This window comes from Drosophila elegans, unplaced genomic scaffold (assembly GCF_018152505.1).
Source record: "Drosophila elegans isolate 14027-0461.03 unplaced genomic scaffold, ASM1815250v1 contig_349, whole genome shotgun sequence".
NCBI lineage: Eukaryota > Metazoa > Arthropoda > Insecta > Diptera > Drosophilidae > Drosophila > Drosophila elegans.
Window position 1 is genome coordinate 1516983 of NW_024545729.1, and position 105396 is coordinate 1622378.

Here is a 105396-nt window from a genome sequence, read left to right on the forward strand (position 1 = left end):
ATATTTAATATTACTTGTTATTTTTATGCGGTCATCAACTTATCCATCGGCAACCAAGACAATGGCAGCATTCAATGAAGTACATATTTTTTAGTTCTTCCAGTTTATATTATGCCCATTTTCCGCCTACTCCATCCATTGGAAACGGTTGGAGTATTTGACAAATGTGAACTCCGATTTCCACAGAGCACATCAATATTCCACCTTCCGATATCAGCTGATTCGAAAAGCTGTGGCTTGTCAAACAAAATCACCAGGTCCATAATATTTGTTTATGTTTTGATGAGCCACAGCTGTTCAGATCAGGTGAAATCGGAAGATGGAGGGTGGATGTGCTCTGTGGAAACCGGAGTTTCATTTTTTTTTTCACAAATCCAACGTTTTTTCAGGAATGGTCTGTGTGTGAAGAAGTTGCACCGCAGAGACGTCGGCTAGCTATCGCATAAATTAGTCCGTCAAAGTCCATTAAAATTTAATGGTGGACTAGCTGGTAAATTTTTGGAACGGCAAAATGTTATGGACCTTCTCTTCAAGTGGTGGTGGCAGGTGGATAAATCTCTGTGGAAAGGAGCTATTACAATTTGCTTTGCGCACTAGGAAGAAGACGACATTGACGGAAGACGGTAGCAGTGCGAATTGGAATCTCACTTTTTCACCGTCTTCTCATCTTACTTGTAATACTGCATTCACGCTATAGCTATTCTGGAACTGGAGTTCATTAGCTTTGGTACTTGAGTTATATTTAATTTAAAAAAATACCCTTTTATTTCTTCTGTTTAATTAAATGTTTTGCATCTTCTTTCCATTGATGTACTTTTTAAAAGTGCCTGATTCTATTATAATGCACGAGCAGCTGATCTGGGTTTGCTTATTTTAAATTAGTCGCAAATACAAACGAAATTGCGCCATCCTTGCATAAAAGCCTGATTCCATTGCCGCATTAAAACGCATTTAGCCAAATGCGCATTTATTTACACAGGGACTCCCATAAGGCTAAATGCCGCATTTAAAATAAATGCGATTTTTAAATGCGATTAAAAACCATTCGCCCCGAAAGTTTTTAGAAAAAATACTGGAAAATACCGATGTTTAACGATATTTTGTTCGTGCCACCACTACAACAGCTGTTTTCTATAAGCAAGGTTGGCACAATTTTTGATGTCTTTTGAATATAAAATCTATTTTGTAAAAAAATGACTGAAACCTAGAGCGCACGCCGCAAATTCTGCTCGCAGTACCACAATGCTTTATTGCTGGATCTTTGGCATAAAATTACTTCCACATTTACGGGGATCCTTGCCTTTTTTAGAAACTGAGGTAGCCTCCATTGCAAACCCGTCATAACAACGCAATCAGCTTCTCGTCTTTGTCGTTCAATTTGGCAAATGTCTCGGTCGCAATATGGATGTCCTGCTGAGCATTACAGAGTTTAGTAAACTCACTCATGTTCATTAATTTTAATTAATTTCTTTTGTATTTGCCAAAATTCAAAAGTAAACAAGCCCAGATCAGCTGTTCGTGCCACTCACATGTCGGAGTAGCATTAACTAAATGCTAATGCGCCAATGGAATCAGACACATTTAAAAAGTCCACTAATGCGGCAATGGAATCAGGCTATAACAAATCCAGTTGTTGTTATGGTGGCACCAACGAAATATTTTTAACTATGCGATAAGTGAATTAGATTAGATTATTGGATCTTAAATAAATGATTTTCTTCAATTTTCAAAGTAACTATGTTCCTATCTCATGCGGTGAAGCAGCAGTTTATTTATTACCGTCAACCATCAATGTCTTCTTATTTATAGCCTGATTGTCGCATTAAAGGGCATTTAGCCTAATGCGCATTTATATACGTAATACCACAAGGCTTGATGCCGCATTTAATATAAATGCGATTAAAAATCATTCGCCCAGAACGTTTTTAGAAAAAATACTAGAAAATACCGATATTTAACGATGTTTCGTTAGTGCCACCACTACAAAAGCTGGCTTTTATATGCAAGGTTGGCCCAATTATTGATTTCTTTCGAAATTATAATCGCAGTGTATTATTGGTGGATCTCTGTCAGGAAAAAAAGCCAGATATATAGGGATCCTTGCTCATTATTAGATACTGTGGTGGCCTCCTTTGGCAGCCCGTGAAACAACACCATTAGGTCCCCTTAATTGTCGTCCAAGTTGGCGAATGCCTAGGTCGCATTTTGCATGTCCTGCAGAGCATTAAAGATTTCCGTAACTCGCTGAATTTCATGATTTTTAATTCATTTCGTTTTGATTTGCGAAAATTCAAAAGTAAACAAACCCAGATCAGCTGTTCGTGTCGTTCACATGTCGGAGAAGCATTATCTTATAGGGTATTTCCTCAGAGATCCACCCTCCTTCCACCATCTGTTGAAGGGATGGTCCATAAGGTTTTGCCATTCCGAAAACTTACCAGTTAGCCCGCCGTTTAAATCTGACGGACTTTGACGGATATGCGATAGTTAACCGATATTCTTGCGGTGCAGCCCTGTTCCAATGCAGCCCATCCCTGAAAAACCGTTGAGATTATTGAAAAAAAGTTAAACGCCGATTTCAATAGAACACATCCACCTCAGCTGATCTGAAGATAACTCATTGGCTACTTGGTAATGGCTTAAATATGGTTGAAGATCAATTCATTCCCTTGATGGGAATCTCTCCGTTGCTGGATCTCATAGTTTATCTGGTACATCGCCGAATCTATTGCGTTGAGAGGTCGCTCTCGGAGTACACTTGAAAGCAACTTTATTTTATTTTTATAATTGGGATTCGCGATCATCACAGCTCATCCACAGATAACTTTACGTTTGGAACTCATTGCCAACCAGATGCTCTTCCACACCATTAGACGTGGAAGACTCAAATCATTAAGACAGATCAGCAGAGCGGTTTTTCAAAGCAAAGTTAGTTTTTAGGGATTGCTTTGCCTTTGAAGATATTGTCAGATATTATACCGTACATAAATAAATAACAAAAATACACACATCTATAATAACTAATAAAAATTAAAAAAAGACTATGAAATAACATTATATATGAGGATCTATAAGCAACTATATTTACAATGTGTTCATTATGTAGTTGATATTTGGGAGACTACAAAACAAATTGGCACAAAAAGTACATTTTGTACTTACCTTATTAAGTTTTATTTTATTTTGTAATTAAATCCCTATGTAGATTCGTACTTCCAAGTTCCGTTTCTGGTCTAAAGTTCCTTCTTCTGAAACGTCCCACACCCGGCACCTTGGCTATTTAGAAAAGCTTGAAGGGATTCAGAAGCAGGAGCAGAGGAGACCTGGAATCTATAATTTAGCTTAGTAACCTCCAGCTTGGACTCACACAAAGACTTGACCCTGAACTTGAAATTCGCTATTTCCTGCGCTTGCCATTCTCAAGCGAAAATTTGCGACTATTGAAAAGCGCGTTCCAAATTTGTAGCGTTGGGATGACATTTAATATAATACAAAAAAGATTTATGTGTTGCAATAAAGGCAATGCATTTGCAAACTTTTTAAAAGTAATATACATTTTTTTTAATGTTATTGCGTTCTTAACTAAATAAATAAAATAGTTTCTTTTTATGAACACAGGAATATGTATCAAAATAGCACACTTTTCAAATAGAAGTGGTAGAGTAGAAGGGCCAAAAAGGATGTACCAGGTAAAAGGTCTTTTTTATTTTAATAGGATATTAATAGTGTTCTTGGTAAATATTTTGTATAATATTGCTCTCTGTAATGGTAAATGAAAGACGAACTGCCCAACGCAGTCCCAGTGTAAACGTGGTGTGTAATGTGGTGAAAAAGCCTAACAGGACAGGGAGTTAGTGCAAGGGGACCTTAAGAGCAAACCGCTCTCTTAGGCAATACCGGGCCACCGTTATTGAATTTTGTAAGAGATTTTTTCTGTTGCTTCTCTTTTGTATGCTGCCGCTGTGGTGCTTTTTCTCTCGAGTACCGTGAGAGATGGACAGTTAGAAGGATTGTTGTAGATGGCTGCTGCCATTGTTGTTCTTTTCCTTGGCCACCGCTGCTGGTGCTGATTTCTTGGTTGTTGTTGTGCTGCTGCTGCCTCTACAAGAACTGATTTCGCGATGGCTTATCATGGATAAATCAGTCAACCCACTGGTAATGCTTAGACAAGACGTACGCGTGTTGCAAAAAATATAAAAATGTCAAAAAAGAAAGTTTGCAATTAAAGTTGTATAAGTAATTTGCAGTTGAAATTAAAAAGTGACGAAGGTAATTCTATTTTGACTTAAACACTATTTTCTATACGTCAAAAAGGTGAATAAGTAAAAGGAAGGAACGTAAATTGTGCCAAGTTAGATAAAAATAACGCACTAAATGTGCAAGGACGAAAAGAAATAAGGAATTAAAAATCTGTTTGACAAAAGGAAATAACTTAAATTGTGCAAACATTCTTATTACAATATTTTCACTCTCTAAACTTTAACATTATAAGGTTAATTGGGGCTTTCGCTAACACATTTGCTTCCCAGCTTCGATGGAACGGCATCATTAAACCATTCTTGTTGGTACTTCTTGGTTAAGCTTTTTCTGCTTCGGTTTACGCGTGCACTGCACACAAGCTTCCTTTTTTTTTTCTTCTATAAAGGCGCTCAGCTCAGCACCTTACCCCAAGAGTCCAAATCGCACGGCTTTTAACGCGGACACGAACCGCACCGGTGGACGAAGCTCTTAAACCGTTAGCAGCAATGTAAGAATTACATGCACACGAATCTTCTACTCGCAGCCCTGTTTTAAGATATGTGGACTGAAGAAAGAGCAAAGACAGTTTTGTGATTGCATGATATAAATTAGTTTTTCTCTATAGAGCAACCAAACAAAACTATGATAAATTGAGAATTTCTGAGTAAAAATAAACATTTTATTAGATGTCTTTCCAAAACTATCAAGGTATCAATTTAGTTGAATAGGTCGGGTAGGTTGGTTTTATTCACCTATCCTAAAATTGTAGAATTGGACAAAATCAAACTTATCACATATTTTAGAGCCAGGAAGTGGTAACAAAAAAATGTTTTTTAAATGTTTCAAGAGACCTAATGAAAATGGCCATGTTCTTGACCAGCATCACTAGTCAGGTGGTTATAGACATGGTCTGCTCTGTTCGTCTATAATACCTTTTTAGTTTACATAAATAAAGTTTGAAAGGTTCTTAAAAATTATAAAAATAAATTACTAAATGTTCTTAAACGGACCTTAAAAAATCGATTTTAGTGAACAAATAACTAACACCATGCCACATTTATAACACCTTTTTTCCAGTTTTTACTCACTTTAAGGTCCGTTTTCTTGATAGTGGGTAAAAGTCTTGAAATCGCAGCCTAGGTGAACGATTTATTTTATTTTTTGTTTGTTTTTTCTGTTTATGTTCTATTGATGCTTTAACCCCGTTGCTCGTATTGTAAAAGGCCATATTGTAATCGTTCAAAATAGGGTGTTCGGAAATTTATTAAATATCGTATTGATGATAAATGCTTTTTAAAGAAATATAATATTAATATTTTAAAGTATTGTATCCTGTTGCTGTACACTTCTGTCCTTTATAAGCCTAAAAACAAGCAAGTGGTCATTGTATAATGGAATAAAAAAACAACATAATTTGGGTATTTCCGAAACGGGAAAAAGAGCTTCAGTTTACAACATTTTGAAATTTACCGATGTTTTCTCGATGTTTACTAGATATTAATTCTTCAAAAACACACGCTCGAAAACCGAAAACAATTTTATCACTTAATCTTGAAGATGGAACAGTCACGAATCTAAGAAGTTATTAACGTCAACATTTCGCCTGTAAATAGTTCTCTGCGAGCAACTGCATATCGTTGTGCATTGATAGAACCTGTGTATTTCTGCCGCGAGTGGTCGCGTTCTACTTTTGTATTCCTATTACTCTTAATTGATCAGTAATATTTCTAAAGTCTAGAACGATCCTAACCGATCACTGATAAGCTTTGAGCGTTTGATGCCAACAGAAGTGTTCGCATATTTATTTAAAAATTGTATAACGGGTACCTAATAGTCGGATACTCGGCTGGAGCATTCCTTCTTGCTTAAAATTATAAACCATATTTTATTCTTTAGTTTCAGCACAATCTTGATCAAACTTGATAAAGATTCAGCAATGATTGGCGAAAAAATGTATTTGCACTTCGTTGTGTGGCATTAAGAAATTGGAAATAAAGACATTAAGTGTTTTTGTAAAGATGCGACTGAAAAAAGATACCACCATAGTGCTAGCAGTCATGATGATTCTGTCCTGGAGTCCAGGGGCCGAATTAAAAAGCCCTGACAACGCACATGCCCAGGATACAGTTTCCGTTTCTCTGCCCGGCGACATAATTCTTGGTGGGTTGTTTCCCGTCCATGAAAAAGGTGAGGGTGCTCCATGCGGCCCAAAAGTATACAATAGAGGAGTTCAACGCCTGGAGGCAATGCTCTATGCCATAGATCGCGTAAACAACGATTCCAGTATACTTCCTGGAATAACGATAGGGGTTCATATACTCGACACCTGTTCCAGGGACACATATGCTCTCAACCAGTCGCTGCAGTTCGTAAGAGCATCTCTTAACAACTTAGACACGTCAGTGTTCGAGTGCTCAGATGCGTCCAGCCCTCAACTAAGGAAGAATGCTTCATCAGGACCTGTTTTCGGAGTTATTGGTGGATCCTACAGTTCAGTGTCCTTGCAAGTGGCCAATTTGCTTCGACTATTTCATATTCCTCAAATATCGCCGGCGTCAACCGCGAAAACGCTGTCGGACAAATCGCGCTTTGATCTCTTTGCCAGAACGGTACCTCCAGACACCTTTCAATCCGTAGCCCTCGTAGACATACTAAAAAATTTTAACTGGTCCTATGTATCGACAATACACTCGGAAGGATCTTATGGTAAGTCTCGAGAATTAAGATACTACATTAAATCCAGATTACCTGTAGACAATTCTAAGCTGTATGTTTAAACCAACTATGTACTTGTATGTGTTTAAAATCAAATCAATCACAATACTGCTATGAAAAATTGCATAAGTAGGCTACTTATTGGGATTAAATAATCAAAATATATTATAATACGGGTATGACATTAAATTGTTTGTCTCATTCATTGACATATTCATTTTGTTTTTTGACAAAAGAATTAACAGAAATTGCCAAAAAACCAAAATGAACGGTTTTTACCGTTATTTTGCCAGAATTCGGTCTTGTCGCACACTTTATCCCGTTAATTCGAAATCAGGACCTCGAAATATATTGATCTAGAAAATTCGATATTGATTAGACGATTTATGGGCACCCAAATCTAACAATGCTATATATATATAAGATTCTAACAGTGACTTACGAACAACAGATAAAAAGAATATGGGAACCCAAATCAACCTACCCTAATGTAAGTATATTATATATATTCAAATTACGCACAACCAATAAATATACATTTTATATAAGTAAAAAAAAACACGAATTAATAAGTTTGCGTGTTCTTATATAGTTTATTAAAAATAGACACAATACACCGACTTTTACGTAACTTACCTGGTTATTCCATCATTAGGTGAATACGGAATTGAAGCTTTTCACAAGGAAGCCACCGAACGTCACGTGTGCATAGCGGTCGCCGAGAAAGTGCCCAGTGCCGCAGACGACAAAGTCTTCGACTCCATTATTGGCAAGCTTCAGAAGAAGCCCAACGCCCGCGGGGTCGTGCTGTTTACGAGAGCCGAAGATGCGCGGCGGATTTTGCAGGCGGCTAAACGCGCCAATTTATCGCAGCCGTTTCATTGGATAGCCAGTGACGGCTGGGGCAAGCAACAGAAGCTACTTGAGGGGTTGGAGGATATTGCCGAGGGCGCAATTACCGTAGAGCTCCAGTCGGAGATAATTGAAGACTTTGATCGCTATATGATGCAGCTGACGCCAAGCACAAATCAAAGGAATCCCTGGTTTGCTGAGTACTGGGAGGACACGTTCAACTGCGTTCTCGCACCCACTTCAGATCAACCGAATTCAGTTGATTCAAATGACACAAAAGATGGCACTAAGGCTAAGACTACATGTGACGATAGTTTTCGGTTATCTGAGAAAGTTGGGTAAGTTTTCGGATAGCTAGGCTAATTTCAATTGCCATGTAGGAAACATTCCTTTAACTTGTCAACCCTTTTAAAAATACCGCGTCTTCTAAAAAAAAAAGAATTGCAAAACGGGTTTCTCGTCTTGCACGCTACTTGTGTCACACTTACAAAATATTAACACTTTGGTAAACAAAATACGTAACTCGTTTAATTTTAAATACATTAATTTCAACAATTTGGATCTACCTCTAGACTGCAAGCGTATTAAAACTTTGGCTTGCCGAAGCTAACACTATAAAAATTTAATGCTTATGGCAACATAAAGAATATGAAATAACCAATTATTTCTTTAATTGCAGTTATGAGCAAGAGTCAAAGACTCAATTCGTTGTGGATGCTGTGTACGCATTTGCGTATGCACTTCATAATTTGCATAATGATCGTTGTAACACGCAAAGCGACCAAACCTCTGAACAACGAAAGCACCAACACAGCGAGTCTGTGTGGTATCGAAAGGTATCGACAGATTCTAAGTCTCAAGCGTGCTCCGACATGGCAAATTACGACGGAAAGGATTTTTACAACAACTACCTGTTAAACGTTTCTTTCATAGGTTGAGTACTTAATTTTGTTCAACAATTTTATTACTAACTTTCATTAACCCCGCATGGAATTTAACCCGGAAAGATCTTGCTGGGAGCGAAGTGAAATTTGATCGTCAAGGCGATGGATTGGCCAGATATGATATTTTGAACTACCAACGTCTTGAAAACTCTTCGGGATATCAGTATAAAGTACGAAACTATTATCTATTCACTTTATAGCCATATGTAGTTGCACCATTTTTGATGACATCGTTAACCAGATGCTTAACAAAGTAATTGCAATTATTCGAAGCTCAGATATAGTCTTTTCACTCCTTACACAAAGCTGAAAAATTATCGATAGAAGTACCACTGATTGTTTTTGAAACACATTGATATCGATAACTATTTGATCAGGCAAACATAAAAGTCGTATTATCTGATTGGAAGATTCACCATTTTCTTACACGTTTTATAACTACACAAAACGCACATTACTCAGCAACTCTTCCTCTGACGGGCACATTCAAAAGTAATATCGATTCTTAAAAATGTACGATATGAGTACGTATTTTGTTCAAAAAAGTTCATTCTACAATTTTAAATTATTTAAAAAATTAAATGTATCTTTTATCTAATGAATAAAACTTAAGCTATTTAAGTTTAATTGTTTGCTTATTTTATTATTACGATACAATGTACATTTGATTCGTTTAAAAGATTTTTTAACGTTGATAACTCGGAAACTATATGAAATAGAGTATTTCAAACAAATTTCCAAAACGAACACTTATTTTAAAAAATGTGAAATTTAAGCCAGACTAACAGAGACGATACTGCAAAAAGTCAGTAATGCCTATAACGATCCTTCTTGTTACATTTTTTCAAGAAATCTCTCAAATTTAGTGGCCCGATAACTAATTTGTATAACATTCTAGGTTGTTGGCAAATGGTTTAATGGCTTGCAGCTAAATTCAGAAACTGTTGTGTGGAATAAGGTAGCTGAGCAACCCACTTCGGCCTGTTCACTTCCATGTGAGGTTGGAATGATAAAAAAGCAACAGGTATATTCCAGGTATGATTTTATACACGTGATATTCTGTAAACCCATCTTCTTATAGGGCGACACCTGTTGCTGGATATGCGACAGCTGCGAGTCCTTTGAATACGTATATGATGAGTTCACCTGTAGAGACTGCGGCCCAGGACTGTGGCCCTATAGTGACAAGCTTTCCTGCTATGCGCTAGACATCCAGTACATGCGATGGAACTCGTTGTTTGCCCTCATTCCAATGGTCATAGCCATATTCGGCATTACAGTGACAATTTTAGTTATAGTCCTTTTTGCAAAGAATCACGATACTCCACTGGTAAGGGCATCAGGACGAGAGCTAAGCTATACCCTCCTCTTTGGGATACTGGTCTGCTACTGTAATACTTTTGCTCTGATAGCCAAACCCACAATTGGGTCCTGTGTGCTACAGAGGTTTGGCATTGGGGTTGGGTTCTCCATTATATATAGTGCTCTGCTTACGAAAACCAATCGAATATCACGAATTTTTCACTCTGCATCAAAGTCAGCCCAGCGCCTTAAGTATATTAGTCCACAATCACAGGTGGTGATAACAGCGTCTCTGATTGGTAAGATGTCAAATTTAACTAAAGTCGGCGTTTACATTATAACTATTATATTATATTCCAACTCTTTAGCTATACAAGTGCTTATCACAATGATTTGGATGGTAGTTGAACCCCCTGGAACACGCTTCTATTACCCAGATCGAACGGAAGTGATCTTAAAGTGCAAAATTCAGGACATGTCCTTCCTCTTCTCCCAGCTGTACAACATGATTCTTATCACGATTTGCACAGTTTATGCAATTAAAACCAGGAAAATTCCCGAAAACTTTAACGAGTCAAAGTTTATTGGATTTACCATGTACACCACATGTATTATCTGGCTAGCCTTTGTACCCATATACTTTGGAACTGGAAATTCATATGAGGTATGTACTAATAAACTGAGGGACTAGTTTGCGTAGAAACGGACGGACAGATGGACAGACGGACATGGCTAGATCGACTCTCCTAGTGATGCTGATGAAGAACATATATACCTTATAGGGTCGGGATACGTTTCACTGCAAACTTCTGGCGGATAAATAAATAAAAATCTTGTCTAGAGTCGGGTTAAAGCCACTTCACAACCACACAACCACTACACAACGATTGCACTTAGGAAGAACCCGAAAATATGAGATGATTTGCAGGCTTAAAGCTTAAACCGATGACAATGCACACAACAAAAATCGTGGGTCCTTATCGAAAATCAGCGATGAAAATTTTGCTTGTCTGTTATAAAGTTCCTAGCCACAAATGCTTATAATTTAAAATTAGCCTAAAGTCAAGGATTTAAAAATGACCTACATAAATTTAAAACATAGTATTGAGATAAGGAATTGTATTTTTCAGGTACAAACTACCACGTTGTGCATTTCAATAAGCCTAAGTGCGTCCGTTGCTCTGGTATGCCTATATTCACCCAAGGTATATATCCTCGTCTTTCACCCGGACAAGAACGTCCGCAAGTTGACCATGAACAGCACCGTCTACAGGCGTTCAGCGGCCGCTGGTGCCCAGGGTGTCCCAACCAGTTCTGGATACAGTCGCACGCAGGCAGGCACCACTGTACCGACAGGAGGGGCGGCAGGTGCCACAGCATCGTCAAGTGTCCTTCCTACACAGAACAGCCCCAACGTGGATGAAGTCGCAGGTCAAAAGGCCGCTGTGAACAAAAGCAGTGAATACAGTAATGGCGAGTTTCTGGCTGAAGAATGCGAATGTGTGGAACCAATCTGCAACCAAGAAAAAAATTAAGGTATATGGTAAACCAAGAAATATCACACTTTAATATTGATAAACAACCGATGCTTTTTAGAAAAGACTAGTTATCTTATGGAAATATACATAATTATTTTATATTAATATCACTATTCAAGAGGTATAATGTCCACATACTGAAATAGTTGAGTGTAAGAAAAATGTCTAAAGATTTATAAGTTACGAAATGCTTCCATTCGCCGAAAATAGTCAGTACCATTTAGAGAATTGAAAAATTACATCTGATAGTGAATTCGTCTAAGATGAAGAATCTTAATCTAGTTGAAAAGCATGTTGAAGAAAGTGTGTACTCCCATTCGCCAAAATAGACAGCTCCATTTGGGTAACTAATTAAATATATCTGATTACGACTTAGTCTAAGATGAAGAATCTATACCTTGTTGAAAAGCATGGTGAACAAAGTGTTTTCAACTCTTCATTGTATATACGTATTTTCTTGATCAGGATCATTAGCCAAGCCGATCTAGCCGTGAGGGTCTGTATATCCGTACAGAATTTGGTTTAAGATTGTTTCAAAACGTTGCCTCTTTTTCCTTGATCAGCATCAATAGCTTATTCAATACAGCCATGTCTGTCCGTATAAGCCTCCACGTCTCTGAAACAGGCTTTTAGTTTTATATAAACATTGACTTGCCGATGTTCGCTTCCTCTCTTGTTTGGATTTAAATTTATCTGAAGGTCCTTGTTTCACCAGGTATATTGGATTTATAGAGTTTGATCAGAATCGAAAGCCGAGTTCGTCTCCTGAGCGTATAAACGTCGATATCTCGAAAACTCTTTCATGTCCCTCTGATACCTGGTAGAAGTCAGATATTAAATATATGTTTATTCGATTATTATTTATTGAAACTTTAAAATTTTCTCAAATCGAATCAATAGTTCAGGTAAAGGTAGGGAGAGAAAGAGCTGATAGGAGGAGCGCTGATCCTGCTGAACCTGCAGTTCCATTTAATACCCGATTGGCCATATTTATTCGAAATTGGTTCCTTCAAGTTTTTAATATGGCAGATCTGTTATTTCCGTTGTTGGTAAATTGCATAGCTAGCAATAATTTCGCATCAAAGTTTCCTTCCTTAAGATTAAAGGTTAGCTAACATAATCAGGGGCAGTAACAAAGGGGAAAAATATGAATAAATGAGTAAAGTGTTGACAGCATAAAATCTGTGCGGCCTATAAACTTAGCAGTAGATTTGCGTCTAGAATCCGTAGTATGTGGGAAGGTTTGTTAGTTTGTTTAAAGTGTTAAACTGTTTTATAGGCTGAGAAGAGTGTTGGACTTTTGTGAAAAATAGATTTATGGGTTGATTGGCTAAGCATCCGATATTATTTTTGTAACCTTAAATATTCCATTGAATTATTTTTGGTGTTATATTAGTTTTGTGAGAAGTTGCATGATTATGGTTAGTTTCCAAGGGAATAAACGAGAAGAGTCATGTGGTTGGTCCTCTGAATTGGTGCTTGGTTACTGAGTTTTGCTGTAGTGTTTTGATTGGTGATTTTGATGATTTATGAGTTCGAACGTTTTAAATTTTGATTCTTTAGAAATCGTAGTCCTTCGAGCATAAATTTATCGAGGCTTCAAAAATGACCGAAATACGCGCTGATCGCTATCACATATACTCCATGTTTACTCCATGCTGTGTTTTAACGGATCTTTCCTTTTCGGAAACTTTCAGCTATAAACAATATAAGTTTGATAAAAAAAACTTCTGAATCTATAGTGGTGTTTTTCCCAACGTCACGATGGCACCTTCAAAATCGGAAATGGTTCGTATTTTGTGAAAAAAAATGATTTATTTTTGTGTAAACCAATACAAAATTTTAGCTTTTTGTCTATACAGACGTGTTTCCTTGCAGCCAACCGAATCTAGCATAGTATGAAATGATGTACTTAATATTTGACATACAAATTTTCTTGGAATTGGAAAAATAGTAAAGTTGAAGAGTGTGTAACAGGAAGAAGGAAGCGTTTTCGACCCTATAAAGAATATATATTCTCGATCAGGGTCAATAGCCGAAACGACCTAGCCATGTCCGTATGAATGAAGAAATCTCAGAAACTATAATAGCTAACATGCAGATTCTATTTATACCTAAGCAGCGCAGGCTCAAAACGTATCCACGCCCACTCGAAAGCCCACAAATCGAGAAAGTTTTCCATGTCACATGAGAAATGGTAAAGGACTTTTACTAGAGATTAGTGTATATGTATGTTTAGGCTATACCTATCGGTGGACACAAACATTTTTAAAAACAAGCTATTATTTTTTTAGTTATTGAGTTATTAGGTCCTCAGCCGCTGCTCTGCCGGCAAAACTGAGTAACGGGTATCTAATAGTCTTGTTTATTTTTAGACGGATAATTAGAAAAAGAATTTTTGTGTTTGTGGTAGTAATGGTATTTTTTTTGGGAATTTACAACACTTTTCTTTTACCTTTAACTCGAAGCAATCCGCTTTAGCAGATATGGACCAACGGAGTCAGGCACATTCAAAGCGTTGCAGTGGATTTAGGCTTTTAGACTCAGGACAGACAAGCCCCAAAATTCATACTCGCTTCTGCTCTCGAAACTCAAAATTGGAATAGCGCAAATAGCTTTAAAATGTAAGTTTAGAAAATGTCTTTACGTTAAATTATTAAAATGTTTATGTCACTCAATCAAACCCAGATGTTATTTGTTATTAAGAGTTACTAATTAAGCCATTATAATCTCGTGTTTGTACATACACATTTTCCTTACTACATGTTAATCATAGATAGATAAGGTCACCTTTGTAATAACAATTAGATTCGATTGTCGTGTACACGTTATTTCTCGACGTTAAACAGTAAAACAAAAAGTAATTAAGTTATCATAATTTAAAAAAAATGTTGACCTAATTTAGAAAATTTAATTTTTTAATTATTTTTGTTCAATTATTTTACAAGAATGTAGAAGTTTACAGAACACAGCGCATTGCAATTCAGGCGTTTGAAGTGTTTTTAATATTTAGCTGATAATTCGTTATGAAAATGTACTTTAACGTGTAATCCTAAACAGTATCTAAGTGCAAATGATTTGTATTTACATTATGAACAATATTTAGTCGAAACAAACAAATTTAAAAGCTAAGTTATCAATACAAAATTTAAACAATAAAATAGTATAATTATCGTAGTATTTTACTCCGTTTCTTGGAATATAACAAGGGCTCACGAAATACCATTTTCGTGACTAGTTTATATGAAAATAAGACAATTATTTCCCATTTATACAGTCAAGTTATCATTACGTGGATTTGACGTATTTAAAAACTATTCTCAGGACAGCTTCATCAAAGTTTTCGTTTTTAACATGAGGTATTTGGGACATAACAATTTAAAAATTCAACATATAAGACCGTTTTATCGTCACCGCGGTAAGTTTAATAAAGGTTTCAAATTTACAGATCGTTTAAAAACACACATAAGTAAAATAAAAGAATTTTCTTGTTTACTACCTAAATACACGAATTTTCTCACTTCTTAAAATACCAAAAACAAGTAAGTTACGCAAATTAATCAAAAACAATATTAACTTTTCAATATCCCCAACTGAGAAATTCGGATCTGCTCATATAGAAGTATTTATCTTCAGCGCAGAACGTTAAGGTGGGTAATGGATTCGGACAGATCCGAGGAACTCCCCTGTTTTAAGTGTCCAAAGCATGAATTCTGTGCATATGTAGTTTAAAAATTCAGCCGGTCAATAGATAAGAAGCCAAAACCAAATTGGGTGTACAGCCAAAACTTTAAGCCTCCTTTTCGGCTGCTGAACTCAGTAAAAGGTCTGGGTCACTTTAAAGGTCAGCTCCAAAAAGAAAACACTCCAAACACTTTAACCCTTGCAACAATTACAAAACTAACTGGTTCATTTGCCTCAACGAAAAGTAAATTGAATGTTATAATCGTAGTGTATGTATAATAACAAATTATTGAAAATAATGTGAGGTTGAATAAAGGTATTAATATGCATTTAAGAGCATATTTGAGAGATTGAGAATTATTTTTTCCACCCGAAACAGTAAACAAATTCGGCAGAGTAAACACCCCGATTATAATTAGTTCACTGTTTCCGGAAGCACAGTATTTATAAAATTCCACAATGGTCTGAAAACAAAAATAACAGGTAATTCAGGATAAAACAATTAACTACGAATAAAAACTATCTGCAGTAGCTCTTTGTAGGCAAGCCAATGATTAAAATAAATTTGAGTTGTGCAGACATCAGTAGAGTTTGTTTAAATCTAATTTTCTATCTTTTATAGTTTCCGAGAGGTTTATAAAAGGCTTAAGTTTTTCAAACTAAAATTTTGAGTGCCCAACCTTTTAAAGATTACGAGTTTAACCCAACTTAGGTACAACCTCTTTTATTTTGCAATTCTTTCTCAATCCACTGAGATTACGAGTTCGAGTCCAGGATTTGTTTAAGCTTATTTAATTGGTTGTGTATTATTTACAGTAAAATATTTTTTTACAATATAATCAACTTCGATCTGCAAATACTTTAAATAGTTTAAGTTAATTTATATTAATTTATAGAAAACTACTTTTACATGCTCCAAATTACATTTTCCAAGCCATTTTAAATAGTCTTCGTGCCAATATACACCAAAATATTTCTAAGCATAAACAGAAAATGAATTTAAAACATTGATGTATTTGATTTAATTTAATTTATAGTTATACTGCTTTGAACTTAAATTTTCTTAAAGAATTAATTGTGCACAACGGCTGAGGAATGTTGAATTCTACGTTCAAATTCTGCTAAACTAATCGTTTCGCTCATATTTATAAGAGGCAGTTTTCCAGCTGAAGCTTTTGCAAGGAGCTCCGGGGAAAACCATTGGGCCAATTGATTATTGGTTGGTGATGGCATTCGATCATCCCTATGGTAGATGGGAGATGGAACGCTATTATTTTTGACCACGTTTCCAGAATCGGAACTCTCACAAAAAGCTATAAATTAAAACAAAATAATTGGTGATCTTGAACAATGTTTATCGCAGTTTCTTACCTGGTACTGGTGGTGACATTTGAAGATTCGATTGACGATGCATGTCCCCATAAATTACCCTATGTCTAGGTTGTGGTCGTGTCTGATGCTGCTGCTGCTGCTGCTGTTGCGGCTGCTGTTGCGACTGCTGTTGCGGCTGCTGTTGCGGCTGCTGTTGCGGCTGCTGTTGCAGGCAAAGATGGTGCCATTGCTGCACATTTTCAGTATTTAAAATTGTTTCCACAGATTGGGTAGACATATATCTAAGTGGTTGTTGTTGCTGTAGCTGATGCTGGTGAACCGACTGCATTTCGATTTTGTGATTGGAAAAAGGAACTGTGGGGTTTTGTGACGGCATAGAATTAAGACCTCCTTTCAGTATTGGGCGACCTGCAATAAGTGGGTAATAATATAAGTAAGTTCTTTATTTGTACACTTTAATAAGCCTGATTCTGTTTGTCTATGACTTTGGAATCATTTGCCATGGAATCATAGAGTAACAGCTCAAGTCATGAACTATGATTTCTACTGACTTCTTTGGAACAGCTCAGCTCGAGTAGCTCACAACAACAAAGCAAACAAGTCAATCAAGCTTGAACAGAAACCACTCAAACAGCTTAAACATCCTAGTTGTGATAATTTTTCATTTGGAAATTTTAATTTATATTTTATTTATTTTTATTTTTTTTTAATTTTTTATTTTTTTTTTTTTGCTGAGTTGGAAATGCTTGTTATTTTAACAAATCTTGATTTGTAACACATCTGAGTCTGGACGAAATCAGGGCCTTGGTTGTCTGGTAAATTTACTACAAACCAGAAGCGTGGAAGAAGTAAAGTTTGGACCGCTTTTGCTAATATTTTAAATGAAAACTGTGAAGAGATTTAAAATGTCGTAGGGTGTAAGAAGTATTCATATGTATGTATTCATATTGATTATATAGAAATTCATTCAAAAACACAAAAAGTTCCGGAGTAAAGTAATCAACTATTAAAGTTTTCCCGGACGAGCCAGATACCTCAACAGCCAACTGGTCCAGTAGAGAGTCATCGATTGAAAGTACAGATACGCTACAGACATTTTTAAAGTAACCAGAAAGTGGTAGAGTAAATTCCGCAGCAAACCCCTACTCCGCAATGCCAAAGAAGCCCCTAAGAGCCCTGCCCTAAGTTAGAAATGCAATCAATTCTTTTAGATATTTTCGAAGTCGGTGCGTGCTATTGGCAGCGCAATGCAGAACGCTCAGGCTCCGGGACTCAAATCTTAAAATGCCGAATTTAAGCGTATTGTTAAGCAACGGCATGTGATGCTGTCATGCCTATATACAAAAATCTTTTGGTCAGCAATACTTCAAAATGATCGCAAGTAAGCCTATCATGCGCGTCTTGTGGCTGCGATTGTATTTATTTTGCTTGGAGACAACCCTAAGGTTTGCTTTGCTCTACTTGTTTCGATGGCAGATGTTAATATTAGACGGGAGACCTGCAGATTCTGGAAAAATGAACCAAAACTTGCACTTATTTTCAAAAAAGGGTTCTAAGTTCATAATCTCAACTGCTTTTGAGTGCGAATCATTGGTTACTACGCAACTATCACATTGCTTAGTAAATTCGGAGCATTAGTTGGCAACTTAAATGACTCTTCAGGCAAAACGAAGTGAAATCCGGTCCAGAGTATATCAAGCAAAAATGTAAAATTTGCTAGCAATAACATTAAAAATAAAATGAAAGCTATTATTTTATACGAAATTAAGGTGAAGAAGAAAAAATGGAAAATATTTGTGGGGTTCTTACAAACAAAAAAATAGTGAAAAATAGTAAAAAAAAAAAAAAAAAAAAAAAAAAAAAAAGTTAAGAAAGACGTATTTTTGCACCAACAACGGGGATATAGTTGGGTGGTAACTGATGTAAGGAAATACAAATAATATATTTGTTGATTGGCATATTCGCGTTTTGGAAGGGCCAGATTATTATTTAATTAAAAATGTAATTATTTTAATTTATTTCCCATTCGAAACCTACAGTTTTGTTTAAGACCAACAACATTTTTCACTTAAAACCCATATCACCATAATGTGAGCCAAATTGGCAAAACGAGTGCCGCCAACTTGCCAAACTTGGTTTCAAAAGTATGTATTTAAATAAGGTTTAAAAAATTAGTTTAATTTAACACTTACCAAATGCTTTTCCTTGAACCATCTGCATATTACCAGGCGTCCATTTCAACATTTGTTGATTACGACACTGTGGCAAGTTGGGAGACATTTGTTGGGCGTTTGGGCCAATGGAAAAGTTTCCACCACCTAAAATCATTCGAGGCTGTACGGCCATAGTTGCCGACGGCTGCGGCTCGTGTACGCTTGAATGCGTACTAAGTTGCTTGGCATGCTGTGGGTGCATTTGATATTGTGGGTGCTGGCTATGAGATGAGCTAGGTGTTTGACTTGTGTCTTTATCGGCCGTCATTTTCCTTAGAACTGATGTAGGAGTGAAGGCCAAAGGAGTGGGCGAATTTCCGTGGCCAATAAGCTGATTAATCGGATGGCTTGTAGAGTTTTGCAATTCTAAAATAAAATAAAAAAACATTTTAAGTTAGTTCTATTATCCGGAAAAATGTCTATCTATTTCGCTATAAAAACATAAAAAAAAGTTTACTCTTTCAATACTTTAAAAAAAGGTATTTAGTCAAAAGTACATAAAATTATAATATGCACACCTGAAACTGTCACTGTCGAGTAAAAGTACTTAAAACTAAAAAAAAAAAGGCGGTTTAATTACCTTATTAATGCAAAAAATAATTGGGAGAAATTTAGTTAGGTTGAATAAAGTCCCTAATATGTTACTATAATGATACACAAGAAAGGGGGCAATCTTTGCCCAAAATATGTATTATTCTATAAAACGACTTTATTTCGATTTTTAAGATGATTTTGTAATACATTTTTTTAAGTTATATAAACTTTTTGAAATCGTTAAAACATTTTTGTCTCCAATTAAATGCTTAAATATTGAAAAGCAACGAAAGTTGATCGATTTTCGATAATTTTTCTATACATTTTCTGAAATTCCTATGCCAGCTATTAGATAGCTATATACTAGCTGCAATATAAATAAGTTTTTGTGAAAGCTTCAGGCATATAGCAGAGGGTATTATAATTTCTGTCAGACGTTTGCAAAGCAGTGAAGGAGACATTTCCGAACCCTGTAAGGTATATATGTTCTTGATCAGTCAGTTTCTAAGCAAACTAGTCTCTCAATTTTAAAACTATCTGCATGAAACATTCTCAAAAGTTGTCTTCTTGTCGGAACTATCGGAAAAAATTATATTACAAGCTTTTTCTTTTATGTTCTTCATAGTATTTTAGATATAGTAATGGGTAGACATTTCACAATTACTGTTTTAATTCGGACGACTATACCATGGGAACAATTGGAAAAATAAATAACCAAACATTTGTTTTTCCTTTTTTCAATTCATTTGAATATACTTCGATATATTAATGAATTATTATTTCAGAATTACCGTTTAAATTTGTTAACGATAAAAAATCGGAATATGTATATAAAGAATGTTTAAAGTTTGCTTTCTTTCTTGTTAGTCCTAAAATACAAACCTTCAGAGTAATGCTGGTGGACTGGTTGAGCTTGAAGAAACGATGAATGAGTGAACATGTGGGGATCGCCTGTGGCCACAGGATTTCTTTTAGTGTGGGAATATTCGCGAAGTACTGTTACAATAACTTCCTTTGTAGGAGCTGGTGTGCTAGGGTTACCCAACTCCTTTTCCAGAAAATCCACGGAAACGTCGCCACAAACCAAGCCTATTTAATATATAAAAGACAATGTTGAGACTTTATTTTGTTTTCTACGTTGGCTATATTCGGGTGCTCAGACTAAGATGAAAAAAGTTCAAAAATAAATTGCATATATGGTTATTTAAAAGTTGTTGACATTTGTAAAAAGTGCGGGCAACATTTGAAATACTGAATTGTACATATATAAAATATTTAAACTCTGGCAAAAAAATTCCCAATAATTTTTTTGGAGATATTAGACCCTTCAAAAAGCATTTGAAATAACTGTTGTTCATTCATACAAAATTGTTTAGTCATTTTTTTTTGCAATTTACAATTTCTTTATCCAATGTTAATAAAATCAGTTTTTTTCATATTGTTCAGTGCAAAAAAAAGCAATATTAATGATAAATTTATTTAAAATATTTTTTTTTACCTCTTTTTAAGTACTAACGTTTTAAAGCTCCATTTTTTTCCAAAAATATTATTGTTTATCAATAGCAGTAATTACGAAAGCCTTAAAACTGAATTATGCATCAATAGTGAATTTATACTCGGTTAATTGGAGCCGTTATGGTTTTTGTCTAACTAATGTAGATCTATGTTTTTGCGAATAAATGAAATTACGGATTGCCTTGTTCGACTTAGTCAAATATTGAATATCTTACTTTGCATTAGATGTTGAACTTCCATTCGCTTTTGCGTAAACAAATGATTATTGTTCGGTATAATTGGCACGTGGACATTTAACGCTGGTTGTTGGGGATTAGACTCAAGCTGGTCGTGGTTTGCTACATTTAAATGGTTTATTATATGGTAAACGTCATTGCCAGGATGCGGCATCCTGGTTTGAGAGCCCAGCTGTTGCAATAGTTTTTTGAACGCCTCAGTGTCTCTGGCAATAGGTTTTTCCACTTGCACTATCTGAGAGAACGGTCCCGATATTGGATTAACAAAATCAGACCGCATGTCCACTTTAGTCATTTGTGCTTCCAAATCTTTAACACTCGGAATACCTTAAAGACAAAGTCAAGTGTTAGAATGTAATGTCTTTAGGTTATTAATATTTTATGATGTTCACTTACCATGTTTTTCTTGGGCATGCGGTTCTCGCAAACCCGAAAGCTCGTTATTGTTGGCAGGTTCTTTATTACGAAACCATCGGCTAAAACGTGATGTCCCTTTTGCGTCACTTTTTTCAACGCCATCATTACTCTGTATAAGTGGTTCATAAAAGGTATTGTTAATTGGTCCGCTCGGCATAAGACTCACTCACAAATAAAATATACAAAAACTAATACACAAGAAGAAATGAAGCAAACTTTGGCAAGACAAATTTAATACCCTTGCTATACTATTGCCAAGATTAAATATTCTTTAACTTTAAATTTCGGTTAACAAGCGGGTATGTTTTGAAAACATTGAAGCTATGATGATTTTTAGCTTAATTATTTGATCGTTCGTTCCGATTTTAATAAAGTAAAAAGCGTAGTTCTGAAATTTCAAACCATTACTATGTTCAAAACAATCTGATCCGGCTCGTTATGACTTATATAATATCTACTTTTGGGATAGTTTCACGCAGACAACTTTAAAACTAAGAGACTAGTTTGCGTAGAAACGTACGGACGGACGGACAGACGGACATAGAACGAGTCTCCTGTTGATGCGGATCAAGAATATATATACTTTATAAGGTAGAAAATGCTCCTTCACTGCGTTGCAAACTTCTGACCGAAATTATAATAACTGCTGCAAGGGTATAATAAAGAATAAATATATTTAAAAATATCTCAATTTACTGTACACCCATCTGCACTTATATCCAAGGACAGTAACTTGGCTTTACCTACTCGGATCCCTTAAAGATACTCTTTTCTTGCTCAAGGCCATTGAAAACCAAAACCGAGTATGTAGGGTCAATAGGTTTACACATTTTTGGTGCTTCTACATTTCACATACACACTTATTATACTAATGAAATATACGCGTTTCGTAACCTGAATGATTAACTGGTAAAAAGTGTTCAACTTGCCATAGCCAACTAAGTAAATTAACGCATCATATTTACCATAAGAGAATGATCCAAAGGATGCATGTTAAGAAAGGCATCAAAATTGAATTCACTTTCAGAACTTTGGCTGCACTGTATCTGTCTTGGTTGGTTTTTATTTTCATTGCTGAGTTCCGATGAGTTTTGAACGGAAGTCAGAATATTTTCCCCAGTATCTTTAACATCTTCACTTTGTTTTGCATCGATTAAATTTAAACTGACATTGCTACTTCTTCTCGAGGCTTCATCAGTGGTTGGTTGAGCGGTCAAACTAATATCATTTTGTGGATGTTGATTACTGTGATCTTGCATATCGAAACGCTCCTCATTGTTATCCAGCTCCTCAAAGCCGTGCAGATCAATTGTTTCAAGCTGTGATGTTGGTCCGGCACTAAACCATTCTGGTTCTTCGTGTATGTGATAAGAGTTTGTGCGCTTGCCACGGTTTTGATTGCTGCACGACTCCTTATTAGATATGCGTCGACTACTTACGACCTGTCGATCAACCGACCTTTTGGGGTCATACTGAAAACGGCGATCACTGTGCTCGGGAACTCGATCAACCAATCTTCCGCTAAATGTGCGATGGCGATTCTGGTTTTGATTATGTTGACTAACACCACTTCCATTTAGAGACGTATCCTTCTCAGCCTCAATACTCGTATCCTTTGTCTTCTGGCCCTTATATTCCCAATTATCACTTCTGGGCAGCAGACGACCACTACCAATCCGCCTCTCCTGGCGCGAAGCGAATGTTGGCGAAGATGACAAGCACTGGTCATGATCCGCATGCACATTACTCAAACGAGTTTCAGAACTGTCTAGCTCGGTTCCTCTTCGACTAGGGGAGTCGGGTGCCTTGCCCTTGCCTTCTCTTCTCTGGGATGCACTTGCAGCATCATCACCTGAGTTGACTGTCGCCTCGTTGTTTTCGGCGCTACTGCAAACGCTCGTTGCCGCAAAACGCCTCTTCGCAAAGGCCGGCATTAGATGCGACGACGAAATGCTGCGATGGTCGATGACGGGTGACTTAAACGACTGTCCTCCGGCGCCATGGGTGGTCTGTGCGTCCTTATCCTTTTCTTCTCCACCTATCTGGAGGGAATCGGTAGGTACAAAACGCTGGTAATAGTTATTCGCTCGCTCCCGGTTTCTCAATGCGCGTCGCGAGCTTATTGAGCCGATATTGGAACAGTTCAGACTCGAGTTATCTGTCTCTGGGGACAAGCGGTTTTTATTTTGAGTTGAATAGTTGCTGGCCACACCTAATGAAACTGCGTTTAAATTGACTTTCCAAAAACCCAGTGTCTGTAGTTCAGTTCGATTTGTACATTGAGGACGCTGTCTACTTTTGCCTTCATATCGCAGGGCTAACAGGTCGGCTCTTGAGTACCTGAGAAGAGAAAAATGATTTAGCAAATTGACTTCTTTTATTCAACCATTCAACACACGGAAAATGTTAAAAATGTTACATTCATGTTAATATATGTACAAGTTTAAAATAATGTTAGCATTTTAAAGTTAAACACATACCTCGTATTAGATTTCGACATATCCATTGTTGAAGTCTATATTTTGGTTAATTTTTTAGACCAACCAAAGTTTTAAGATATCAAATAACCGAACGATATAATAGTCCAAGCAATTACAAAAAAAAATCGCTTTTATATGTTTAAAATTCGCTATTTTGATGAATATACAATTTTTATGCACCACTTATGCAAACACACACACACACACACACACACGCTCGCGCATATATATATATATATATATATATTTATATATCTCTCTATATTTATATTATATATTCTTTACATGCACAAATGAATTAAATTTTTTGAAATGTGCTGATTGTTATTTTGTTCAAATGCATTTAAGTAAACAAATATATTGTCGCAAATTTCTGTTAATTTTATATGTATTGTGAAAATCACGTCAAATTAGGTGTGGGAAATAATGACAGTAAAAATAATCGGTTCCTATCGACACCACCACGGATAGTAAAATTAACATCGGTCTTGGAACTTTAAAAATGGAACAATGGCCCTGTTTACACAAAACTCAGTTTTGTCTAGAGCCTGTTCCCACAGAGCACACCATCCACAATCCAGTGTTATAATTTTTTGCTATGCCAAAAATTGTCGATATTTCCCTAGAAGGCAATTTATGTTCGTTATCGTACGATTCTATGCGAATTTTTTTTTGTCGTATAGGCGTATAAGCTGGTCCATATAAATTCAGATAAAAAGTATTAAACATTATCTTCGTATTTTAATAACAGGTTGATAGCGTAAAAAGAAACCCCATAATAAATGCTGTTCACGCCACCGACTGTTGTTCGTTGTTTTTAGGCGCTGTCAAAACTCCCAGCCATATAGCACACAAATCCATATAAAACTATTCACACTAGCGGCGTTATTGAGATGAAGACCAAATTCCGCAACGGTGCCGCACCATACATTTAATGCCCTCTTTCCACACAGTCCATGCGTTGGAAACGGTTGAAATTTCTAACAAATGTGAAACTCCGATTTCCACAGAGCACATCCACTATCCGATAACAGCTGATCTGAACAACTTTGGCTCATTATACATATATTAAAAGAAGTCAGCAATATTTGATTATGTTTTGAATAGCCACAGGTGTTCAGATAGGCTATTATTGGATGGTGGATGTGGTTTGCGGGAATCTGATAGCCCCTTTCCAGAGAGATCCATCCACCACCCGTTGAAAGGATGGCCCATAATAGCGTATTTTTACAGAGATCCATTCACCTTCCATCATCCGTTGAAGGGATGGTCCATAAGGTTTTGCCGTTCCAAAAACTTCCCAGTTAGTCCGCCATTAAAATTTGACACAGTCCATCCGTTGGGGACGGCTGGAATTTTCAACAAATGTGAAACTCCGATTTTCACAGAGCACATCCAAACGACTGTGTGGAAAGAGGGCATAAATGTAGTAGCATATATCCGTCGAATGTTTCCTGAACCAACTTTTCAACTACCTCAGTACAGTGATAGCACTGGACGAAAGGAGGCTTTCCAAAAATTGTTGCATTGCTTTCAAGAATGGTGCAGCCTTGCAAGAATAGTTATCGTGCCCCTTTTCTGGGACGATCAGTTTATTTGGAAGTCCAGGCACCAAAACATAATCAAGGCGCTTACATGCAAATGAGGCAACGCGCAGAAGTACAATCAAGGCAAAGTCAGAGTTGAGTACACTACAGAACGATAAGCACAATTTAGGTACTAGAGCCATGCATTAATCAACAGTGTTAGATCTTTCTGACACAGTATGTCTCGCATACATATGTATGTTTTGATGTTTCGGTGATTCGATGTCTAATTTTTTCAATGATTCGAGACGATTCGAAGGTAAAAAGTCTAAACGACTACTGTATATAAAAAAAAATTATATTAACTTCCCGGTTTTGGTGGTCGTTCCTCACTAACGGTGTACTTCCCAGGAATGTCTTATAATGTAAAACATACAACATCAACAGGTTAATTATTATTTGCCTGAAACATTTATTATATTTACTTACATTGTCTACAAAACCAACATTTTCAATTTTAAGCGTTTTGGTTGCTAACTGATACTCTCATATACTTATGCTGACACTGATACAAAAAATCAACAAAATTAATAACAGTAGGCGCTTCGGCTAATCATCTCAAAATTTTCGAAACATTGTCTCGAATCCACAGTGTGAGCAATTAAATTTTTACTGTGACTTGATGATTCGAATCTTTTAAAACAGGATTCGGAGTATTCGAATCTCTTAACTGGGAAGCACAGTAGTAACAGTACTACTTAGATGATGCTATTGATTCAGGCAGGGCTCTTTTAGGTACTGGTAGAAAGAGCAGTTAAACTACGGAGAATTTCAAAACGTTTTGAGTATACAAAATTGGTCGATCCCTATTGAATACCCAAACGAGGCTTAGGTACTGGTTTCATTAATGAATCTGTATAGGTGACAACTCTGTAGGCGCTTTAATTTCGAACGATCTTGTATCTGGGGAAGACCCGAGAAGCTATGTATGTAGGTATTAGAATGGACAGTGTTTGTATGTGTAGGGTGATCGGCGGACGGTTATATGCCATGCTGATTTAAATATATGTAATCTTTTTTATACCCGTTAAAAGCGTGAACTCCTCTGCCGCCGTTCTGCCCCACCTCTGCTTCCCCTCTGCCGCTGTTCTGCCGGTAATCGCTGATGTAGAGAGACAAATGAAATAACTGTAAGCGAGGGGTGGGAGTGCTGCTCGCACTTAACCTTTAGTGTTTTTTGTGCCGTTCGACAGATGGCGACACCTAAACTTCGATGGGGTTATAGGGGAACACTTAGTTTGATGTTTGTTGGCTGAGTAACGGGTATCTAAAAGTCGGGTAACTCGACTATAGCGTACTCTCTTGGTTTTTAATAAAAATGTCTGAATGTTAAAAAATAATTTTATAGTTTTATGCCAACATCAAATATTTTTTTTACGATTTGAATTAATATTAACTTGTAATTTTGCGTTGATTGGAGTGGAGGGCAATATACAAAAAAAAGTTTTGTCGGTTTTTGATTTCCGACTAGTCTTATGGCAGCTATACCATAGGTATTTAATATAGTCGTTCGAATTTCAGTCGTTAATACTTTTTAGTCATAACTAAAGTCCTTTATTGTTTGTTTTACTTGGTGTTTTTTTTTCCCTAGGTTAAATGCAATTTAACCAAATTAACACATGTCGTTTGTCAATTTTATTATTATTTTTAATTTGAATTATTTTTAAATAGGTTTAGTGCAACAAAAAAAAAAAAAAATTATAATGAGAATAAATAGTGAATTTTTTACTACGGCTGTCAATAGTCGATTACACTACAAAAATTAAATCGATAATTCGAAATGACAGTTTAGTTCTTCCACGAGGTTGGACTTGAGTCATTACTCAATAAAACCGCACTCAGATTATTTTTCTGGGTCCAGTAACTTACAAAAGCTATTACTGGTTTTAACGTCAGACGCAATTAGGAAGAACGGTTTTTTTACTGAAAACTTTTCAATACTTTTTTTGCAATGACGCCCGTAGTAAACTAAGATTCTTATTCTTTTGAGTGTATTTCTGTATTTGCAAAAAGTTACTTAAGGTCTACACTATTTTCATTTGCCAAAGTTTCGTAACAACATAGGGGTCCAATACTGCCGACAGGATAACTCCATTTATTAGACTCTGAAAGCGTGTTAGGGCTGAAAGTCGTCTGTCGAGATTGTTGCGGCCGGAAAGAATGCAGGTGTGATTTAAGAAATACTGGAAAGGCAACACGCTGCTGTATTTGCAAGCTGGATGATACTTCTTTGGCGGATAAACCCTTGGAAAGGGATTTCTCGCCAGCAAACTTGGATACCGTCTTTTTTAAAAGACTTCGCTCCTGTTGCATTCTATCGTTTTTTCGACGAGTTATGATTTTTAGATGACCATTAAAGCCTTTGGCTTCCTGAAACGAAAAATATTTACAGAACATGAACATTTAGTTTTTAAATTGCATTAATATTTAATTATTTTTTTCGGGCAAAGAGACAGATCATAACAAACCACAACTTTATACTCTTGCAGAAGGTACTATAATATAATTTCAGTCAAAAGTTTACAGCTCTGCGACGGTGACATTTGCGTCCTTCCGTTTCAGGTTTATAGACAAACAAAAACGTGAAAATTTATTTAGCATTCAACTTAATAAATAAACATTTCAAAATTTTTTTATTCGTTGCGCTCCAACAAAGTTTTATTATATACACAGGCATATTTTTGTTGCAGCGTGCCGAATAAAAAAATTTTAAAATGTGCGTTAATTAAGTTGATTGCTTAATAGATTTTAGTCGCAAAATTTAATATCAGAAATTTTGTGCGTCAAAGGTTACAGTACCCCAATACCATGAAACGGAGTCAAATCAATATGACTGTCGTAGAAGTGAAGCGAAGTAGATTGAACGCCCAAACGCGACTTTAAGAGAAAAATGTGTTAAACATCAAAAGTTCCGTAATAACAAGAACAAAAAGAAATCCTTTTCAAAAATATCGACAAAATGTGAATAAAAAACCTATTTTTGGCTATAATTTCATAGTTATTTAATCTTGAAAAAGTTATGCCAAGAAAGCCCTTAAAAATACCTTTTCAACTATATGGAGTACGTACCCGTAGCTTTAGTTGTTTGGAAGTTGTGGCCGTTTTCTCGCTAAATAAGCGAGTTTTCCAAAAAGTGGTAGAACTAACGTTCTTCAGGGCGAGCTGTTTAATACATTAAAACGGGTTTTGAGACCCTAATTCAAAATATTTCACCGTGCAAACAAACGTCAAACGTAATTTCAAAAATGCTTTACAAATCTTATTTGGTGAATATCTTTTGAGATGACCGAGGTGTAATTGGACGCGTAATTAAAGCCACGACTTTTTTACCTCGTAAAGAGGTATTTTTGTTTGATATCAGAAATTTTTATTTAAATACAGTAAAGGTACCCCAACATTAGTACCATAATTAAAAAAAACTAACTAAACTTCAGTACTAATTATATTTTTATTCCGATTCCGATTTTGATGATTTTATGTTTTTAGAACAGCTTTATGATATCGTTTTCCGATTTTAATAAAATTAAAACCGCAATTCTGAAACAATAAACCATTAATGCGTATCGAAGTATATTCAAATAAATTAGAAAACATGAAAGGAAGCAAACTTCGGGAAGCCCTTGGCAAAAATTTAATCTTCTTGAAAACAATCATAATTTTGATTTACTTGAAGATATAATGATTTGCAGCTCAATTATTCGATAGTTCCTATGGCTATAAAAGCGTAATTCTGGACTGTCAGATTATTAATAAGTCAAAAAGAATTTTTAAACATATTACAAAAAAGAAAAGTAAGATTAAAAATATTATTTTTTAATATTTTTTTTGTTCCCATGGGAGCTTTATGTTATAGTCGCCCGATTAAAAAATATTTAAACTACTATATGTCGAAGAACTAAAAAAATTAATAAACAGCAAAGCTATACATTATTTTAATTTTTTTCCGATTGTTCCTATGGGAACTACTTGCTATAGTCGTCCGATCCCCTTTCCGCTTTTGGGAAAGTTTCATGCAGATAGCTTTAAGACTGAGAGACTAGTTTGGGTAGAAACAGATGGACAGACGGACATGGCTAGATCGACTCTTCTAGTGATGGTGACCAGCATATAAATACTTTATAGGGTAGGAAATGTCTTCTTCACTGCGTTTCAAACATGTGACTGAAATTATAATACCCTCTGCATTTTTGCCGCCAAATTATACATACAACCCCTTGCCAGTATGTATTCGAAATAACAAATATAATAGATGTGCTAAATATCAAACTATAACAAATGTTTCTTTCCTCAAAAACAAACTATTAGTCGGTTATTTTCTTTGAAAAGTAGTCTTCTTACCTCCGAAATTTGTATTTCATTATCGCATAGCATCGGCTTTAAATTTTGAGGCGAAGCTGAGATTTTAATTTTTTCAGTTTGAAAAATTGAGAGAGAATGACTTGTATTTTCAATTGAGCATCGACTGGCATTTAACTCTAGTTGATCTTCAGCGTCTGTTGAAATGACATCTACTTCGACGTCTGCTTCTACATCAATGTTTGTACTTGTAGACTGTGAATGACTGGTACTTTCGCTTTCAGACACAAAGTCGGCTGGTGAATGAGGGGCGTCAGCCTGTTGAATCATGAATTTACCCTCATCTTCTGTTGTCTCGATATCCACTACTTCGTCATCATCGTCGTTATCATCGAAATTCCTGGACACACTGTTTGCCAAGACAGATGATATTGACTTTTCTGAAAATGGGTTATATGTTGTTATTTATATTGGGGTTAGTAACTAGTTTACTTACTTTCATTGTTAGACTGTATTTTCTCCATAATAGGCGAAAAGGACTCGTGATCTACTATCTGTTGGGAAGAGCCTGAAATAGTGTTGTGGGTAAGAACGGTTGTGGTTCTCGTAGATTGTGGGGTGGTGTAACTGGTTCTTTTCGAATCACTGGACCTTGTGTATAAGGACGTTGACACAATCGCTGTCGAAGCGACGACTGGCTTAAACGCAGAGCAGTTAAGAATTGAAGGGATGTTGTAATCGGAGAGGCTTAGCCCGCTGTTCGCCACTCCTGAGATCTTTCGGTTTTTAATGATGCCACAGATAGATGAGTGCGACTCGCTCTTTATATTAAAGGATTGGTTATCCAAAAGTCGGACTGAATTTCCAGTAGCCAATGGAACACTTGTGTCGGGTCTTACCCATCCCCTTGGGCAGGACTCGCAATCAAGACTCGGTTCGCTGGCGTCTCCGCTACTGAGTTTTTTTGAAAACTGTTGTTGATAATGCTGATCCTTCTGCTGCCACATGTAGTCCACTACAAAGTTTCGTGAAATTGGCATTATGGAAAGATCCCGTTCATTGCGAAGCGAGTGCAAAGGTGACAACACGGTGGAGCCGTGCAGGTTAAAGGGTACACCCACGGTTGCAGCTGCTACCGCCGTGACTCCAACCACAGCGGCGGCTGCAGCTACAGTACTGTAGTTGTATTGGCTATCTAGTGGTCGCTGTGGCAGCGGGGAAGTCTTCCCGTCGCCCTCCTTGGCGTCTCTTTCAAAGTTTGTTGGGGAGCTGCAGGCACTACCGCTGACTCCCGCACTAGCAGCCGTTGATGACGTTGGGGAACCTTGGTTTCGATTATTTGTGCTGCTGCCAACAAGTCGCTTTCTTGTGCCGCCATTGAACATTGCCTTGACATCTTCCCATGCGTGGATAATTTTCTCGTCGTACGTATTGCCACTGAGTGTCATGTGCCGACGCCAGGAATTAAAGTTCGCCGCATCGGGCTGGACATACCTGTCGTTAGTTGTTATGCGATGTGAATGGAAAATGAACTTATTGGGCGAGAAAAACATTCCGCAATATGAACATTTAATGCATTTAGCCCTCGATGAGTTGTAGCGGGAAGGTAGGAATGATCCACGGCAGCCCCAAGCACATTTGTGCTGGACGTTAAATGCAAAGTCGTCGGGTAATCGCGGAGGTGTGTTGTCGCCGAGAAAACTCTTACACAGTCGCTCCGCTTCCCTTCGAGTTATCATTCCACATCGACGTGAACTCACGGGCATAGCACCAGCTCTTCTTAGTATCTCCAATTGCACGGGGGTACATTGTACACAAGTGATGCCGAGCGCAACCCTCCTGTTGTGTATTTCGTTATAGCTGAATTGCTTCAGCAAAGTATTGGAGATCTGCGCCAAGCAGAGGCGCTCTTGGCCTTCGATGTATAAGGAGACAATTGGTACTCCGTAAAGCGAAACTGAGCCTACCTAAAATGTGAAATTTTCATTACTTCAGGAAATAAAATAGTTAGAAGATGAAAATCTAGGAAATAATTCAAAATTTACATAGCATGTCGAAATAAATTTGCATATATGTACCTTTTTAGATTTAGTTTCTTATGATGCTTTCGTAGATGTGACTTTCATATGCTAAACTACTTGATCTCCGAATGCAACTACAAACTTATAGAATTGCATGGATGCGGTTTTTGCTTGGAATCCCTCCGCCAATATAAATAAAAACAGAATAGAAAGGCTACAGAAAATCTTTTTGAAACTTGCTCTCTGACTTTTTTCCCTCTTATCAGTGACACCGTGTGCACCTTCCCAACCTTGCTAATCGCAGAACAATTAATCCCATTTGTTTTGTATCTTGTTTGGTGGCTGGGGTCATTGACGGTCCAGAACTATTCTCAAAAGTAGGATTTAATGCTCCTGCTAGGCACCTACCTAAAAATTATATCAGCTCGGGTCTCCGAATAATCTATTAACTTGGATTTCAAGGTTTTTGAATGAAAGAACTCAGAGGGTTCTATTTAAAAATGCTGTTTCCAATATGAATATGTTTCAGGGTAGTCATTTGGGTCCTTTGTTAATTATTTTATTCATTAGCTTATGAATGAATAGAGCCCCTTTATATTAAAACTCTATTATAAATGTTTAATAGTAATAATTTAATAATTTGTAGCCGGGCTTCAGTTTACAGTCCGATATTGAATTTTTTCAGAAATGCCCTCGTAACCTCTTAAATCTGAGTTGCCTTAAATGTAACGTAATGTCTATAGGGACGAGCCTTCGTTTAAAAGCCATTCTCTTCATAATATGCCATTGCATATATTCAGTCAACGATTTAGGAGTTCTTCCCGATCCAAAATTTATATTCGACTGCCTTATAATGATATCTACTGTTATCAAGGCCATGCATGCTCTTGGGTTTGTGATCCTTACACAACTAAATTGCTCTCCCGTTTGGAGTCCCAATTATCAAGTTGCTAACTTTTGACTAAAATTATAATACCCCCTGCAAGGGTATAAAAATACAACCAAATAATCGAAGCACGTTGCAAACGATTCGTCAATCGAAACAGTCCTCAAGGGAAACATTTGCTACGTGCTTGGATTGTTTGTGTGTATAGTTAAGAAGAGCATGGTACAAAATTAGGAAACCTTCACGGATTTGTTTTTTTAGGCGACGATGTTTTTATATTTACTTGTGAGCATACACAAGTGAAATGTAGACAGTTAAACTTTAATTTGTTTTGCCCCTTACGCTTTTTTTAAACTTTACCTTTGACACTTTATTTAAGGGGTTATATACAGTTAGAATTTTTCACAAGTTTGCAACGCTGTGAAGCAGACATTTCCGACCATATAAAGTGTATGTATTCTACTGTCCGTCCGTCTGTCAGTCTGTCCGCCCGTTTCTCCGCAAACTAGTCTCTCAGTTTTAAAGCTATCTGCATGAAACGTTCCCAAAAGTTGTCTTTCTATTGGAGGTAGTACATAATTAGGAACGAGCCGGATCGGACGACTATAGCATATAGCTCCCATAGGAACAATCGGAAAAATAAATAGAATATCATAACTTTGCTGATTTAAAAAAAAAATAAAAATTGGCAAGGTGGCAGAATTTAACCTCGCCTAAACAAATTTTCATATTCATATTTATAAAATACGAACGTGATTTGACTACTTCCCAAATACTAGTTACCCCTTACTAAGCTAAGCGATTTTGGTGGCGCCATCTGCCAGAAAGTTTACTTTCATCCTATGAACTTTTTAAATAATGGTTCGATTTCGAAAATTGTTCTATGAGTCCACGTGTTTAAAAATATAGAAATAAAAAATGACAAAGCGGCAGGATTTAACCTCGACTAAACCAACTTTCATATTCATATATATAAAATACGTACGTGATTTGATCTTTGAGCAGTTTGACTGTTTTCCATTCCGTTAAAGGGAGTCACGGACACAGGAGTCATTCGAACACTTTCAGCTAAAGCCATTTAAATAATTTTCTGAAAATATTATCCATAAATATTGTTTTGATTTTAATTATTATTAAAATATTTTTGCAAGATTTTAAGCTCGATAAACCAGCTAACAGTAGTCAATTGTATAAACTCAACCCGAAATACAAACCTGAGGAAATGAAGTATATGTGCACTTTTTTAATTGCTTATATTTTCTTTAAAGTTAATATATGCAACTTTTTATTTTTTATATTTATAAGATGTCCTACTCCAAAGCTCTTCTTTGGTTTTCATTCATTGTACCGTGTTTAATAATATGTGCTGGTACTTGTGCTTTTCATAGGCAATATGTAAACATATGTTCAAATTTAAGTTCTTAAGTATTATTGAAGTTATAGAAGAAACATAACTATGAATATGGAACAAGAAAGGAAGAACACCTCGGAGTTTATATACCCTTGCAGTTTTGCAAAAATTAAATATTCTTTATAACATCTAAAATTTGAACTATATGCGTATATATTTAAAAATTTTAAAACACAATGATTTTCAGTTAAATTTTTCGATTGTTTCTATGGCAGCTATATAATGTCGTTTTCGTTTTTGTATAAAATTAAAACCAAATGTCAATTTGTTAAGAAAATTAAAAAAAAAGAAGCAACATTTTCCCGTTTTAATGCTCTCGCAGAGGGCATTATAATTTCAGTCAGAAGTTTGCCACGCTGTGAAGGAGACATCTCCGACCCCATGAAGTATATATATTCTTGATCAGCATTAGGAGAGTCGATCTAGCCATGTCCGCCTGTCCGTCCGACCGATTGTCCGTCTGTCCGTCCGTCTGTCTGCCCGTCCGTTTCAACGCAAACTAGTCTCTCAGTTTTAAACTTATCTGCATTAAACTTTCCCGAAAGTTGCCTTCCTGAGGCATTTAGTATATAAATCGGAACGAGCCGGATCGGACGAGTTCAGCATATAGTTTCCAAAAGAATAACCGAAAAATATATGAAAAAAACTATATCTTTGCTGTTTTTTCCTTTGTTTTTTGGGATATATTATTGGTTTAATATTTCAAAATTACGATTTAAAAATCATTAAACTTCGCTACCTATAGCGTACAACTCCCATAAAAACAATCGGAAAATTAAAAAAAAAAATTTAACTTCTCTATTTTTTTTAATTTTATTAAATTCTTTTCAACATAGTAAAGGCCAAAAATTTCTGAATTATGTTTTTAATTTTATTAAAATCGAAAAACGATTTCATACAGCTGCCAAGGGACGATTAAATTATTGACCTAAAAATCGTCATAACTTCAATGCTTTTTTAGATGTTTTAAGGAATATTTAATTTTGGAAATAGCTGCAAGGGTATACAAACTTCGGCTTGCAAAAAATTTGTTTGTTTTCTTGTTTTTATTATTTTTAATATAAATTTCTTAATTTTATGAACATAAAAAGACTATAAATTATTTGAAGAATTGACAGTGGTCAGATTGACATTTTGTTCATTTGTCTTCAAAATTTGCTTAACCGCTGTAAGTGGTAACTATTGCATTGACTGTAAGTTCGCACCACAATATTTTGAAATCAATAAGTTCTAGATTAGATACCGTTATTGCTGAAAATATAAAAGTGGTGTTCGACAAATATATTAATATTAACTTTTACTACAAATTTATTCCATATAAATTGGAATCAGACTTTCGCCCGTTCTAACGCTAACGTGAAAACTCCCTTATTCAATTATAGAATGCGTGTGAATAGCATAATTGAAAAGGAGACTGCCCCTAGAGACCATTTCGTTAGAGATAATAAGGTTAGCAAAAAAGTTATAAAGTACAGATTGTTAAGCTTAATGCCTTTGTTACTCGAAGCCCTTGCCTAAATTGCAAACGGGAAGCGAAACAAATGATTACGGGACTCCTTAACTTGTGAGGGGAGCCGAGGGTTGAACGAATTACAAACCAGTGAGGTAAATAATGACAAAATTATGTTAGTATTTAGAAAAACGCCAGATTGTTAGCAATCTGGCAGATGTACATACATAGACATTCGGTCTAAAACGTGTAAGCTGCGACGAGTGCCTGAGGTTAACGCATTATGGGCAGGGTTGGTTGTGAATGCAATTTTCAAACTTTGTTTTGAAAGGATTTTGATTGTAACACGTAAGTCACCATAGACAAGGATACCTTATATAGTTAACATTTTCCATAATTTATTTCTTTATAAGTAATATTAAAAATCGAAAAATCGATTTTATAAACTCTGGAAATAATTGTTCATTTGGATTTTTTGTATGGATAGATGTGATAAATATATTAACCTGGAAACTTGCTTAAATTAAGTAGTAAAGCGCATTTGCCACAGGAATTCAATTATCCCTAATTAATTTGAGTGCTTTGTTTACACAGGGCGTGCCTCAACCTTTCAATTCTGTTGCTTGTCCAGGTTTCATATTTCAAATGCGAAGAGCACACTCGTCATACAGTCATCCAATTGTACATACACGACGGCCTATTAAAATCGAAAACGATTACGTTTCGGAAGTCCTGGGGGTTGAATTCAGGAGCATATGCCTTTTGACGAACTCGGATACAAATGCCGAGACCGGGGTAGATAAAAAAATGGACTAAAATACCCACTGATGAGTTGGCAATAATTCGCTTGAGTGGTTACTGTCAACAGGCAAATAATAGGTGTTCTATTTGAGGGCGGGCAAACTTTATTGCACAGCTTGTCGCTGCTGGTGCTCGTCTCTGTTATGGCCTTTTGTTTACACGTATAACATCATGCATATTTAATTGGGTTAAATTGCTTGACGATTAACATTTGGAAATGAAATGCGCGGATAATTGAGTTTACCATGTCTAATTATTTTTGCTTTTGAGGCTAAAACCTCGTATCCGTGGAAACAATCACTAAATCACAAGCTATCTTTATGATTTTGTCGTTTTTCAGACACTAGACAATTCGACGAAATCCTCCAAAGATCAAACCATGATTTTCTCAATCAGGGAGTCCAACTTTAGCGGGTTACACTCAAAATTATTTGTATCGCACCATTTTTTTTAAAGTGTAAGTATTTTTTTATTTTAAATCTCTAGTTCTGCTTAACGAATTTGAGTCATCAATAGCTTTTTTTTGCTACAACTATAAAGTTCTTAAACATTTTTTATACATATTAAAAGGATTTATTAAGTTTCCTAATGTAAACGCTAAAGCTTTACGAAGTTCGAAAAATTAGTTAAAACTAACGTTTTTACACCACAAAATAACTCTTAAAAGAATACCCGCATAAAAACAGATAACAATTTTTATAAATTTATGTTTAAGAGCTATCACTGACGAAGCCAACCTAAACAATCCGCCGGTAAATCGGTTCCTTAAATTAAGAACCTGGCAAATCCTCAAACTCTACTTTCCATGCACATATAGTCAAATTGTGGCTATGGTTTTTACAAAAAAAATTTTACCTATACTTCAGTACTAAATTTGTTTTATCAAACTACGTTTTGCAAGACTTTAAAGTTTAACTAACAAGAAAGCATGCAAACTTCGTCAATTCAAAGTTTATATACCCTTGCAACTATTCCAAAAATTAAAATTTTTTAAAACAAAAATATTCTGATTTGAATGCATTTATGTTTTACAAACAGCTATTTAATATGGTGGTCTGATTTTAATAAAATTAGAACCGTAATTCTGACACAATAAACCATTACTTTGTATCGAAGTATATTAAAATCAATTGAAAACAAGAAAGGAAGCAAACTTCGGCAAGCCGAAGATCATATACCCTTGCAGCTATTGCCAAAATTAAATATTCTTGAAAACATTAAAATTATGATTTAATTGCGTTTATGTTTAAAAACATTGATGCTTTGATGATTTGCAGCTCAATTATTCGATAGTTGGCAGCTATATGATATCGTTCTCCGATTTTAATAAAATTAAAACCCTAATTCTGAACTGTCAAATTATAAATAAATCAAAAAGAATTTTACAACAAAATTACAAAATAAAAAAGTTACATTTTTTTTTTTAATTTGTCTTTTTTAATATTTTTATTTTTCCCATGGAAGCTTTATGTTATAGTCGTCCGATTTTCATGAAATTTAAACCGTAATTCTGAAATATTTAATCTTTACTAAATGTCGAAGAACTAAAAAATAATTAAAATACATCAGTTATAATTTTTTAAATTTATTTTTCCGATTGTTCCAATGGGAGCTATATGCTATAGTCGTCCAATCCGGCTCGTTCCGACTTATGTACTGTCTGCAGTAGAAAGACAACTTTTGGGAAAGTTTCATGCAGATAGCTTTAAAACTGAGAGACTAGTTTGCTTAGAAACGGACGGACAGACTGACAGACTGACAGACTGACAGACTGACAGACTAGACATATATTTTCCCGATTGTTCCCATGGGAGCTGTATGATATAGTCGTCCGATCCGGCTTACTTCTACTAATAGTTTGAAAACCGATGGGCCAAAGAATCGGACATGGCTAGATCGTACTTCCTAATGATGCCTCTTAATTTTGTTCCTCTTTGTCAACATGATTCTTAAATCAAGTGGATACAAATGGAAATTCAAAATGAAAAATTTTATAGAATAAGGACTATATAGAGGCACCATTTGCTCTGCCTGAATCTCTGCCCCAAGCTCTGCTGAGAACTAGTTCGAAGCTAAACTTGATTTCCCACCACACTTTTCAGTTTTTGGTTCGAACTTGCAATTCGGTCCCGCGGTGAATTTTCATCTGCACTGCTCGCACCAGCCCTTAACAATGAGAGCGAGCAATTCATATGCAGATATTCACCGCGGGGCCAAACTGCAAGTTCGAATCGAACCGTGAGAAACTGAAATCTTCCCCATTTTAGTCTAGGTGGCATTACTGGAAGTTACTCGAGAGAGCGGCAGAGCAAATAGTGTCTCTTTACTCTATGGTTCTGACTCTATGGTTCTTACTCTATGTCAGAACTTGTCATCGGGCGCGCCTCTCACCAACGCCCAGGGTGTACAGTGCTTGACTAGCAATCTGAAAGCGTGAGCTCAAAGCCCACGGCGGTAAACGTATTAGATTAAACGACTTCTTAGAATCAAGGCAAAAACATAAAAAGATGGCGAGGCAACCATGTGTATTTTTGTTGAAGCTTGACATTTGACGGTAGTTTTTCCAAAGGAGACTACTATATATAGCCGCAAAGTAAAGAGTCTGACTTGCGACTTTGTGGAATTGTTGTTGTTTAATTATATTCGGGACTGTTTAATTCTTTATAAACATTTCTTTTTTATTTCTTATATTTTCTGCGACCGGCTTGGTCTTTTCGCCTTTTTCTTAGAGTGACCGTATTCTGTTTGGTTCAAACTACATTTAAATTAAATCTTATATTCATTTAACAGAGGTATTCATACAAATATAAAATAAAGAAACTTAAATTAAAATTATAACATATAGCAATGGCATATAGCAGCCCCTAGTGCGGACTCCTATTTCCAGCACGGTCCTCACTGTCGTTGCGATTGACTCAGATCTTACAAAGACGATTTACTGGACGTCGGTATGTATTCCTCGTTGTCTTCAGGTCGACCACAACTCCATCTTCTCCAAGGAACTCCTTCAGTACACGACCAAGGGGCCATTCTCTACGTTGGGTATTATCTTTCATTACGACAATATCGCCGACTTGTATGTTGTTTACGTCGTGAATCCATTTAGACCGATGTATTAGAGTTGCAAGATATTCCTTGATGAAGCGCTTCCAGAATGAACTGACGAGGAATTGGGATACTCTCCATGCACGTTTTTCCCACCCTCCGCTTGAGAATTATCCTGGGCTATAAAGGGCATAACTTTGGGGTATACAAATATCGTTTGGGTATAATCCGATTTCGTCATCGGCATCATCTGACTCCAATATGTACGGTCGACTATTTACTAAGTATTCTGCTTCCAAAAATATAGTTTGCAGGGTTTCATAAATGGGATGTGCATTTGCTGAAATAACTGCTTCAATTGTCCTCTTAAAACATCCGACAAGCCTCTCCAAACATCCACCAAAATTTGGCGCGTTAGCTGTTATTTTATTTCTTGCCAAAAAGTATTTAAATGTAAGCTTCGTCGAGTTCTTCAAGAGCCTCCAGTAGCTTTCTTGCTGCACCTCGAAAGTTTGTACCATTATCCGACCAGATTATATTTACTGGGCCTCGTCGATCCATCATTCTTCGGACTGCTTGTATACAGGAATCAGTGTCTAACGAATGTGTTATTGCTCGAGTAGTAAGACATGTAAAAACACCTCCGTATCGTTTGCTTTTACATAAAACGGGCCAAAGTAATCCGCGTCTGTTGCTGTGATTGGTTTTTCATTAGTTAAAAAGCGTTCCCGCGAAAGCCATCCCATTTTTGAAGTCTCTGTTTTTCCCTTTTACGTTTGCACCAGACGGAATCACTTATTGTCTTTTTGAAGAATCGATTTATATGCACTATGCAATATGCAATATGCACTTCTAAAGTTGTAAGCCGTCACTTGCATTCCAACATGAGATGAAGTTTGCGAGTCAGCATTTGAGTAAATTTATGTCTGCCATCTAAAAATAGAAAAGGCCGTGGAAGTCAGTCTTTCCAAGCCCCGACTAGTAAGCCATCTTCTTCTTCATCTCCCTGTTCTGCTCCCTTGCATCCCGCCTCCTTCTTTTCTATCAAAACTGTATTCCGATAGTTTTTCCTTTTCATCCCATGTTATTTGTTTAACCTGATTAATATCGGAGTTATTTAGCACCGAAGTTTTCCCGGGTAAGTACACAGTTTATAGGCTTGATTGTCCTTTCAGACGAGGAGGAGGAGTCTTGATTGCTGTTGACTCAAACATCACGTCTTTATTACTATCTCTTAATGAAATTAATGACATTGAATTTCTAGGTTTAAAATTATCGAACCCCGTTTTTAGTTTTATGTATATTAATTGTTCCTGTATCCAGCCAGCATCTGAGTTGCCAACTTATGCGAACCACCTTTTGTCCGAGTCTAAGTGAAAGCTTCCTTCTTCTAGAAAGGGTTAAGGGTATGACGGTGTTCCTGGCTGTGTGCCTAGCTACTGCGCAGATTCCACTTCACAAATTGATTACCCTACCCTTAAAAACTACTGACTTCCACCTATTTGGAAATAATAATTTTTTTATTTCAAACATGGTGTTGTGGAAATGGATTGAACTTAAATAGCGCTAAATGCAATAAAATGACATTCTATCGGGCCAGTCCACAGCATGCCACGTATGCTTTGGCTGATTGTAAGCTGACTAGATCTAGACAAATTGATGACCTTGGAGTCCTGCTGGACCCAAAACTTAAATTTCTGACAATAATTCGTCCATGGAAGTCAAAGAATTTCGTTGATACTTTTGTCACAAATACCGTATTTATTTCATTAGTTCGTCCAATCCTGGAGTACTGCTCACCAGCTTAGAGTTCTCAATATAGACCGTATCCGTATCTTACCATCTTGCTCTAGTAGACTTCTCCTAACTAGTTTACCATCTTTATCCAACCGTATTGGTATTACTTTTATTTGGTAATTTATTCATGGGGATGTGAAGAGCACCGAGCTATTGGGTCGCCTACATTTCTGAGTGCCTAATTGTATCACTAGGAACTATATTCCTCTTATTTTGCAACATTGTAGTTCAAACTAAGATATGCATGTACCATTTAGAGTACTATGTCATGACTTTAATAAACTCTATCATATTATATCCATTACTGACTCTTTACAAATTTTAAAAGCATTAATCTTATTTTACTTAACACGCAATAAGAATTATTAGTAGGTTTTTGGTTTGGTATATATTTTGAATTTCTGTCCGTTCTTTTACTATCCCTTTTCTTTCACCACTCGCGATTACGTAGGGTGGCGTAAACCTTAGTCGAAGAGGGCTCCGTAAGGGCCACTTGTTTGTACTGATCATCGTGCATCAACGTCCGAATATGTAAGAAATGGAACTGACTCACCGGATACATCTATTATTTCCTTTGGCGGAGCTACAGTGCAAATGTACACACGCTTGTTGTAGATCTTCTCGTTCCCGCTAGTCCGGATCTTGGGTAATGAAGTCGCGTTATGTCCCATCTCGTTGCTCCCGTTCTAATTGTTTCCTCATGCGATCTGTCCCCTTGTCAGTCGACTACGGCATTCGGCCATTTTGTGGCCAATCTCTCCGCAATGGTGATATTTCTCTTAAAACATTGACTTCTTCCGCTCTGGGCCTGTTGAATATGCATCGTCTTCCGTATTACGCTTCTTAAAAGAGCTTTTGTTGTTGCTCATTGCGACTTGTTACGTTGGTGGTGTATTCCCAGCGCACAAAACCATTGTCGAATTGGGCCTTGGGTGCCAATGCTGCTGACACGGCGATTTCCTCCAACTCTTTAGCTTTCCACTTGGACATGAGCGATGTAACAATACGACTGCCTTCTTCTGCGAATCCCTCTCCATTCAAAACGATCAGTAGAATCGCGGTAGTTGTTGAATGAACAACTCTTTGAACTGTGCCCAGGTTATGCCTGCAAAACACAGTTGGAAACACCAGTATGATGCGCTGACATCTAACGCCTTGCTTAACGCTATCACAAGTTCGCCGACTTCGAGGCTGTTTTCTACCAAAATCGGTCCACCGTTGTACACTATGCAGAGGCGTCCGCTTCAACGTTAAGAGGCCTTGGAGTCTGCATGGACTTGATAACTTCCATTAGATTCCGGTTCTGTGCTCCAAGAGCTGACCCGGATCTTGAACTGATGTCGGAGATGGATTCATTTTATTGATATTCGTTAAGCACAGCATCCTCCATTTTCCCTCAGTTCACGATCAGACCTCGCTCAGTAGCAGTCTCTCAATTCCAGCTACTATGCCTGTTTCCTGTGAATTGAGGACTTGCAACACGCTGTTCCAAAATATAAGACTCCAATGCGGAGCCTTTTTTAAATGAAGTTCTGACCCATGCACTTGCCTACAAAATATCCAACAAGGGAACGATGTACAAAGTTATATGCGGGAGTGTTGGAGCTTGTTCCCTCAGAAAAAATAATTTTAACAGCTGAAGATTAAATCGAAGGTCATTGACATTAATCTTTCTTTAGAAATCATTAAAAATAAAGGAAAGTGCTCAAAAATAGCTTCCAAATTTAGACGTTGCATCAGGACTATTAAATAGCGCAATAAGGATTATTAAAAAACTACATTACAAAGGAAATATCGTTAACGTTCTGTTTAATTTGACGAAAAGGAAAATTGAGTATATGTATATAACCTAAATTTCAGCTAAATCAAAATGTCTAGTTTACCCAACACGAATTAGAAGTAAGCATTTATAAGAGCCAAGGGCTAATAAAACCTGTGGTGTTGGCGATATTGGGACAGTGTTTTTGCATATGGACAAGCAAATGTTTCGTTATCTCGGTTAAATACTATTTGTGTCTTACACATTCTTAACCTAAGCCAAAAAAATAATAATACAAATGATGGACCAAGTAAATAAGGAAAGACCTAAAGCATTTTATTGTTAATAATAAGAAAAAAAAAAAGAATGTATCGCATAGAAATATGATCTATGACGTCAAACAACTGCAGTCATTGAGCCTTCCGCATTAGACAAAAATGTTAAAAATCGCAAGAATAAAAAGAAAAGAAAGAAATCGTACATAACATGACAGGTGCGTTAAAGAATCAGATCTTAATGATCAAAATAATAATACTTTTAAAGTACCGTTTTTAAATTATACAAACCCCTTAATGATGGGAACAAAAGTTATAGTTTCGGATTTACAATTAATAATTTGTAATACAGGCTACAACAAGGCAGCGGAGTTTTTTTGCGACTGCTAATGGCAAATGTCCGCATTGCAAAGCTAATTAAAAATCCAAAATTAGACACTAATTTAAAACTGAAGCCGGGAAACTTACGTTTCATCAACTAAGGGTTCCGCAGTATATCTAAGAACACGAAAATTTTGTGTTTAACGTCACGTTTAATTGTGTAGCTTATATAACTGGAGTTTCCTACATTTCGTTTGCTGAGAAACACTCTTAATATACCACAGCATTGCAAAAAAAGTCCATGGCTTGAATTATTATCCACGTCTTTAATCTCTGAATTTACACAATTTCGCCTATCTTGAAAAATATATTTTCAACGGAATCAATTTAAATCTCCCTTGGAATCTACAGTCTTCTGTCTATTATAAGTTTTTAAGTTTTTTTATTATCTACTACTATTTTTTTTCCAATTTTAAAAAAGTCGTGGCACTCTTTAACATGTTTTGAACAAGTCAGAAAATACATTTTTCAAAATAAGTTTTAAGTGCCATGACTTTAAAAAAAAATGGCTTTTTGCAATCTCCAAGCAAGCTAGGTTTAAGCTCAGAATGGCGTTTTACATACCCGTATATACTTTATATTATAAAGTTATATATTTTTGATTAGCACTACAAAGAGAGTCGATCTAGCCATTTCCGTCTGATCGCCCGCCGTCCGTCCGTTCGTTTCTCCGCATACTAGTATCTCAGTTTTGAAGCTATCTTAGTTGTATTAAAATCGGGCGTCTATATCATTTAGTTCCCATTAGAACAATCATAAAAAAGAACTTAGCTGATTTATCGGCATAAAACTCGAAACAAAGTTTTTATAAAGAATCTTTAAATTTGGCAACAACTGCAACGGTATATAACTTCAGCTATTCAAAGTTTGCTTCCTTTCGAGTTTGTTTTTTTATTTCTAAGTTAATTATTTTAAAATTTATTTGTACCTTAAGATTTCATTTCAAGATGCAATTCACTCACACTCTAATAAGGTGCTCTTAAATAAGGTAATTAAGATATTAGGTTTCCTTATTTTGTTTCGTATTTTTATATTTTTATCACACTACTCATATCATGACCTTGATTATAAATTATTGTTTTAACATTGCGAAATATCCACTCAATTTAAATTCACAGGTGCAACACTTGCGGCCTTTTTTCTCTGAGCACCAGAATATCGCATCACGAAATATGTACGGAAACTGAATATGAAACACCATTTACGTTCACATCGACGTCGTTAGAGAGGATGTAGGAGTGAGAAACCGAAACCGATGCAGGCCAGGCCTGTGAGGTCCTGCAACAAAATACTCCGTGCCGCATTTAGCCAATGAGGGTCCGAAGACAAAGAAAGCACCGCAGAAGACGGAGAACGTATGTATATTAAAGTAAAACAAACCAATAAGATTGAACTTTCCCACGCCAAGGGGCGTTTCCGAAAGAATGCGCTTGCGCTCTTCTGCATTAAAAGCTTGTAAAATGTACCCCGTGTTTACACGAGTACGTAGAGCTATTTGAAATATTTGAACTGTTGAATGTTGCTTTTAATTTAATTAACTTTACCAACAACACAGAGGTATGATAATTGAATTTGTCTTGGCATGCACGAACATGAGTGTTCGCTTAAGTTATTATGCTCTCAAACAGGGTACACACACTTTTTTTTTGCTTTTTACTTTGGTTCTATCAAACATCTATGTATATTTATATAATACATAAATATTTCTCATAACATATTGCTCTTTTTATTCAAGACCCATTTGTTTTGTTCCTGAAATGTACGTTTTAGCAACTAAATTTGTCGGTTAAAATGCTTGTTTTTACTATCTTGCATAAGAGCGGAACATTTAATTATGTTATTGCAATTCCTTAAGAGGGAAAACCCATGAAACATATGTAAATATTCTTAATCAGAATCATCAGTCGGGTCAATCTTTAAAAAAAAAAAAATCATAACATACACCCAGAGAAAAAAATGGTAAATCCCAATATTTTAACTAATTTAAATATTGATTTAGTCCCGAGGGTTGTTGTGCTTAAATCAAAGTGTGTTCCGCTTTCATTTTCATTTTTAAGTATGGAAAAATGTAGTTTTAAATTAAAACAAGAAAGGAAGCAAACTTCAGAAAGCCGAAGTGTATATACCATTGCAGCTATTGCAAAAATTAAATATTTTTGAAAACATTAAAATGGTCATTTACTTGCGTATATGTTTAAAAACAATAAAGCTATGATTTACAGCTCAATTATTCATTTATTTTTATGATTGTTCCAAAGGGAGTTATATGCTATAGTCGTCCGATCCGGTCTCACCTATGTACTACCTGCAATATAAAGACAACATTTGGGAAAGTTTCATGCAGATAGCTTTAAATGTAGAAACGGACGGACAGGCGGAAGGCAAGCTGAAGTTCATATACCCTTGCAGCTATTGCATAAATTAAATATTCTTGAAAACATTTAAACTAAAAGCGTAATTTTAAACTATTAAATTATTACTATGTTGAAAAAATTAAAATAAATAATAAATAAATAAATATAGGTTATGGAGGCTATAAGAAAGGATAGAAACCCCAATTACCTTATAAGAAAAATAGCAAATTTGCAACAAATAGAGGCTCAAAATTCCACAAAAAATGCTTACGTTGCGGCAAGACTAATTACTTTTAAAAGATTTCTTTGCTCTAAAAAGAGGAAAGGAGAAACATGGAAATGGCAAACAGGCGCAAATGACATCCACACAAAGTCAAGAAAATCATAATGGGATCGCATTTATGAGGAGACGCGCAAACAGCCAAACTATCATTGGGTTCTTATTGGATTCTGGCGCATTAGACCATTTGGCCAATAATGAGAATTTGTTTACAACTATCACTGAATTGGATGAAAATAATAAAATTTCTGTTGCCAAGAACGATGAATTCATTTATTTAGTTAAGAAAGGAAGTGTGGCTATACAAAAATTCAAATGAGAAAATTGAGCTTAGAGATGTCTTACACTGTCCTGATATCCCTGAAAACTTAATCTCAGTTAAAAAAAACTACAAAAATAACTAATTGCCATAAAAAAAAATGCAGGAGACATTACAATTGTATTTCACCCATAAGGTGTAAACGTTAGAAAAGGTAAAATAATTGTAATGAATGGAAATATATTTGGAAATGTTCCATTGGTTAATTTCTTTTCTAATAACCTAGCTTGTATTGCAAATGCAACCAAAAATAATAATTATAATTTTTGGCATGAGATATAAGTAAGGAAAAGTTCTTGTAAATTAAAACAAAAAAAATGTTTGACGATACAGCTTTGCTGAATAACATATAACAAGAAAATAAATTATGTGAAGCTTGTGTAAAGGGGAAGCAGGTGAGATTAAGTTTTAATCAATTCTGATGTGTATGGTCCAATTATCCCATCAACTGTTGATCATAAGAAATATTATGTAGTTTTTATTGCTGAGTATCCGCTTTATTGTGTAACATACCTGTTGAGTGATAATCAGAAGTTTTCAGTGTGTTTTAAGACTATTTAGCTAAAACGCATGCTTTGTTTAATTTAAATATGTTTATCCTTTGTATTGATAATGGTAGGGAGCATCTATCGATTTAAATGAAAGAGTTCTGTGTTCAAAAAGGCATTACTTACTACTTGACGGATCCACATACTCCACAACAAAATGGTGTATATGAATGGATAATTATATATCTAACTGATCTATAGGGGAAAAGGTAAAAAATAAAAATAATGTTTGATGACAAATCCTAAAAAGGTATACCTGTCGGGTATGAACAAATGGATATAAAGTATGGGATGTAAAGAATAACACATTTTTTATTGCAAGAGATGTAGTGTTTGATGAATCAAAAAGGGAAGTGCCTAGAGCTGTGGACGTTGAATCAACATGGATTTTTACAATCTTGTAGAAAATATTGAACCTGCATTTTAATCCTGTGGTCTTATTGAGAGTCAAAAGGTCTAGTGAATAGGAAAATAAAGTGGAAAATGCCGATCCAGAGATATCTTGTGTTATATCTGAAGGTGAACCAAGTGACTCTCTAATATTAGAAAGAGCAACAGATTATAAAAAAAGACCAAATAAACATATATGATACGATTACAAATTGTATTTGCATGGGCAAACTTTAACAGGTAGTGCTCCAATATAATAGAAGTGATAAAGAACAAGGGAGAGTGGCTATTGAAGATAAGCTTAATTCTCATGAAATTAACAAAACATACTTGAAGCACGTGGATTTACATAGGAGTACTTACATGGATGGAAAGACTGGTTTTTAAATAGGGATTTAAAAGAGGAAATATATTCCTCAAGGACTGTTTTGTAATAGCTGTCAATTTTGTAAATTGAATAAAACAATTTATGGTCTTAAGCAGGCGGCTAGGTGTTGATTTAAAGTGTTTGAAAACGCTTTGAAAGATATTGGTTTTAAAAATTCACTTTATATATTTTGAAAAAAAGGGAACATTTTAAAAAATGTATATGTTTTCTTATACGTAGATGAAAACCAAGTCATAACTTTCTTTATTTTATTAATTTAATAATTGAATTCAAGTATATAATACTTAAGTTAATATATGGTTGCTTCGGCCTGGCTTATAGTAAGATGTTTAGTTATTAAATCTGAATGTGAGCACTTTTGATAAATTGGTGAATTATCTTTAAGTATGTCAAGGAAGGGGATATGAGGAGAGAGGAAGGGAGTGTGCGGGGGCCAAAAATTGAATTACGGATAGGCCTAAAGTCTGACAGAAGTCCAGCAGGTGCTCTGCAGAAGCGGCAAGAGGGGCGAGCAGATCCTTGTAACAGGTTTGGTGGGCGTATAAAAGTCTGCATTCAAGTCTGCTGAGGCTGGACATGTGGTTTTTTTTGAGCTGCGTTCATTGTTTTGTATTTGTGAACATAGTTTTCCCACCCTGCGAGCTGCTTTCGCTTGGCGTGAAATGGAAGGTGTGAAATGGAAGGTTGGTGGCGTGCTCATGTTGCGAGTTGGAGTTGTTACGTTGGACAACAAGCATTGTTCTCCTGCAAATTGTAGGATCGGGATGTCCGTGCTTTTCCAGAGCAGATATAGTGAAGAGATTGTCGTTGCATGTTGAGTATTTCCCTTTGGCGTTGGCGGCGTTCTGACAGGCTTTGCAAGGTTGCGGAATCCTCAATGGTAAACATAGAGCTAAAGTCGGTTAGGGTGCCTCCTGCGATAATACCGTTTTCGTTGTTGACAACGGCGAATGTAGAAGAAGGTTGAGGTTTTGGATACATCAGTATAAAACCAGTTCCTTGGGCTAGACCCGCTTTTAATGCGTTCAAATTGAGATTGGAAAACTCTTACAGGCGAACGGTTTTTGTCGATCTAAGTACTAGGCTTTAAAAATATCGAAAAAGTCGAATACGCCAACCATTGGTTTATTTCCAGCTCTAACGTGCGGTTAGGAACGTACATTCCACCGTCAAGGAAAAACCGGGAAATTTTTAGTATTGCAAAACCTTACGGACCATCTTTGAAGGAGATGGTGGATGATGCTCTGTGGGACTGGGCCATAACGCTCCCCCACGCTGCATGCTATTATTAAAAAGTCACAACCGTTTCGCTTGGATGTGGTCTGTGAGATTGGGCTATTTATTTGGGACCGACTGGCCATTTCTTGTCGTTACGACTTAGCCAACTCCACCATAGAGATGAAGCAGCAAGTTCTCTTTGGCGTGTTCGCTTTCTGACGTGTACGTGTGGTACGGAGTGCGTAAAGACACAGGCCACCCTGCTAAATCTCCAGTCGGTATAAAACATCAACCTAAAATCAAAATTTTAAAATGTTAAATTTTAAATTATGTAAGTGTACTTAGCCACCAATTAATTACAGTCCTTGCAAATTTCAATTTGCCACCCCTTAACAGAAAGTGTACAATAATCGTAATGGAAAAGCGTAATAACAACGCTAGGGATGGTCGGGAAAAGCAACGTTAATCAACGTTATTGTATCGATTTGTCCCGGTGCCAGTCTTATCGATAGTTTTTGCTTTGATCTGAGATTTTTATTTTCTCTTTGCTAGTAAAAACATCAGAGCCTTTAAAATGTATTTTTGATTTTTATTTTACGTTATGAAAAGCCGAAAATAGTTGACAGACTAATTTTGGCCAGGAAAAATCATTAGAGTCTTACAAATTTAGTTATTTTCTTTATTTATATTTTGATTATTAATTGAATCTCAACTTTCTTGTTAAAATGCTATATATTTGATCTTAATTTTTTTTTGATTTAATCGATTTTTTTTCATTAAAATATCAAAAAGAATCGAAGCACAGAGAATCGATTTGTTCGCAGCTCTAATGACCAGCAGTCCGAACAATCGATAGGTCCCAACTCCCATCTCTATCAAAAATCAAGGACGAGAAATATTTGCACATATAAAATCGAAAACTGGACGAAATTGTTGGCTTTGGTGTTATTGCCACAGCGCACCCACCAAGGATGAGAACAGACGTGCTATGTATGACTAAACAAATTCCATTCTTTGATAAATTTCGCGACCCAATTTAAGAATTACAGGACAACACGCGGCAAATGTTGAATTTTGGATTAAAAATCCAGATTTGTTTTACATTGAATAGAACGGTGAGTATTAACAAAATATGTCCGGGATGACTGCACCAACTTAAAAGTTTACAAAATATTTATTTCAGGATGGAAAACGTGCTTTTGGTCGATGCGGCAAAAGTACGGAAGAAACTGCTACTTCAAAAACCATCAAGAGACCGCAGGGAACCATATGCTCCGGCTGTAGTGCAGCCTTTGGCAAGCGCGATCCGCTTGCAACCGTATGTGGCTGCTGATCCTTGGGCTGCCGCAGGTCGTGGTCGTCACTAACTGCTCCTCCTGATGTCAATGCTGCTGACGCCACTGCTACTGATGCTGCTGTCTTGGCTGATGGCGGAATTTTGAAATTCTTTTGAATATAAAATCTATTTTGCGTAAAAATTACTGAAAACAAGAGCAAGTGCAGCGAATCCTGGTCGCAGGTCTAGAATGCATTACTGCTGGATCTCTGGCAGGAAATAACTCCCACATATGTATATAAGGACTTTGGCTCTTCCTAAGAAATTGTAGTGGTTTCCTTAGAGAACCTGTTAAACAACACCATCACAACAGCAATCTGGCAAATGCCTCGTGTTGCATTTTCAGTTGAAGCCGTCTGGAAAATACTGAAACAAACCGATACGTCAGCAGGTTCCGCTATCGATAAGATTTGGTGGTGACACCGACTATTGATAGCGGGAGAGGATCTAGCTATTTAAATTTAGCACGGTTCGCTCGTTAACTGGGTTAAATGGCCTTGAATACGTTCGCTGACCCATCTTGAGAGAGCGGGAGGGAAAATGGCGAGCGACTTTGGTGTAGGTCAGGGTTTTGCTTTAGTTGCTGCAAGAAGTAGTAGGAGAACGGTCGGAAAAACAACCCAAAATTTAAGTTCGTGATTAGTGTTTGAATAACTCAAAGTGAGTGGTTATTTATTAGTACGGAACTTGTAAATTACAGTGTTTTTTTTATATTGAAGCCGCCGGGGACCCTAACTAAAGGGCCCCGGAAATTTAAAAGATTTGGGAAGTGAACACTTACCAGGCGGACCTAACCTGGTCGTCGTCCACCAGCCGCCGCAGCATTAGCAGCAACAGCATTGGCCTCAGCAGCACTGGCCGCAGCAGCATCAGCAGCAGCAACATCAGCCGCAGCAGCTTTAGCCGCAGCAGCCTCAAGCGCCAGCAGCTACAGCGACTGCCTCCAGGACGGCCAGATACGGAGATTCGCTCGGCGAGTCCGTTCCGGGAACGAATGCCCGCGCTGACCAATTGGCTCCGTGCGGACTCGCGCTGGTTTTCGCCGCTAGCGCTTTTCCATTCGGGCTGCAGTTTCAACCACCTCCGACGTTGAACTCTGCAATAAATAAGTTTTAGTTATTGTTTTGTGATATCATGCAGTCAAGATTGTCAAGTACTTACTGTGAAATCTAATCTAAAATTAGAGGCTCAAGCCCGAACCCTAGCCGCGCGTCCAACTACATCTAAATTGGGTCGCGAAATTTAATAACTTGTGGGATTTGTTTAGCGTACTTACCTTATCAGCACGTCCCTTCTTTTCCCTTGGAGCTCCTCAGGATTAGGCGACCCGGTTGGCTAACGCCTCCAATTTAGTGCCGTGCGGCGACTTTGCCTGACACTTGGAACTTCAAGCGTCTAAAAATTTCCCTTTCGGTTGTTGCCGCTTTGACCGCTTCTCATCTGGGCGACGGTCTGAGATCGGCCTTAAGAGTTTCTAACGAAAAGAAAAGATTATCAGTAGGAATCAATAATGAATGTATTTACTTATTAATCTTGCCAAGAATTAAATGTGAACAAGCTACCGAGATGGTTGTGTGAATTACCTTGGGCGGGGAGATGAGCCGATCCTAATCCACCAGGAATAGACTCCGGTCTGCCGGAGATGGGGTGTGCCTCCCACATCTTTCTTGGGGCACCCAAGGTTGGGTGGGTGCGTCGTGGCAAGGACATCGAAGCCACCAATTTCGTCGAATTGTCTTAGTTTGCTTGATGTACACATAACTTTGTTTTGTTTTGATTTGTGGTAGAGATGGTAAATCGACGTGAGACGTCCGATGAGTCGGAATCGATTGTTCGGACTGCAGGGCATAGGGGGTACTCCGCCCTGGGACTCCGTGGCTAGCCGGCGCTGCCCTCCGGGAAAGATGCAGTTCCGTAACCCTCGATAGCAATATGGATATCCTGCTGCTCATACTCAAGATTTTTAATTCATTTCTATTTGATTTGCGACAATTCAAAAGTAAACAAACCCAGATCAGCTGTTCGTGCCACTCACATGTCGGAGTAGCATTAGCTAAATGCTTATGCGTCTATGGAATCAGGTGCATTTAGAGGTCCACTAATGCGGCAATGGAATCAGGCTATTACTTGTTGGTAATGGCTGAAATATGGTCGAATATCAATGCATACACCCTTAAAATGTACAAACTCATCAAGACAGCATTTACCAGACGGCTAAGTGCCAGAACACAGCGTATTATACAGATTTTTGCACAAAATATGTAAGTAAAGTCCTTTCTATAAGTTAGTCGTCGGCACGGCTCCTATAGGCGAAGGTTTTACCAGCATAGCAGTAGGAGAACGGTGTCAGAGGCCGACACTAACATTATAATAGCCAAGGTTTAGCCCAGTTGCACTCACGTACGTCGCCTATCGATAAAGCAGAATAGTCTGTTACATTGCGTCTAAACAGCTGTTCTTTGTTTTGATTTGTCAAGGCTTTTTCTTTACCGGCTATTTTTGTTATTGTTTTTGGTCGTTAGTGGTGCCAAATATCGAGTAAATATCTAGTAAGCATCGAGAAAATAAAAATTTTGGACAAACTTTTAAAAATCTGCAATTGACCATTAAACTGACTTTTTATGGAGCACACCAGTCTGTTAGCGCACTGTTAATTTAATTTTTTTTTATCATAGCGGGTTAAATGTCGGCTAATGTTTTCAATGCTGGTTATTCTTTTGGTTTATGTCATGGCTAACATTTATTAACTTGGTTTTTGAACGATGTGGACTCTTGTTTCCCTTGATGCCTTCACAATTAAGTGGAGACTTAAACCGATCAGGGGTGGAAACTAAGAGAGCTTTTTCAGTATTACCGTAATATAATGTAATGTAATCACCATAGCATGTTGTATGTATGGACTAAAATGTGTGCTGTCTTGGCTTATGCAATGGCTAACATTTATTAACTCGATTTTTGAAACGATGTTGGACTTTTGTTTCCAATCAGAAATAAAATGCCAATACAATAAGGTAAAGACTTTAGCCGAGCAGGCCTGGATACTAGATTTATTTTCTTATAATGCAGTGGTCGGCACACATACTATTACATGCTCGCTCTTCCTTGCACGGCGAAGTGCATTACATTACATTAAAGTGTTTTTCCCCTGAGAAATAATAAAAGGTAATACAGGGTAAAGTAAGGTATAACATTTGCTCTTCCTTGCACGGCGAAGTGCATTACATTACATTAAAGTGTTTTTCCCCTGAGAAATAATAAAAGGTAATACAGGGTAAAGTAAGGTATAACATTTACTAATTTTTTTTATGATCACTTTTAAAGGATGTAACTGTTACCAAAACAATAAAGTTATAAAGCTTTATATGTTTATAAGGTCAATATCTATTGACTTTTTCAAAAACTATTTTAAAAGCTATTAGCATAAAAGTAAATTTCCGGCAGATGGCCGTAATATTTTTTGGGTGGTATGAGGTGTTCTAGCTGGCAGTATCTCGACAGATGGCGCCACATAAAACTAAGTTGTTTTCTGGGCAAATATTTATTTTAAAACTCATAAGTTTGGTAGTTCGATCATTTCATTAATATTTGGCACAAGTTCGTAAGAATTGGTAAATTCGAAGATTTCATACAGGAGATAATTTATTGTTACCTGTTAATTAAAGTCTCTGTTACTCCAAGTGGCAGATGGAAGTTATAAAAGTTCAACTGTGTATTATTTAAAACGCAACCAGTTTTCACTTCCGAAAACGGAAGATGCACACGGCATCTAAATTCCCTCTGTTAATTCTCTGTTAACTTCCGTAAAAATCTCACGGAATCTTTCCGCCAAGCAATTGGCTGGCGGATTAAATTCCGCAAGCAAAGAAATTAATTGACTCTTTAGTTGCTTAAAAACATTATTGCTTTTCAAATTTAGTTTATAAAAACATATTTGAACTATTACAAATTATTCTGTGTTTGCGTCTCAGAATCGGTTTGATTCTAGACTTCGGCATTTTAGCAATTCCGCCGCCCCTGTTCTAATTTCCAAACGAATTGAAGGGAAGGCTGCAAGGGTTGTCATTGTCCGAAAAAAACTAGTTCTTTTTTGGGACGCCTTTTTGTCTTCGTTATAGGTATTTATTCAAAATTACGCGGCATAAAAGCATTTGAAAATTTGCATTTGTGGCCGTTAATGACAGTTCCTTCGATTTTATGCGTTTAACAAGCATATTACTATTTTTTTCATTAGCTGAGGGAGACCAGCGGGCCAAAATTTGCCAGAGGCAATTAAACTCTTACAAATCAAACGCCAGCTGCCAGTCAGCTGATTTTGCTTGGGAACAAAAGGGACCAAAAGAAGGGAAATTTACCTATGTTAAAGGGGACTCCGAAAATGTTATCAATTTCATTTCCGACTGAAAACTGGAACTGGTCTTATTGCCAGAAATTTGTATTAAGATTATTAAGTATTATGGTTTTTACTACAATGAATATATTAAAACATAATCTTTAAATTGACGCAAATAAAGTTTTGGGAAATCAAAAATGTTAACCAAAAAAAAAAAACAAGAAAGAAAGCAAACTTCGGCAAGCCGAAGTTCATATACCCTTGCAGCTATCGCAAGAATTAAATATTTTTGAAAACATTAAAATTATGATTTACTTGCGAATATGTTTAAAAACATTGAAGCTATGACGATTTGCAGCTTAATTATTTGATTGTTCTTTTATATATTTTTATTATTTGTATGGGAGCTATATGATATAGTCGTCCGATTTTGATGAAATTTAAACCATAATTCTGAAATATTTAACCATTGCTGTATGTCGAAGAACTAAAAAAAAAATTAAAAAACAGCAAAGTTATAATTTTTTTTCAATTATTTTTCCGATTGTTAATATGGGAGCTATATGCTACAGTCGTCCGATTTTGATGAAATTTTAACCATAATTCTGAAATATTTAACCATTACAGTATGTCGAAGAACTAAACAAAAAATTAAAAAACAGCAAAGTTACAATTTTTTTTCAATTATTTTTCCGATTGTTCCTATGGGAGCTATATGCTATAGTCGTCCGATTTTGATGAAATTTTAACCATAATTCTGAAATATTGAACCATTACAGTATGTCGAAGAACTAAACAAAAAATTAAAAAACAGCAAAGTTATAATATTTTTTCAATTATTTTTCCGATTGTTCCTATGGGAACTATATGCTATAGTCGTCCGATCCGGCTCGTTCCGACTTATATACTACCTGCAATAGAAAGACAACTTTTGGGAAAGTTTCATGCAGATAGCTTTAAAACTGAGAGACTAGTTTGCATATAAACGGACGGACAGACGGACAGACGGACAGACTGACAGACGGACAGACGGACGGACAGACGGACATGGCTAGATCGACTCTACTAGTGATGCTGATCAAGAATATATATACTTTATAGGGTCGGAGATGTCTCCTTCACTGCGTTGCAAACTTCTGACTGAAATTATAATACCCTCTGCAAGGGTATAAAAAATTAATAAATAATAAGACAATCACATAATAGCCCTTGCTGTAAAAAGAAGCTCAACTGAAAATGTTTTAGAAGTTTTGGGTGGGTTTATATTTGGCTTTAAATTGTTCAGAATTTCTATGGCGTTCATTCATGATGTCCACTTGATAGATGCTTCATTGAATAAATTATTTCAGGATTTTTATAAATTGTCAGTTTAGGATATGTGTTAAATAAAAAGCAATTTTAATTTTTAAAAAAATCAAAAAAGATGTATTGATGTAGTAAAAAAAATGGCAGCCAACTAGCCGCTAGTAAGCCGAACAATAAGATATGTCAGTTAGCTCTCCACTCTTTTACTAAAACGCCGTATTGAAAATGTTTGTGAGTATGCACCGTCGCGTCGGTACTTCTTTGGCTTGGCGAGTGTCGACAGCTAATAATGGGTGCAACTTGCGCACACAAAAGCAGTCCGTACGACCCTTGACGCAGGCCCCGACCCCTAAACTACTCGATATCAGCGGCGCGTATTTGTTATTGGTTAGAAAATGTCTGATACTTAGGCTGGTTTAAAGAAAGTCGTCAGCCACAGATTTCATCCTGATTGAGGTCAAACAAAAAATAAGGAAGAGATAACAATTGAAGTTGGAGAAGAAAGACGGGACCGTAATATAGCTTAGATAACAAAGAATCGGGGATTTCAGTACAAACCACAGCCGATGCCGACAAGGTTTTGTATCAAACAAAAGAGGTCAAAATTGTTACACTAAACATCCGAGCCCAGGCACACACGCCCTACATAGTTGGGCCAATGAATAGTTTGGGCCAACAACCCTACTTAGGGTGCGAGCGCTAACTTTACCCTTGAAGTAAACAATTAAAATGATGCATTGTTTGTGGATTTGCGCATGAATAAAACTGCATGATCTTTGCTTTTGTGTTCTGCTGAAAAAGGCGGGACGCATACGCACATTTATAGGTTTACATATGTTTTCCACAAGTGAGTGTTGAAAAATAGTACACTGATTTTAAATAATTTAAAAAATTCAAGAAAAACTAATAATTAATACCCTTGCAGCTATTTATTATTAATACCCATTGAAGCTGTTATGATTTTCACTACAAACTTCTTACTGAAATTATAATAACCCCTGCAAGGGTATAAATATATATAAAATATTTGAAACTTTTTATAGAGAGGATATACTATATATTTAAGCATTGATGGACGAAAAAATCATCAAAATATATCCCACGAAGTTATTAAAAAAGGAGTAGATGCTCCTTAAAAAAAACTTTCAAAAACTTCTCAAAACTATTAAAATTTCTTCTTTTTTTGTTCTTGTTGTAATACCAAAAAGCCAAGGGGTTTCTCGAAAATTTCACCTTTTAAATTGAGGGAAACCACTTGACAGATTTTTATTCAGATGTTGTATATCTTAATACCCAAGTTCTGATTTCAAACTAAAGTACTTTTGTCCTTTTTAAAACATTTCACAAGAAATGAAATTTCGTCCCTATCAAAAGAAAGGTCGCAGCATCCCAGGATGGTCAGACCTCATTGGGCGGGGACCTATAACTCGCTTCAGAAGAAGCACGCGTTCCGTATTATTTGCCGGATACGGAAATATTATTTTAAATAACTGCGCACCAACACGAAGAAAACATCGGGGAAAAGTGTCCGTGGGTTCGTCAAGGGACTAAAAGTGTGTATTCACCATCGTTCCTCGCTGCTCTTGCGCTTATTAAGTGGCAATGGTAAGGGTAAAGTGTGCGTGTGCACGGGAAATTAACAAAGGAGCGTGCAGAATCTGATTCGTAATATTTGCTTTTTCTCGCTTATTAATTTATTGCTTGGATTATATGTCTTCAAATGATGTACATATATATCAAGTATGAAACTTTGGTATACTTCGGATGACTACGATATTGTCATTAGACAACTTGATGTCTGTTATATTATTAAATATATGTATTTTGGCAACCAAACGATTTACATCAATGAATTTTTGGATAAACGTGAAAGTCAAAATTTATAAATTATGTATTAAGTTATATCTTTGCATGTCAAATCCCAAATCTCTAGCTTTAATAGTTTTCGAGATCTCGATGTTCATATACAGAGAAAACCAACAAAAGCTTTAGCTGCAAAAACAGGGTTTCAAAATTTTAAAAGTCAAACGCTTGATGAAAATTTTGTGTTACTTATTATTACTGAGCAGAAAATCATCATAGCGTCTATTTTTTTTAACATATACGAAAATAAATCAAAGTTCAAATGTTTTCAAGAAGTTTGCTTCCTTTCCTGTTCTGGTCGCAAATAACAGTCAACAAATTTTTCCAGTGCTGTCTTGACATTGACAAAACAGAATAAAATTTAATACACACAATCTCTCTCTAAGCGAAACACTTTTTTCGTTTCTGTTTCTGTTCGACGGTCCGACGGTTCGGCTTAGCAAAACAAACGAATCGGTCTCTCAAAAACAACTTGGTGAGACACTTTTGAATGAGCGCTTATAGCAAAACTGTTTTTAGAAGCCTACTTCGGGATAAGTGACTAAAAAAAAATGTTTTTTTTATGTGTTCGAGGAAGATAAACCAGAGGCTTGTTCCAATAACTGAATCATTCCAAGAGTTCGAATTACAATTTCTGCGCTTTCCATTGAGCTGTTAATTATCTGCAGGTTTACTCCTAGTGGCGACGTCAATTTCCAGAGAAATAGGCTTTCCTTTAGCCAAGGACTTGATTTCACGCCTGATGGACAACTCCTTTTCTTTCACATGACCCATAATGTTACGCGACCCTATGCGATCCATGGATAGCGCATCATTAATGGGATTTACTATGTTGCGAAGCCCTTCACTATCCAATAACAAAAATGGTCTGCCGTCTCTGGTGACTATTTAACAACAGATGATTTCTTTGTCTCAATACAGATTTTACTCTTTTTTGCGGATTGCGACATGTTTCTGAGACCAAACGGCACTTGAGATTGGTAATACATATGTTTTCCACTTAGCTTCACACCACAAACATTACAAACTGATTTCCATTACCAAATTTGAAAACAGATACACTTTCTTGTTTTCTTCACGTCCCATTTGAATGATGATTTAACCTCAATAAATACGAAATGGAAACTAAAACGGATCAGATATTTGCTGACACGCGCAGGTCACACAGACTAACGCATACACGCATACAAATGCACCTCTTACTTGTGTCCCTGAAAGACTGAAACAAGCAGAGCGCGAAAAAGTGTCTTGCTCTGAGCAGAGCACCTTTTGGGCAAAAACACTTGGAAAGTGTTTGCTCCCGACTCAATCTCAAAATGCTCTTAGATAGTCGGTATTTTTCGGACTCATTGAAATGGTTGACGGATATTTGCGAGCTATGGATTAAACTTTGGTTTGCTTTGAATGCGAGCACTCTTTCGACGTTAAATGCGAAGTGGAGCATTGTTTAAAACGGGTACTGCGAAGGGAACATTGTCACTGCGTTGCGTTGCGTTGACAACACACAGCAGAAAAGTGGCCAGCCGATTGCAGGGCTAGCGTTTAAATCTCTATTTACTGCACCTCGTATCCAGCAGCGAATTACGGGTGTGGAGGTTGCTTGAGTTGCTGTTTCTGAATAGGGCTGACGCTTTACATCATCATCATCGGCACACGGCCCTCGTTCATCCTCATCCTTGCTTATAATCGATGCTCGGGCGCAGGCTGAGCTACACTCAAACAAAACTTTTGCACTCGACTTAGACAATCCAAGAATAAGAATAGAGACGATAATCTTGAGGTTTATTGCATGCAAGCCAAAGCGACTACAGTGAATTGGAGCTTACTTGTAGGTAACCCAAATTCGAATCCTTTGTAATCTCTTTTTTATTTAAACAAAAAAGGAAATAACATTTTAACAACAAATATTAAAGATTTGAAAGCAAGTTTCCTAACACAAACTTCAGATATTGAAATTTTGTAATTTTTGTTTCTATGTCAAGAAGTTATATATAATGATAAATTGATCTAAATAGAAGTTTTTCAAACAAAGAACTTTTGATAGTTTTTCTGAGTGTGCTTTAGCCAATGCCAACAGCCTCCCACCACCCACCACCCACCACCGCCTGCTGTTGCCAGCGAAGCCCGCCCGAAACAGCCGGCCGCCACGTGGCGCTGACAAACTGCTTAAACACGCCATTGATGATTCAAATATAGTCTGGTTGGTCTCTAGCTGCCGTCGTTAGCCGTTCCCCTTTTTGCGCTCGACAAATTACACACTTTGCGGCATTTTGCGCTTTTAACAATTTTATTGTTATCGATCGGCGGTCGCCAGGCTGCCAATTACCAAGTGCTAGAGCAGACAAATTCCAATTGTGCCAATGGAATTCAGAGTCTATATTGTGATTTGCTGCATACAGTGCAAGCTTCGTTTATAATATTTTGTATATGAAAATAGGTGATTAACAATTGGGACGACAAAACTATTGGCATCGACTGAAAGTGCTTGGCGTTTGACTATTCCTGCCCTTTTTATTAGTAAGTAAACTGCAATACCTGCATTAATCGATGTCCGGCGACACACGTGCTGAAAGGGATTAATGTGTGGTAATCGAAGGTAAGCGCAGTTGTAACTGCTCAAATATACATAGGATTACACGAGTGGTTACGTTTCTGCACCTTTTCTAACTATGGTCCCATTTATTAAAGTAAAACACTCTTTTCGATTCATGTATGGCCAGCTTCATTGTGTCAAAAGAAAACTCAATTTATTTGATAGTCTGCGTTTTGTTGCAGAATGCAGTGCAAACGACTTTTTGCAAACGGCGATTTTTGTATTATAAATTCAGTCCACGCAAACTAGTCTCTTAGATTTAAAGCTATCTGCAAGAAATTTTCCCAAAAGTATTTTTACTATTGCAGGTAGTATATAAGTCGGAACGATCCGGATCGGTCGCTTATATCATATAGCTCCCAAAGGAACAATCGGAAAAATAGATGAAAGCAAAAAAATAGACGAAGCAAACTTCGGCAAATCGAAGTTCATATACCCTTGCAGCTATTAAAACATTAAAATTATGATTGACTTGCGTATATGTTTAAAAGCTCAGTTATTTGATTGTTCCTATGGCAGCTATATGATATCGTTTTCCGATTTTAATGATATTAAAAGCGTAATTCTGAACTGTCAAATTATTAATTAGACAAAAAGAATTAAAAAAAAATAACAAAAAAAGTAAAGTTACATTTAAAATTTTTTTTTTATTTTTATTGTTTTATGAGAATTATATGATATAGTCGTCCGATTTTGATGAAATTTAAACCGTAATTCTGAAATATTTAACCATTACTATATGTCGAAGAACTAAAAAAAAATTAAACAAGAAAGAAAGCAAACTTCGGCAAGCCGAAGTTCATATACCCTTGCAGCTATCGCAAGAATTAAATATTTTTGAAAACATTAAAATTATGATTTACTTGCGAATATGTTTAAAAACATTGAAGCTATGACGATTTGCAGCTTAATTATTTGATTGTTCTTTTATATATTTTTATTATTTGTATGGGAGCTATATGATATAGTCGTCCGATTTTGATGAAATTTAAACCATAATTCTGAAATATTTAACCATTGCTGTATGTCGAAGAACTAAAAAAAAATTAAAAAACAGCAAAGTTATAATTTTTTTTCAATTATTTTTCCGATTGTTAATATGGGAGCTATATGCTACAGTCGTCCGATTTTGATGAAATTTTAACCATAATTCTGAAATATTTAACCATTACAGTATGTCGAAGAACTAAACAAAAAATTAAAAAACAGCAAAGTTACAATTTTTTTTCAATTATTTTTCCGATTGTTCCTATGGGAGCTATATGCTATAGTCGTCCGATTTTGATGAAATTTTAACCATAATTCTGAAATATTTAACCATTACAGTATGTCGAAGAACTAAACAAAAAATTAAAAAACAGCAAAGTTATAATATTTTTTCAATTATTTTTCCGATTGTTCCTATGGGAACTATATGCTATAGTCGTCCGATCCGGCTCGTTCCGACTTATATACTACCTGCAATAGAAAGACAACTTTTGGGAAAGTTTCATGCAGATAGCTTTAAAACTGAGAGACTAGTTTGCATATAAACGGACGGACAGACGGACGGACTGACAGACGGACAGACGGACGGACAGACGGACATGGCTAGATCGACTCTACTAGTGATGCTGATCAAGAATATATATACTTTATAGGGTCGGAAACGTCTCCTTCACTGCGTTGCAAACTTCTGACTGAAATTATAATACCCTCTGCAAGGGTATAAAAATAGCAAAGTTATAATATGTAATGTTTTCAAGAATATTTAATTTTTTAAATAGCTGCAAGGGTATTTGAACTTCGGCTTGCCGAATAGTTAATACCTTACCAAATGTTGGGTTTTTTTGGTTCGGTTTTTTTTCCATGGACGTAAGTCGTTTCTTAAAATTTTAAAATTGTCAAAACTTTGCCAGGGTCCGTATTTTCTAGTCAAACTAAAAATCTAAAAATCGTGTTTGATGGATTCATTCTTCAACCAAATGCCTGTTCCCAGCGCAGTGATCTTATCGCCAGCAAATCGATCAAGTTTTTAAGAAAAACAGGTGCCGGTGCGATTGCTGTCATTTTCTGACTGCACCTGTATTTTGAGCAATAAAACACAAGTCAAAAATATGACAATATTTTCTTTTTTGGACAGCTGCACCACATAATTTTAGAATATAAAGAAATACAAATATTTTCTTTGTAGACGCAAGTGAAATAATTGTGTTAGGAATTTCGGAAGTTGATAATCAATCGTCGTCATTACACTCAGGAAAAACACAGAATTTCTGTGAGGCTGACCGAAAGACCAGAGTTTTTCTCAGTACGCTAGCTACCAGAAAAAATTTGCTTTTTAAATTTGTATGGAGTGTAACTTTTTAAAATGTTTCGACCTTATGTAGCACCCACAATTTTTCGTTTTGAATTTTAAAATGTTTCATGTTCGTTAAAATGTGTTTTTATTTTCAATTTTAAAAATTATTTTTCAACAACCATTTTTATTTTTTCTTTTTTTACTCTATATTGAGAGTACCAGTGAGTATTGTGAAATGCAGGTGTGTCTCTGGAACGGTACGGGGAGGAAATTTGTATTAATTTAATTCAAATTTAGTAAAATAAAATACTTACCTCTTTAATGTGGCCCGTCGGCGAGATTCAAACCAAGGACTTCCCCGCGAGAGTTGAGCAGCGCAACACTGCGCTACACTGGCAATTACGTATTGCATGTCTAAATCAAGGAAGACGACTTCTATTTATAGAAGAAGGATTGAAAATATGCTGTGATGGTCCGATCATAGCGAGTAATACACCTAGCGAAAGGTATCGTTAGAAGAAAATGGTGTGCATATGATGACTTTACGAAAATTAATTGGTTCTGGAAAAATGGCTATTAAAGTGACCGGTTAGTTTTTAGGATAGTTAAAAAAAATAGTATATTTGAGCCATTGTTGGGTTAAAAAAAAAGTAATTTACTTTTAATTGTTTCTAAAAACTGGCTTTCTTAAATTAAAACAAGAAAGAAAGCAAACTTCGGCAAGCCGAAGTTCATATACCCTTGCAGCTTTTGCAAGAATTAAACATTTTTGAAAACATTAAAATTATGATTTACTTTCGTATTGGTTAAAAAACATTGAAGCTATGATGATTATGATGAAATATTTAACCATTGCTATATGTCGAAGAACTAAACAAAAAATTAAAAAACAGAAAAGTTATAATTTTTTTTCATTTATTTTTCCGATTGTTCCTATTGGAGCTATATGCTATAGTCGTCCGATCCGGCTCGTTCCGACTTATATACTACCTGCAATAGAAAGACAACTTTTGGGAAAGTTTCATGCAGATAGCTTTAAAACTGAGAGACTAGTTTGCATATAAACGGACGGACAGACGGACAGACGGACGGACAGACGGACGGACAGACGGACATGGCTAGATCGACTCGCCTAGTGATGCTGATCAAGAATATATATACTTTATAGGGTCGGAGATGTCTCCTTCACTGCGTTGCAAACTTCTGACTGAAATTATAATACCCTCTGCAAGGGTATAAAAATAACAAGAAAGGAAGCAAACTTCGTCAAGCCTAAGTTCATATACTTAGCTAACAAATTTCAAACCAAATATTCCCCCACAAATAAATCTAAGCTTATGTGGCGCCGTCTGTCGAACTGCATAGCCAACACTAGAAGCTTAGATCGTGCAGCACCCTCCCCCCGCTAACAGTTCTTTCGTTCTGTTTCTCTTCTGCAGCGTTTACCGGCAGAGCAGCGGCCGAGCAACGGCTGTGGGGTGGTAGATCAATTTTGAACATTTTTGTATCAACCGATATATTATATGTGACCAAAACACAGAATACAACAGCTAGGGTCTAATTTGTTTCAGAGTGACGTGACAGATATCTTTAGTGCTTTGAAATTTGTGGACGTTAGAGTTGCTAGTATATGCGTTTAAAATCCTAAGTCCCTCGCGTTCAGCTTGACGTTTGTACGGTCGGGCATTTGACTTATTAATAATTTGACAGTTTAGAATAACGCTTTTAATTCTATTAAAATCGGAAAACGATATCGTATAGCTACCATGGGAACTATCGAATAATTGAGCTACAAATCATCATAGCTCCAAATTTTAAACATATACGCAAGTAAATGATAATTTAAATGTTTTCATGAACTTGTTTTTTCTTGTTTTAATAGCCGATTATTCCCATTAGAGCTTTATGATATAGTCATCCGATTTCAATAAAATGTAGACCGTAATGCTGAAATAAAAGAACATTACTATATATCAAGCAATTAAGAAAAACGCAATTTGTAATTTGTTTCTTTTTTCCCGATTGTTTCTAGGGGAGCTATATGTTATAGTCGTCCGATCCGGATCGTTTCGACTCATGTACCTCCTGCAAAGGGAAGACAACTTTAGGGAAGATGCCTTATTTATTTCACCAAAATGGAGCAACTACACGATATACACAGCCTTAATAAAAATAAGTGAAATAATCCACAACCGATTTTATCTTCGCTCTTTTGAATATATTAATGTAAGGGTAATAAATTCTATAACTTAAAGACTCAAGTTATAAACTGAATTTCTATTTTCATATTTATTTTGTATTCTTAAAATCGGTTAACTATATCCTTTGTCAGAATCGCACAACAATTTATTTGACAGCTGTCATTAGAATGGCTAGCTCATTGTCTGGTCTGAGGTTTGAGGGTCTGGTCTTTGTTGGCTCAAAAAAAGCTTTGTGGAGTAAATATACTCCCCCTTAGGAGAAATATTTAAATAATATTTAATATTTAAATATTTCTCCTAAGATTGAAATTTTTTATTCAAAGCCACAACGCGAGGAAAACTGTGAACGACTTTGCGGTGCATTGTAATTTAAATAGATGTTAAAGAGATGTTGTACTCTAGATGGACTTTATTAACATTTATTTGTACACCAAGTACTAACATACTAAGTAGTAAGTATAGACATGCATATATTAACAGCCGGTAGTATAATTTGAGTCTTATCTATAACTCGAATAGGCAGCAAATTAAATTATTGTATAACAAATGTTTCGGCAATTTTCATGAATTCAAAACCATTGAGACGAAATAATGAAAATCCCAAAAAACAATCAAAGGGATACCCATACCCGATTCTCAACCCTGCTGCATGCAGTCCCTTATCCTCTTTCTTTCCTTCCACCAGAAATACATCCCTAGCCCTACAAATATATTTCGGTCTGCCCGGACCTGACCCTTTTTGTATGTTTGACTTGGGTTTGGGGTGTCGTCTATGGACGCGTGCGTGATTGTTGGTGAGCCACACACATTTGCGTCACTTCAGCATCAATATGAAAAGTAGGCGTATCTCTCCTGATAAAGTTAAATTAGCGCACTCAGTTGATCCAGCTCTTGTTTTATCTGAATTCTCTGATTTCTGTTGTTGGCAGTTGCGATATAATTGTTCAAATTCGCTTTCGCAGCTATATTTTTTCAGATAATACTATCTTGGCTTCTTGAGAAGCTATACTAGAGCCGATAAAGATGTCGCATACAGGATATAGGAGCTTTTTAATTAACGTTGTTAAGTGAAGACGATCGAACTTAAGGCTTTTGAAATGTTGACAGTTTTTGAAAACAGTGTAATATCACCTCGTTCTAATCGGTTTATTCTGTCCCATACAGGAAAGTTCCAAGTTTTGTAATCGCTAGCTCTCGAACAAATGCATTGTTTCATTGTTTCAACAACGAATCTCAATAATAAACAACACAAAAATAATTTAAGAAACAGTGAGACGCGCCCTAACTCGTCCAATGGACGACGGCGATGACGATGACAATTACAATGAGGATTTAGCCGGGGCTGCGGTGGATGGTCGTCCTCATCATCAGGGCCCAGTCTGCAGCACAAATCGCTTGGCTGTAGCCGGAGCTGCCACTTCACTGGGCAATTAGCCATTCGACCGGAAAAGAAAAAGGGGAGCTTCAGGAACAGCAGCATCAAGCCAAAATGATCAAACTAAATTTGTGAGCTCTGAACCCCAGCTTTAGCAATTGGATTTAGTATTAACGCAAGACATTGCCAGTGCCTTTCCTGTAACTCACTCACGCCGCCGGCAAATTGCTCGTGGAGTAAAAGGGAGTATTGTATTCGATCTAGCCGTGCCCATCCGTATGAACGTCGAGATCTCGGAAACTTTTAAAGCATAACATTTGGGATTTGACATGCAGATTCTAGAAATTCAAAACGCGCTAAAACCGCGAAAGTCTCTCTGGTCACTCTAAGACTTGTTATACCTTAGCAAGTAAGCCGCGTGTGTGTGTTTCGTTCATATCTATCGAGCTCGTGTTTTAGAAGTCTTTGTTAAGATCTTTGCTGAAATAGCACCTGAATATGTTTTAGAAGCAGTCAGACCTATAAAGTATATATATTCGTTATCAGAATCACTCTGAGCTTCGAATTAGCCACGCTCAGACGTCCGTCCGTCTGTCCGTTCCTTAAAACTTTTCCAAAACTTTTCTTTGTATTGCAGGTAGTAGTTAGTCAAAACAAAATGAATCGGAAAAATCGCAAAAAAAAAAAAAAAAAAAAACTAGAAAGAAATCAATCTTCGGGAAGCCGAAATTCATATACCCTTGCAGCCATTGCAAAAATGTAATATTCTTGAACACACATAAATTTTATCTATTTATCTATTATAAAAATAGTATAAAAAACAAATTATAAAATAGAGAAGATCATTTTGTTTATTTATTGATTAATTATTCATTCGATTTTGATGAAATTAATAGTTATGAAACATTTAACCATTACTATGTCTCGAAGAACTAAAAAAAAATGTATCAACAGCAGAGTTATCAATTTTTTTCATTTATTTTTCGGATTGATCTTATGGGAGCTATATGTTATAGTCATCCAATCTGGCTCCTTCCGACTTGGGTACTACCTGCAACAGGTAGAAAACTTTTGAGAAAGTTTCATGCAGACAGCTTTAAAACTGAGAGACGGGTTTGTGGACGGACAGACGGACATTGCTAGATCGACCACCCAAAGGATTCTGATCAAGAATATACTTTATAGGTTCGGAAATGTCAACTTGACTGAAACTGTAATACCCTCTGGAAAATCTTTACCTGTCTTTAACAAAACCTATTCACCCCAAAACGTTTAGTATCTGGACCTGGTGGAAGCGGTGAAGAAAATATTTATTTTAGACAAACTGTCGCCTGCCATCCTGCGTGTTTTGAGACTGCACTTGCTAAGGGATCACCGAACCTGTCATGGAGTAATGTGCGGTGAAATGATTACCTTTAAAAAATCCTTAATATATGGACAAAGCTTGGTAGTGTTCGTTTTTGCTAACCGCCAAAAAATGTTCAAGGATGTTAAAAACCAGCTTTTAAAGCATTCCAAGTGGCTGTCATACTAGTTAAACAGAATAATTTTACATTTTAATAATTTTTTATTTTAAAAAATAACTTATTGATAGATTCCTCAAAGGTCCCAACGACAAAAACAGCGCCCATGACCTCCATAAATGGAATACAACAAGTGTTGTTGACAGCATCACTTTCCGCATTTCACTTTGAGTCATTAATTTTGGAGTCGGAGAAGCCGCATTGTGAAAAATAACAGCTGATCCCTTTTTCTTTTTGATTTTGTGCTCGACATGCTTGTTCGAATCGTCGACTGGAACTAAAATGTGACATTTGATAAGAATTTGTCAGATAAATCTCGATGACCCAGGCAAAGTGGTCGGCGAATGTGCCAAATTCTCATTTTTCGTTAAAGTTAAGTTATTAACACGATACTAAGATACCTCAATATTAACATGCGCTAGAAATTTATTTTATTCAGTCCCTCGTTTTCAACCCTGTCTGAAATCCTATTGTTACATTATGTTTACATATTTTATGCCTACAAAATTTAGCATGGGAGTTCTAGCACTTGCTTCACTCAAAGACTCTGTTATAGAGTCTTTGCCTCACTGCTTGTATCCGAGACTCATATTTAAACCACTGACATCCAGGAACTCAGCTCGGAAGCCCGAACATTGTAAAATCGTGAAATCGTAAATTAAAGTTCCTTAAATACAGTCGAAAACGTTCTGTTGCACAGCATTTTTTAACTGGAAATTCTATAAGCCATTCGATCAACACCCCATTTAAGAGAATCGCAATCAAAACTAATAAACATATTTTCTATTTTTTTTTTATTCGTTAGCACTTTTGTTTTTAGTGAATATTAAATTATCTTAGCTAGATAAGTCCTATTGACCTGATGTAAAGTGTAAACTATTTTAATTTAAACTATTTTAAATTTGGTTAGTGCACACAAAAAGCTACTTAAAACCTGAGAAGTCAATGTAAATAACTTCCTTTTTCAGTTTCAAAACTTGTAAGCTAATATTTTTTAACAATATATTTACACCTTTGAAGAGGGTATTTGTTTTAACTTTAGTCAAAAGTTTGCAACGCAGTGAAGAAGACATTTTCGATATAAAGTATATATATTCTTGATCAACATCACTAGGAGAGGAATTCTAGCAATGTCCGTCTGTTCTTCCGTCCGTCCGTCCGTCCATCCGTTTCTATGCACAAATTTTCTTTCTATTGCAGGTTGTACATAAGTCGGAACGAGCCAATTGGACAGCTATAGCAAATAGCTCCCTTAGGAACAATCGGAAAATAAAAATAACAACTTTTTGTTTATTCATTTTTTTTTATTTATTCCAGATTTAGTATTGGTTTTTTATTTTGGAACTACGAATTAAATTTCATTATGATCGGCCGACCACAGCATAAGGCTCCCATGGAAACTATCGGTATATATATAAAAAAATGAAAACAAAATGTTACTTTTCTGTTTTCAGAACTAAGCTTATAATTTTGTTAAAATCGGACGACGATCGAAACAATTGAGCTAGAAATCGTCATAGCTTCAATGTTATAAACATTTCTGTAATTTTTTTTTTTTAATTCTTTCTGATTTATTAATAATGTTTTTTCTTTAATCTTATCTAGTGTAACCTTAGATTATTATTAGTTTTGCCAAATTAATGCTGATACTAAAATATTTTTTTACCGTCGTGTTTTTAGACATGAAAGTGAAATGTAAGTAATTAAAAATAATGCGAGTAATGATAAATCAGTATTAAAAAATCAATCGACTGTGCTCTTATACATTTTTTACATTTTACACACCACACAATATAAAATAAATTAACGTTTTTTCACACATTCCAGGAAAATCAGATTCGTCACCTTCACAATGCGCCATGAAATTTTTGGCACACGCAATAGGAATGACAAAAAGTCGCTCCGAGAATGTTCCCCTTTGAAGAACCAGAACCCCAGCACACTGGATGCCGGCACTAAAATAATGGGAAAAACGGGGTGGAGGAGGAATGGATTCGTTGGTGCGTGTGACTTCAAAAATCCTGAAAACGTGTCGGACAGGATGTTGAGTGCAAGTAAGCTCAGTGGTGGCTTTTTGGGGGTGGTTGAGGTTCTGGGAGCTGTTACTTGGTTGTTTAATTTCTGTAAATATCTAAAATGTAAATGCAAGCAGAAGTCTGAACGGATGGAATTCGCGTTGGATCTTGACGAATATATTTACTTGTGTTGTGCATGATATACAAAATCCACAATACAGAAATACTCAAAACCACTCGGAAACATTACGCCTAACATACATTTTAGAAATAGAGAGGGGGTCTATGTACTAGAGCCCTGCATTCGATCTGCCTATCAATTCCAATTCTGATGTAGGTAATGATAGATCAGAATTCAAAAAGCAATCGGCTGTGCTCTTATACAATTTTTACCATTTAGACATCACACAACAATAAATAAACGTCACCTCCACAATGCATCAGGAAATTTTTGGCACACGCAATAGGAATGACTCGTTCGAGGATTATAAAACTAAAGTTTGCTTTGAAAAAGTTATAAAAAATTTCATTGTTCCATGGATGGCCAGCTCTTAAATCAAGCCAGATGGATATAGTACTAATTTATCCGAAATTCCCCATAAGAAATTTGATTTTTATTTCTTAAAATGTATTAAAATTCTTAGTATAATGTTTCCGCCAACCGAAACATAAATTATTTACCATTTAAAATATCAAATCGATGTCCCTAGTATTTTTTATATTTCGCTCAGATGTTTACACACGTACAGAACTGAAATTTCAGTATGAAGTTTCAACGCCGTGAAGGAGACATTTCCGACCCTTGTAGGTATATATATTATTGATCGTCAACACTAGGAGTCTCGATCGAGCTATATCCGGCTGTCTGTCCGTCTGTCAGTCTGTCCGTCTGTTCGTCCTATTCTACGCAAACTAGTCTCTCAGTTTTAGAGCTATTTGAAAAAATCTTTTCCAAAAGCTAGTATTAAAGTTAGGATCGGTCGACTACATCTGATGACTATAATAGCAACAATCGGGGTAATAAATTATAATTTTACTGTTTTCGATTTATTTTTTTTAGTAATATAAGGTTTTTTCTTTTTTTTTTTTTTTTGTACCTTTGCAGAGGGTATTATAATTTCAGAAGGAGCCAGTTCTGACCCTATAAAGCTTATGTATTCTTGATTGTCATCACTAGGAGAGTTGTTCTAGCCATGTATCTTACGTCTGTCCGTCCGTTTCTACGTTTCTCTCAGTTATAAAGCTATCTGCATGAAACTTTCCCAATAGTTTTTTTCCTGTTGCAGGTAGTATATAAGTTAGAACGGGCCATATCGGTCGACTATAGCTGATAGCTCCCTTAGGAACAATCGGGGAAGAAAAACGAAAAAATGTATAACTTAGCATTTTCAATTTTTTTTATAATTCTTCATATAGCTCAATCGAACAATCTGAATGTTAAATAAAAATATTTTGAAAAAAAATATAGCTTCTGAAATTTTCAATTTATTTTTGTAATTCTTTTGGTGATAGAAAGGGAATCGAAATAATTCAGAATTACGCTTTTAATTTTATTCAAATCGGAAAACGATATCATATAGCTGCCATATGAACGATCGAGTAATTGAGCTGAAAATCATCATAGCTTCTGTTCTTGAACATATATGTAAATAATTTGAAATTATTTCGTTTTTGCAATACCAGCAAAGGTATATAATACCTGCAAAGGTATACAAACTTCGCTTTGACGAAGCTTGTTTTGTAGTCAACTCCTTCAAGATCAAAGGGTTTGATGTAAATATTTTTATTAGCTTATAGTTACAATTCGACATGGACTCCAATTTTTGTTGGTCAAAAAAAAATGTACTCTTGAATATTAAAATATATGCAGACTTTCTTTTGCATATGTGTTCTGAATATAGTTATTTAGGAATTATTATTTACGTGTGTAACTTAAATGTTTTGAACTGGATATACAAGATTTTAGATTTGTTGCTTTTGTGCAAACAAATTTTGAAGCCAATGCATGCAGTAAAGTTGATAAAACATCATCACAAGCAATCATATGCATACGCAGACGGTTAAGTATATACATATGTATGTACGCACACCTATGTTTGTATGAATTCAGTTTTATTTGCCTACGTTATCATCACTGAATTCATAAAGTTAAAGTTGCCTACTTTTTATTAACCAACCAACCAACACTTGAACAAGATTTTCGAACGGATATGGTGGACTTTTCTTTCATCAATAGCCGTCTCTCTCGTGCTCAACTCTCATTCGCCTGCTTCGCATGCGATGTATTTCAGTTTCCTCATTTCCCATGTACCTACAGCTGTCTCACTTCGGGGCACGCCAAACCGCGGAATCGCCAGCTCCTGGTGGCTGCAAAGAGAAAGAGACAGCCAGAGCGACTTCGTCAAAATGGCCGGCCGATGTTTTCGCTGTTGCTCTTGCCAGTGTTTTTTCGCATGAGAGCTCATTAACGTTTCGCTTGGCTAAGTGCGCGCCTCGTCACTGAAACCAGTTAGTAAAAGAAATTTTGTTTAAACTAAAACCGATAGCTATGTCACGATTTGATCATTTCGAATGCAAATTATTCTCAGATTAATAAACTAGGTCGCCATCCGTGGCGCTGCCGCCGGGCTGCGGACCCGTACCTACGTACCTACGGCGGATAATATCGGGACCATCATGTCTAACATTGTTTACGATACACTAGTTGCACTAGTTAAACAACGTCTAAAGTGAAAGTTAGTAAACTGGTGAGCGTGTACAACCAAAGCAAATGCTAAACAGCCCGCCGAAGTTAACAAACAAAGTCAGAATCAGAATCAATGGACTTACAAATTAAAGTGATAATCAACAACTTGATTACTATGCAAAGATAATGTCTACGCTCAAAAGTACAAAGTGACAACGAAATCCCCATCTAACAGAAATGAAAAAGGCAATATCTGTCCTTACTCTACAAAAATTATAAACTTACGTGCACTCAAAGCACCATCAAAGTTTTCATAACCGTTAGCGCCTAATAACTAATCAATCATGATGCTAACAACCGAACACATAATGCACGGGCACCCCCACGCGTCGGTCGGGCAGAGTTCACTGTTTGGGTGCTCGACGGCGGGCCATAGTGGCATAAATCAGCTGGGCGGGGTGTACGTCAATGGCCGACCACTGCCTGACTCAACGCGCCAGAAAATAGTCGAATTGGCTCACTCGGGCGCCCGTCCTTGTGATATTTCAAGAATACTGCAAGTTTCTAACGGATGCGTAAGCAAGATTCTGGGCAGGTGAGGCATTAACACTCAATTTTTTTTCCATATCCAACCAGATGGAAGCATGAGAATCCATGTGCTCACTGCCCTGTTACAAAATATTATGTAAAGTTCTTCTCAAAGGTCTGATCCAGAATTTATTGCTCCCAATTTTTAGAATTTAGATCGAGGTATACTCAGTGAAGGAGACCATTTCAAACTTGTATTGTACAAGTATAAAAAAAGTACAACCTAAGAAAAAGTGAAAAATAGTTTCAAAATATTTTGAAAATTTTATCAAATATGAAAATATGTGTTATAAGCCAATAAAGGGAATAAGGGATATGTTCCTGATTTTACTTAAGAAAACGAGCAAAGGTTTCTTCGCTTAAAGCATATAGGAACAATCGAGAATAAAAGAAAACAAGAAACTAAGCAAACTTCGGCAAGCCGAAGTTCATATACCCTTGCAGCTTTGCAAGAATTAAATACTTTTGAAAACATTAAACATATTAAACATATACGCAATATGTTGAAAAACATTGAAGCTATGATGATTTGCAGCTCAATTATTAGATAGTTATTTTATATATTTTTATTATTTCTATGGGAGCTATGTGATATAGTCGTCCGATTTTGATGAAATTTATACCGTAATTCTGAAATAATTAACCAATACTATCTGTCGAAGAACTAAGAAAAAAATTAAAAAACAGCTAAGTTATAATTTTTTTTTTTTTCCGATTGTTCCTATGGGAGCTATATGCTATAGTCGTCCGATCCGGCTCGTTCCGACTTATATACTACCTGCAATAGAAAGACAGCCTTTGGGAAAGTTTCATGCAGATAGCTTTAAAACCGAGAGACTAGTTTGCGTAGAAACGGACGGACGGTCAGTCTACAGACGGACATGGCTAGATCGACTCTGCTAGTGATGCAGATCAGGAATATATATACTTTATAGGGTCGGAAATGTATCCTTCACTGCGTTGCAAACTTCTGACTAATATTATAATACCTTCTGCAAGTTTTTAATTTTTATTTTTAGTTCTTCGAGATATAGTAATGGTTAAATATTTCAGAATTACGGCTTAAATTTGATTAAAGTCGGACGACTATATCACATGACGATATGACATAGTCATCCGATTTTGATCATATTTAAACCGTTATTCCAAAATAAACTATCTAAGAACTATTAAGAACTTTAAGACTTTTTAACTCTTTGCCACTTTGGGGATCCAAGAAGGATGTGCTTAGGCAATTACTTAGGGATTATTTTTTAATTAATACTTAGTTTTAAGTTAAGTTAGCTGATAGCCAGATAAGGATTTATCCATTGACGAATAAATGAATAAATAAATAAATGTCAAAAAACATTAAAGAAAATTAAACAAGGAAGGAAGCAAACTTCGGCAAGTCCAAATTCATATACCCTTGCAGCTATTTCAAAAATTCAATATTCTTGAAAACATTAAAATTATGATTTACTTGCGTATATGTTTAAAAGCATTGAAGCTATGATGATTCGCATGTCAATTATTTCCCAAAAGTTGTCTTTCTATAGCAGGTAGTAAATAAGTCGGAACGAGCCGGATCGGACGACTATAGCATATAGCTCCCGTTCCAATGGGATCGGAAAAATAAATGAAAAAAAAATTATAACTGCTCTTTCTTAATATTTTATTTTTAGTTCTTCGATATTTAGTAATGGTTAAGTATTTCAGAAATACGGTTTAAATTTCATCAAAATCGGAAAACGATATCATATAAGCTGCCTTAGAAACTATCGGATCATTGAGCTGCATCATAGCTTAAATATTTTTAAACATACACGCAAGTTAATCATAATTTTAATGTTTTCAAGAAAATTAAATTTTTTTTTTTTCTTCTTTTTGGTTTTAATGTTAAAAAAGTAATCTGATTTCTCATTTAATAATATAATAAAATATGTACAGTTTTTGACCGTCGCCTTAGGAAACGTGTTCAACTGCAATTCGAAAAGTCGAGTGTTCGAATTTTAGAATTCGCGAAAATACAAAAAGTAATTTTCTCAACAAAGTAAGTTCGATTTAGTCTTTATTTCGCATAATACAGTTTAATTGTCATTTTCAGTTTTCTTATCTTGTAATTATACCAAATTCAGGCGGGCGAGGGGGCATGACCAAAACAGGTTGATTGATTAAATTCAATGCGGTGAGTGGCTTAAATTAAAAGGGCTGATGTTGCTTTAAATTTGAACTAGGTGGCACTACCTTATGACAAATTATAGTCCATATTAAAAAAATTGCATGTTAAATATCAAACGGACATAGCTAGATGCATTCGGTTATTGGTCCTGACAAATAATGTAATGTATGCATACTTTTCAAGGAAAATTAATCAAGTACATTGCACTCAATCTGAGAATATTTGTACTTGTACAGTTTGAGTAAAAATGTTCTAGAACAACTCGAACAGTATAATACCGCATACACACTGAAAATAAGTGTGAACATATGTATCATAGTTTTTGTCCCGACCACTGGCTTATAAACATGATAATTCATTCTTTTACGTGTAAAATGAAATCATTTTACACTTACACTGGTGTAACCTCTCGTCTACGCACCTTCTAACGTGCCAGTGATCAAAAGAGGCAAAACTATTTTTTATGAAAAGGCAAATTCGTATTTTAAGCAAAATAATTGCGATAATTTTTTTAACAGCTAGATAAGCATTAATAAAATAAAAAAATTCCACAACTCGAAGTGAACTCGGGACCTATGTAGATATGTACATTGTGAGTCGACTTCCTGGTCTGGACACCTCAGACCGCAAGACCGAGGATTTTGATTACGTTTTGTCTTATTGGGCAAAATCTGTATATCTTCAATTTGAGAATTCCAATTCATAATTTCTGAACGTTTGAATTGTGTCTGTGCGGGTATAAGCAAACATTTTGTACGTATTAAAGAAGGTTATACATTCTAAATCAATCAGAACAAAACTGGGAAGTTTCAGACGTTTTCCTAATTAAAATCAGTGCTCACTAACAGGGGCTCCACACATACCATAACACGTGCGCACCTTTGTGTGAGTAATTTGCACGACAAAACTTGTCGTTGTGCGCATGCCGATCGCCGGCAAGGAATATGTACATAAATCATAACTCTTCTGGTAAAGCCTCTGCCGCTGTTGGTTACCACTAACTTTAATTCAACTTTTAGCTAACAATGACGATAACAACAAGAAAGGAAGCAAACTTCTTACTGAAATTATAATACCCTCTTCAAGGGTATAAAAAGGGCCTCATATTTTTGCCTAATATTTGTATTCTGCGATTAAATGGCTTGCTGAGTTATATTAAAATCTAATGACCATGTTATATAGCTGTCACATGTCTCTTCGGTCAATATGGTGGTTTTAAGAACCAGGCTTTTAAAGTTTGTGAAATGGGATTAATTGAGTACATACAAAATAGATTCTAACAAGTTTGCGCCAGAAATTCAAAACGCAGGGCTGCATGCACTGGCGTCACTTTTTATACCTTTATAATTTCAGTCAGAAGTTTGCAACGCAGTGAAGGAGGCATTTCCGATCCTATAAAGTATATATATTCTTGATCAGCATCACTAATGTTTTAGATTTAGATAGGAGTTTTACATATAGTTTTTTTAATTAATTAAGTTACATGACTAAAAATAAAAAAAAAATAAAGAGCAAATCAAATAAATGAAAAAGTTTGTGAACAGTATGTAGATTATTTAACCGCTGGAACAAAATATTTATTTTAAACTTATTTTCTTTAAAACAGGTTGTACATACATACATATTAATTTGAAATAAAATGTAGTTTAATTTATAGGTTGAGGAAATATGTACAATTACATTAATTATTCTTTTATTAGTCAATAACTTTTTCATCGGTTAGAAAGTATGGAATAATATAATAATAATTAGGCAAAAATGACTTAAAAAACCAGTCCATATATTACCTTAAAAATAGGCAAAAAGTCCATGTTTTGACTTATTGCCCTTTGCCTAAAAATGAACATTTAGTCTATTCTGGCTTCCTAAGGTCATCTATTACCTTGAAATTAGACTACCATTTTTCTGAGTGTAGGAGAGTCGATATAGCCATGTCCATGTCTGCCCGTACGTCTGTCCGTCCGCTTATACGCAAACTAGTCTTTCAGTTTTAAAGCTATCTACATGAAACTTTCCCAAAAGTTGTCTTTCTATTGCAGGTAGTATATAAGTCGGAACAATCGGAAAAATAAATAAAAAATGATAACTTTAATGTTTATCGATTTTCGAATTAAATTTCGTTAAGATCAGTCTACTTTAGCATATAGAACCCATGAACAAAAAATCGGAGTATAAAAATAACAATTGAAAAAATGTGACTTTACTATTTTTAAAATTTATGAAGACTTTTAAACATAGCCATAGGCTTACAATTTTGTAATAACGCTGTTCATTTTATTAAAATCGGAAAACAATTTCATATTGCTGCGATATGAACGATCGAATAGTTGAGCTAATAATCTTCATAGCTTCAATGTAGACAAAGACATAAATCGAAAATCAGATATTTTAAAGAACATATAATTTTGGAAATAGCTGCAAGGGAAATTATGCTTCCTTTTTAATTTTTTTTATTTTGATATTTTTCACCTCCGCTTGTAGTCTTTAATTGTTCAATTTTTGTTAATATAAATTGATATTTTATAACTACATTTTTTTGGTAAAAATCTCATATTTTTAAAAATAATTCAATTAAGATCTTAGTGCTTTCAAACATAATTTTCTGTAAATCTATTAAACTTAAATAGTTATAATTGCAAAGTAATGGCATTTTATCGGGTCAATCCACTGTATGCCACGTATACGTCAGGTGGTTGTGAGTTGACTAGAACTTAAGTTTTCTGACCAATTCTAGAGTATTACCCACCAGTTTGAAATTCCTAAAATAGTGTACATACAGATCGAATATAGTCTGCAACAAAACGTTTCACTATTTCTTTAATTGGGATGCAAACCCAATCTTACCTTCTTACACTTATAGTAGACTTCCTCAAATTAATTTACCGCTTTATCAAATCGTATAACGATGCTTGGTATTACCTTTATTCTTTAACCTCTCGCGATCTCGTTTTGCACGCGCCCTTGGGTCCGCAATTAACAAGCACCGATTGGTATCCATAGGGCATAAAATTCCAAATAAAGTCTGAAATCTATTGAAATTTCTTGTTTTAGATGATCAGGTTTTCTATAATTTTGGTAGCAGCAAAACCAAAGCAGAAGAAGAACATTCTCATCTTTACTACTCAATATTTATACCCTTGCAGAGGGTATTATAATTTCAGTCAGAAGTTTGCAACGCAGTGAAGGAGACATCTCCGACCCTATAAAGTATATATATTCTTGATCAGCATCACTAGTAGAGTCGATCTAGCCATGTCCGTCTGTCCGTCCGTCTGTCCGTCTGTCCGTCTGTCCGTCCGTCTGTCCGTCTGTCCGTCCGTTTATATGCAAACTAGTCTCTCAGTTTTAAAGCTATCTGCATGAAACTTTCCCAAAAGTTGTCTTTCTATTGCAGGTAGTATATAAGTCGGAACGAGCCGGATCGGACGACTATAGCATATAGCTCCCATAGGAACAATCGGAAAAATAAATGAAAAAAAATTATAACTTTGCTGTTTTTTAATTTTTTGTTTAGTTCTTCGACATTTAGTAATGGTTAAATATTTCCGATTTACGGTTTAAATTTCATCAAAATCGGTCGACTATAGCATATAGCTCCCATAGGAACAATCGGAAAAATAAATGAAAAAAAATTATAACTTTGCTGTTTTTTAATTTTTTGTTTAGTTCTTCGAGACATAGTAATGATTAAATATTTCAGAATTATGTTTCAAATTTCATCAAAATCGGACGACTATAGCATATAGCTCCCATAGGAACAATCGGAAAAATAAATGAAAAAAATTATAACTTTTCTGTTTTTTAATTTTTTGTTTAGTTCTTCGACATATAGCAATGGTTAAATATTTCAGAATTATGGTTTAAATTTTATCAAAATCGGACGTCTATATCATATAGCTCCCGTAGAAATAATAAAAATATATAAAATAGCTATCAAATAATTGAGCTGCAAATCGTCATAGCTTCAATGTTTTTAAACATATACGCAAGTAAATCATAATTTTAATGTTTTCAAAAATATTTAATTCTTGCGATAGCTGCAAGGGTATATGAACTTCGGCTTGCCGAAGTTTGCTTTTTCAATTATTATTCAATTATTATTCCGATTGTTCCTATGGGAGCTATATGCTATAGTCGTCCGATCCGGCTCGTTCCGACTTATATACTACCTGCAATAGAAAGACAACTTTTGGGAAAGTTTCATGCAGATAGCTTTAAAACTGAGAGACTAGTTTGCATATAAACGGACGGACAGACAGACAGACGGACAGACGGACATGGCTAGATCGACTCGCCTAGTGATGCTGATCAAGAATATATATACTTTACAGGGTCGGAGATGTCTCCTTCACTGCGTTGCAAACTTCTGACTGAAATTATAATACCCTCTGCAAGGGTATAAAAATTATAACTTTGGTGTTTTTTAATATATGAACTTTGGTTTGCCGAAGTTTGCTTCCTTTCTTGTTTTTATAAAAAATCACCAAAATGTTGATAATATATGTACTTTTGAATAACAAATTGATCGTTTAAAACAGTTAAGTTGTTTTCGTAACAAAAAATCTCGAAAATAGACAATTTGATTGCACTGCAACTGGGGCGTTGATAATGGCTTTATAATTCCTAATTACGCTTTTAATTTTATTAAAATCGGAAAACAATATTAAATAGCTGCCATGGGAAGGATCGAGTAATTGAGCTGAAAATCATCAGCTTTATTTTTTTTAATTTTCTGAAGTTGCGTAGCTTGGGTTTCTGTTTGAAAGCTTGAAACTATCGTTGCGACCAAGCAAGAAGTAACAAGAATCAGAGTACAATCAAAATTTTTATATTTTTAGGAAATATTATTATTCATTTTTTAGTTTTTAAGTGTACGACATTTTATAAAGCTAACGACTTAAATATGACGACGATCGCAAAATATAAATTTTCTTGACGAAAATTAATACAAACTTTGACTAATATATTTTCATTCGGCCCGCTCCTGTCAGGTATTTGAAATTTTTCCTATCGCAGCGCAAATAATGGAAACATTTTAAAAGTATATACATATGGGAAATTATAATACCCTTCGCAAGGATATAACAAATTAAAATTTGATAAGTTACAAATTTTTGTTCATTAATTTTCTGTAATATTCCATTTGTTCCCATGGAAGCTATATGATGCACTCGCCCGGTTTTAATCAAATTTAAAGCATAATTCAGAAATAATAAACAATTACTATATCTCGAAGGACTAAACATAATTTAGAAACAGCAAAGTTATAATTTGTATCCCAGTTTTTCGCCGAATGTTCCTTTGGGAGCTATAAGCAATAGTCATCCTGGAAAGTCTATGCAGATAGCTTTATAACTGAGAGACAAGTTTGCGTAGAAAGGGACTGAGGAACGGAAAGAAGGACTAGAATATATATTCATGGAAAATATATTCATATAGAATATATTTCATGCGGTCAGAAATGTCTCCTTCACTGCGGTGCAAACTTATGACTGAAATTATAATCCGCTCTGCAAAACTTAAGCAATCAAATAAAACCACCTCTTAGGAAGTTAGAAGATATGTCACAATTTCTGTGACGATATTCGAATTTGATATGTTTTTTTTCAGCCGCTGCAGCCTAACATTACAATTACAGCTTATTTTAGTGTGCTGAATTTTGTGTGATGAAGATGCGATCGCAACGACCTTTTTACCATCTGACCAAAATTATACCATGCTCAGTTCACTCAAAAATAAATATATTTGTTTACTTGCTTTTAAAACAAACTATTTATGTAACATTTAAAATGATTCTTTTTATTTTTAGATATTATGAAACAGGATCAATTAAGCCTCGAGCGATAGGTGGTTCGAAACCACGAGTAGCTACAACTCCGGTCGTACAAAAAATTGCTGATTACAAACGGGAATGTCCCAGCATATTTGCGTGGGAAATTCGGGATCGACTGCTGTCCGAACAAGTTTGCAATAGTGATAACATTCCAAGTGTAAGTTTTTAATTTTCAGACAAAATGCATACAAAAAACTAAAATTTGTAATTACTTGTCGTTATAAACAAAACATAAACAAATACTTACTTACTTACATACTGGCGTTCCGCGATTTTGATTTAGTTTTAGTTTTCTTTTCTGTTAAAGTTTTCCTTAGGCTCACTGACCGTCGTAATCAGAACATCTAGGCAGGATTTGACGACGACTAGACGTATTTCTCTCTACCAAATGCAAGCAAATAATGATTGGTTGAGGGTTGAAAGAGCAATTTCGTTCAACGACTGGCTTCTGGTCGGTCTTCGCGTTTAAGATGGCTAAAATAGATCCGAACTCGATAAGCAAGGGCGCACAAAGGATTAAGTAATTTAAGAACAAAACCAACCTATCCTATTTAAAATGGATTATAGAAAAGATATTTTCGATTCTCTTTAGTCTCGCACTCAGCACTCTTTCGTTTTCTCGATAGAATAAGCCGAACGAAAGCATGTTTATTATTCAGGTAACAAAAGGGATTTTTGTGTCTTTTTCACCAAATATCCACTACGATGTGGAACATACCTTACCTGGGGGATTAGGCTAGTGGTTTAGTTTTTTTAATAGCATAAAACTTGTTTGTTTCTGATGCATGCAAGCCCTTAAAAAGTATGATAAGGACTTTAAGTTTTAAGTTCGTATTTGAATTTATAGCGGTCAACGAATTGTACTTATTTAGACATACGGAACGTTTTAGTTAAAAACAAGAAAAGAGCAAACTTCGGCAAAATATTATTTAAAACGACTACACTTTTGGTGCGTATATGTTGAACAAAAACAGAGCTATGTCGATTTCCCGCTGAAATTTTTCATCGTTCCTATGGAAGCAATTGATATTGTTGTCTGATTTTTATTAAATAGTTAAATAAATATAGTCGTAGTTTGGTAAATAATTACTATTTATCGAAGTAAAGAAGTAAATTAAAACAAGAAAGAACGCTATAGTCGAGTTTCCCAACTATTAGATATCCGTTATTCAGCAAACAATCTTTAAACTTAGTATTCCTCCTACAAAACAATCGAAGTTTGGGTGGCGCCATCTGTCGAACTGCTTAGACAACACTGAAAGCACCCCCACCCACCACTTTCGTTTTCTCTCTACTGCAGGCAAGTAGCGGCCGAGCAGCGGACGAGCAGCGGCAGATGGGTGGCAGAGCTTGATATGTGTCTAACATGTCTCAGAGCGACGTGACAGACGTGTTAAGTAGTTTGCGATTTGTGGGCGTTAGAGTGGGCGTGGCTCCTTTTTGAAATGAACTTGTGCTGCATGCCAAATCCCAGATCTATAGCTTATGTAGTTTCCGAGATATTGAGGTTCAGACAGACGAACATGGCTAGATCGACTCGGCTATTGATCCTGATCAGGAATATATATACACTCATAGAAAAAATGCAGAATTTCGGTGGCAAACCAAGAACGAACGATGTCAAAAGTAGGGTAAATTCGAATTTTTTTGATTCAAGAACGAAAGGCTATATTAAAGTACGAATTATATAATCCCGAAGTTCTACATTTGAGAAGGAACGTCATCAATCCATGAACTCAAAAGTGCTTGAAGAAAGTGCGAAAGATATTGGTTTGAGTACGAAAAATTCTTAATGCAAGTATAAAAGTTTCTTAGTTTAAGTTTTTTAAAAAATTGTTTTTTTTAGTCTGTCTTTCTCTTTTTTTCTTTTCCCTTTGATTCCGTATGAAATTAGAATGAAAGGGAGAATATGATAAACTGATATGCAAAGGAAACTGAAAAGCAAACTTATTTTGTTTACTGCAAGTCGACCCAACCGGGATTCGAGCCGAGACCTTTGGATTCGTAGACGCATTAGCCAATTGCGCCACACTGTACCACGCCCGTATAAGAATTCGAAGCAATTCGTTTGCAACCAAATAGCTTTTATTAGCTATACTTTTGAGATCAACTGGATAAAAATTTAAATAAAAGCAGAACGTTTGAAAAAAAAACATAAAAACAAAAAAAAAAAAAATTTATTACTTTGTCTGGAATTTGAGCTCGGACTCTTAATAGCTTACCCAATACCCAATGTTTGATGTTCCAAGACACTTTAGGGGCCAATCATTTTAAGAACGAAATGTTCTTGTTTAAAATTAATAGTTCTTGTTGTTTTGTTAAATTAATAGTTTTTAATAGAGTTTACTGTTTTTAATAATTCTGATATTATTTACAACCACTATAAGCAGGGTTAAAGCAAAAAATATCGTTTTCTCTATGTATTACAATAAAAAAAAACATTTTAAAATATTATTATCAAGTAGGACCCGAACTTATTCTGTACACGTTCGTCCTAAAAATTTTAAGAATTATTCGGCTGATTTTCAAGAACGTCCGTGCTAAAACTATTCGTTCGTTTCAAAGAATACAATATACATTTTAAAAGGCAGAAATAATTATTTTCTTTTATTATTTCTAATTTTCCTAAGGGACCAAGAGTGTGTACATAGGAGACTACTATGTATAACCGCAGAATTGAAAATCAGCTGTGGTGGTCCCATACACCAATTGAAACGTTTCGCTAAAAGAATAGGGATTGTATACCAGGACTAGGAACATTTTTGAGTGGAGCTCTTTGGCCCGGTTTGAAAAAAATACTTCACTTTTTTTGGCACACTACAATTTTGTTTGAAATACGCGTCGAATGACACCCAATTTACTTGGATCCGATTCTCCGTTCAAAAGTTATTCAAAAAATACTTTTATTTGGTATAAAACAAAATTAATATTTTTCGGTGTGTCAGTTTAAAAAAATGTTAAGGATTAGTTTGGAAAACGATATCGTACAGCTGTCATAGGAACTATTGAGCAATTGAGCTGCATATCATCATAGCTTCAATGCTTTTAAGCATATACGCAAGTAATAATAGTTTTAATGTTTTCAAGAATATTGAATTTTTGCAATAACTGCAAGGGCTTGCAGAAGCTTGCTTCCTTTCTTGTTTCTTAATATATCATTTCAACTTTTAAAATTCTTGGAGAAGCGGGTTTGGCACTCCTGCTTTCGGTGGTTCAGTTTATTTGATGTTCTTTGATGTTTTTATTCATAAACATAATGGGCGAGTAATTCATTATGGCCATATTTAACCGCGACGTCAATGTGCTTGTGCTAAATGAAGAACAAATGTATAAAAACGTTTGGCCCATGGTCGACGCACGTGCCGGCACTTAAGACAACTGTGAAAGTGGCATTTTCCATGTTTCCTAATGATGCCGTTCACATGTACACAAAAAAACGCTTCATATTCAGCAAATTTCCATTGTAACTTAACTTCAAAAACAAGAACGGAAGCAAACTTCGGCAAGCCGAAGTTTATATACCCTGGCAGCTATCGCCAACATGAAATATTTATACCTTAAACATAAATTAATTTAAATATACTTTAAAACATCTCAATTTCGATTTATATGCGTGTATGCTTAAAAACATTGAATCTATGACGATTTTTAGCTCAAACATTATATTTTTATACCCTTCTATTAAAATAAGAAAACGATATCGTGTAGCTGTCATAGAAACTATCGTATAATTGAGCTGTAAATCATCATAGCTTCAATGCGTTTATACTCACAGAATGATTAACTTTTGAAATAGCTGCAAGGGTATATGAGCTTCGGCTTGCTTAAGCGTGCTTTCTTTCATGTTTTCATTTATTTTTCCGATCTGGTTCGTTCCGACTTTTATACTTCCTGCAATAGTAAAAAAATTAAAAATTAAAATGGTTTTTTTGGGATGGCTATGTCAAATTAAATTTATTTTTGGCTATTCTTTGAATCTTTACTTGTGTTCGTGATCTTTTTTAAATGTATTGGTAAATGCTCTGCCATACGTGAGTTTTTATGGTCGGAAATTTCTGTTTCACTGCGTTGCAAACTTCTCATTAAAAAAATTTAACTCCCTCTGCAAGGGTATAATAAGTATTTATTCTTTGACGTTTTCAAAGTTTACGATTTTTTTAGTACTACTCTGGACTTACAACATTAACTATAACGTTTATTAATTTATTTTGATATGTAAAATATCCTTATCTGGCTAATACATATATAATTAATTCTAAGTCTAAACAATAATTCAAAAATGTTATGCCTCAAGCCGTCTCTATTAGAGCAAAGATCTAGATCTAGTCGATCTAGCCAATCTGTCTGTTTGTTTCCGAAACCATTTAAAAAAAAAAACCTTTTTTTTGCTAGTAGCGCGTTGCATTTTGGGTAGCGGAACTTAAAATCTTGTTTATATAAGGTTTCCCGCTAAGATAGATAGAAAGCTAGAACAAACGTTTTTGTACGTTAAAATAATTTGGGTATTTTAATATCATACATGAGTTTGCAAAGCAGTAAAGGCGAAATTTCCGACCCTCCTAGACCTTCATGGGAACTTATAGTGCTGGCGCTGGGTCAAACGACTATTTAACATATAAGGATCTTGACTATATTGTATAATTGAAATGATGTTTCAATAAATGTGTGTTCAGATGTTGTGGTTTTTATTTATTATTTTAGGAACTCTGCTATTGATGTTAAGTATACGCCTTTATGGAGGAGTTGCTTAGGTATTGGGTGGCGTTTATGATTTTGAGGATTTATTGTTTTACTTGGGCTATGACAGGGCATAGGTTTAGGATGTGATCGATGACGACTGGCTTATGAGTTTGACTAATGGGGCAGTTTCTAGGGCGTTGCGGTCATTTTAATGTTTGTTGCTGAGGTTTCTGTGATTAGAAATGCAAAACTTATACAAATTTATGTATTTTGAAAATGTTTGTACAGAGATAATTCCGACGTTCAGAAATTTAGGGTGGTTTAATTTGTAGTCGATGCAATTTCATAAAAGTATTTCGTATAAAAACAAACCATTATATAGCACTACAAGTGTACTCAAAAGGCCAAAAGTGGAGGAGCGTTAACGGTTGTGTTTAAAACACATTTTTATATAGACGTATAACAAACAATAAAAATGAAAGAAAATGGGAATTTTATTTTTGGCATCTTTTTTTTAACTAATTCTCATTCTGAAAACAAAATTCTTGAAAAAAATCACATATGTACTCAACTTAACTAACTTAACTTTACTCAAACTGATTAAATTGAACTTAAACTTTAATTTTTGGAGCTCTCAGATTGAGTGTAATGTACTTGATTAATTTTTGCTGGGTAGGAAAATTCAATTCGCAGAGGGTATTATAATTTCAGTCAGAAGTTTGCAAAGCAGTGGTTACGGCAACTCCGACCCTATAAAGTACTTATGTATTCAGCATCACTAGGAGAGTCGATCTAGCCATGTCCGTCTATCCGTCTGTCAGTCTCAACGAATCAAGACGGTTTGCTAAAAAATAAAATAAGGTATATACTAATATGTAGTAATAAGTAAAAATTTGTTACTCAAGCGGCCCAAATGAGAAAATTTTATACAATTTTGTACTTGCTTATTTGCAAATAAGATATTTCAAAAGTAGGCTTATAAATTATTGTCATAACAAAAAGTTTTGAATTTTTAATACAGAATATTATATATTGCTTCATTTGGGGGAAAAGATAAATCACAATGGTTTTCAGCTTTATTTTAAATTACTTGTGTTGAATAATTTTATACACTTTTTATTATTTTTGTACCTGTAAAAAAATTTGTAACCTCTTACATATAAATTAATTTTATAAGGACCAAAAAAAGTGTGCAAAATTGTGTATGTATAATTGATAGCAAGCGGAGTGGGTTCCTAGAATCGATAACTTACCGAGTACTAGAGTAGTCTAATCCCTTTTGGCCGTGCAAGTTTGTACGTATATCCTTCTCGCTCTCAGAAGCGGATTGGATGAAAAAGTCGTTAGCCAATCGTATGGCAGATATGATGCAAGGGGGTTGGTAGAAGCTGGGGAAGCCGCCGAGAAAGACTGAATAGAGTAGCTGATGTTTTTGGTAGCCCCGTCAGCACAGTCATTTGAACCCCTCGAAAAGCGTTGTTCGTTTGTCACTGGGGTTCGTACGCAGTTTATTTCATGACTTGTAAGTCTGTACTTCCACAAGTACAGCATTCATAATACAACTCGTACGTACGTGGGTTTTAATGAAAACGTGTGTTTGAGAAAGATGAAAAACTAATTTTAATTGTATACACATGTAAACGCCATATTTGCAATATGTAGGTATGCATATATATATATATATATATATAGATGTTTATGGATTTTAATGTGCACATCGAACTGGGATTAATTGCAGGTTTCATCCATTAACCGAGTCTTGCGTAACTTGGCCTCGCAGAAGGAGCAGCAGGCGCAGCAACAGAACGAATCTGTTTATGAAAAGCTCCGCATGTTCAACGGCCAATCGGGTGGATGGGCCTGGTATCCAAGCAATACAACGACGGCACATTTGGCGCTACCGCCAGCGGCTTCGGTTGTGTCCACTCCAACAAATTTGTCGGGACAAGTTAATCGGGACGATGTTCAAAAACGAGGCAAGTATAAAGTAAAATCTTGATTTTCAATTACGATTGTATATTTTCGATATTTATTGGAAGGCTTGAAACCAGAGAATGATGATAACACAAACCATATGTTACAGCTCCAAAGCCATTTTCTGAAAAACGTTCGGTGCATCGATAGCTGTTAACCAAACAACTTTTACAGCCCATTATCTAATTTATACCCTCATAAGTGTGGGGGTCACAGAATTTTTGATCGTTTAAAACTACTGATTCATAGTTTATATAGAGACATGACTATATCTGTTGATATTATATGAATACTTTGTATACACCGTTTAAGTTGGGAATGTCAATTTTGATAGCCTTGCGGAGGCTATTATAAATTTAATCATAAGTTTCCAGTGCAGTGAATGAGACATTTCCGATCCTAAAAAATATATATTTTCATTATCAGCATCACTAGATGAGTCGATCAGCCATATCCGTCATAAGTCTCAGATTTAATCGGTTAAACCTTTTCCAAAAGACTTCTTTGTATTGCAGGTAGTATATAAGTAGGAACGTGCCGGATCGGACGACTATATCATATAGCACCCGTAACTACAAATAACTATTTTTAAATATTATTTTATAATATCCTTTTACACAAAAACATCCTTAAGGTGACAATAAAAACAGTGAAATGTTGACTTTCCGACGAATTTTTTGATCGCTCCTATGACATCTATATTTATATCCGTTACTCCCAGAGTAAAAGGGTATATTGTAATCGTCAAAAAGTATGTATCAGGAAAAAGGATTTGTTTCCGACCCTATAAAGTATATACATTTTTGATCAGGATCAACAGCCGAGTCGATCTAGCCGTGTCCTTCTGTCTGTCCGTCTGTATGAACGTCGAAATCTCGGAAACTATAAAAGCTAGAGATTTGGGATTTGGCATGCAGATTCTAGTATTTCCTACGCAGCCCAAGTTTGTTTCAAAACGAAGCCACGCCCACACTAACACAAATTGTGAAACACTAAACACGACCTTAGCTGTTGCATCTGTATTTCAATTTTCAGTATCGAGCCATTACTTTGAAAGTTATTAGGACCTCTGCCGGCGCTCTGCCGCCATTCTGCCGCAGCGCTGCAACGCAGATGGGAGAGAGAGAGACAAGACGAAGAACTGTTAGCGGGGGTGGGGGTGCTGCACACCCTTAGCTTTTAGTGTTGGCCACTGTTTTGTGTGGGAGCATTGAGTAACGGGTATCTAATAGTCGGGAAACTCGGCTATAGCGTTCTTTCTTGTTTCATCTGAAAATCAAAATATGTAGCTTCATTGTTATACCTTTATAATTTAAGTCAGTCAGCATCACTAGGAGTTTCGAACTAGCCTTTCTTGTTTTTTAAATACATTAAAACAAAAATGGTTGAATAATTTCAAAATTTATTTTGTGAAGTACAATCCTTCCGCTTATTTATGAAATACTATTATACTATTTAAATGGCTTCCTTGACTGGCCTTTCAGTACAGAAAACTGACCCTTTTTATATAAATTGGAAAACAATATCATACTGCTGCCATAAGAACGATCGAATTTTAGCTTCAATGTTTTTTTAAATTAAGATGTTTTAAAGAATATTAAATTTTTGCAATACCTGCAAGGTCATATTAACTTTGGCTTGAAGAAGTTTGTTAAGTTTTTTGTTGTCATATGTTAATATTTTGCAATTTAAAATAAAAAACTAACATTACAATAAAACATTTTTACAAAGAACACGAGTTTTTTCCTTTTAAATGTTTCCAAAAAGTAAAAATTCAAAACATAAAAAAGCAGTCTTACTCACAAACGGTATAGAAATAGACCGACAAACGGATGTGGTTATAACACCTCATAGGGTACTCAGAAATTTTATAAAACCATAGGGTAAACAATAAGAATTTTAAAAAAAATTAAAATTTAATTGTAAAGAAATGCGTTTACTTGTCAAATGTTTGTATTGAAGCCCAAACAAATCGGACCATTTTAATAAAGCATTTTAATTTAAACTTATCGCATTAAGTTCATCGATGTTGTTATCACACTAGTTAACAGCCGCAAAACCCCCAAGCCAATGATACAAATTTCTGGTAGAGTTCGACTTCTAGACTACGTGTGTACCACTAATTATTGGAAAACGTTTACTTGCTTAGCATACCGGGGCAGTTGACAAAGATCTGGCCCGATTTCAACTACAGTAAACAGTAAACTAGTTGCGTATCAGCAGTTGACTGCTGGGCGGAGGGGTAATAATGTCAATGTTGAAATTGCCCTCTTCAGTATTTGTTGGTATGAATGTGTTTACAGTAAAAGAAAGGGGCCTCTGCCGAATAAAATGCAACCCTCTTTAGTCGTAGCAATCACACAATTCCGAGTATTTTGTCACAGATGATCAAACATCAGGACAAACAAATAGTTAATATGTTGGTCATTTGTTGTTTGCCATTAAGGCTTATTGAAGTAGCTCTTTTATTCCGTCTTCTGATACTTTGGATTGTTCTTGTTTTTACTTCAATCAATAAATTGAGCTAGCATATGTCTCCATTGCCAGTAAACATCCACCGACTCATTTATATGATTCAATTTAATCTTATGTCGTCCCTTCAACTTAATTAATTTCAAAGTTCTTCCTAACGCCACAAGTATAAAACTTATAATTTAATGCGCTGGTCAAACAATAGGTTTAGATGACTAAATAAACATTTATACTTATACATACTTATAACATAGTTAAAGCTAGTGTCGCCAAGTTTTAATTTATGTCATATTTAATTCTTGAATGTGTGCAATTAGTTTTGTCTTAAACTGCGTGGCACTAACAATATTTTTTAAATCGTTTGGAAGTTGGTTCCGTAACCTTATTGCGTTAATAAAGTATTCCCGCTCAGAGAGCAGAAATCTGGGACTTATTAGAGTAGTAATGTTTGCTCTTTAGTTTTTTATAAAGATTAATATTTGTAAGTAAACTAACACTATTATTTTCATCCAGTCTGCCAAATGGAGTGCAAATATTTTGTACGCAAATCTAGCGACATGATTGAGTCGGTTCAGATTGAGAAAAAATTTGGAATAGGAAACTTTAACTTTGTGTTGGATGGTTTAATTACATTCCGCAAATACTTCAATTGCATAAAAAAGTATTTTGCGTATGTTTTTAGGCAAAACGTTTTTAACAGAAGATATTGATCTAAGCAATACATTCGTCTTTCCTACAGCTCAATTTAATATTTCCTGTTTTCATTTTTTATCATCCTATTAGAGCTATATAAAATAGTCGTCCAATCCGGCCCGTTAATGCAATACAAAAAACATACTTTTGGGAAGGTTTAATTTAGATAGCTATAAATCGATAACCAAGTTTGCGTCTCTCCATAGCTTATCAAGAATTTTTATACTTTATATGGTTAGAATTGTCTCCTTAACTGAGCTGCAAACTTGCGAATGAAATTAAATTGCTATAGTAATTTTAATTAACGCCATCCGCCTATGGAACAATCTACCACATAATCTGAAAACCATCAGAAGCGCGCCTCAGTTCATTTCAAAGGTAAAAGAATTTCTCCGAACCTAAAGATTGTTGCAACTTATGTTAAAGTAATTATTTTCTTGTCAAACTTTGTAAAATTGTAAACTGATAATCAAACTCTAATTTTTAATATTTGTTTATATTTAAGTATTCCCTGACTGATTTCAAACCCATTGTGACTAACGCAATAAAAAAAAATATGTCTGTACTTGTAGCGTTAGGATATTAATAAATGAAAATGGAAATTATATAGATATAGAAAGGGTGGGTATCGAATTCCAAGTCTTTACTTTTCCAAATCGTGATAAGTGTATTTTTAATTTTTATGTGGTTAAAATAAGAGAACCTCAGAGTCGAATATCAATTAATGTACAAGTATTTTAAATATTTGTTTTAGACTTACAATATTCGGCCGACGTTTCGCACCCAAATTCCCACGATAGTACATCGGATGGCAACTCTGAACATAATTCATCTGGAGACGAAGACTCACAAATGCGGTTGCGGCTAAAAAGGAAATTGCAGCGCAATCGGACTTCATTTTCCAATGAGCAAATTGACAGTCTCGAAAAAGGTAATTATATTTAAATTACGCTTAGCTTTCGATCTATAGACTCTTTTTCTCGACACCAGTACCAATAGATATTAGGAAATTAAAAAAAAATATTATGCTTCTTATACCCTTGCAGGGGTTATTATAATTTTAGTTTGAAGTTTGCAACGCAGTGAAGGAGACATGTCCGACTCTATAAAGTATATATATTCTCAATCTAGTGAGTCGCTCTAGTCATGTCCGTCTGCCCGCCCGTCCGTCCGTCCGCTTCTACACAAACTAGTTTCTCAGTTTTAACGCTGTCTGAAAGAAAAACAGTTTTATTATTATTGTATGAGTGAGAAGAAGTTTGGTGGGACGACTTTATCATATAGCTCCCATACTTTGGTGTATTTTTGAAGTAATTACATACTATTTCAGAACTACGGTTTTGATTTCATAAAATCGGTCAACGATATTATATCAGCTAAAGGAACAATCAAAAAATTCAGCCGAGAATCGTTGAATCATTGGTTCCATTTTATATACGCATAAAAATCGAAATATAGTCGATTTGTAGAATTCTTAAATTGTGTATGAGCTGCAAGGGTATATAAACTTCGGCTTGCCGAAGTCTGCATCCATTCTGCAATAAACCATATCAATCTAAGTGGTTATCGTTCAAATCGACTTGCCTAGTAATAACAAAGAGTATGTTCATAAATTTGAACATGTACATTTCTCTTTTTAAAAAGTTTATACATTTCCCTTCGTGTTCTCAAAATAGTTTCCCATTTAGCAAACAAAATGATCCCTTTATTAATTCCAAATTGTTCTATTTCACAAAGGCAAAGATAAATAAATAGAAATATTAATATCGCTAAATTCCGATTTCTATGTTAAGATTGAAACCGCTAGTTATACTAAAAGTGATCTACGTTTAAACAATTAACAAATAACATTTAGCTTAAGCATACTAGGCAATGGACCGAATTAGTTTCAGACTTAACTTGATTTAAATTTAACTTCTATCTGTACCTTTGTTTGACATGCATTACAGAGTTTGAACGAACACACTATCCGGATGTTTTCGCGCGAGAAAGACTTGCAGATAAAATTGGTTTGCCAGAGGCACGTATTCAGGTTTGTCTTTCAGTTTTGTTTAATTATCTTCTGTTTGTAGCCCTGTTTTGCAAGACTCAATTTTTATACATTTTTGTGAAATTTTTAAATTTATTATCGATCCAAAGATTATGTACCATTTTTATTTGTCACACATCGAAAGAGATTACAAAAATGAATAAAAAAGCATTTCAAATTAAAACAGGTGCATATGTGCATGATTTGTCTTATAAAATCAGAAATGGAAATCTAATTCAAAAAAGAAAATATAATAATAATGCCGCGGGATTTGAACTCACGCTTCCAGATGTCTGGCCAACTTCTAAGCTATTCGCTTGGAGGCGCCCCCGATATCAACTTGTGACTTTAACGCTCAACCCAGGTTCGAACTCCGAAAATCGATACATTCGATTGTCGGTGCCGAAACGACCCTGATTTCAGCCAATTGAACCTATTTAGAGTCAAATTACATTTTAAAACCACGTAATGACACTTTCACACTCTTATAGCATCAAGATGATCCCAAAAAACTGATACAACGCGTAGTTTCAAAACGAACCGCACTTGTTAAATTGACACTCAGTGATTTTTTTAGATGTAACACAGCATCAGCAACAAAAACAAACGTTTAACGCTTCCAGAATTCTGGCTATTCGGTTAGAGGCGAACTTTAAACTTCGAAAATCGAAACAACCAATTGTTGGTGCCGAAGTGACACTGATTTCAGTCAATTGATCATATTTAATGTCAAATAACATTTTTACACCTGCGTAATGACCTTTCGACACTCATACAAGATCAATGAACCACACCTATCAAATTGACACAAGTTTTAGGCCTACCCCAGAATAAAAGGGTATATTGAATTCGCTGAAAAGTATGCAACAGGCAGAAGGAAGCGTTTCCAAACATATAAAGTATAAATGTTCTTGATCGCGAAACCTAAACTTTGATTGTATGGTAGGAGAAATACTTAGATTGAAATTTGTTTGGCTGAGCGACAAGTCGGGAAACTCGACTGTATCGTTCTCTCTTGATCTGAGTGTGGTGATTTAACTCGCAATTTTCGTAACTGAATTCTGTAACGTAATTGCGAAGCATTTTAACTCCAGGAGTCAAATTTAAGCTACGGAACGGACGATTAGGAAGTCATCCCTCAAACTTGCTATTCACCCCAGTGGCTCTTGTGTTGTATATAACAAATGTTTTTGTCGTCAGAGTGAGATGAAATATTCAACGTTACGCTCTTGATTATTTGTTTAAGTGAATAAAAACAATTTGACTGTAAAAATACTTGAAACTCCTTGCGATTTTGAGTAGTAATGACGGGGGCGAATTCGAATTTACAAAGTCTGAAGGACTTAGCAGGGAAACATGTCAGCTGGAGAGGGAGCTGCAACAATAACGCTGAGCAATAAATGTCATGGTGAAAAAATATTAAAGTATAAAAGTATTGTGATCCGTTTTCACCCCTTTGTCTTCACGCTAAAATTTCAGTGGGCTTTATTCCGCCTGTAATGTGTGTGATGTTGCAAGTAAAACCGCATTCAGAGGGTGTCTCTGCTTTCAAACTCAACTGCGTGACCAAAGTAAAAGGTTCATTAGACTGTGAGTGTTTGCTTCTTAATAACAGAAAATATATACATTTTTCCAATATGAACTTGACATTCCGCTTATCACTTGAGCAATATCATTATGGACTCAAACAAATATTTTTCTATAATATAGAAAATAGCCTTTGATTTCGGCTTTGATTTATATGAATAGTTTTACTTATATTTTTTCCTAAAATCTGAAGCCAAATAAATTATTTTCTATTTTTAATAAAACGAGAAATAAAAATTAAAAAACATTAAATTTCCTTATTTTTCCGATTGTTCCTATGGTATGGATATATGTATATTCGACATATATTCTACCTGCAATAAAAAAACAACATTTGATAGGGTTTCATGCAAATTTCTTTAAAACTGAGGGACTAGTCTGGGTAGAAACGGACGGACATTGCTACTCTCCTAACGATGCTGATCAAGAATATATATACTTTAAAGGGTCGCAAATGTCTTCTTCACTGCCTTGCAAACTTCTGACTGAAATTATAATACCCTCTGCAAGGGTTCAAAAAGGGTGTAATATTTTTCATGCATTTCATCATTAAAAAGTGATATGAACACAATTCCAAAAAAAAAAATAATATTGCCAATTGGAAAAAAAAATCAACAAAATTACATTTGACCCGAACTTGATTTAGAAAAATTGTTAATTTGGTACGTTTAAAAAAAAAACCTTAACCCCTCCGGTTTGGAAAAATCCAACTCATGATATATATTATATATATAGTGGTATATAAACGACGGCTCGCCTAGAGACGCTGATTAAAAATGAAGAATGGCTAGTGCTACCAAATTTGGGGAAAACAAAGAAAGTCAAAGAAAGGTTATAAAAATATTATAAAAAGTGCCAGTCACTAATGGGGATTTTGGGACTTTCGTGCTAAAGTTTTGTGTTGAAAGCAAAAAATCCTTATCTTGAATGAGTATCTAAACGTTTAAAATAATGGTTTAAAAAACTTTTGTATTCTTTTCTTTAAAAAAAAATTGTTTTATTTGTCACATTTTCACAAGACAAATAGAAAATATGTAAAATACCTTCTGTCAACATGGTTTTTTTTTATAAAGCAGACAGTCGTTTTCGCTACAGTAAATCACTGTTCCTTTAAGATTTGTTTTTTTTATTTTGAGCGAGCTGTGATTTTAAGCACATCAAGTAGAAATTAGTTTCCTAAAAATTAAATTAAATACAGACTTGGAATCAATGTTTATTTATTTAAAAAAAACTGTTAATTCAATCTAATTCAGACGTAATAGTTTACTTGACTTCCAGCCTAGTATTTTTATTTACAACTTGCATTTTATATTTCTGTATGTATCACAACCACTTTTAGTTAATTAAGTTTGTTTCTGTTGTATCTCAAAATGAAAGCCAAGCTAAACGTTGTTACTAAATTGCGTTATGGAATATTTTAATTAGGTTTGGTTCTCGAACAGACGGGCCAAATGGCGCAGGGAAGAAAAAATGCGGACTCAGAGACGCTCTGCTGACACCGTAGGCGGCAGTGTTCGCGCAGCTAACAGTACGGCTAACAATCCTCCAGGAACAGCTGCGTCTTCCTCCGCCGCAACGTCGAACAACTCGACGCCCGGCATCGCCAGCTCAGCAATCAACGGGTCGGAAAGGGCATCATCGGCCATCATTGGCAACAGCCTACCGGAAACCCCAAATGGACCAACTGTAAGAATGTTTTTTGTTGTTCCAATTGACTTTACATTGTGAACATTGCCCATAATAGGTTCTAGGTGGAGACGCCAACACTGCGCACACGAACTCCGAAAGTCCGCCGCTCCAGGCAGTGGCACCGCGGCTACCATTAAACACTGGCTTCAACACCATGTACTCATCTATCCCGCAACCCATAGCAACGATGGCTGAGAATTACAAGTACGTTTCCAAACTTATTGTGTCTGTGCTCTGTTTTCTAATCCGTATAGAAGGATTCAATATTTAAGCTCAAAATTATTCAAATATGCTTTTCAAACAGATTTTGATTTGCTTTTCAACTCAACTTAAATTCAATTAAAAAAAAAACACCACAGAGGAAGAAAACTTCGTATTTTATACACCCTCGCAGCTATTACAAATATTAAATATTCTATAAACTAAATCCCTAGTTATTGATCCCCACAAATTTCTTTAAGAAACATATATAAACGTAAAAGTAAGATGTATTTATTTATTTATTTATTCGCCAATGGATATATCCTTATCTGGCTATCAGCTAAATTAACTTAAAACTAAGTATTAATTTAAAAAAATTCCCTAAGTAATTGCCTAAGCACATCCTTCTTGGATCCCCAAACCAATCGAATACTTAGTGGCAAAGAGTTAAAAAGTCTCAAAGTTCTTAAGATTGGCTCATTACGCGCATAGTTAGTCCTCGCAGCACTTTCAAAAAATGGGATGATGGTACGGAGACTCCTGGCAGGGATATTGAATTTAATTGAGCTTAACATTAATGGACTTCTATATTACCAATTATAACATCATTGATAAAGAGCATGCTCGCTATCGAACGGCGATCTTCTAGACTGCAGGTATGCAGTATGCAACATTGGCTAGAGTGAGCTGGCAAAGGTTCCGAAAAGTTTAACGGCTGAAGTGTAAATTTTAGGTACTTTTTCTGCAGCCTCTCAATTCTATTGATATGAACAACACTCGACGGGTTCCAAATAAAGGAAGCATATTCCACTCTTGAACGCACAAAAGCTGAGAACACTGTCAGTCGTGAGTAAGGGTCCTTAAAAAGTACAGTGTTTCTTTTGACAAATCCGAACATTGCATATGCCTTCGGCAGAACATGGTTCATATGGTTAATAAACAATAATTTACTGTCGAAGAGGACCCCAAGATCCATAATCTCAGTAAGTGCAGAGAGTGAATGGTTATTGATAACATATGTAGAAAGAATATTTAAGATACATTTACTATAGCGAACAACATAACATTTATTTAGGTTGAGAGGTAATTTAGACACAAACATTGATGCCATTTATCTTGTGAGCTAGTAACTAGATTATTATATGGATTTTTTTATGGGGTCTAATACGTAACTATTATGGTTGACTATTCACAGCTCATCACTAGGATCGATGACACCGTCATGCTTGCAACAACGAGACGCCTATCCCTACATGTTCCACGATCCGTTGTCACTAGGGTCTCCGTATGTGCCACCCCACCACCGAAACACCGCATGCAACCCTGCGGCTGCGCATCAACAGCCACCCCAACATGCGGTTTACGCGAACAGCTCGCCGATGCCATCATCCAATACAGGTATGGCCGTGGATAGGTGTTTAGTGGAGTACAAATAATAATAGTCTAATGTTTGGCAGGTGTCATTTCTGCAGGCGTTTCGGTGCCTGTCCAGATTTCAACGCAAAATGTATCTGACTTGACGGGAAGTAATTACTGGCCACGTCTCCAGTGATCGTCAATTTTTAACTTGCCATCAGATCTTCTGTCGAAGGCGACTGCCGCTGCAATTGCTGCCGCACATGCAGCTGAAGGAAAGCATCATCACCAAAAAGCGCATTCAGTTGATAGTATGCAAAATACAAATAGCAACATTAACCCACCTAACTTGAGTAGCCAGACAATGTGCTGTTCACCAAGATATTTAAGCATGAACGTGGGGGCGGGGAAGGATGCGGATGTGGCTCAATGTCCTGTAGTTCCCGTATCACCACGTAATTCGGCGAATTCGGAACTGTTTGGCAGCCCAAAGGCGAGCTACCATCGGGATTTTCATATAATTTAAAGGGTGAAGAAGTCGAACCGTACCGTCTTCGTTACACTCTTAAATTATTAATAAAGCGTTTGCCAGCCAACCATTTAAAATAAAATTCGTTTCAAACTACACTCAGTGCAAAATTGTTTAACTTACATTATCTTTTAGTTTTTTACTGATACTCTTGTTACTTAACAAAATTTAAGTCCTATCTGGAAGTGATCCACACATCGTTCAATAAAACACCAATTTTAGATATAATTACAATTCCGTATCCGCAAAATATTGTATTAAAGCTTTTTCAAATTTGATATTTATTTTTAAAAGACAAAATATGGCTTGCAGTGGACGTATATATTTTTTTAGTTTTTTTAACTCAATTAACAAGTCTCTTTCTCCATGATTTTATGAATAACTGAATTACTCATTAAATGCGAAACTTGTTTATTAAGTTAAAAGGTAAATTGTTCTGTAATAAAGTAATAACCGTTTTAAGAAAAATTTAATTAATTTTACAAGAAAGTGCTGTTTTTTATTATTTTGTAACTTATACTGATTTAAATTCAAATTTCAGTCATTTGATCATTATTTGAATACCTTTAAGATATTTCAAAACAATAAACAGTTTTAAAGGAACTGCTAAACTTAGCTTACTGTGAAATATTGTTATTATTTCCCAAGCTTTTTTTTGAGATCGAAACATAAAGCTTACCCACCGAATATTAATGTCAAATAGCTTAAATAGAAGTCCATGCGGATACGAACAGTTGTATGCCTATCTTTAATTTCTATTATTTTTTATCAATTTTAATTTGAAAATGTATATTTTTTCTTTTATACAAATTTTATTAAAAGCTGCGCCATAAATTGAAATACCATCAAAAGTACATGTACATACATACATACATATATATATATATATATATATATATAAATTACAATGAAGATAATAGCACTGGCTTACAAATTTTAATCGGTGAAGTTCTCCAGTGGTCAAACCTTGAATTTCCGGTGCAGATGGAATCCCTGATTTAAAAAATGAAACTTAAAATTTGTTGTATGTTACCATGTTTTTAAAGTGTATATAACGTTTTTCACCGGCTTACCTGCCAAATTTATTTTTTATCTTGTTGTGTTCAACCGTTTTCGGTCATCCATAGCTTTTTTTTACTAGAAATAGACCATTCTTGAACTTTCCCATACATGTTTTTAGGATAGGTTTTCTAATATAGATGCTAGCGCTCGACAAAATTTAAATAAATAAATTCTTAAAAAGAAATGAAGCAAATTTCGACAAGTCGAAGTTCATATACCCTTGCAGCTATTTCAAAAATTAAATTTTCCTGAAAACATTAAAATTATGATTAACTTGCGTATATGTCTAAAAACATTGAAGCTATGATGATTTGCAGCTCAATTATTTGATAGTTCCTATGGCAGCAATATGATATCGTTTTTCGCTTTTAAGAAAATTAAAAGCGTAATTCTGATCTACCAAATTATTAATAAGCCAAAAAGTATTTACAAAAAAATTTTTAAATAAAAAAGTTAATGTAACTAAATACATTTTTTATATATATTTTTATTGTTCTGATGGGAGCTTTATGCTATAGTCGTCTGATTTTGATGAATTTTAAACCGTTGTTCTAAAATATTTAATCATTACTTTATGTCGAAGAACTACAAAAAAATTGTAAAACCAAGAAACTGAACAAGATCGATCAAGAATATATATACTTTATAGGGTCGAAAATGTCTCCTTCACTGCGTTGCAAACTTCTTCTGCAAGGGTATACATATAAAAAACTCATGACAACTGAAAATAATTTTATTACTTTATCTTTAAGATGGAATCTTACACGAATCTTACAAGTTATTGAACTCAACATTCCGCCGGTAGATTGATTGTATTCGAATTGTTTAAGCTTGCAAAACGGTGGTTTTTGGGCTGTGAGCGGCTGTAAAGCATAAGTTAAGTGCTATGTACAGTCGAAAAATACCCTTTTTTGGGAAAAAGTAAAATCAGTATAATATCGGTTCACCGGCGGATTGTTGAAGCTGAAAGCATGTTAGATAAGTGAATGTTTCATTTTTAAGGTATGATCAAATAGTTTTCGCTTTTCAGGCGTGTATTTTTAAAGAATTAATTTATGTTGCCGTTCAGTTTAAACAATTTATTCAAACTTTGTCGAGCTCAAGCATCTATTTTAGGAAACTTATCCTTATAAAATGTATCTGAAAGCTAACGAATGATCAATTTCTAGTGAAATAGGCAATCGAGGCCCGAAATCGGTTAATCAGAATTGGAGATAAAAAATAAAATGAACATGAAAACATGGAAATACGTTATTAACACATAAAGAAATGGTAAAAATCAGGGAGTCCATCTGCACCGGAAAATTAAGGTTTGGTCTCTGGAGGATTTCATCGATTAAAATTTGTAAACCAGTCTAAGCGACCACTTGTTAATAGTTTTTGTAAGACGGCTCAAGGTAATGTGATTGTGGTGAAAATTAAAAACACAGGACTATAATTTATTATTTCTGATATATTTAAAAGGCTGAACCGCTGAGGTGGAGTTTCGTAGGAGTACCAGAATGTTACCCAGATGTGTCAGAACCAAAATTGGCAAAAAAAAAAACACAGTTTTATAATTTTCACCACCATCGCATGACCCCGAGCCGACTTCCAAAAACTATAATATTTAATTATGATTGCAAATATACGTTTTTACCTTGTAATGACACATTTTATAAAACTCAACGATTGTTGTTTTAACAAAAGAATAGGAATCGGCCAGCCGATGTTTTTATACCCTTGCAGTTATACCAAAAATGATAATGATAATCCTGTAATATTTTCGGAATTAAACAACTGACCAAACACAACGAAGATATAAACATTGGTCCTTGTTGATCTGTTTTATAATAAAATATAAAACAATGCTTTCGTTCAATAGAGATGTCTAATTAGGCCCATTAAGTGAGATTATTAAAAGATGTATACTTTAAAGGGAAGACATAATCTTCGCTGCCTTAAACAAATCGAAAATAAATAATAATTCTGCAAGTGTATAAAAATAACCTATAATGAGAATTCGTAATTTATGAACATATATGCACATACAAATATTTATCTATATTGTATATAAGTAAAACCCCATTATAGGTATTAAACAGTATTTCCAATTTAATCGGTATTTATTAATTAACATGTTTCATGTTTTGCCAACATGTTTTGTGAAATTAAATATTTCTTAAATATTATTAATTTTTAGCAAGCGCGGCTATTAAGAAATTTACACACATATAGTTTTCAGAAAATTAAGTTCGAGTAATGTCAGAATATTAGTTATTCCAACATGTCGTTAAATACCATTGTATAAGGATACTTAAGTTATTGCACTAATATTTAAAACAACTAAGGATCGAAGAGAATTGCAACGAACATGATTCCTACTGAGGAAATACGTCAACATCTCATCCAGATAAACACACCTCCCCAAAAAGAGCCTTCAGGTTGATATAATACAATTTGTAGGTTTATTATGTATGGTTCAAATTTATATTTAAAACAAATTAATGTAAAACTTTAGAATATGCAGATGTGTCTGATGTTCTTAAGAAGGATTTAATAAAATCGTAAATCAATGTACAAGATGTTTTTTATTTATTTATTTTTTATATTAATTTATATAATTCATATAAATTTGTATAAAATTACAATTTCGGAAGGACTACTACTGTTTACTACTTACTTAGAGATCGCTTCATAGCTGCAGGAGACTATAATGCTGAACATACGCACTGGGGATCACGTCTCGTGACTCCCAAAAGAAGGCAATTGTATAAAGCATCATAAAACTGAGCAACAAATTGGACTACGTTTCCCTTGGTTGAAGAAGTCCCTGAATCAATAGATTTTGCGGTGACAAAAAACATGCCACGCAACATAATAAACACCAAAGTGTTTTCGGACCTTTCATCTGACCATTCGCCAGTGCTAATAACTCTTCTTTAAAACCCAAAAACCACAGACCACCCCCACAAAAGTATGTAACTAACCCCCACATTGAACTAACCCCGCAGCTCAACATCGAAGCAGAAATCGGCTGCTCTGCCGATGCTCTTCAAGATATACTCGTGGCAGCAGCTACTATTTCAACACGAAAAAGGAAGGTCAAAACTAATCTACAAGTTGTACAGCTTGTACTGGAAACCAACATATCGCCATCTTCAGAACAACTACGGTACATCGAAAACCTTTTGCCAACCAATGCAAAATATGCTCTGTGGAGGACTCACCCAAATCTGAGCTCCCCAATCCAACTCCAACAAGAAGCCGAAACTTTTGCTTCACATCTCCGAAGAGTCTTCCAGTCGAACTCAGCCACTGGTCTAGTTGTGTTACCACAAACCTAATCCAAAACTAATTCTATACTAACGCTGTTTCAGCCAAAGGAGATCGCGAAAGTCATCGGGGAACTGAAACCGAAAAAGGCTCCGGGCGGTGACCTAATAACCCCAAAAATGATAATTGAACTTCCAAACTCTGCTATCGAGGCTATCGCAAACAACCTTCTTCAATGGGATAGTACGTCTCGGCTACTATCCTAGAAAATGGAAAAAATCTACTATCATAATGATACCGAAACCCGGCAAAGACCACTTAGTTCCGTCGTCCACTCAGATGTGGTTTACAAATTGGTTAAGCTTATGCTCGAAGAAAATTGTGAAACAATGAAAACTTATAACATGATGTAAAAATCGTTTTATGGAATATTCAATTTTTGAAAAGTCTGCAAGGGGACTTTTTTTATAATTTAATTTTCCTCGCGAGTTATGAAATGCACTTTGAAAAGTTAGCCAGCTCATTTTTAGAGAGTTTTTTATAAAAGTGATTTTTATGAATCCTTCCCAATTTACTGAATACTTTGTAGGCACACATGCAAACATTATTTTTGCAACGTTATCCGTTTGCAGTAATCCCGAACGTTAAAGAAAGTTTTACACAGTTTACAGTTGTATATTTCTTCAAATATATTACACGCACGTATACACACATAGATTAAAGTACTATAGTTATCATTATAAATGTGACTTAAGGAATACAAGTAGTAAGACTGGTGCATAATTGCGTTTTCAGAGTTAGTCCGACTTTCTTATGTTTATATGTAGGTACATACATATGCACAATAGTGGCCTCGGATTACTTGAATAAGATACGTTTTTATACCCTTGCAAAAAATGAAGAGCCACTACGAAAATAATAAGATGTTAGTTGTCTCTCTGTTTATTCTTAGTAGGCAAATTTGCATAAAAAGCATTTGTTTTACAAGTACTCTATTGTTCCACTCGGCTTATTATGTAAATACATTTTCGATTGTTTTTAACACAATGTGGGTCAGAGGTACCTACTTATACTTGACATTATAATTATAATTTATTTTGAAACATGGATACGTGAAATTCGGTGTGCCGAACATACGGCTTCCCTGTATATAAACGCTAAAATTATCAATTCTTATCTTAACAAAAATAATTATCTTTTTTTAACTTGAACTTCGTTTTGTATGGGAAAATTTTGTGCGATATGTAGTTATGTTAGTTGGATGATTAAGTCTTTTAATCAAAAAATGTATTTCAAGATTATTTATGAACATATCCACTGCATACATTTTAAATATTTTTGCATAGAGACTTTTTCTGCACAACCATTGGAAATATATACCAACCCAAAAATATACATTTTGATTTTAACAAGCAAATATACATACTTAAGAAAGCCAAGATTTGCAACTTTGCAACTTGTAAAAAAAAATATGTATTCTTTAAGACTTTTATTTCTTTTTATTCGTTATCTTAAAAAAAATGAGGCTGGGTCGATTTCCGGATGAAATTTTTTATTATTTTATGGCAGCTATATAACTTTGTAGTCCGATTTTTACAAAATTAAGAGGAGCTTCTCCTTTTTTGGAATAAGTTGTGGCATGATAAAAAGACTTTCAATCTTGCGGCTTTTATGTTGAAAGTCATGTTTATTGTACACTAATGAACACTAACTCGTTTTCAAACGAAGAGGCCAAATAAATATTAAAATGGAGTCGTTTCTTCTTATAGCCTTTACATGCTAAACACCGTCAAAGAATTTAAAGTGCCTGTCTCTTGTAGTGAACGGATTCGAAAACAGTCTATTATTTTTTCAACTTGATAAAGGTCACTATGGCTTTATGGTATTGAGTTTTGAGCAAAAATAATTTAAATGTCAGCGAATAAAGAAAGATATTTTTTTGACTTAACCTTGAACGGACTAAGTTGAAACCAACGGATGAAAAACATGGTTTTTTAGAAAAACGCAATAATAGTTTTTTAAGTGGAACTCCCCTTAAAAGAAAATTTAAGATTCATGTTCACCGACTAATTTATCATTATTTTTCTTTGAAAATATTTTCTGACACACTTCAAAAGTTGTACATAATATGTTGTTGACTTAAATAAAATTAAATTTTAAATTTAAATTTAAATTTAAATTTAATTAAATTTAAATTTAAATAATTATGTTGTCTCCGATAAGCTTAAGTTCATATACCCTTGCAGACTTTACGAAAATTGTTAGCTTATAAATTGTGAGCTTATAAAAATGTATATAAAAAGAAAAACAAAGTTCATTGTGTAATACATTAAAAAACAGAAAAAATGAAATTTCTTTAAAAAACTAACATTTCTATTTTTGATGATCGTTTTCCGATTTCAATAAATTAAAACTATAATTCTAAAAAAAATAACCATTATCTCGAAGCATCTTCAAAAATTTTAATCAGATTGAAACAGTAATTCTGGTAACAAAAATTTAAAAACAGCTAAGTTATAATTGTTGTTTCATTTCCTCCGATTGTTCCTATGGGAGCTTTATGATAAAGTCCT

The 105396-nt window shown here is 35.3% G+C and overlaps 4 protein-coding genes and 3 long non-coding RNA genes across 16 annotated transcripts; 3 read left to right on the forward strand and 4 right to left on the reverse strand.

Annotated features, from left to right (window-relative positions):
• The first annotated feature begins 4035 nt into the window (after positions 1-4035).
• Positions 4036-14770, forward strand: LOC108145300 (metabotropic glutamate receptor). Of its 4 annotated transcripts, XR_005977423.1 has the most exons (11): positions 4036-4269; positions 6136-6945; positions 7610-8144; positions 8486-8739; positions 8814-8920; positions 9649-9774; positions 9832-10351; positions 10421-10716; positions 11183-11588; positions 13288-13378; positions 13437-13675. XR_005977423.1 is itself a non-coding variant. In XM_017270623.2 (10 exons), exons 2-9 carry the CDS (start codon positions 6258-6260, stop codon positions 11585-11587), a joined length of 2931 nt encoding a protein of 976 aa, XP_017126112.1. In that variant the 5' UTR covers positions 4036-4269; positions 6136-6257; the 3' UTR covers position 11588; positions 14059-14770. The 4 variants fall into 4 exon arrangements, 3 of the variants coding, with proteins under 3 accessions (XP_017126112.1, XP_017126111.1, XP_041564562.1); XM_017270623.2 differs by lacking the exons at positions 13288-13378; positions 13437-13675 and adding an exon at positions 14059-14770; XM_017270622.2 differs by having other exon boundaries at positions 13288-13675.
• A 1280-nt stretch (positions 14771-16050) lies between these two features.
• LOC108145299 (eukaryotic translation initiation factor 4E transporter) lies at positions 16051-24186 on the reverse strand. The gene is made up of 8 exons (XM_017270620.2): positions 24002-24186; positions 22487-23861; positions 21501-21630; positions 21084-21431; positions 20236-20442; positions 18799-19185; positions 16646-17014; positions 16051-16587 (listed from the first exon to the last, which is right to left on the reverse strand). The coding sequence occupies exons 1-8, from the start codon at positions 24025-24027 to the stop codon at positions 16346-16348; spliced, it is 3084 nt and encodes a 1027-aa protein (XP_017126109.1). The 5' UTR covers positions 24028-24186; the 3' UTR covers positions 16051-16345.
• A 3399-nt stretch (positions 24187-27585) lies between these two features.
• LOC108145336 lies at positions 27586-44834 on the reverse strand. Of its 2 annotated transcripts, none has more exons than XM_017270724.1 (5): positions 44672-44834; positions 33776-33880; positions 30380-31850; positions 29926-30323; positions 27586-27957 (listed from the first exon to the last, which is right to left on the reverse strand). In XM_017270724.1, the coding sequence occupies exons 2-5, from the start codon at positions 33866-33868 to the stop codon at positions 27601-27603; spliced, it is 2319 nt and encodes a 772-aa protein (XP_017126213.1). In that variant the 5' UTR covers positions 33869-33880; positions 44672-44834; the 3' UTR covers positions 27586-27600. The 2 variants fall into 2 exon arrangements, with proteins under 2 accessions (XP_017126213.1, XP_017126212.1); XM_017270723.1 differs by having other exon boundaries at positions 44638-44834.
• Positions 44835-48222: 3388 nt separating this feature from the next.
• LOC108145328 lies at positions 48223-49673 on the reverse strand. Its single transcript, XR_001774408.2, has 2 exons — positions 49556-49673; positions 48223-49499 (listed from the first exon to the last, which is right to left on the reverse strand). It is a non-coding gene; the product is annotated as an uncharacterized LOC108145328 (long non-coding RNA).
• On the forward strand, positions 49425-50500 carry LOC121467294. Of its 2 annotated transcripts, none has more exons than XR_005977429.1 (3): positions 49425-49537; positions 49999-50321; positions 50369-50451. It is a non-coding gene; the product is annotated as an uncharacterized LOC121467294 (long non-coding RNA). The 2 variants fall into 2 exon arrangements; XR_005977428.1 differs by having other exon boundaries at positions 49427-49537; positions 50390-50500.
• Positions 50365-50819, reverse strand: LOC121467295. Its single transcript, XR_005977430.1, has 2 exons — positions 50689-50819; positions 50365-50630 (listed from the first exon to the last, which is right to left on the reverse strand). It is a non-coding gene; the product is annotated as an uncharacterized LOC121467295 (long non-coding RNA).
• A 21688-nt stretch (positions 50820-72507) lies between these two features.
• LOC108145311 (paired box protein Pax-6) lies at positions 72508-98604 on the forward strand. Of its 5 annotated transcripts, none has more exons than XM_017270655.1 (9): positions 72508-73309; positions 81273-81453; positions 87715-87952; positions 91870-92046; positions 93065-93147; positions 96157-96417; positions 96476-96624; positions 97817-98019; positions 98079-98604. In XM_017270655.1, exons 1-9 carry the CDS (start codon positions 73059-73061, stop codon positions 98171-98173), a joined length of 1638 nt encoding a protein of 545 aa, XP_017126144.1. In that variant the 5' UTR covers positions 72508-73058; the 3' UTR covers positions 98174-98604. The 5 variants fall into 5 exon arrangements, with proteins under 5 accessions (XP_017126144.1, XP_017126145.1, XP_017126148.1 ...); XM_017270656.1 differs by having other exon boundaries at positions 93065-93135; XM_017270658.2 differs by lacking the exons at positions 72508-73309; positions 81273-81453 and adding an exon at positions 87456-87634.
• Positions 98605-105396: the final 6792 nt, after the last annotated feature.

Coding starts and splice junctions, on each gene's coding strand:
- LOC108145336 (XM_017270724.1), bottom strand. CDS start 33,868: ATGGCTTTAGCTGAAAGTGTTCGAATGACTCCTGTGTCCGTGACTCCC. Junction 31,851..33,775: donor CTGCTCAAAGATCAAATCAC/GTACGTATTTTA, acceptor TTCACATTTTAG/GTAGGCTCAGTTTCGCTTTA. Junction 27,958..29,925: donor ATGAAATACAAATTTCGGAG/GTAAGAAGACTA, acceptor TTTTCGTTTCAG/GAAGCCAAAGGCTTTAATGG.
- LOC108145300 (XM_017270623.2), top strand. CDS start 6,258: ATGCGACTGAAAAAAGATACCACCATAGTGCTAGCAGTCATGATGATT. Junction 6,946..7,609: donor ACACTCGGAAGGATCTTATG/GTAAGTCTCGAG, acceptor TTCCATCATTAG/GTGAATACGGAATTGAAGCT. Junction 9,775..9,831: donor GAATGATAAAAAAGCAACAG/GTATATTCCAGG, acceptor ATCTTCTTATAG/GGCGACACCTGTTGCTGGAT.
- LOC108145311 (XM_017270655.1), top strand. CDS start 73,059: ATGATGCTAACAACCGAACACATAATGCACGGGCACCCCCACGCGTCG. Junction 96,625..97,816: donor ACGATGGCTGAGAATTACAA/GTACGTTTCCAA, acceptor GACTATTCACAG/CTCATCACTAGGATCGATGA. Junction 98,020..98,078: donor GATGCCATCATCCAATACAG/GTATGGCCGTGG, acceptor AATGTTTGGCAG/GTGTCATTTCTGCAGGCGTT.
- LOC108145299 (XM_017270620.2), bottom strand. CDS start 24,027: ATGGATATGTCGAAATCTAATACGAG. Junction 21,631..22,486: donor CTTTGGATCATTCTCTTATG/GTAAATATGATG, acceptor CCACTTATACAG/AGTAATGATGGCGTTGAAAA. Junction 21,432..21,500: donor GCATGCCCAAGAAAAACATG/GTAAGTGAACAT, acceptor TTTGTCTTTAAG/GTATTCCGAGTGTTAAAGAT.